This window comes from Phyllobates terribilis, unplaced genomic scaffold (assembly GCF_046119375.1).
Source record: "Phyllobates terribilis strain yellow unplaced genomic scaffold, ASM4611937v1 Scaffold_3__8_contigs__length_932513732, whole genome shotgun sequence".
NCBI classification, from domain to species: domain Eukaryota; kingdom Metazoa; phylum Chordata; class Amphibia; order Anura; family Dendrobatidae; genus Phyllobates; species Phyllobates terribilis.
This window is the reverse complement of record NW_027362763.1, coordinates 853,611,272-853,755,450: the sequence shown is the minus strand read 5'-3', so window position 1 is coordinate 853,755,450 and position 144,179 is coordinate 853,611,272. Positions and strand designations below refer to the sequence as shown.

Sequence of the window (144,179 nt, the reverse complement as noted above, 5' to 3'; positions counted from 1 at the left end):
CGCCTCCACATGCCTAAAAGGCCCAATTTAAAGTGCAATCAAGCAAGCAGTATGGTATTGCAGCCTGGGGATGGGTGGGTGGCAGGCTGCATACTTGCGCTTGCATTGCAAGGAATGGGAGAGGTACAACTGAACACTGCCCTGGGACAAGGACTTGAATGGGGATAGTTGCAAGTCTGCAACGACAGGTGCAAGGTGGGAGGCATCTTCGCATGTACCATGAGCAGGGGTTTGGCATGCATACACTACAGCGGAATAGGCTCTCCTTCCCACTAAATGCACTGGGGAGGGCACAGGTAATGTTTTGGTATACGTGCTTAATCTTATGTATAAGGCACACCAGGACAAATATGGGCGGCTGGGGACTGAGTATGGATACCTCGCTGCCGAAGCAGCCATGAGGTAGTGGCCAGCTTCGGCCTCTTCCAAACTAAAAGGCCCCATTTCAAGTGCAAGCTAGCAGTATGGAATTGCAGTCTGGGGGTGGGTGGGTGGCAGGCTGCACACTTACACTTGCATTAAAAGAAAACATAGCAGATGCTAACTTCTGTCATCATCATGCTCCTCACCTTGGCACTCTCAACTCCACCGATGGAGAAGTCAGGGCCCACCGGAGGAGTCTGATTCTCTGGTGGGCTCGTCCAATGCTGCCTAAAGCAGGCTGGGCTAAGAAAAGTGTGTGGGGGGATGTTCCAAGGAGAAATAGGGGCGGCTGGGGACTGTTTATGGACACCCGGCTGCCCCCAGGTGGCTGGGGACCGTGTGTGGACACCCGGCCGCGGGGCGGCTGGGGACCGAGCATGGACACCCGGCCGCCGGGCGGCTGGGGACTGAGTATGGATTCCAGGCCGCCAACACAGCCATGATGTGGTGGCCAGATTCCGCCTCCACATGCCTAAAAGGCCCAATTTCAAGTTCAAGCAAGCAAGCAGTATGGTATTGCAGCCTGGGGGTGGGTGGGTGGCAGGCTGCATACTTGAACTTGTATTGCAAGGAATGGGGGAGGTACAATTGAACACTGCCCTGAGACTAGAACTTGCATGGGGATAGTTGCAAGTCTGCATCTTCTGATGCGGTAAGGATCACTTATGATGGGCACACTTTTAGACAGTGACCTGGGAGTCAGAGATGCTTCCAGGGGTCTTCCCCATGCTGTTCCCTTGTCTTTTCAGCACTTTATGCATGTGTCACACAGCACATGGCCAGATAAGGTTGTAAAATGTTAAAATGACATTTCACGGTGAATGCATTTGTCATAGTTGAAAGCAATACAAAAGTGCAAAAACGCATAAAAAATGCTACTTGTGAACATAGCCGAAGGTGTGGAGGAGTATTTTTGTTTTTGGTCATTTATTTTAACTTATACACAAGTCTTTACCCTGGAAAGGATGTTCCTTAACATATTTCACAGGAAAAAAGTTTCACTTTCGTTTTTGAACGTTTTATTGTGAGCCTGTAAAAGTGGCTTAATACCTCTGACCACGTTGTTGACAGCAGTGACCTGGGGGTCAGAAATGCTTCCTGGGGCGATCCCCATGCTGTCCCCATGTCATTTGAGCACTGTCACTATCGTTTTGGGCACTTGTTAGGCTTTTAAAAGACTGCCGGGGGTGCCACCGCAAAAATGCTCGAGTCTCCCATAGACTAACATTGGGCTCGTTGCTCGGGTCGAGCACCCGAGTATCACGGCGAGCACGGCCCGAGCTTCGAGCACCCGAGCATTTTAGTGCTCGCTCAACACTACTCAGCACCTGTCTCCCATTCCCCGCTGGACATCAGTGTTGTTTCGCTTGTGTTCTGGCTAAGTTGCCTTCTTAGTTCTTTGTGCTTAGGACAATTGATATCCTGGGACTTCTTGTTCCACCAGTTTTGTTTCCTTTTATCTTCGTTTCTGCAACTTACTTTTCTTTTAGGAGGTGTCCTGTTTTTGCTCCCAGTCCTTAGATCTTTTAGGGACACCCTTTCCCCTAAAAAAAAAAAGGGGGGGGTTTCTCCTCTCCTCTTCCTAGGATTTCTTCAGTATGAGTACCATCCAGGAGCTTGCTCAACGCTTGAAGGGATTGACTCTGAAGGTTGCCGGTCTTCAGCAGTACGTGAGTAAATACCCTGCAGAACGCTATGGAGAACCTAAGGTAGGATTACCTGAGTGTTTCTCTTGGAAACGACAGGATTTTTTAAAATTTAAAAACGCTTGTTTGTTGTATTTTCAGCTCAGACCTAGATCTTCTGGGAGTGAACTACAGCGTGTAGGGATTATTATGTCTCTATTGCATAAAGAACCTCAAATCTGGGTGTTTTTCTTGTCTCCTGATGATCATTGTCTGAGGTCTGTGGAGGCATTTTTTGATGCCATGGGTTTGCTGTATGAGCTCAGTCGTCTCAAGCAGGGTTCTCTTGATGCTGAGAGTTATTGCACTCTGTTCAGATGATGGTCTGCAGAGGTCAGGTGGAACGACCCAGCACTCAAGTTTCAGTTTCTGGCAGGCTTGAGTGAAAGGGTTAAAGATTTGCTCATTGCATTCCCTGCACCTGATACTTTGTAAGTTGCCATGCAGTTAGCTACCCGTGTGGATAGGTTGAGGGCCACACAGAATGAGAAGTTTCCTGTATTGCTGGATTCTGTTTCTCACGATAATCCTGCCGACACTGGGGAACCTATGCAGGTAGGGGCAATGTCATCCCGTTCCAAGGAGAGGGACAGGAGGTTCTCTGAGGGACTTCGCTTGTATTGCGGTAAGGCTGATCATTTTTTAAAGCAATGCTAGGTTCGCTTAAGGAAAGAAAAAAAAATGTTCAGTAGAAATAACACTCCCGTTCGCATTGCGTTTTTACGTTCTGCTGAGGTGTTTTTTCCTGGTAATACCACCTGTCAGGGTAGTTCAATTGAGTTTCAGGTAATGGTGATTGTGGTTCTGCACTTAATTTGATTGATCAACAATTTCTTGAAAAGTATAAGTTCAGTTCTGAACCTTTGTCATCTCCTTTTCCTGTGGTGGCGATTGATAATACTCCCTTGGAGCATGGGGGCATTCTTCGAAAAGGTCACTGGGTTTCCGCTTACTATGAATATGGAACATCAGGAGCAGATTGACTTATTTGTACTTGCTAAATTGCCTTCCCCGGTCGTCCTGGGGTTGCCCTGGTTAAAAGTGCATAATCCTTTGCTGGACTGGTTGTCTGGTTCTATAAGATCCTGGGGTCAGGGGTGTTATGGTAAGTGTTGTAATGTTCACATTGCGGCTGCTGTGAAGGGGGAGTTACCTGAACCCATTCAGGATTTTTGGAGGGTTTTAATCGGAGGTGGAGTCGAAGGCTTTACCACCTCATAGAGATTACGATTGCGCTGTTGAGTTCGTCCCTGATGCTAAGCTTCCAAAGAGTTGGTTGTTTAATCTGACAATTCCCGAGAGGGAGGTTTTGAAAGAATACCTTCAGACTAGTTTAGCTGCAGGTCACATAAGACCCTCTAAGTCTCCTGTGGCGGTTGGGTTCTTTTTTGTCAAAAAGAAGGATGGGGGTCTTGGGCCATGTCTGGATTTTCAGGAGATTAATAAGATCACTGTGCGCAATCCTTACCCGTTACCACTTATTCCGGATTTGTTTAACCAATTGACCGGAGCTAAATGGTTTTCTAAGACTGACCTTCGTGGGGCATATAATTTGCTACGGGTGAAGGACGGAGATGAATGGAAGACAGCTTTTAACACCCCGGAAGGTCATTTTGAGTGTTTGGTGATGCCTTTTGGGCTTACTAACGCTCCTGCATTTTTTCAAAATTTCATCAATGACATTCTGAGACCCTTGATCGGTAGGAGTGTTATTGTTTATCTGGATGATATTTTGATTTATTCATCGGATCTTGAGTCTCATTGGCAGAGAGTCCGTGAAGTTCTTCAGATACTGGGGAATAACACACTCTTTGTTAAATTGGAGTAGTGTCAGTTTGCTGTCCAGAAAATTAGTTTTTTGGGTTACTTTGTCTCTTGTGATGGTCTTGAGATGGACCCGGTGAAAGTTCAGGCTGTGCTGGAGTGGCCGAGGCCTAAAGGTTTGAAGTCCGTACAGAGGTTTTTGGGGTTTGCCATTATTACAGGAAATTCATAAAGAATTTCTCTGTCATCACTAAACCCATTACTGATCTCACCAAAAAGGGTGCAAATACAGTCCAATGATCCACTGAGGCTATTGAAGTTTTTAAGTATCTCAAGGAGAGATTCAGCTCTTCTCCTGTTCTTATCCAGATGGATGAGACCAAGCCATTTTTGATTGAGGTGGATGCCTCATCTATAGGCGTGGGGGCAGACCTGTCCCAGGAGGGAGAGAATGGGGTGCATTCCTGTGCTTTCTTTTCAAAAAAATGTTCTGAGACAGAGCTCAATTATGATGCTGGGAATTGTGAGTTTTCGGCTATTAAACTCGCGTTCGAGCATTGGTGACATTTTTTTGGAGGGGGCTCGACATCCTATACAGGTTTTCACTGATCATAAGAATTTGACTTATCTGGACGCAGCTAAACGTTTGAATGCCCGTGGCTAGGTGGGCACTGTTTTTTGCCCCGTTCAATTTTTCCGTAACCTTTGTCCCGGGGACAAAGAATGTTAAGGCTAACGCTTTGTCTCGTAGTTTTTCTCCAGTGGTGAATGCTGAGAGGGAGGAGTGTATTTTGCAGAGAGGGGTGGTGGTGGCCGCATTGGATTCTGAGTTGGAGAATAGCATCCTAGGAGCTCAGAGTACGGCACCAACTAACACTCCATGTGGTAAATTGTTTGTGCCTAGAGCCTTGAGGAGAGAGTTGTTTGTTGAATGTCATGAGTCTTGGTTGGCGGGTCACCCAGGGATTTCGGAAACTAAGAAGTCTATCGGTCGGAGTTTCTGGTGGCCAGGGTGGCAAAGGGAAGTCATCAAGTGGGTGCGTCAGTGTTCTGTGTGCGCTAGGTCGAAGGCCTCTCACGCTCCAGCTGCGGGATTGCTGTGCCCCTTGGAAGTTCCTAGTTTGCCATGAACACACCTTGCCATGGACTGTATCACCGATCTGCCTATATCGGAGAGGGTTTTCTGTCATCTGGGTTGTTGTGGACCGGTTTAGTAAAATGTGTCATCTGGTTCCATTCAACAAGTTACCTTGCTCCAAGACTCTTGCTAAGGCTTTTGTGAAGGAGATTGTCAGGCTCCATGGTGTTCCCACGGACATTGTTTCCGATAGAGGACCACAGTTTGTGGCTCGCTTTTGGCGTGCTTTTTGTGACAGATTGAAAATTCATTAGTCATTCTCGTCGGGGTATCATCAAGAGTCCAATGGACAGACTGAAAGGAAGAACCAGGATGTCAAGCAGTTTTTGAGATGTTTTGTGGCAGACAATCAGGAAATGTGGTCAGAATTTCTACCACTTGCGGAGTTTGCCCTTAATAATCATACTTCTTCCTCGGCTGGGTGTTCTCCTTTTTTTTTATTGTACTGGCAGGTATCCATCTTTTGGTCCATTTTCCAAAGTTGGGGCTGCTGAACCGGAGGAGGACAATTTTTCTGGTGATTTGGAGTGGGTTTGGACCAGTGTATGCCTGAACCTTAAAGAGGCTAACAGGAGATCAAAAAGGTATTTTGACAAAAAAAGAAAGGAGTCCTTGTTTGCTGTTGGGGACATGGTTTGATTGTCCTCTAGGAATCTTCGTTTGAAAATTCCTTCTAAAAAACTGGGGCCTAAATTTGTGGGTCCTTTCAAAGTGCTTCAGATTGTCAACTCGGCAGCGGTGAGGTTGGGCATTCCCTCATCCTGGAGGATTAATTCTGTGTTTCAAGTGTCGTTACTTAAGAAGGAGGACACGCCTGATAAGCAGGCGAAGCCTAGTGTTCCTCCTGTTGATGAGGTCAGTGAATTTGAGATTTCTTGCATTTTGGATTTCAGGTGGCATAGAGGGAGATTACAGTATCTTGTGTCCTGGAGAGGTTTCGGCCCCGAGGATAATTCCTGGGTGAAGGTCGAGGACGTCTCGGCCTCAAGGCTAATTAAGGCTTTTCAAAGGAGATTTCCTGGTAAGGATCGGCCTAGAGGATCCTCGTAAAAGGGGAGGTACTGTTAGAATCTATGTTGTTTTACTATCGGCCATCTTGTTGTGGTTTGCTGGCTTCTAGTCTTTTCCTATGGTGCTGGGTGTCTTGGTCACGTGATCTCTTTACTCTTTATTACTCAGCACCTGTCTCCCATTCCCCGCTGGACATCAGTGTTGTTTCGCTTGTGCTCTGGCTAAGTTGCCTTGTTAGTTCTTTGTGCTTAGAACAATTGAGGTCTCCTGTTTTTGCTCCCAGTCCTTAGATCTTTTAGGAACACCCTTTACCCTTCCTTCACGTCTTCGTTTGAGTTCAGTGCAGGAGTGTCGGTGGGGCTATTCGCAAGGAACAGGGCACCCACCCCAGCGTAGGGTTAAGCTGAGTCTCAGGGCAGGGACAGCTTTTCCCTCCTATTCCTTAGCTCTAAGTTGCAGAACATAACAGAGACGGCCATGCATATTTCAGCAAGACAATGCTAAACCACATACTGTATCCATCACACGAGCATGGCTTCGCAGAAGAGATTGAGTGGTGGACTGGCCTCCTGCAGTCCATTACAAAACAAAAAAATTGGCAAAGATGACCCAGGACTGTTGAGCAGCTACATCAGACAAGAATGGGATAACAATTTTCTCCCAAAACTCCAGCAGTCTCCTCACTTCCCAGACTATTGTAAAAGGAGGAGATGCTACACAATGGTAGCCACGGCCCTCTATCAACTTTTTGAGATGTGTTGTTGCCATCAATTTATAAATGAGTTCATTTTTTCAAATGAAAAAAATGTTCTGTCATGAAAAAATACAGCTTGAAAAGATTTCCAAATCATTACATTCTTGTTTTCTAAACAGAACCTCAACCTTTTTGGAATTGGGATTGTACAATATCTGTGAAATGTGGCTGCTTTTTTGCAAGTTCTCTGTATATAGTGATATGTGGAAAGGTAAATCTTTCAGAATTAATCTTCTTGCTTTTATTTTATTAGCTTAAGGTGCAAAGTTTATTTGTCATACTGCTTTTGGCATATTTAACCCCTACACAACCTAGTGAGGTCTGATGGTGCGTGTGACCGTGAAATGATGGTAATCAGCCTGGCAAGCGTTGGTAGTCTGTCCTTCTCACGCAATCACGCTACCTCAAAATCTTTGTTTATTAAGGAAACATAATCTTGGCTAAGTGCAACTGCAATTTGATGAGAGGCTTCATCGCATATAACTTTCACATGGACTGTATCCAAGGCCTGTCTAATAGATAAGAAACTGCTTGGCTTTGTGCTTGCATTAAATGTTCTATGGTGTAAGCGATATTAGATTTAGGTCAGCCTGTGGCTTTTAGCACAAAATGCTGAGAAAAGGAAGTATTTATTTCCCACTGTTGCCATTTGTGGAAGATAACTTATTCCTCCTACTTTATTTGTTTTGTTTGATTTGCTCTAAAATAATAAGACATTCTGGTTTGTGTATCCGTATTTTTCATCTGCTATTTATTCTCTACTAATCTTATTAACCCCTATTGAAGCAAGCCATATTTTGGCATTAGAACTTCACAAAATGTTTAATTTTTGTCCTGTGCCGTTTCCAAATTTATAGCTGAAACCAGAAGTTTACATACATTATATAAAAACACACATATGCATGTTTTTCTCAATATCTGACATGAAATCAGAATAAACCTTTTCCGTTTTAGGTCAAATAGGATTACCATAATTTTTAATATTTGCCAAATGGCAGAATAATAAGAGAGAGAGAATGTTTTAAGGTATTTTTATTATTAACTCCAAAGTCAAAAGTTTACATACATTTCATTAGTATTTGGTACCATTGGCCTTAAACTGAATGATTTGGGTCAAATGTTTGGGATATCCTTCCACAAGCTTCTCATAATAGTTGGTCGGAAGTTGGGCCCATTCCTCCTGGTGTAACTGATCCAGGTTTGTAGGTCGCCTTGCTCCCACCTGCCTTTTCATCTTTGCCCATACATTTTCCATAGGATTGAGATCAGGGCTTTGTGATGGTCACTCCAAAACATTGACTTTGTTATCCTGAAGCCCCTTTGTTACCATTTTGGCAGTATGCTTCGGGTCATTGTCCATTTGGAAGACCCATTTCCGCCCAAGCTTTAACTTCCTGGCTGATGTTGCTTCAGTATTGCCACAATCTTCTTTTCTCATGATACCATCTATTTTGTGAAGTGCACCAGTCCCTCCTGCAGCAAAACAACCCCACAACATGATGCTGCCACTCCCGTGTTTCACAGTAGGGATGGTGTTTTAGGCTTCCAAGCTTCTCCCTTTTTCCTCCAAGCGTTAGGATAGTCATTATGCCCAAAATGTTAAATTTTAGTTTCATCAGACCACAGGACATGTCTCCAAAAATTAATGTCTTTGTTCCTGTGTGCATTTGAAAATATTAATCTAGCTTTTTTAGGTTTCTTTTGGAGTAATAGCTTCTTCCTGGCAGAGTGGCCTTTCAGCCCATGTTGATACACTACTCGGTTCACTGTGGATATTGACACAATTTTACCAGCTTCCACCATCATCTTCACAAGTTCTTTTGCTTTTGTCCTTGGGTTGATATGCACATGTCAGACCAAAGCACGTTCATCTCTGGGACACAGAACTCGTCTCCTTCCTGAGAGGTATGATGGCTGTATATTCCCATCTTGTTTGTATTTGTGTATAATTGTTTGTACAGATGAATGAGGCACCTTCAGGTATCTAGAAATTGTACCCAAAGATGAGCCAGACTTATGCAAGTCCACAATTCTCTTCCTGATATCTTGGCTGATTTCTTTAGACTTTCCAATGATGCTACACAAAGAAGCAGTGTGTTTCAGGTGTGCATTAAAATACATCCCCACAGGTGTGTCTCTAATGAACGGAAATGTTGCCAAAAAAAACATATCAGAAGCTTCCAAACACATGACATCATCATATGAGCAGTCCAGAATTGTTTAAAGGCATAGTAATTAGTGTTGAGCGAGTAAGTTCTGTCCGAGTATGCTCGGGCCAAGCTCAGAGTATTTATAGCTGCTCGGTGATATGGTTGAATCGCTCCCGTGTGCATGATTTGCAACTGTTTGACAGTTTTATTACATGTGAGGAATGTGTAAGAAATAGACATTCCTCACATGTAATAAAACTGTCAAACAGTTGCAAATCATGCACACGGGAGCGATTCAAACATATAACCGAGCAGCTATAAATACTCGGAGCTCGGCCCGAGCATACTCGGCGAAAGGGTTAATAGAACATACTCGCTCGACACTAATAGTAATATTAATGTATGTAAACTTTTGACTTTGCAGTAAGTAATAAAAATGCCTTAAAACATTCTCTCCCTCTCATTATTCTGGCATTTGGCAAATATTAAAAATTATGGAAACCCTAATTGACCTAAAACGGGAAATGTTTATTCTGATTTCATGTCAGATATTGAGAAAAACATGCATATATGTCTTTTTATATAGTGTATGTAAACTTCTGGTTTCAGCTGTATATAATTTGTTTTCTTCTTATGTATCTACACAGCAATTAAAGAGTAATTCTTCTGTCTTTGAACTAGGCTGACAAGCCAGAACTTTCAGCATATTAATCTGTCTCAGTAGCTAAGTTCAACTGCTGGTACCGTCTCCGCTCTGATGTTTTCGGGTCTCATCACCCCATTGCTTAGATACTATTCCCTATGTGGGCACCTATTCCTGAGACTCTAAACTGCAGCAGTGTCACAACTTATGTAAAACTTCAGGAACATTTATTATCCTTAGAAACTTGTATTTAATCCCTGAAAACTCAGGAAGACAATGTTATGGATAAGCAAGACTATCATATAACTCATGTTTGATGTTGTGATAATAAACCAAGATATCTAAGCCGATCATGTGTAAAAATGATCCTGCTGACCTTAGGTATTTAGGCATGTCATGGGTTACACGCACGCTGCTAGGTTCAGAAAAGGGGCGAGACAGGTTACATGAATTCTTTGGAATCCTGGGGGAACTGTTACCTAGGGTGACCATAGACCATGTGCTGCAGCTTCTCTCAGGCACACAGGGGTATTGACCCTCAGGCACAGACACATAGGTTGTTTCACTAGCTGACCAGACACACTTGACAAGAATCCTCAAACGGTAGAACAGTAGCATTTAATAAGAAGCCGCACAGTCAGTGCAAGTTAAGTCTTATGAGCAACAGGCTCCAGTGACAAACAGTACAGTTTCCTTGGCAGCACAGCAGTTCACAGTCTTCCCAGTAGTACAGGACAGCACAGTTCTAATGCAAAGGCACATTAATGAATACCGCATTCTTTACAGCACAGTGAGATGGAGGGAGGGAGGGTTTGCTGAGGGAGATGATCCCTGTGACACCATTTCTTCCAGTCCTCATCTTTCTGCCTGACAATATCCTGCACTGCTAGTTCAGGAACTCTACCTGACCTGTGCTTAGCTTCACTCCTGACTTGAATCCTTTTCACTTGCAGGGGAGCTTGTGAGATACAGAACACACACACCACCTTTCTCTTCTGCTCCAGCCAGACAGTAATCAACTCCCCCCCCCCCCCCCAATTCCCCTGGGGCTCTGCTAAAACCCTCCCTGTCTCCTGTGACTGTGTTAACCCCTCTAGTTGCTGAATGCTTTTAAAGCAACAGCGCTACTTCTACATGTCACACATGTATAAAACTGATCTGGTATATCTAAGCCTATCATGTTTGATACTGTCCTGCTGCACCAGAGTATCTCATCTCATGATAGCTGATACTCTTCTGCGTCACTGATCATGAGTGAAGCCTAGCCTGTGTATCTAAGCTCATCATGTCTGATACTGTCTCATTGCATCTAAGTTAATGAAAAAGTTTAGGACTCCACTCTTTCCAGCTCATCTAAGCCTGTGATGTCTGCTGTTGTCTCATGAGTTATGGTGTACATTTATACATAATAATTTACAAGTTTTTAAACTTTGCCTGCCACTCACAGCACTTTTTAAGAAGGAGGCGAAGACTAGCAGAAGGGGGTGGAAGACTTGCCAAAAGTCCAGAAATTCCAGGATACTTTGTAAAAATAGATTACATTTTTTCTCCTGTCTGTGAAAAAAATTTGATGTGTCCATGATTTTTTTTGAAGCTGGAGAAGCTTATCCTATTTACTATGCCTGTAATTATTTTACAGTTCACAGTGAATGCAGTTAATGTCTTCCTATCAGAATTATACATCTTAGATATGCATCACTTCATGTATCAAAATCTTAATGAGTAATTATGGTTTTCATAATGTGTTCGTAAATAAAATGTTGGCTGTCCATTTTTTGAGACTCTGTCCAGAAATTCTAAAAAGACTAATTAGCAACTCAGATGCAGGACCACACATGACACAATACATTTACTAAAGAAAAATACAAGAAAGTGACATACTATACAGCAATTGTTTGCCAGCCTACTGAAATTTGCAATTCAGGAGCACCTATGAAGAGAAATTGTCTCCTAATAAATTAAGTTGATTGTACACCAGCAGGCTTTTTATTAAGTCCAACAAAGTCCTCTAGTTTTAATAAACATCCTGCTATGTATTTAACCAGATCATGAGTTACACTGTACTGTTGAGTTCCCTCTTTAAGGTCTCTTCATGGCGTTGCCTACGTGGTCACAATATAAATCTCCGACTATACGTCCAAGACAAAAGTGGGACTACTCGCTGAAGAGGAAAGACCTCCTTTCCAATCTTGCTCTGCATCATTATAGCTTTTGAGAGGTGACATGAGATCAATGGACCACCTGTAGCTGGATGTTTGGCTTAGCAAAATGTCATCCAAATGTCTTCAGACCTTTTGTAGTTTTATTTGCAGTACAGAATTGATCACTATGTGCCATTCTTCTAATATGAGACCAAGAGGCCTTCATATATGGAGAAGTTAGGCATAGTCATTGTGACATTACCATATGATTAGATAATCCCATTAAAGGGTTTCTCCGGACAAATCGATAAGTCTGGAGTCACTCTGTGTGACCGTAGAATTCTGAATATGTTTTATGACCCCCCAGTAGTTCTCACTACTGCTGCTTTACAACAATGAAGTCAGTGGAGTGATTAAAATAAACAGATTAAATTAGCAATACTGACACCTAGTGGAAAATATAGGAATTTGTCAGAAATACAATGCTGACTTCATCTCCATTAACAAAAGATCTGACAATACTCAGTCTACAGTATGCAAAATGTGATTCAGGGCCAACATGGGAATTTGGAGACATCTGGCTAGGGGCGAGTATCTGGGCTTTATCATATTAGGAAACTGGTCAAAAATATACTACATATATTTTTCATTACTAGAGAATTGTACAACCGATTTATATATTATAGTATGAGAACTAAAATCACCCAGTCAGTCACCGAAAGGAAATCTGAATCAGGGCAAATAACAAATAGGAAAAATGCCTGCAAAGCACTGTTACCCTATGTACAGGATGCAAATATGACACACTCAGCCATTGTTGAAGTTGCTAGAAATGCAACAATTCTATCCATATTCTAACTTAACCTAGGAGTAACAATAGTCCCAGGATACGAAGAGACATATGCAAGGTAAGCTTATTATATCTGTCCCCTTTTTTTAGGACATGGGAGTTGCAACTGGATTAATGAAAAAAATAGAGAAGACTGCATGTCCCGATTCCTTGGATAAAAACATCCAAATTTTATTTCATCTTGATTAAAAGAGCAGCATAACGTATTATAGCATATACTCCATAGAAAACACTGACTTGTTTCTACGTGCCAGAAATGTGTCAGAGGTTTTCTATGGAGTATATACAATAATAAGTTATGCTGCTCTTTTAATCAGGATGGAATAAAATTTGGATGTTTTTATACAAGGAATCGGGACTGGCAGTTTTCTCGACTCACACTTGGTAAGGCTTCAGGTGATTTCACTACACACCGTCATGTTGTTCTGCTAGGGCCATTTTGGTGTTGATTTCCTGAAGCTTCTCATAAGCCTCTCCCAGATGTCTGGACTGATGAAGAGTGTCCGAACACAAGGTTATCTATTAGCATTGGCATGTTAAACTGATTTTTTTATCCTGACCTTTAAATTGACCATAGAATCATAGAATGTTAGAGTTGGAGTGACCCTCCAGGGTGGGTCATCATGTCCAACAGGATTCACTGAACCATCTCAGACAAGATGTCTGTCCAGCCTCTGTTTGAAGACTTCCATTGAAGGAGAACTCACCACCTCTCATGGCAGCCTGTTCCACTCATTGATCATCCTCACTGTTAAGTTTTTTCTAATATCTAATCTGGGTATCTTCTCCCTATCAGTTTCATTCCATTACTTCTCGTGTTTCCATGTGCAAATGAAAATAAGGATGATCCCTGTACAGTGTGACAGCCCTTCAGATATTTGTAGACAGCTATTAAGTCTCGTCCTAGCCTTCTTTTTTGCAAGCTAAACATTTCCAGATCCTTTAACTGTTCCTCGCCGGACATACTTTAGAGTCCGCTCACTATCCTGGTAGCTCTTCTCTGAACTTGCTCCAGTTTTTCAATGTTTTTTTTTTTTTTTTTATAAATTTATCTTTATTAAGTTTCGAAAAGGAAATACAAACACCGGGTACTAGTTGTGCAACAAGTAGTAGGTCAAACATGCCCACATAACCATAACAATGAAAAACAGTATTTCCAAAACATTTGAAAACAAAATGAAATAAGTAAACACAATTTAAAGTAGAGTCGCTGGTAGTACATTGGTTCAATGTGTTTTAGGATATACCAGCATGGTGACTTAATGTTTAAGTCTAAGCCATTACATATTCATGTGGATTAACAAATAAGGGTTATAAAAGAAAAAAAATGAGAAGTGGTTAAAACCAAAAACACAAATACACACAAAGACAAAAGGGAAGTGGGGGAAGGGATGTATGGGTAAGAGGGTTAGGGTAACGTCAGAGAGGCTCCTGAAGTATAGACTTAGCTTTCCCCTATGAGGTCAAGGTAATCAGCTGAAGATTTAAACTCCAGCCAGTAGAACCATGTTTTCTAAAATTTATCATGGGAGTTATTGATCGTGGAGGTGAGTTCCTCCATTAACATAATCTCATTTATTTTGGAGAACCATAGTAAGATTGTCGGAATAGTGTTATTTTTCCATAGCAAGGGAATACATGCTCTAGCAGGCGTGATCAAGTGTCTCAGTATCGAGTTTTTATAGGTTTTTAAAGGGATGTTGCTGTGATGGAGAAGGACGAGAGCTGGGTCAAGGTCTGAAATAAGAGCAGTGAATTTACGAATCACTAATTGTACTTTTCCCCAGAAAGGAGTTTACAGGTCCAGAAAATATGTAGTAGGTCACCCTCCTCCTTCCCACATCTCCACATGGGACTAGCATCTGGGAATATAGAGTGTAGGCGAGTTGGGACCCTATACCACCGAGAAAGCAGTTTATAGCTGGCCTCCTGAAATCGCGAGCTGATTGATGATTTGTGTGTCAAGGTGAAGATTTGCTTCCACTGATCGCTCATTAAGGTGCAACCCAGATCTATCTCCCACTGAGATTGGAAGAGTGTTTTAGACTGTTCCAGGGGTTCAAACAGTAGGGAATACAAGAGTGACAAAATATGTCTTAATGGGCTGGTACTTGAACATTCCACCTCAAAAATTGTTTTTGCATTTTTATAAAAGACTCTTGGGGGAAGAGATTGAAAGAAGTGAGAAAGTTGGCCATCTCTCCAGTGTCCCAAGGGAGAAGTAGTTAATAGACCCTGAAGATGTTCTTTTGAAGGCCACAAGTTTCCCTGTCCGAAGTGCTTCACTCTGAAATTGCCATTGTTTAACCAGGACCGAAAAATATCATCCTCTATTCCCGGGGGAAAAAGTGGATTACCCAAGATAGGGTACATAGAGGAATATGGGGGCAGAATTGATGAACGAACCGAGGGATTATTGCAGCATGTCAAAGTGGTCCCAATTAACGGATGAGTTTTGAGTGTAGAAATTGTAGATAAATCAAGCCAAGGGGTAGTTATTAGAGAGATGTTTGTAAAACTTTGTTCAATCCCAACCCATGCTTTCCCAGATCCATTCCTGCACCAGTCCAGAATGCTAGAGAGGTGAGAGACAATATAATATAATGTGAAATCAGGTAGCCCTATACCCCCTGAGGACTTTGGATGATAAAGTGTGGCCCTACCGATACATGGAGGTTTACCTGACCATATGAATTTAGTTTGGACCGTTGCAAGACTCCTAAAGAAGGATGAGGGAATGCAGATTGGAAGAGCCTGAATGCTATATAAAATGCGAGGGAGGATATTCATCTTAAAGATTGCGCTTCTGCCAAACCATGTAAAGGGACTCCTCGTCCATCTCGAGCAGTCCCCTTGCACGGATTTAAGTAACCTAGGAAAATTAAGAGAGTAAGTCAGTTTAATGTCATTTGGTAACAGTATTCCTAAATATTTTATGGCTGTCTTAGCCCATTTAAAACTAAAGGCTTTTTTCAAGGGTGCCAATGGAAGGTGGGATATTAATGTTCAAGGCCTCCGATTTGGAAAAGTTAATTTTGAAGTTTGAAAGGCTATTATATGTAATGAATTCTGTCATCAAGTTAGGTAAAGAAATAGTCTGTTTATTGATGAAGAAATGCAGGTTGTCAGCGTAGGCCGCAATCTTGTGAGGAGAGTCGCCAATGCAGGGGCCCGCTATGTTATTGTTAGATCTAATTCTCCTAAGAAAGGGTTCCAACGTGAGAGTGAGAATGAAAATCAGAGGGGAAAGAGGACACCCTTGTTGTGTGCTATTACATATAATGAAATCCTTAGATAGGACCCCGTTAACTTTTACTCAAGCAGTTGGTTTTGAATACAATGCTGAAATCCAGTGTAACATGTTAGATTTCAGGCCCAGTCGAGAAAGCGTTTCATTCATAAATATCCAGTTCACCCTATCGAATGCCTTTCCTGCATCGGTTCAAAGCTTTGGTTGTGTTATCCCTTGCCTCTCTACCTCTCATAAATCCTGTCTGATGCAGATGGATAATATCTGATAATAGTGGAGATAGTCTGGATGCAATCATCTTTGCGAACAGCTTAATGTCTACATTAAGAAGGGAAATAGGTCTGTAGCTTGCACATTGAGATGGGTCTTTCCCCTCCTTGTGTATAACCGATATGTGTGCTCGCAGAGAATCTCCTGGGAGAGAGGATTTTTTGGATAAAGCATTGAGGCTAGAGATAAGATGGGGAGAAAGAGAATCCAAAAACAATTTATAATATGGTAAAGAAAACCAATCTGGGTCGGGGGCCTTCCCCGATTTGGTTTCCTTTACAGCTGTTTGTAGTTCCCCTATTTTAAATGGTAGTTCAAGGGAATCTGTTGCAGCTTCAGACAAAGAAGGAAAGCCAGACTCCTCAATATATGTTTGAATGCATGATTTAAAGTCAGCACTTTGTGTAGAAGGATTAGTTGAGTCTACTGAATAGAGTGAAGAATAGAAATTTTTTAATGTTTCTGCTATGTCAGAGAGGAGGTGCTTGGATCTTTGCGTTTGATCCATGATTGAAGGGATATATGTGTTAGCGCTCAGTATTCTTAGGGCTCTAGCCAGAGATTTCCCACTTTTATTGTCATGTTCATAATAATGACAACGGCATTTAGTGAGGTCAGCTTTTGCTTTGTGTATGAGAAATGAACGCAAAGATTCACGTTTGACTATCAAAAATCTTTTTATGTCATCAGACGGAGAGTGATTGTGTAATCTCTCTAAGTTTTCAATCTCTCCCAACAGACTGGTGATCTCCTGAGCACGTTCCCTTTTTTTACGGGTCCCATGCTTAATGAGGAAACCTCTAATCACGCACTTGTGTGCCTCCCATATAATACATGGGTACGTTCCCTCAACAGAGTTTTCTGTGATATATGTGTCCAGAGAATTTTGTAGATCTGCCCTCACTACAGGGTCTTCAATGTTTTTTTTAAAATGTGGCGCCCAGAACTGGACACAGTATTCCAGATGAGGACTGACCAAGGAAGAGTAGAGGGGGATAATGTCACGGGTGTGTCGCCACGAAGATCGTCACGATTACACAGCCTGACTTCTCGCAGCTGACTTTTTGGTGCTTTGTGTTTTCGGCAGTGAGGGAGTTAATTCTCTCTCTCTCTGTGCTAGACGAGGTCCAGCCTCGCCCAGCTGCAATCAATGCTGCTGTAGTGAGTCTCCTTCAAATGCCTGCTGGTCTGTTTGGGAAGTGTCGGTGAAAGCATTTCATACAGACTTACAGAGCGGATCGTGGTATTTGGAGTTTCTGAGATAAGTGTATTTGGAGTGGTTTTTCCCTTCCTCGCTTTATCATTTATCTCCTTTCCCGTTGGTGTTCCCTCTGTTGTAGTTGTGTAGTTTTTGTATGCAAGGTGGTTTTGGTTTTTCCCTTGTACTGTCTCGTTCGTCTAAGTACTGTGTGTGGGCATATTATTACTTGTCCTCTTTTGTTGTGATCGGGGTCCTTCTCAGGACTAGATTACTTAGGTGCAGGGATCCTCAGGAGGTAGGGGTTACGCTGGCGGCCTGGACCTCTGTACCTTTAACAGTACCTCCAGGTTGAGGGATTAGTCAGGGCCCCAGCTTAGGGTCAGCTTAGGCCCCCTACCTCCAGTATACAGAGACAGCGTGACATTTTCACCGACCCACTTAGTTTTTCTCCAGCTACCATGGATCCAGTAGCCGGTCTAGCTCGGCAGTTGCAGAGTTTGTCCATGGAGCTGGCGGACGTTAGGTCCAAGGTTTTGCATCCTCAGGAGCAAGCCGGACCAGAACCTAAAGTAGCTCTCCCTGACAGGTTCACTGGGGGGCGGGACAAGTTTTTTGTTTTCCGGGAGGCATGCAAATTGTACTTTCGGCTGCGGCCTCGGTCATCGGGGAGTGAAGAACAAAGGGTGGGAATTGTCATCTCGCTCCTACAAGGGGACCCACAATCTTGGGCGTTCTCTCTTCCCCCGGGCTCCCCGGCTCTCCAGTCAGTGGATAGGTTTTTCGCTGCTCTGGGACTCGTATATGATGACCCAGATCGGATCTCCCTTGCTGAGTCTAAGTTACGTAGGATCCAGCAGGGAGATCGTCCGGCGGAGGAATTCTGTTCGGAGTTCCGTAGGTGGGCCACGGACACCCAGTGGAATGACCCGGCTCTTAGGAGCCAGTTTTGTCAAGGTTTATCCGACAAATTACAGGATGTGTTGGCACAGTATGACTCTCCCGCGTCACTGGAAGCCGCTATGGCCCTGGCTATTCGCGTTGACAGACGGCTTCGGGAGAGGTGCGGGATAACTCGACCCCCTGTGATGACTCCACCTCCTACAAGGTCCCCTCATATGGTGGTTCCCCTGGTCAGTCCAGAGGAGCCTATGCAATTAGGAGGGACATCATTTCGGGGGAGGGGACCGGTGGTGCGCCATAAGACAGGAAGGTGTTTCTTCTGCGGGAGAAAGGGACATTTTATTGGGGGGTGTCCATCCCGTCACTTGCAGAGTGAAGAGTCGTCGGAAAACTGTTGATCCCAGGTTGTGTGGTGGACGGCAATCTGGGAGTAGGTATTTCGTCCCTAGGTTCGTCTCAGTTTCTCGTACCGGCGGAGGTGGTGGTGGGTACGAGAACTGAGAGGATATCTGTTCTTCTGGATAGTGGGGCCGGGGCTAATCTGGTTGATGCTCGGTTTGCCCGGGTTCAAGGTATGCGATTGAGTGAGTTGGCTAAACCCATCCCCATATTCTCGATCGATGCCAGGCCTCTCGGTCAGGGAAGTTTTTTGCAAGCTGTGCATGACGTAAAACTTCAAGTGGGGGCGATACATAAAGAACTGTTGTCTTGCTACGTGTTGGAGGGTCTTCCCACTCCTATAGTGTTGGGCCTTCCTTGGTTAACTAAGCATAACCCGGTTATTAATTGGCAAACCAGAGAGATAAGCCAATGGAGTAAATTCTGTAATAAAAACTGCATGAACACGGTCATCGGTGCGGTTACTCCTTGGGTCTTACCTCCATTTCTGGCGGACTTTGAGGATGTATTCTCGGAGAAAGGGTGTCACGAACTACCTCCTCATCGCGAGTATGACTGTTCTGTAAATCTGCTCCCTGAGGCCAAGTTACCTAAAGCTAGGTTGTATAACCTTTCTGGTCCTGAGAGGCAGGCCATGAAGGATTATATTTCAGAAAGTCTGGCTAAGGGGCATATTAGACCTTCATCTTCACCGGTGGCTGCGGGGTTCTTCTTTGTTAAGAAGAAAGATGGAGGCCTACGCCCTTGCCTGGATTTCCGTGAACTTAATCGGATTACGGTCCGAGATCCGTATCCACTCCCACTTATTCCCGATCTCTTTAATCAGATCGTGGGCGCCAAATGGTTCTCTAAGTTGGATCTCAGGGGGGCGTACAATCTGATTAGGATGAAGGAGGGGGATGAGTGGAAGACGGCGTTTAACACTGCGGAGGGGCATTATGAGAACCTTGTCATGCCATTCGGTCTGACTAATGCCCCGGCGGTGTTCCAACACTTTGTTAATGACATTTTTCGCCGCCTGGTGGGACAGTTTGTTGTCATATATCTGGATGATATCTTAATTTACTCGCCGGATCTGGTGTCTCATCAGGAGCACGTTAGGCAGGTGTTACAGATCTTGCGGGATAATAAACTGTATGCCAAATGGGAAAAGTGTGTGTTCGCCGTACAGGAACTCCAGTTTTTAGGCTTCCTGGTTTCAGCGTCCGGTTTTCGTATGGACCCTGGGAAAGTGCGGGCAGTTCTTGAGTGGGATCGGCCAGAGAATCTTAAGGCACTACAACGTTTCCTGGGGTTTGCTAATTATTATCGGAAGTTCATTCGTAATTTCTCGTCCATGGTTAAGCCTCTCACAGACATGACTAAAAAGGGGACGGATTTTTCTAGGTGGTCTGACAAGGCTTGTCAAGCATTCTCCTGCTTGAAAAAATGTTTTGCCTCGGCACCCATACTCATTCAACCTGATGCGTCACAGCCATTCATTGTAGAGGTAGACGCTTCTGAGGTAGGGGTGGGAGCAGTATTGTCACAAGGTTCGTCCCCTGGTAAGTGGCATCCGTGCGCCTTTTTCTCTAAAAAATTGTCGTCCGCTGAGAGGAATTACGATGTCGGCAATAGGGAACTCTTGGCCATTAAGTTAGCTTTTGAGGAGTGGCGCCATTTTTTGGAGGGGGCAGTCCATCCGGTCACCGTCATCACCGATCACAAGAACCTGCTATATCTGGAGTCCGCGAAACGTCTGAATCCCAGACAAGCTAGGTGGTCATTGTTTTTTACCAGGTTTAATTTTGTCGTTACATATCGTCCTGGGTCAAAAAATGTAAAGGCGGATGCCTTATCTCGCAGTTTCCCTGGGGCCGGGAATACGGACGACCCGATTCCTATCCTTCAGGAGGGGGTGGTGGTTTCGGCAGCATGCTCTGAGCTGGAGGAGGAGGTATTGGAGGCTCAGGGGGACGCCCCTGTTGGACCTCCGGGGAGACTGTTTGTTCCAGATCAGTTGCGACAAAAGGTGATCGAGGCACACCATAACTCAGTTTTGGCAGGACACCCGGGGAGTAAAGCAACTGTGGATCTCCTCTCGCGTCGGTTTTGGTGGCCTAACTTACATAAGGAGGTGGTAACTTTTGTCGCGTCCTGTGGGGTTTGTGCGCGCTCTAAGACCTCACATACCCGTCCGTCTGGGGCCCTCTTACCTTTGAAGATCCCGGAGCGTCCTTGGACTCATCTGTCTATGGACTTTATTACGGACCTCCCTCCGTCTTCGGGTAAAACGGTCATACTCGTTGTAGTGGACAGGTTCAGCAAGATGGCACATTTTATCGCTCTTCCGGCTCTCCCTAATGCTAAAACTCTTGCGCAGGTGTTCATTGGGGAGATTGTGAGGCTTCACGGGGTACCCTCCGATGTGGTGTCTGATCGGGGGTCTCAGTTTGTGTCCAAGTTCTGGAAGGCGTTTTGTGCACGGCGGGGGATGCATTTGTCATTCTCATCGGCTTTTCACCCTCAGACCAATGGTCAGACGGAACGTATGAACCAGAGCTTGGAGACATATCTCCGGTGTTTTGTGTCAGAGAACCAGGAGGACTGGGCTTCTTTCTTACCTCTGGCAGAGTTTGCTCTTAATAATAGGCGGAGCGAGTCCACTGGTAAGTCCCCGTTTTTTGGGGCATATGGTTTTCACCCCCAGTTTTGTACTTTCAGTAGGGGGGGCTCTTCGGGGGTTCCTGAGGAGGAACGATTTTCCTCATCACTCGCTTCAGTATGGAGAGGGGTGCTGAAGAATCTGAATACTATGGGGAACCGATACAAACGTATGGCTGATAGGAGGAGAGTGTCTGGTCCGGACCTAAGTGTGAACGATCTGGTATGGTTGTCTACCAGGAATATTAAACTTAAGGTTCCCTCCTGGAAACTGGGTCCCAGGTTCATCGGGCCGTACAGAATCAGTTCTATTATTAATCCGGTGGCATTCCGTCTTGACCTCCCCCCCTACGTTTAAAATTCACAACGTGTTCCACAGATCGTTGCTTAAGAGGTATGTGGCGCCGGTGGTACCGTCACCTTTACCTCCCCCTCCAGTGGTGGTCAATGGTAACTTGGAGTTCCAGGTATCAAGGGTCATCGATTCACGTTTTAATCGCCGGTCCCTTCAGTACCTGGTTCATTGGAAAGGGTATGGTCCTGAGGAGAGGATGTGGGTTCCTGCGTCGGATATTAACGCAGACCGATTAGTTCGGGCCTTCCACACGACTCACCCGGATAAACCTGGCCCTGAGGGTCCGGAGGCCCCTCGTAGAAGGGGGGGTACTGTCACGGGTGTGTCGCCACGAAGATCGTCACGATTACACAGCCTGACTTCTCGCAGCTGACTTTTTGGTGCTTTGTGTTTTCAGCAGTGAGGGAGTTAATTCTCTCTCTCTCTGTGCTAGACGAGGTCCAGCCTCGCCCAGCTGCAATCAATGCTGCTGTAGTGAGTCTCCTTCAAATGCCTGCTGGTCTGTTTGGGAAGTGTCGGTGAAAGCATTTCATACAGACTTACAGAGCGGATCGTGGTATTTGGAGTTTCTGAGATAAGTGTATTTGGAGTGGTTTTTCCCTTCCTCGCTTTATCATTTATCTCCTTTCCCGTTGGTGTTCCCTCTGTTGTAGTTGTGTAGTTTTTGTATGCAAGGTGGTTTTGGTTTTTCCCTTGTACTGTCTCGTTCGTCTAAGTACTGTGTGTGGGCATATTATTACTTGTCCTCTTTTGTTGTGATCGGGGTCCTTCTCAGGACTAGATTACTTAGGTGCAGGGATCCTCAGGAGGTAGGGGTTACGCTGGCGGCCTGGACCTCTGTACCTTTAATAGTACCTCCAGGTTGAGGGATTAGTCAGGGCCCCAGCTTAGGGTCAGCTTAGGCCCCCTACCTCCAGTATACAGAGACAGCGTGACAGATAATTACTTCACGTGATCTAGATTCTATGCTTCTCTTAATTCATCCCAGAACTGTCTTTGCCTTTTTTGCTGCTGCATCACACTGTTGATGCATGTGCAGTCTGTGATCTATTAACACCCAAATGTTTTTCACACGTGCTGTTGCTTAGTTCTAGTCCTCCCATTCTGTAGATGTAATTTTCGTTTTTCTTACCCAGATGTAGAATGTTGCATGTCTCCCTGTTCAATACCATTCTATTAGTCGCTGCCCATTGTTGAAGCTTATCTAGATACTTGTGAATCCTTACTCTGTCTTCTCTAGTGTTAGCTATCCTTCCTAGCTTTGCATCAAAAAGCAAAACATTGGAGTGCTTCTATAAATCAGCCTTTGTACGTAGGTCTCCACTAGTGTTCAGCGAGTATGTTCTGTCCGAGTACGCTCGGGCTGAGCTCTGAGTATTTATAGCTGCTCGGTGATATGGTTGAATCGCTCCCGTGTGCATGATTTGCAACGGTTTGACAGCTTTATTACATGTGAGGAATGTGTAAGAAACAGACATTCCTCACATGTAATAAAACTGTCAAACAGTAGCAAATCATGCACACTGGAGTGATTTAACCTCATCACCGAGCAGCTGTAAATACTCGGAGCTCGGGCCGAGCATACTCGGCGAAAGGGTTAATAGAACATACTCGCTCAACACTAGTCTCCACTATATCAAACTTTTGTTGAATAGAATACAGCATACGTTGAACACACTCACACAACAACACTATTGCCCTCCACAAAGCTACCACCGGTCTGGCAGAGGGGGTTAGAAGGGAACATGGATGGAATCATTCATTTCTTTCACTGCTCTGGTAAAATCAGAGGTGACTGGTTCCTATGGACAACAAAGCCAGTTTTGATGAGTAAGAGCCAATAAGTGTTATCCTGCACAACCTGCATAAAGGAAACATGCCTCTTTTTTTGTGGCCCATCCTGTGTAATCAGTACTGTGAAGAATGGTCTACAATTGTTCAATCAGAAGTTAGAACATCCCAAACTGTAATGTAGTAATTAACTCTTTAATTCTCAGAGTCTCTAACAAAATACAAACATAATTCATAGAAAATCTTCTTGTAGCACTTCTAGCAAATACATTTCCTTGTACAGTATTTAAGTGTCCAACAGTTATTCCATATAGTAAATCTTTATCACTATTGTTTAAAATAGCTAACGCGAAAAACAAAGGCTTGGAGTTGGGTCTAGCTACATTTTATAGTGTATTAAACCGCCTGCCCAGTTTGACAATTTCAAGTAGATTAATCTTTAACACTATTATCAAAAATTGGACAAACATTTTTAATGCCTTTTGAAACATTCTATAGCTGCAGGAAATTTGAAATACATTGGTTAAATATTTATTGTGAAATTATTGTTATATGTAAAATGCACTTTAAAAGAAAATGGGGTAAGAGCGGTGGCAGGTTTTGCCCACATAGTCCTATTTCTGATGCCCTTTGAGGAAAATCCTGGTGTGGCTTCAAAACTAAGAATTATAAATCCCTCCTATATGCTTTCCCTGTTTTATGGATCCACTGCTGGCATTGGCTTAAAAACTGTATCATAAGCTGCACTTGTGTGAATTTAGGTTGACTGAATAGTCCAGTATTATTGGGGTGAACAGAAGATCAAAAGAAAAAGTGACCACAACAAGTGGTCAATACAGCACAAGCAGATTATCCAAATTGTAGAAAAATAATCTGGAAAAGAACATAATAGGAAAAGCTTGTAGTTCAGTATTTTTGGCTACAAAGGTTTGCAGAACCTGGCAATTTCAGCCAATGATCTAATCCGTGTAAGTGGCTCCTGAATGTCAGGATAACAACACGGGTTAGAGCATGTGGTTTTCAACATGTAGATAAGCTGCTTCCAGACACATCTCTCTATCGAAATAAGCATGTATTTGTGTTCAACAGCTTTATCAAGTGTATAGTATGTATGTGATATAAAAAATATTTTAACAGTTTTTCTTCTGCAGCCTGTCTGTATTACAATACACTGCAAGCTGCTCAATTCCATGTAGATTCAAACCAGAAAGAGAATTCCCTTTGTCAGGTCAGTCTCCGCTCCTTCTCACTCCAGAGCGCTCATCCAGGCTCAAATTCGATTTTAGATTGGAGCTAAGATGAGAATTTAGGAGAGGAAACCTCTATCAGGACTGAATCTGATTGGAACTGAGCAGCTTGCAGTAGATTGTAATACATGCAGGCTGAAGAAACAAATAATTTAATAAAAAGTTTCAATAAAAAAAGATATATATTTTCTATTGGCATCTAATTTAATCAAGCAATCCATGAACCTGTAATCACTGTGGCCATCTTGGATGCCAGCAGTATTTGCAGATTACAAGCACTTATGATTAACCACAAATAACTATTATATTTAAGCTTCTCAATTTGAAATTATAACTTTTCCATCTCAGTTGGGTTGAATGAAGCATAAAAAACCACCAATGTAAATGAATGCACCCACACTAAAATACATGCAGTAACAAGATGTACTCAGGGATGCATCCCAATAAAAAGTCATTTTAGAACCTCAAAGATAACAAAGTTATTAAAAATGAGTTCCAGTAGAAAATAACCATCTGCAAATAATCCGGTTTTCAGGTACAACAAATCTCTGAGCAGCATTTGGTAAAGTCCACGTACAGTTTACTTAGCGTGAAAAGTTCTGTTATTTCTCAGAGTCATAGCTAAGAATAGGGCCAAGCCATTTTTCAACTTCTTCCACTGACAAATGTTTCCTGTGTGAATAATCTTCAACCTAAAACAAAAAGAATATATATGATTGTTCGAGAATTAAATAGTGTTAATTTGAAACTAGCTATTCCCTAGTTGTCAAGAGGAAGAAATGCTTGTGAATATGAGGACCAACCTCTATTAATTGGGAATTCCTTAACAGAATGTTTGAATTTTTTTCTTACAAAGCGTCACCTTATTGTCTTTTCAAATCCAAGAGGATGTGCCACTTTCTATTACGACGTGAAAAGGCAGTGATTATTAAACCCGTGGAACCCGATCACAGGGAAGCTGATGGTTTTATATGACAACTTCAGGCTTAACAATGACCTCCAGGTTTGCCATAAATCACATGTCAAACTCTGGCCAGCAGGGTGAGTATATTTGGCCCGCGATGCTGGGCGGGTCCCTCGAGTATATTTGAACCGTGACTCCAGGTGGGTCACCCGCATGGCATCGCACTTTCAACTATATTGGAATCCTAGATGCCGATACAGTTGCAAGCAAGCGTCAACTGATGCTCCCTCTCCCATTATTTACCTTCTGCGTCTGGCGTCTCAGCACAGCGTGTGTGATGATGTCATTACAACGCGCCCACTGTACCAAGGTGTGCAGAGGGTCTGAAGACACCATGAGGAGTCCAGAGTAGTGGGGGAACGGGCAGAGGTGAGTATTTTTTTTTAAATGTGGAGCCTATTATACTGTATGGAGCACTATGTAGGGTGCATTATACTATATGGAGCACTATGTGGGACCCACTATACTGTATGGAGCACTATGAGGACATTATACTGTATGGAGCACTATATGGGGCCCATTATACTGTATGGCGCACTATATGGGGCCCATTATACTGTATGGCGCACTATATGGGGCCCATTATACTGTATGGTGCACTATATGGGGCCCATTATACTGTATGGTGCACTATATGGGGCCCATTATACTGTATGGTGCACTATATGGGGCCCATTATACTGTATGGTGCACTATATGGGGCCCATTATACTGTATGGTGCACTATGTGGGGCCATTCTATGGTATGGAACACTATGTGAGGCCCGTTATACTGTATGGAGCATTATATGGGGCCCATTATACTGTATGGAGCATTATATGGGGCCCATTATACTGTATGGCGCACTATATGGGGCCCATTATACTGTAGGGTGCACTATATGGGGCCCATTATACTGTAGGGTGCACTATATGGGGCCCATTATACTGTAGGGTGCACTATGTGGGGCCATTCTACGGTATGGAAGACTATGTGAGGCCCGTTATACTGTATGGAGCACTTTTTGTAGCCATTACACTGTATGCGGATTACAGTTGGAGAATCATACTTTGATGTGGTCACCATTCGTTGTTGGGGAGATTAAAGGGGGGGTACAGTTGGGTCAACATATTGTGCGTGTGGAGGGTACTGTGGTGGAATTCAATGTGGGGGTATTATACTGTGTTTGGGGGTACTTTTCTTTGCATTTTACTTTATTATCTGTATTATTCAAGGTATTTTATCCTTTGTTGTTGCATATTTAAATTAGGCCATTGGGCCATATGCTTTTCACTGCTTTTACAAAACATTTTATTATTCCAATATTTTATTCTAAGATCTATAAATTAAAATGTACTTTGTTCTTGGGACAACCCCTTTAAGCTTGCTTCCATATGAAAAAGTTAATCGTTATATTTCTTAAGGAAAAACATCAATTGTAGACTTTTTTTTTTTTTATTATTTTAAATAAATAAATATCAAGGTTGGCCCACGACTTTGTCCAAGCTTTTAATTTTGGCCCTCTGTGTATTTGAGTTTGACATCCCTGCCATCGATCAAAGCTGAAGGCATGGTCTATTTGCCTGCCTGAGTGTAAAGATGCATGCACAAATATATGAATCATGCACCATAATGTAAAGCCCGGCCATGGGTCTCCTGACCCAAACTGAACAGCCTCATAGGCTCACAGGCTGTCATGTTCAGATCAGGAGACCCGCAGCTAGTCCATGCTTCTTGGTCCGTATTCGACACACGGATCTGTGAATCCACCCCAACAATGACCGGTTTGATAATGCTCTGCAGATTAATAACAATGTGATCAAAGAATCACATATTCAAGTCCCCTTGTGAGGCTCAAATATTGTAAAATTGATAATTATAATAAATAATGATGAAAAAGTTTTTTAAAAAATGGACAAAATAAGAAAAAAAAAAAAAACACACTCTCAAAACAAGATATCTGGTATCACCTCGTACATAACTACCAGTACAACAAAAATATATCATTATTTATCCCGCTCTGTGAACACTGAAAAAAAAGAGAAAATGCAAAAAACTAACAAAATTTGTAATTTTTGTTCATCTCGCCTCATATGAAATTAAATACAAAATCTTCAAGCCATATGCATGCTAAAACTACAGCATGTTACGCAAAAAGCAAGCTTTCATAGAGCTCTGTACTTAAAGTTATAGCTCTCAGAATATGATTTTTAAAAACGATTTTTTTCAAATTTGATAACATTGAAATCATATCAATCGGTACTATATGATTTATCCTGTATCACGAATGCAAAAAAGCTAGAATTGCAGTTTTTTCCATCTACTCCTTATGAAAAAAGTCGTATGTATCCAAAAATTGTACTAGTGAAAAATCACAGCTTGTTCTGCAAAAATTAAGCTCTTACACAACTATCTACAGAAAAACAAGTTGTATGTCTAATAAAAAGGTGGCCTAAAAGAAAAAAGAGTTTTTTTTTAAAGCAAAGGTAATACAAACATTAGAATAACAATTTTTTATGTTGTATCAATCAGCCAAAAAATTATCATATTAATAATAATGAATGGTGATTGGCGTTTAACAAAAAAATCCAGAATTACTGCTTTTTTCTTCATTCCACCTAACAAAAAGTGTAGTAAAAAATGATCATTAATGTAAGATATATCCAAACATGGGTCCAATGAAAGGTACACTGCTCAAAAAAATAAAGGGAACACTTAAACACCACAATGTAACTCCAAGTTAATAACACTTCTGTGAAATCTACCTGTTCAGTTATGAAGCAACACTGATTGTGAATCAATTTCTCCTGCTGTTGTGCAAATGGAACAGACAACTGGTAGAAATGAAAGGCAATTAGCAAGATACCCCCTATAAAGGAGTGGTTTTGCAGGTGGTGACCACAGACCATTTCTCGGTTCATATCCTTTTTGGCTGTTTTGGTCACTTTTTCATTTTGCCATTGCTCTCACCCCTAGAGGTACAGTAGCATGAGGCGGTGTCTACAGTACAACCACAGAAGTTGCTCAAGTAGTGCAGTTCATCCAGGATGACACATCAATGCGAGCTATGGCAAGAAGGGTAGCTGTGTCTGTCAGCACAGTGTCCAGAGCATGGAGCAGATACCAGGAGATGTGGAGGGAGCCATAGGAGGGCAACAACCCAGCAGCAGGACCGTTACCTCCTCCTTTGCGCAAGGAGGAACAGCCAGAGCCCTGCAAAATGACCTCCAACAGGCCACAAATGTGCATGCATCTGCACAAATGGTTAGAAACCGACTCCATGAGGGTGGTATGAGGGCCCGACGTCCACAGATGGGGGCTGTGCTTACAGCCCAAAACCGTGCAGGACGCTTGGCATTTGCCACAGAACACCAGGATTGGCAAAGTCGCCACTGGCGCCCTGTGCTCTTCACAGATGAAAGCAGGTTCACACTGAGCACATGTGACAGACGTGACAAGAGTCTGGAGACGCCGTGGAGAGCGATCTGCTGCCTGCAACATCCTTCAGCATGACCGGTTTGGCAGTGGGTCAGTAATGGTGTGGGGTGGCATTTCTTTGGAGGGCCGCACAGCCCTCCATGTGCTCGCTAGAGGTAGCCTGACTGCCATTAGGTACAGAGATGAGATCCTCACACCCCTTGTGAGACCATATGCTGGTGCGGTTGGCCCTGGGTTCCTCCTAATGCAGGACAATGCCAGACCTTATGTGGCTGGAGTGTGTCAGGAGTTGGCAGATGCTTTAGTCCAGGTCTGGGAGGAGATCCCACAGGAGACCACCCGCAACCTTATCAGGAGCATGCCCAGGCATTGTAGGGAGGTCATACAGGCACGTGGAGGCCACACACAATACTGAGGATCATTTTGGCTTGTTTTAAGGACATTACATCAAAGTTGGATCACCCTGTAGTGTGTTTTTCCACTTTAATTTTGGGGGTGACTCCAAATCCAGGCCTCCATTGGTTAATAAATTTGATTTCCATTGATGATTTTTGTGTGATTTTGTTGTCAGCACATTCAACTTTGTACAGAACAAAGTATTCAATGAGAATATTTCATTCATTCAGATCTAGGATGTGTTATTTGAATGTTCCCTTCATTTTTTTGAGCAGTGTACATCTTGGCACACAAAAAATAAGCCCTCATATACCTCCATTATTAGAAAATTGTTAAACTTATGACTCTTAGAATATGAGAACACAAACATTTTTTTCCCAGACTATTTGTTGTTTAAAACAATAAAACATAAATAAAACTATATACATTTTGTTATCGCCCTAATCGTGCAGACTCAAAAATCAACGGTGACACTATGCAGTCAAAGAAAGCATGAAATGCCCCCAAAAAAAACATGTGTTTTTTTCTTTTTCATCTCATTTATACTTAAAAGTTAGGCATTTGTGTGTTACAAAATCCTTGCCAATGACAAACACAACTAATTCTGCATAAAAAAACAAGCCCTCATACTAAAAAAAATGTCTGGCCTTAGAGAATTATGATGGTTTTGTCATACATGATGCCCTTATTAAATATTAAAGTTACAAGACTGCTGTACAATAAAGTGGAATCACTTTCAGGATCTCATAAAAAAAAACAGTGTATAACAGTACAGAAGGTTCATCCATGAATGTCAAATGACAATGTTCTATAGTGCAGGGTTTGTTTAAAGTCACCATACAGCCCTGTACATGTGTCCTAAAGGCTGAATTCACTGTGTATATGTCCCTCAAATACAGAAGAGCTGTCCTTGCAACATGTTACCCTTACTTGGGACATATTAAGTGACATGGCCATTTTAAAGAGGTTGTCCAGGACTTTACCCTTTACAGCCTGGGGCGTAATAGTAAGCACCAGGCTGTCACCCCCCTGTTCAGTGCAGGCTCCGGCGCTGAGCCCACACTGAACCGGGCACATGTTAGCTGATTTATACAGCTGACATGTGCCCGCAACAGCTGCGGGTGGAATCGCGATCCATCCGCGGCTGTTAACATGTTAAATGCCGCTGCCAATCTCTGACAGCGGCATTTAACAGCACCGCGGCGGTAGAGCGTCACTTACCCCGCCCATCGGTGACCCCGTCACGTGATCGCGGGTCAGGACCCCAGTGGTTAACATGTACTGATCGCTATGAGCACCACCTAGTGGTCGGCGCTCATAGCATAGGAGCATTTCTGCTACATAGAGGGGATATGCTCATCACCTCTATGTAGCAGAGGCAATCGGATAGTTGCTGCCTCTAGTCTCCTATGGAGACTATAGAAGCAAGCAAAAAGTGTAAAAAAAAAATGTTTAAAAATATTTAAAAAAAATATAAAAAGTTTAAATCACCCCCCTTTCGCCCCATTCAAAATAAAATAATAATAAAAAAAAACACATACACATATTTGGTATCGGCGCATTCAGAATCGCCCGATCTATCAATATAAAAAAATAATTAATCCGATTGGTAAACGGCGTAACGAGAAAAAAATTCTAAACGCCAGAATTACGTTTTTTTGGTCGCCGCAACATTGCAATAAAATGCAATAACAGGCGATCAAAACATTGGATCTACCCCAAAATGGTATCAATAAAAACTTCAGCTCGGCGCGCAAAAAATAAGCCCTCAACCGGCCCCAGATCCCAAAAAATGGAGACTCTACGGGTCTTGGAAAATGGCGCCATTTTTTTTTTTTTAGCAAACTTTGGATTTTTTTGTTCACCGCTTAAATAAAAAAGAAACTATACATGTTTGGTATCTATGAACTCGTAATGACCTGGAGAATAAGAATGACAGGTCAGTTTTAGCATTCAGTAAAAGTGGTAAAAAAAATTAAAAAAATCTGTGGTATTGCACTTTTTTTGCAATTTCACCGCACTTAGAATTTTTTTCCAGTTTTCCAGAACACAATATGGTAAAACCAGTGATGTCGTTCAAAAGTACAACTCGTCCCGCAAAAAAATAAGCCCTCACACGGCCATATTGACCAAAAAATAAAAACGCTATGGCTCTGGGAACAAGGGGAGCAAAAAACGAAAATGCAAACACGGAAAATCCGAGAGTCGTTAAGGGGTTAACATTGATGGCCGTGGCCGGCTACTGCACATCTGCTCCGTATTGGTTTCAATAGTTGGCGGATGTGCAGTCCCTGGCCACTTTGCAGTCTACGGAGCTGTGCTACCGACCGACACCAGCAACAGCTAATCAGTGGGGGTGCCAGGTGCCACACCCCCACCAATCAGACATTGATGCCTATCATAAGAATAGGCCAACAATGTTAAAAGTCCTGGACAACTCCTTTAAGTGGTTCTTTGTTTAATATGTGGAGTTAAATTTTAAGCACCGAACAGTAGCAAAGAGACATGGGAAATGTAGAATACAACAAAGCAAATCAGCTGAGATACAAGCCTACCAACCACGACAAAGTGACCTCCCCCCTATAAAGCAGTAAATATAGTCAAAAATATATTATGACCATTTTATAGCAAAACCTGCAACAATTCAGGGCCACCAACTCTATTCTGCACTGCAGTATATTCAGCCCTAAAGTCTCCTATCCCACAGAAATGGATCGTATCAATTAGCCTTTTTTGTAATAGGAATCAATTAATTCAAACACAGGTATTCTCATACATATTGTATGAAAATGTTGTTTCACGTGCCCAACCTCTGGGAGTCTGTGGCTTTTGCGTAAAAAACAACGTAGGAACATATGATTATAAGCAGCACAATATATGCATTTCCAGCATACCTGATGTTTAGAAATTTTTCCAACTGCAAAATATTTGGACATTGGACTAGAAAACACCAACCCGGACACTGCAGCAGCCGGCGACATTGCCAGTGATTCCGTCAACTTTATTCCTATATGGACAAGATACAAGTGGTTTTATTATACAAGTCAAAAACACAGGAAATGTAAAAATGAAAATATTAAAATACAAATATACAATCACTTATTTTTATTAACTGTAGAGCAAATAATTAAGATTTAAGGTAGAGTATAAATCTGATCCCGACTTCATGCAAATATAGTTGTTACAATAAAATTACTTTGCACATATCATTAAGATTTGTTCCAGTTTATAATGAAATAGCCTTTCAATAGAAGCAATCTAGGCCCTTCGTCTCAGCTAGTCTAGTGGTAGAATTCAGATAAAGGCATTAACCAGATATAGAAAATCTCATCCAGCGAGTAGGACAGGCTGCATAGCCACATCCAGGTGGCCAGCAGCGCTGCTGTGCAGGGAAGTATTATTGAATTAGTGGGGTCTTGGAGGTTGGACCTCTACGGATCATAAACTAATAGTCTAGCCTGGCGTTAGGCCATCAGAAAGTGAAATGGGAAACCTTTGCCTCTGTGCGAAGCTCTCATATCCAAAAACTCCAGCACCTGTTGCCTCCTCTATGTCTGCCAGCTTCCACATGGTGGTTTTCTCCGTGTGATCAGGCTGGCTGGGATATCCTGGAGCTGGGCGAATGCCTTCATAGCGAATCCTGCGCAGGTCAGCAACATTCAGGGCCTCCTCACTGCAGTAACCCCATAGGTCCTTCCTTACTCTTTCGTGGATCTCTTCAGCGAATGCCTTGTTAAATTAAATGGAGAGAATGTTCTCTGAGCAAGGAATAAAATGACAACTCAAAGTGCACACAGACAGATGAAACAAGAACTTCAGTCTCATACATGGGAAATGGCAGGAACAGACGCCATAATGTTTCCTGCCAGCTGAATGCACACACCATTAACCCATATAGGATCACATTAAATAGCAGAATAAACATGACCCAGCACAGCCAACGTGATCAGGGATCCACCAGGTCATATAACAGGCATGGCCCCATAACTGCTCACAGATGTACCTCGGCTAGTCTGTCTCCAAGGGCTTTCACCATGATACTGTTGTAGTCATCTCCTTTATTCTGATAACCTTTACTAAGGTCTTCCACTCCAAAAATGGCAACTGCAAATAAACCAAGGTAGTCACGCACTCCAGATTTCAGAGGGGCTATAAAGTCAGACAGACAGTAGTAGGGATCTGTGGATGCAGAGTCTTTCTCAGCCTGAAGAATACAAAACATTAAACATTACGTTGGAATTTGTTCTCCACAATTTTACACCTAACAGCAGGCAAATTGCATGACATACATCAAATAAGTACCCATTATGAATATTTTATAGCTTAGCTCTTACTAATTTTATGTTGGGAGGGAATGAGAGATTGTTTTGTGCAACACTATTACATTTTTTTACACTGCACGTACCATAAACCTGAAGCAGCAATTCCTTGATCCCTTCTAATGTTGTTTAGTATGTCCAACATTAATGTGACAAGCAGCCTATGAGGCTGTACTTCTGGATAATAGAAGCCTAACAAAGGCTTGCAGACAGATGGGATGGCAGGTATGGGGACCATTTAGGCCCCTGTGGCCCATGATAACCTATTATATCCCTACAATTGAGATGCATGATGCCGATGGCCTGATAGAAAGAGCTCCCTTCCTCTGTCAAACAACTCAGATGCAGCTATTGATCATGGCATCTAAAGGTTTACACCGCAGTGACCAGTAATTTCTAATTCTGGCAGTTAAGACATGAAGCCATGTGTACTGCAACTGCACAGTGACAGTTAGGCCACGATCACACATTCAGTATTAGGTCAGTATTTTACATCATTGTTTCTAAACCAAAATAAGGAAACGAACAATCAGAAGAAAAGTATAATAGAAACACGTCACCACTTCTGTATTTATCACCCACTCCTGGTTTTGGCTTACAAATTCTGGTGGAAAATACTGACCAAACACTGAACATGGCCTAAGATGCAATTACAAGACTTAATTGTAATCGAGAGGTCATTCATGAATGAAATGCAGCATCCATTTAGAAAGCTTAGGCCACGTTCACACGTTCAGTATTTAGTCAGTGTTTTATATCAGTATTTATAAGCCAAAACCAGGAGTGAAACAATCAGAGGAAAAGTATAATAGAAACACGTCACCACTTCTGTATTTATCACCCACTTCTGGTTTTGGCTTACAAATACTGACCATATCCTAAGGCACCAGTGAACATATTGAGAACGGAGTTGGTGGAATACCTTTTTAAACTGATGTATTCTCAGGCAGTGATTAGAAACAAAAATGATAGCTGTGGCACATGTCAATGAAAAATCCTAGCTATGCATGGCTGTAAGTGCTCCCGCTATTCGGCCCTTCTAGGGCACAAATATTAAGAAAAATGCACACAGAATAAATTCATCTCAGGTGCCCTATGCCTCCTTCAAATTTAGCACACCAAACAAATAGTGAGTGTTTCCACTGACAAAAGGTGAGCAAGACATATTCAGCCACTTTCTCCAGATATGTTATACAAAAAATAAAATTACCTGTTGCCTCAGGCCATAAAAAGTGGCAATAGGCTCAGAAGAATGCGGGTCCTGCTCCTCTGAATATAACAAAATGTCATCTTGCACACTCTGAGCTGGCCAGATGCCGACAATACCTCGGGCCTGAATTTTTTTTTGTCGTATCAGGACTTCTAGCAGTTTTTGTCCATCATCATAAACTTTTTTTGCTTCTTCCCCTTAAAAGATAATAATGAGAAAAGATAACATGGTTTTTCCCAGGAAAGGTTCCAGTATATAGTTATGGTTCAGGTCATAGTGCTGTGCTTTTACTTCTGTACAGGATGTGACGACAGTTAGATACATATTGATTAGCGACCCTACAAACACTACATACATAGAAGACATTATTAGGGAGACTTGACTGAGAATGAGGACATCCACAATTCAAGACTGCCATTGATTGAAATTACAGCGCCCCCTCTTTTAGAGTCACCAAAAGATTTTTACGGGAAAGAGTGGAATTACAGTATCCGCTATTTCAATGAGACAACAACTGAAAGCAAGGGTGCAAAGTGGTTGCCCACACAAATATGAATTTAGCTCTGCATGAAAATAAACTATAGAGATTTTTTGATTAACCCTTATATATAACAAAATAACTTGGAACAGAATTTTGAACCTTAGAGTAGCTATCACCAGCCTGGGGCAGCCCTTTTCATTTAATGGAAGAGTGGACGATCTCAGATTGGTGATATTACTAAATATCTCTGGAGCACTGGGTGTCCCACGGACCAGAACCAGCAAATTTTACCCTAACCAGGGGCATAACTTGTTTTTTTTGTTTTGTAGTGGAGAATGGTAATAACCATGTTAAGGGTGAACTTCAGCAAAAGTAAAAGTCTGGGTATATCCGCTTCTGCAGCAACAGAGTTAAATGTATTTTTTGTTTCTTTTTCTTTCTTACCAACTGTTTTATCATTAAAGATTTTTGGAAATCCTCTGTTGGGGTATTTTCCTCGGAGCTGCCACACATCAAAGAAAGGCTTCCAGTCTATATACTGAGAAAGTTTCTCCAGGTCATAGTTTTTGAAAACCAGTGTGCCTAAAAATTTTGGTTTTACTGGGTAAAAAAATAAAACCAAAATAGTTAAAAATTAGGAAATCATGAACACACAGTTAAAAGGGATGCATTAATTCATGTAGGTTTTGTACAACACAAAGCAGAAAGATTTGGACCAAACAGAATGCCAATGATTAAAGATACTCAAAATCCTGTTGAGCAGTATCAAATTACTATAAATAAAGAGGCTTTTATATTCTCCTCATATTAATTCACCTACAATGTAGAGCAATTAATGACAAGCTGAACATTTACATTGGTGATCTGAGGGTGACTTATACGTAACCAGACCTTTAAATGGAAATGCTGTGCAATCTATGGCCATCATGTGAAGTTGAGCAGATTAATATTTAAATTAGTGTGACAAGATATAGCGTCATTCATATTTTATTACATGAAACACCCGCGTATTCTGGGCTTAGGAGTCAAGGGGACAGTCGTAATCAGTGTCAACTGCAAATCCTACAAACCCATATCTAGCTTCTGTAGATTTCACCTTTAATAAACATGAGAAAACCTAATATGCCTAATAGTATAATCAGATTCTAATAATATGCTTTACCTTTGGGGTAGAATATGTGGTAATCTCACCTGGTACTGGATGAGAATGCCAGTCAATATGGAATCCTCTCTCTCTCGCTTGCTGTAGAGACACATATCTTCTTTCCTAGATCCAGATAAATAAATATTTATTTTTCTTCTATCACGAGGCAAGAACTTCTAGGCAACTAATATATTTTTATAATAAATAGCTGAGCAATACTATAGGAGACAAAAAGGGGAATAAGAGCCCATTCAGAACCCACACAAGTACCTGGGAACACATGGCACCCAATGCAGAAGTTGTCTGGGTCGTTTACAAAACCAGGACCCCATTTCTAAATCATCTTGAGCCAATAGATAATCTGTCACCACCAAATGTATATCCAGAAGTAGTGTTGAGCATTCCGATACTGAAATATCGGGTATCGGCCGATATTCGCGGTATCGGAATTCCGATACTTAATTCCGATACTTTTACAATATCGAATACCGGAATCGGAAGTTCCCATAATGCCTGCGCTCTGCAGTGTCTCTGAACGATGACAAGCTGGATGGCAGCGCTCAGCTGAGATCCAGCCTGTCATCAGAATGCCATCCCAGCGTGGGAGAATTCTCCTGATTGTTTAAAAGCCGGCGGGCGGTAAAAAGCCGCCGGCTTTTAAACAATTACACAGCCCCATACTGCTTCCCCGCAGCCTCCCACCCCGATCCTCCGCTTCCCTCGCCACCTCCCATCCCGATCGTAAGTTAGGACCGGGCGGGGAGCGCAGCACCAAGGAGCGGGGAGCGAAGGACCCGGGCGGGGAAGCCAGCAATGAAAAGACTTCACCGCCGGCTTTCCCGTTCTGTGCTGCGCTTTCCCGCCGGTTATTTCAAATGAACAGCTGAGGTATCAGGTGATGCCGGTCAGCTGTTCATTTGAAGTCGCCGCGGTGCCCTCAGAGGGTTCATGTGAGTTCATGCTTGACTGCATTGCATGAACTCACATGAACTTTCCCACGGTCGCACAGGTCAGCCTCACCTCCCAGACCGGTCATGATTGGTGTGTGTGGGTGTTTGTGCGATGTGTGCGCGGTGTCTGTGCGATGTCTGCGGGTGTGTGTGTGCGGGTGTGCGCGGTGTCTGTGCGATGTCTGGGGGGGGGTGTGTGCGGGTGTGCGCGGTGTCTGTGCGATGTCTGGGGGTGTGTGAGTGCAGGCAGACATAGGCCGATGTGACACTACTACTCCCATCGGCCTATGTCTGTCCACCGTCCACTCGTGCCAGCAGGATCATCCTGATCCTGCTATTTAAATTGCCCTACTGTGTCCCCAATAAATTTTAAATACATGTCATTGGTGGCCAGTGGTTGCCTACAATAAATTAGTTTATACATTACCTGTCCCCGCCGATCGCCACCTAAAATAAAGTAAAAAATAAAAAACTACACCTATACTCACCTAGACACCTAATTCCCCGAAGCCATCGATCTCCTGTAATAAAATATAAAATAATAAACCACAACCTTATCCTTACCCCTCCGTAGTAGTCCACGAGTGTCCCACGATGATCTCCAGTTCAGAGCAGCCACATAGAATGTGACCGCTCTGAACCGCTGCCGCCGCTAGAATGATGGGGCCGTAAGGGTTCGGAGTTCAGGCAGCGCTGCTCCGGTTAGCTGCTTTACGGCCCCGCTATATCGTGAGAAATTACCACGGTACAGCAGTGCCGTAAAGGAGGTCTCCGGAGCTGCGCTGCCTGAATTCACTCCGGTGACCTCAGTCAGTGGCTCCCGCTGCCGGGAGCGGACGTGTTCCCGGCAGTGTGAGCTTACAGCAGCCATGCACAGCTGTCACCATCTCCAGATGTGACAGCTGTGCATGGGAGATCAGCGCAGGAACGTGGACAGGTAACTATTTTTTTTTAGTAAACTAAGAATTAAATAAAATGGTGTGTTTTATTTCAAATAAATTATTTTTTTCTGGGTGTAGTGTGTTTTTTCTTTTTAACACTTTGTAGGTTAGTAATGGGGGTGTCTTATAGACGCCCATCATTACTAACCTGGGCTTCATGGCAGCTGGCGCTGACATGAACCCCAGCCCTATGCTTGCGCTCCTCAGTGTCTCTCTGTGACGGCATAAAGATGAGCCGAGGTCATGTCCAATGAACTCAGCTCACCTCATGCACGTCACTGACAGCGTGGGAAAATTCTCACGCTGAAGCGCTGAGTGCAGGAGAATTCTCCCACGCTGTCAGTGACGTGCATGAGGTGAGCTGAGATCATTGGACATGAACTCGGCTCATCTGGATGCCGTCACAGAGAGACACTGAGGAGCGCAAGCATGCCTGTGCTTCTCAGTGTCTGCGGGGTGACAGGCTGGATGGCAGCGTTCTGCTGCGGTCCAGCCTGTCATCTCGATGTAGCAGAGCTGGAGCCATCGTGGGAACCATGGAAAGGTAAGGATGAGGTTGCTTTATTATTTTTCTTTTATTGCAGGAGATCGTTGGCTTCAGCTGGAATGGGCGTGACGGTAAGTATGGTTTAATTTAGAACAATAAAGAATTGTGTGTTTATTTCAATTAAAGGACTTTATTCTGGGTGTTTGTGTTTTTTTTTTAACTTTCACTATGGGGTTAGTAATGGGGGTGTCTTATAGACGCCTCTCCATTACTAACCTGGGCTTGATGTCAGCTGGCATTATAAGCTGACATGAACCCCAGTCCTATTACCCCACTGCCACCGCTACAGGGCAGTGGGAAGAGCGAGGCTAAGTGCCAGAATTGGCGCATCCTATGGATGCGCCATTTCTGGGGCGGCTGACGGCTGGTGTTTCTAGCCTGGGAGGGGGCCAATATTCATGGCTCCCTTCCTGGGCTATTAATATCAGCCCCCAGCTGTCTGCCTAGCCTTTGCTAGCTATTAAAATAGGGGGGACCCCACGTCATTTTTTTGGGGGGGTCCCCCATTTTAATAGCTAGTAAGGGCTAGGTATTCAGCTGGGGGCTGATATTAGTAGCCTGGGAAGCTCCGTGGGTATTACCCCCTTCCCAGGCTTCAAACATCTGCCCCAGCCGTCTGCTTAACCTCCGCTAGAGACTAAAATTACGGGGAACCCCACGCCAATTTTTTTTTAAACAAATCCTTTATTTTAACACTAAATGACAAGTACAGTAATCAACACTGTCACTGTACTTCATATATATGTGACTGACATGTTTCTATCTATCTTATCTATGTGTGATTCTCTATTCCTTCTATTCTAAATTGTCGGGTACCGCTGCTGAATTGCCGGCCGGCTTTCTTAAAGAGACGGTGCATGAAAACACTGTTATTTTTTTAAATAAATCCTTTACACTAAATGACAAGTACAGTAATCAACACTATCACTGTACTTCATATATATGTGACTGACATGTTTCTATCTATCTAATCTATGTGTGAAGCTCTATTCTGTCTGTTATAAATTGTCGGGTACCGCTGCTGAATTGCCGGCCGGCTTTTTTAAAGAGACGGTGCATGAAAACACTATTATTTATTTAAATAAATCCTTTACACTAAATGACAAGTACAGTAAGCAACTGTCACTGTACTTCATATATATGTGACTGACATGTTTCTATCTATCTAATCTATGTGTGGTGCTCTATTCTTTCTGTTGTAAATTGTCGGGTACCGGTGTATGCGCTGATGAATTGCCGGCTTTTCGCATAATGCATTCTACATTATTCTTAGTTGTTTTACTTCATGTAGAATTAACCTACAAGGAAAGAAAGGGTTTATTTTCATTCCGATATTAGTGTCCCATTGACTTGCATTGGTTTCCGGTATCGGAATCGGCGATATCCGATACTTTTTGAGTATCGGTCCGATACGATATTTCCTGATATCGGAAGGTATCGCTCAACACTATCCAGAAGCATTCTTCATTGCAGACTTGATTATATTTGGCTATATGGCATATATACACTACCGTTCAAAAGTTTGGGGTCATTTAGAAATTATTATTTTTGAAAGAAAGGCACATTTTTTTTCAATGAAGCCAACATTAAATGAATCAGAAATACATGGTTAATTTAGTAAATGACTATTCTAGCTGTAAACGTCGTGTTTTTATTGCAATATCTACATTGATGCATAGAGGCCCATTTCCAACAACCACCACTCCAGTGTTTTAATGGTACATTGTGTTTGCTAACTGTGTAAGGCGGCTAATGGATGTTTAGAAAACCCTAGAAAATCCTGGCACAGGTATGGTAGCCCAGCTGAAAACGGTTTGGCTGATTTGAGAAGCTATAAAGTTGACCTTCCTTTGAGCTAGCTGAGAGTCTGGAGCATTACATTTGTTTGTTCTATGAAACTCTCAAAATGGCCAGAAAAAAAGAGAACTTTCATGTGAAACTCGACAGTCTATTCTTGTTCTTAGAAATGAAGGCTATTCCATGCGAGAAATTGCCAAGAAAGTGAAGATTTCCTACAACGGTGTGTACTACTCCCTTCAGAGGAGAGCACAAACAGGCTCTAACCAGAGTAGAAAGAGAAGTGGGAGGCGCGCTGCACAACTGAGCAGCAAGACAAGTACATTAGAGTCTCTAGTTTGAGAAATCGATGCTTCACAGCTCCTCAACTGGCAGCTTCATTAAATAGTACACGCAAAACGCCAGTGTCAACGTCTACAGTGCAGAGGCGACTCCGGGATGCTGGCCTTCAGGGAAAAGTGGCAAAGAAAAAGCCATATCTGAGACTGGCTAATAAAAGGAAAATATTAATATGGGCAAAAGAACACAGACATTGGACAGAGGAAGATTGGAAAAAATTTTTATGGACAGACGAATCAAAGTTTGAGGTGTTTGGATCACACAGAAGAACATTTGTGAGACGCAGAACAACTGAAAAGATGTTGGAAGAGTACATGACGCCATCTGTCAAGCATGGTGGAGGTAATGTGATGGTCTGGGGTTACTTTGGTATTGGTAAAGTAGGAGATTTGAACAAGGTAAATGGGATTTTGAATAAGGAAGGCTATCACTCCATTTTGCAATGCCATGCCATACCCTGTGGACAGCGCTTGATTGGAGCCAATTTCATCCTACAACAGGACAATGACCCAAAGCACACCTCCAAATTATGCATGAACTATTTAGGGAAGAAGCAGGCAGCTGGTATTTTATCTGTAATGGAGTGGCCAGTGCAGTCACCAGATCTCAACCCCATTGAGCTGTTGTGGGAGCAGCTTGACCGTATGGTACGGAAAAAGTGCACACTATGTGTATATACGTGTGTGTGTGTGTGTGTGTGTGTGTGTGTGTGTGTGTGTGTGTGTGTGTGTAATATATACAGTACAGACCAAAAGTTTGGACACACCTTCTCATTTAAAGATTTTTCTGTATTTTCATGACTTTGAAAATTGTACATTCACACTGAAGGCAACAAAACTATGAATTAACACATGTGGAATTATATACTTAACAAAAAAGAGTGAAACAACTGAAAATATGTCTTATATTCTAGGTTCTTCAAAGTAGCCACCTTTTGCTTTGATGACTGCTTTGCACACTCTTGGCATTCTCTTGATGAGCTTCAAGAGGTAGTCACCGGAAATGGTTTTCACTTCACAGGTGTGCCCTGTCAGGTTTAATAAGTGGGATTTCTTGCCTTATAAATGGGGTTGGGACCATCAGTTGTGTTGTGCAGAAGTCAGGTGGATACACAGCTGATAGTCCTTCTGAATAGACTGTTAGAATTTGTATTATGGCAAGAAAAAAAGCAGCTAAGTAAAGAAAAATGAGTGGCCATCATTACTTTCAGAAATGAAGGTCAGTCAGTCTGAAAAATTGGGCAAACTTTGAATGTGTCCCCAAGTGCAGTTGCAAAAACCATCAAGCGCTAAAAAGAAACTGGCTCACATGAGGACCGCCCCAGGAAAGGAAGACCAAGAGTCACCTCTGCTTCTGAGGATAAGTTTTATCCGAGTCACCAGCCTCAGAAATCGCAGGTTAACAGCAGCTCAGATCAGAGACCAGGTCAATGCCACACAGAGTTCTAGCAGCAGACACATCTCTTCAACAACTGTTAAGAGGAGACTTTGTGCAGCAGGCCTTTATGGTAAAATAGCTGCTAGGAAACCACTGCTAAGGACAGGCAACAAGCAGAAGAGACTTGTTTGGGTTAAAGAACATAAGGAATGGACATTAGAGCAGTGGAAATCTATGCTTTGGTCTGATGAGTCCAAATTTGAGATCTTTGGTTCCAACCACCATGTCTTTGTGCGACGCAGAAAAGGTGAACGGATGGACTCTACATGCCTGGTTCCCACCGTGAAGCATGGAGGAGGAGGTGTGATGGTGTGTGGGTGCTTTGCTGGTGACACTGTTGGGGATTTATTCAAAACTGAAGGAATACTGAACCAGCATGGCTACCACAGCATCTTGCAGCGGCATGCTATTCCATTCGTTTTGCGTTTAGTTGGACCATCATTTATTTTTCAACAGGACAATGACCCCAAACACACCTTCAGGCTATGTAAGGGCTATTTGACCAAGAAGGAGAGTGATGGGATGCTGCGCCAGATGACCTGGCCTCCACAGTCACCAGACCTGAACCCAATGGAGATGGTTTGGGGTGAGCTGGACCGCAGAGTGAAGGCAAAAGGGCTAACAAGTGCTAAGCATCTCTGCGAACTCCTTCAAGATTGTTGGAAGACCATTTCCGGTGACTACCTCTTGAAGCTCATCAAGAGAATGCCAAGAGTGTGCAAAGCAGTCATCAAAGCAAAAGGTGGCTACTTTGAAGAACCTAGAATATAAGACATATTTTCAGTTGTTTCACACTTTTTTGTTAAGTATATAATTCCACATGTGTTAATTCATAGTTTTGATACCTTCAGTGTGAATGTACAATTTTCATAGTCATGAAAACACAGAAAAATCTTTAAATGAGAAGGTGTGTCCAAACTTTTGGTCTCTAATATATATATATATATATATATATATATACATACATACATACACATATATATACACACACACATAGCTCTAATAAAAAGTGCACACTATTAGCTCAAAATGGGCCCAAGCGGAAATGCGATGCCATAAAGGGGTATCCGGGTGTATTGACGCCAGCTACTATGTCTCAATTTTAAATCATCTAGAGTAAGCAAACTGGGTCATTCAAGGCGGGCTTGATCTTAGGTGGGTGGAGCAGTAGTATTTTTTGTAAATTCCGTGACCTCAAGGCCTCTCTGTGAATTCCCTGAGAGAATCAAATGTGTCTCTTTTTGTAAATGAAGAATTGAATGCTGGTGCTCCTAGAGGTCAAAAACTTAGTGAATGCTGATGGATGAGGACAAGCAGGGCATCCCTGACAGATGGATATGAAAGAGGAAAAACTTCGCACGTAGAGTAATAAATAATTTATACAAAGCTACCACAGAAAAATAAAACTAGCTCCAACATCTACTTTAGCCCACGGGTATGAATCCCTACTTCTATTAGCACTTTAGAATAAAATATTTACCGCTTTTTCTACCCTAGAACAACAAAAAAGGAGTCGCTACTGTCGACTACCAAAGTTACTTTATACCTCAACTTCCTTAGATCATCAGGAAAGTTATCGTTTGTAGAAAATATTTTTCAATTTTCAGTTATCTAAAACCTGGGGCACATCTTATAGCCCATTGTATAAATTTAGTTATTTCCAGACAACTGCAATGTATATTCAGAACACACAAAATACAGTTTTGCGCTACAGTTCATATGCCTACCTTTAAAGAGTCATAGTGATCTTGACGAATGTCTTCATATTCTTCTGCTATTTCTTCTACAAAGTCAACCTTAGAGTTCTCATCCAGCAGTTGTGAACACTGCGAAAATAAATATGAAAAGTGAACATTTTTCTCTTGGTTGTAAATAAATGACAATATTCACGTTTATGGTGAAGATGAGTTTTTTACATTGTAACTAGCCAAAGCCTAGCCATACTACTCCTCTTAGTAGCAAATGTTCTGTACTAATCCAAGGGTTAAAAATGTAACACAATAGGAATTTACACAATTAGGAGCATCACTGCATAATTTATACAAGATGTAAACAGGACACAGTGATCTCCAGTAACATACCCACAGCAAAGTGCAGACAATGGGATGTGTGCTGTGGGGTCGGAGTCGTGGAGTCAGTGTCCATTTTGGAGGAGTCGGTATAAAATGGACCAACTCCTAAAATATATAGTAAATTGGGTACAGTAGTACAATGCAGGATGTGCTGTAAATGTTTTCATAAGAATTTGGGAAAGTTATGAAATGTCCTATAAATGTCTGTTCTGCTCCTGATCTAAGGGTCTCAGCTTTCAGTTGATATGAATCTGTGCTGCACTTTATGTACACGCTCAGTAGTGAGATGAATCTGTGCTGCACTTTATGTACACATTCAGTAGTGAGGCAGTGAGATGAATCTGTGCTGCACTTTATGTACACGCTCAGTAGTGAGGCAGTGAGATGAATCTGTGCTGCACTTTATGTACATGCTCAGAAGTGAGATGAATCTGTGCTGCACTTTATGTACACGCTCAGTAGTGAGGCAGTGAGATGAATCTGTGCTGCACTTTATGTACATGCTCAGTAGTGAGGCAGTGAGATGAATCTGTGCTGCACTTTATGTACACGCTCAGTAGTGAGGCCGTGAGATGAATCTGTGCTGCACTTTATGTACACGCTCAGTAGTGAGGCAGTAAGATGAATCTGTGCTGCACTTTATGTACACGCTCAGTAGTGAGATGAATCTGTGCTGCACTTTATGTACACATTCAGTAGTGAGGCAGTGAGATGAATCTGTGCTGCACTTTATGTACACGCTCAGTAGTGAGGCCGTGAGATGAATCTGTGCTGCACTTTATGTACACGCTCAGTAGTGAGGCAGTGAGATGAATCTGTGCTGCACTTTATGTACACGCTCAGTAGTGAGGCAGTGAGATGAATCTGTGCTGCACTTTATGTACACGCTCAGTAGTGAGGCAGTGAGATGAATCTGTGCTGCACTTTATGTACACGCTCAGTAGTGAGATGAATCTGTGCTGCACTTTATGTACATGCTCAGTAGTGAGGCAGTGAGATGAATCTGTGCTGCACTTTATGTACATGCTCAGTAGTGAGATGAATCTGTGCTGTACTTTATGTACACGCTCAGTAGTGAGGCAGTGAGATGAATCTGTGCTGTACTTTATGTACACGCTCAGTAGTGCGGCAGTGAGATGAATCTGTGCTGTACTTTATGTACACGCTCAGTAGTGAGGCAGTGAGATGAATCTGTGCTGTACTTTATGTACACGCTCAGTAGTGAGGCAGTGAGATGAATCTGTGCTGTACTTTATGTACACACTCAGTAGTGAGGCAGTGAGATGAATCTGTGCTGTACTTTATGTACACGCTCAGTAGTGCGGCAGTGAGATGAATCTGTGCTGCACTTTATGTACATGCTCAGTAGTGAGATGAATCTGTGCTGTACTTTATGTACACGCTCAGTAGTGAGGCAGTGAGATGAATCTGTGCTGTACTTTATGTACACGCTCAGTAGTGCGGCAGTGAGATGAATCTGTGCTGTACTTTATGTACACGCTCAGTAGTGAGGCAGTGAGATGAATCTGTGCTGTACTTTATGTACACGCTCAGTAGTGCGGCAGTGAGATGAATCTGTGCTGTACTTTATGTACACGCTCAGTAGTGCGGCAGTGAGATGAATCTGTGCTGTACTTTATGTACATGCTCAGTAGTGAGATGAATCTGTGCTGTACTTTATGTACACGCTCAGTAGTGCGGCAGTGAGATGAATCTGTGCTGCACTTTATGTACATGCTCAGTAGTGAGATGAATCTGTGCTGTACTTTATGTACACGCTCAGTAGTGAGGCAGTGAGATGAATCTGTGCTGTACTTTATGTACACGCTCAGTAGTGCGGCAGTGAGATGAATCTGTGCTGTACTTTATGTACACGCTCAGTAGTGAGGCAGTGAGATGAATCTGTGCTGCACTTTATGTACACGCTCAGTAGTGAGGCAGTGAGATGAATCTGTGCTGTACTTTATGTACACGCTCAGTAGTGCGGCAGTGAGATGAATCTGTGCTGTACTTTATGTACACGCTCAGTAGTGAGGCAGTGAGATGAATCTGTGCTGTACTTTATGTACACGCTCAGTAGTGCGGCAGTGAGATGAATCTGTGCTGTACTTTATGTACATGCTCAGTAGTGAGGCAGTGAGATGAATCTGTGCTGCACTTTATGTACACGCTCAGTAGTGAGGCAGTGAGATGAATCTGTGCTGCACTTTATGTACATGCTCAGTAATTAGGCAGTGAGATGAATCTGTGCTGCACTTTATGTACACGCTCAGTAGTGAGATGAATCTGTGCTGCACTTTATGTACACGCTCAGTAGTGAGCCCGTGAGATGAATCTGTGCTGCACTTTATGTACACGCTCAGTAGTGAGGCCGTGAGATGAATCTGTGCTGCACTTTATGTACATGCTCAGTAATTAGGCAGTGAGATGAATCTGTGCTGCACTTTATGTACATGCTCAGTAATTAGGCAGTGAGATGAATCTGTGCTGCACTTTATGTACACGCTCAGTAGTGAGATGAATCTGTGCTGCACTTTATGTACACGCTCAGAAGTGAGGCCGTGCTGTGGAGTTAGGGAAATTGAGGAGTTTGAGTCAGTGGTTTGGCTTAATGACTCCACAGCCCTACTGTGGGATATCTGTTAATTCACTTTAGTTTTTTTGTTTTTTTCAAATAACATTTTTTTTATTTCTGTGACAAATGGGACAATATGTTTGTGACTCATCACCTGACATTATGACAGAGTACCAGAATAGATGAGCCATAAAGATGCTACATCAAGGTGTGAATTAAGAGCAAACCAGATGCCAGATGGATATATCTATCAAAACAGGTTTTCTTGAACATTAGTACAGTACAGCTAACTAATAATTTTATGATTTTGAAAGAATAAATAAATTCATCCAGGCCCAAAATATATTGTAATATATTTGTGTACTATATATATTTTATACTATATACAGCTCGGGCAAAAATTACGAGACCACTGCGAAATTTTCAGCTTCTCTGATTTTTCTCTTTACAACTATATTTTTGAGTAAAATGTACATTGTTGTTTTATTCTATAAACTACTGACATGTCTCCGAAATTCAAAGATAAAAATTTTGTATTTATTTGCAGCAAATGATAAAGCGTCAAAATACTAAAAAAGAAACCGTGCTTTCAGGCCTCAAATTACTCATGTTTTAACTCAGGAACAGTTCAGAAATCAATATTTGGTAACCATGATTTTTAATCACAGCTTTCATGCGTCTTGGCATGCTTTCCACCAGTCTTTCCAATAGAAAACTGTTATATATATTTTCCAACCAAAGTCCACGTCATTCTACTTAATGTGTTTCTGGATTAGGTGATCACCTGAACCAAATCTTATGTAACGAGGGTAAGTATAAAAAGCACTGCTGTGGTCTCCACAATCCTCTTGCAATAGGACAAGCTGGATGGCGAAACAAGTGCTAGGAATAGCCCAAAAGTAATTTGAATGAAAAAATAACTTTTAACCATGCCAAAGGAGTTGAAAAGAAAAGTCTTGAGTGAGGAAAAGAAGGGCTCAATTCTGGCTTTACTAGCAGAGGGATACAGTGAGCGTCATGTTGCGTCCATCTTTAAAATTTCAAAGACGGCAGTCCATTACAACAAGGTCAAGCAGCAGACATTGGGGACAACAAATCTACAGACCGGCAGAGGGTGAAAGCGACGCTCCACTGACCGGGATGACCGTCATCCTATTCGAATGTCACTCAGCAAATGCAGGATGACATCAAGTTTCCTACAAAAAGAATGGCAAATGGCAGCCGGGGTGAAGTGCATGGCAAGAACAGTTCGTAACAGGCTCCTAGAGGCCTCAAGTCATGTAAAGCTAGAAAAAAGCCTTTCATCAATGAGAAGCAAAGGAGAGCCAGGATGAAGTTTGCCAAAGACCATAAGGATTGGACCATAGAGGACTGAAGTAAGGTAATCTTCTCTGATGAGTCTAATTTTCAGCTTTGCCCAACACCTGGTCGTCTAATGGTTAGACGGAGACCTGGAGAGCCATACAAGCCACAGTGTCTTGCGCCCACTGTGAAATTTGGTGGCGGATCTGTGATGATCTGGGGATGCTTCAGCAAGGCTGGAATTGGGCAGGTTAATCTTTGCGAAGGACGTATGAATCAAGCCGCATACAAGGTTATCCTTGAAAAACACTTGCTTCCTTCTGCTCAGGCAATGTTCCCCAACTCTGAGGACTGTTTTTTCCAGCAGGACAATGCCCCATGCCACACAGCTAGGTCAATCAATGTGTGGATGAAGGAGCACCACATCAAGACCCTGTCATGGCCAGCCCAGTCTCCAGACCTGAACCCCATTGAAAACCTCTGGAATGTAATCAAGAGGAAGATGGATAGTCACAAGCCATCAAACACAGAAGAACTGCTTACATTTTTGTGCCAGAAGTAGCATAAGGTGAAGCAGTGTGAAAGACTGGTGGAAAGCATGCCAAGACGCATGAAAGCTGGGATTAAAAATCATGGTTATTCCACAAAATATTGATTTCTGAACTCTTCCTGAGTTAAAACATGAGTATTGTTGTTTCTAAATGAATAAGAACTTGTTTTCTTTGCATTATTTGAGGTCTGAAAGCACGGTTTCTTTTTTATTATTTTGACGATTTCTCAATTTTTAGCTTTGAATTTCGGAGACATGTTGTCAGTAGTTTATAGGATAAAACAACACTGTACATTTTACTCAAAAATATACCTATAAAGAGAAAAAAAAAAAGAAAATGAAAATTTTGCAGTGGTCTCTTAATTTTTGCCAAAGCTGTATATATAGAAGCATAGCAAGCTGCTTCTTGTGTGGGTGTAATCTTAACGCACATAAGATATGGAACTTACAACCACAACACTTTGGGAAGCATCCAAACAGTGGATTACTGGGGCGCTATAACGTGGAGCTATTTTCACAGCAGTGTGTGTCCTGCAAAAGCAATACACATAAGTAGCAGCAGTTACATGAAAGGCACAAAGAAATAAAATAAGCATTCGATACGTTAACACGATGATCATTATACAGAAAAGGTCAAAAAGTAGATATTTTCTAACATCAATGTTAATTATAATCCCAAGATTAACTAATAAGTATTTAATTTAAAAAAAACAACAACAAAAAAAAAACACACATACCGGGACGTAGTGGCTCCCCCAATCAATAGGGGAAGCTTTATCGAGAGACGTTCCATTTCTTTGGCAACAAAGATCATTTCATCCAAGGAAGGGGTGATAAGGCCAGACAAACCAATTATATCTGCAGGAGACAGAGTAATCACTGTACTAGTGACCCATAAGGCCCTGTACACACCTATAATTCACAAGTGGCCAACATATAAAGAAAGGAAACTTAGCTAATGCAATTTTCTTCATCTACTGATAGGAATCTTAGGTACAGGGCCGGCTTGAAGTAAATTTCCACCTTTTAACCCCATTTTTAGGTTCAAAACTCTGATTATTTTTTATACTAGTTGCAGCTCTGTTTATCTATCTGTTATAAAGCTGTACATACCATGCATAGGCCGAGGTTTAAGTGTTAAAATTAAGGTTGCTTTTAGCCACCAGCATTGATGTCCATTAAAAGGGTTTTCCAACGACAAGGAAGCTATACTGGCGTCATTCGACTACAGGACAGTCGCAGTCGCCTCTGCTGTCCTTCCAACCCTTTACAAATGTCCATCATATGACCGCTGCAGTCAATCAGTGCAGTCAGCGATATATGCTTGTAAACCAGAGTGGGCTGGACCGCAGTAGCATCAGTGGATCTCCAGGTAAAAGAGGTCAGTAGTGTTTCTTTTTTTGTTTTGTACCATTTATACATGTTGTTGGGGTGGCTGAAGATTTGGAGCTATGATCACCATGTAGATTTATTAAATTAATTACCATGTCTACTTAAACTTTGGAATTACTTGAAAAAAAAAAAAAAAGTGTTTAAGTGTGAGAAGAAGAGCCTATCCACATTTTAGAATTTTAGATAAGGAAACTTATTTGTCTTTTAACTTAAAGAAACACTCCTCCCATCAAAGTTTTTATCCTCTTAATGTATTGCAGTCATTATATTATATAGCACTGTGTACTTATAATTGCTCATTTTGCCTTTCTACCCAGTAAATTCATTTGTTTTCTCTGCTTTATGTAGGAAGTCTATTGTCCCTGCATTTATTATTCTCCTCTTCAACTCCTGACGCAGCTGCTCCACTCCTCCCCCCGCCATAGACTTTTGCACTCATGACTTGTGCAGTCAAAATTGACCTCCTGTTTCTACATAGAGCTTAGAAGGATCCAGCTAGTCCATATTTAATCGCGTGATGTCATAAACCTAATGGAAAACATGAGAATTTACTTACCAGCCTTGTTTTCAATGGCGGATTGCAGAATTTTATCACATGGAGTCATGACACCAAGGTCGATAACCCTTAAAGGCAGGTGCAAAAAAAACAAATCACAATTTACAATAAGTACACAAAACAATTTTTTTTATGGCTACACTACTAAAATAAATGAAGAAGAAGATGTCTTTGCCTTCTTATTGGTACCAACATCCCTGACTTTATATGAGCAAGTGAACTATAACATTGCTGATGGCTGCATTAGGGAACAATAGCATGGAAGCAACTAAATATATTGAACAAAGGGGTTAAAAATGTCTAATAATACATTAATAGAATCAGTGCATTTGTTGACTTAAATCTGTCGGTAAGATCACCCTCCCCACCCCCCCCAAACCGCACATATGGGCATGCAGGTCTTTGACGGCTAGATCCATTGACACCTTTAAATCTTCTATCTGTTGCTGCATTCCCGAGAAATCAGTGTTTTAATATTGAGCCTTGGTGACGGGAAGGTTGTTCCTCACTTAGCACCAGCCTCTTTAACTAGATTAATAGCTCACTGTCTGATTTCCTGGTACATCAAGGCATACAACCTGGGCAGGGAAACAACCTCAGGAGGCGGTGGCTTGAAGTGCTCTGTCTCACCCAGAGTAATTACGGTCATTACGGTCTCGTTTGCATATGAATTAAAACACAGATTTCTTGGGAACTCAGCAACACAGAGAAGATATAAAAGTGTTGATGAATTTACCTTTGAAGACCTGCATGTTCATGAATGCAGCGAGGGTGAGGATTGATCTTACAGACATTTTCTTTAAAGGAGATTCTACAGACAACACTCCTATTTTACAGATGGGTTCCCCTAATAAGTTTATCAATCATAGGCAGTGCCACTGCTGTGGAGGAACTTGGCAATTCCCCTGCAGACCCACCACAAAAAATGAAGCACAACAGTGCAAAAGAGTTTGTCACCAAATATGAAAACTTTTTAGTTAAGGAGAAGTTATCACTAGAATAAGGAGTTGTGTTTTTAATTAAAAAAATATATATTAGCCCTCACAAAACCAGATTATGCATACATCAATGACTGCTCTGTAGTCCGAGATCTCATGATAACTTACAGCTTTACAATGCATTATGGGAGCAACAGTGAGCATGATGGGAACTACTCGAGAGAAGGTCAGGACTCAACCTATTAAGAGAGCGGGGTAATTTGCAGAATACATGGCCTTCTAACAATACTATTAAAAATCTGATGGCAATCAATAGGCTGCACTTACACAAAATAAGGCCCAAAGAAAATCCTGAAATAAAACAAGTAAACACTAAGAAGTTTTGCTTATTTACATGGATGTATCGTGTATTTCATGACCACATACCTGAAATTGTTGCAGCCAAGCACCACACCAACAATATTCTTGCCAATGTCATGTACATCCCCTTTAACTGTAGCTATTACAATGGTTCCATGGTATGGATCCTAAAGGTACCCCAAAAAACAGCAACATTTGGTTTTTAGTAACAAAAATTATGCACTTTTATATAGCATTGGTATATTTAGGCAAATGAGATCCACCAGATGCATATTTAGGCTGAGTTCACACGATGCGTTTTTCATGCGTTTCCGCGGCGTTTTTGCAGTTGCGGAAACGCATGAAAAACGCATGGTAGAAGGGCAGCAATGTTCCCCAATGGAAATCCGCATGTGCTGTGCCCATGATGCGGATTTTTCCGCAGCGTAAACGCTGCGGTCAAAAATCCGCAGCATGTCAATTAATTTTGCGGAAACGCTGCTCTTTTGCCGCCATTGACTTGCATTAGACCGCATGGATTACACATCACTGTATATGTTGATGCGCTTTTCATGCGGTCTAATGTGCGGATGGTACCCGGGTGTGGAGGAGAGGACTCTCATCCAGACCCAGGTACCATTAAAAAAAAAAGAATAAAATAAAAAATATATATATTCTCACCTTCTGACGGCCCGCGCTGCGTCCTGCTGGCTTCCCGGGCACTTCACGGTTGAATGAAGGACCTTCGCTGACGTCAGAGTCATGTGACGGGTCACGTGACGCTGACGTCGGAAGGTCCTAAAGTCTTCACTGCCGGCAGCCGGGACCGATGAAGCAGGACACCGGGGGCCATCGGAGGGTAAAGTATAGATTTATTTTTTATTTTTTGACATACACACACTATATAAATCCATGCCGGTTGCATGGATTTATATAGTGTAAAGTTGACAAGCACTTTCCAAGTGATGCTAAAATCGCTTGGGAAGCGCTTGTCAACCCGCATGCGGAAATGAAAGTGAAGAACGCTTCACATCCGCATGTCCCTGGCAGGAAACCGCATGTACAATCCGCATGCGTTTTTTCCTGCCAGAGAGATGCAGAAACGCTCAGGAAAAAATCCTGAGCATTTCTGCATCGTGTGCACATACCCTTATAGAAGAAAAGTAGCCATTGGAGACAGAAAAATTCCACATAAAATGGCAAAAAAGCAACTTCAAAACGTGTAGGATTACAAGAAGGAGAACAAAGGAGTTAAAAGCTTAAACTTGACAATTTATTCATATATAGAGTTTAAAGTATACATAAAATTCATTGAGATAGAAGGACAGTACATAGGTAACGCGGCAGTACAAGTACAATATCCATTATGGATAGACACCTATAAAAGCATGAGAGGGTTTACTTTCTTTGAAGTAAAACATTGTTTAAAAACAGGCAGGGAAATGTTTTACCTCACAAAAAGAATCAGCTGCGATCTCCCGATGTACTGTCTGTATACTCTTTTGCGTCCTCCCCTGCCCAGGAGATGTGGCATGATCAGACCATGTTCCTGCACGGTCAGACACAGCCATTACACAGTACACAGCAGGGGCACAGTTATAAGATTATCTCAGCACAGGAACATTTTATTTAAACACATCCACGTGTGGAAATTATTATTCTTCCAAAACCTATTGATTAAAATGAACTTTCGTTTGTGGGAAAACCCCTGTAAGTGATATCGGTGCTGATCGAGTGATCGGAAAGCCGACCAATGAGATTGAGGTGGGCGGCGCATGCACGCCCAGCCACAAGCATCCACCAATTATCACCCAGGCCATCAAGATAGCGTCACACATGCGCGGGAGCGAGGACGTGTCGCCATGGCCATGGTTCCTTGGTATGGATCCAACAAATATCCCCAAAAAATCTTATCACTGAATAACACTACATGTTTTTGGTAACTCGGTGGTGTGTTATGGGAGAAAAACTCACGTCATCAACAATATTTCCAGTTACAGCTTTCATCTCTTCCCGCTCCTTCTCCATGAAGGGAATCAGATATCCTACTGACTTCTTCATAACTCGAGCAGACTTGATCACCTTTACCAAGAAGCAAAAAATAAACATTTCAATAACAAAAAGGGAAACAACACCCATAACTAAGCCAGACCGTCAAATGGAACAGAACGAAATGGATGTGATCCTTGAAGGAGAAGTAGTACCGCACAATCCAGGCAAGTCTGACTTTTTCTTATATTGATGACCTTTCCTTAGGATAGATGTGTCACTACCAGACCCTGATGGAATTCCATCACTGGGCACCCCCTTCAAATCAGAGAGTGCAGTCCCACCAAAGGCTGGATGTACACAGTGTACCAATCAGCTGTTGCAGAGCTGGAAAAGACCAGCTGTAATCAGTGTACGGAGCAGAACACCACCGCTCTTGTCTCACTTTACAGTGGCTGCTGCCGGATACTTCAGGTCAGTTTCTCTAACTGGAGTTGATCAGCAGGAGTCAGCAGAGTGGTAGATGGGTGGTGCTGTGCTCCGTACACTCATCACATGCTTGAGGACCTCGTACCTGTTGCTGAGCTTCATAGGAGATTTTTAAAGTAAAAACAAGGACAAATGAAAAAATAAAAAAGCTAAAATAAAATTAAAAATATGAATCACACTTCCTTTCTACCATTAAAAATTAATAAAAAAAAAAATATTGTAAAAATAAACATAAGTGGTATCATTGTGTCCATAAAAGTGTAATCTATTAAATAACCCGATTGTTAAAAGCTGTTGAGGAAAAAAAAAAAAAAAGCAAATCCCAGGACTGCATTTTAATTTTTCAAGCTGCCACAACTCCGCCAAAAATTCTAATAAGAAGCAATCAAAATATCACTATTGACCCCAAAATTGCATCATTAGAAACGTCCAATTGTCCTGCAAAAAATAACCCCTTGCAAAAAAACAACCCCTATCTCAACTGACGAAAAAATTATTTTTCACAATGTTAAAAATAATAATAAAAAACTGTACAGATGCAGTATCATTGTAATTACACTAACCTGAAAAATCTTATTCCCGGGTTTTTTTTGTCTTTTTTTTTTACAGTACAATGAATGGCACAAAAACAAATCCTTAAAAAAAAAAATTGCGTTTTTATTTCTTCACAATTTCACCGCGCTTGGAATTATTTTCTGGTACATTGAATAGTGAAATGAATGGTGCCTTTCAAAACTACAACTTGTCCCGCAAAAAAACAAGCCATCACAATGCTTGATCAAGCAAAAAATAAAAATTCTTGGAAGCAGGAGAGAAACAATGAAAACTTAAAATATGGAAAATTGCTTTGTCAGGAAAGGGTTAAAGTGTTTCAACCAAACACAAGCCATGGAAAGTGAGAGAAATTGCCAAAATGGTTTAATGCAATCTATTGTGTACAGACTTGCTTTAATCTTTGCACTACAAGGAAAAATATGCTGTTTTCTATAATTTCCTACAATACCTGCGGTAAAAACATCTTTCCTGCTCCAAACAATTGTCCAACGACACTCATGCCACTCATGAGAGGCCCTTCAATAATGTGGAGGGGTCTTGGATACCTTTCTTTATTGGCTCTTGCCTCTTCTGTGTCTTCAATTACATGTTTTTCAATTCCCTAAAAAACAAAAAAAACAAACATAAAATAAAAGGAAAGTACGGATATAGCCTGACAGAACACTAGAACAAAAATGTATAATGCAAGATGTGAATGTGCAATACTACAGGTAATTCTCATCAGCAGAGCAAACAAGCTACCGGAGCAAAGCGATGACCTGTCCCTACTGTGGTCAGTATACTAGGAGACTTAGGTCTCATTCAGACGTCGATGAATCGCACCTTCTATCCTTTTTTTCATGGATAGAACACATACTCATTAAAGTCTATGGAACTGTTCACATGTGGTCTGCGAAAAAAAAGCGGACATGTCCACAAAAAAATAACAAAAAAAACAGAGACATGTCCATTTTTGATCGAAGTCAGTGCTCAAAATTACCCACAAAAGTCTAGGGGTCTCACACATGCCATCAGTGTTCAATCTGTGTGCTGCAATAAAGGGGAGAAATTTGTAATTTATTTTTTTCATATATCATTGATTGAAAATACTGATACACTGACCGAACAATGTTGAAACTCGGACTGTTTTTGTGTAAATGGAAAATTCGATGACATTTGAACCATGTCTAAAGACTCCCATTCCAGACTGAAGCCTAGCACCACTCACGTAGCGGATTTACCGCTTTAGGCTGTGTGCACACTGTGCATTTTTGCAACTTTTTTTCAGAGCGGAAATGCACCAAAAATGCTAGGTAATCCGTGTGCTAGCTAATGCAATGACAAGCCTGATGTGCTGTGCACATGATCAGGAATTTTCCTGACAGGATTGTCATTGCATTTAAATCCGCAGCATGTCCATTCTTTGTAGCGTTTCTGCAGCGTTTCCTGCCCATTGAGTTTAATTGAACCGAAGCAAACCCACAGGTATAAATATATTTGCGGATTTGCTGCGGATGTTTGCTGCGTATTTGACCGACTTAATTCAAGTCAATGAGTCAAATATGCCGCAAAAACGCACAAAGAATGGTAACCAGGCAGGGGAAGACGACTACTCCTCCCATCATCCGACTGCAGCTCCCGCTGATAACTGCGAAAGCAGGCGCGGCTGAGGGGAGAAGTAGTCTCCTGAGCTGGTGTCTGTGTGGGGTGCTTAAAAAGAATAGTAAAAATATTAAAATAAAAACACCTTTTATTCTCACCTGTCCGGCGTCTTCCCGATGTCCCACGGCGACCTGATCACCCGGCAATACACTGACGGGACCGTGCTCGTTCCTGGCAGTGTACATCGCTGCTGCCGGGACTCCGTTCACCTGAGTTCATCAGCTTAAGATCAGCTGAGAGCTCTGGGACCTCACTTTACGGCACTAGTGCTGCGTGAGAATTTTCTCACGAAGTTTCCAACCAACACTGATGCAGTAAATGAGGTCACCGGAGCTGGTCAGCTGATCTTCAGCTGATGAACTCAGCCCCAGCAGCAGCCATGTACACTGACAGGAGTGATTAGACTCCTGTCAATGTATAGTGCTGTCTTCTACAACAGTAACATCAGTGATTGATGTGGCTGCTGTAGAAATGATGCGGATCGTCGTGGGACACTGGGATTACGTCATGACGGCGGACAGGTGAGGGATACGATTGTTTTTTATTTTTATTTTTTTTTACAGGAGACGAGGGATTCGGGGACTATGCGTTAGGTGAGTATACAGTGTGTTATTTTTAAATAAATTATTAAAACAGTGTGTAATTTTATTTCAATAAAAGATTTCATTCTGGCCGTGACTTTATTAAAAAAAGAGTCGAAAACCTTACTGCAGGGTTAGTAATGGGGGCGTCTTATAGACACCCTTCATTACTATACTGGGCTTCATGTCAGCCGCCGATACAAGGCTGACATGAACCCCAACTTTATTATCCCACTTGCCACCGCTACACAGCAGTGGGAAGTGCAGAGGCTAAGTGCCTGACTTGGTGCATCTTATGGATGAGCAATTTCTGGGACTGCTGAGAGCAGATATTATTAGCCGCGAAGGGGGTCAGGATCCATGGCCCCTTCCCTGACTATTAATATCAGCCCGCAGCTGTCTGTTTAGCCTTTTCTGCTTAGATTTTATAGGGGTACCCTATGTCAATTTTTTCAGGGGTCCCCCTGTAAACTAGCCAGTAAAGGCTAAGCAAACAGCTGTGGGCTGTTATTAATAGCCAGGGAACATTTTTTGGCTAATGACCCCTTCCTCTGCCATTAATATCAGCTCCCAGCGGTCGGCTTTTCCTCTGCTTGTTAAGAAAATGACGCGGGAGCCCATGCCATTTTTTTTTAATTTTAGGCTATGTGCCCACAATCCGGATGTAGCAGCGCTTTGGACGCAGCATATTTTTGCAGCGTCCAAAACGCTGCGTTCTATTGAACGCAGGTAAATCCACCAGTTCACTGAACCATGCTGATTTACCGCATTCAATCCATTCTAGTGGTCAAATTTCTGTTGCAGAGACAAGCACTCCGCAACAGAATTTGACATCCTGCGGTCCTGAAAGACACGTCGCATGTCAGTGTCCGCGGGTGATCCGCAGCCTCAGATGCACGCATACGCATAGTGAACATGGGATTTCTAGAAATCCCATCTACTATGCTGTACCATCTAGACGCTGCGGGTTTCACGCTGCATAGACACCCAGCTTCAAACCCGCAGCGGCTTCTGATCCTGGGCACATACCCAAACTCACCTGCAGAATGTCAATTTGTCCACTGCAGATGTTGACCGATTGAAATGTCATTATATGCGCTGGATCCGCCTGTACTGACAACAAAAGTGCAGCATTAAAACATAGCGCTTTGGATGCAGTGAAAAAATGCTGCGTCCAAAGCGCTGCTGGTTGCTAATCGTGGGGACGTAGCGGCTAAAGAAACAGCTCTGAGCTGTAATTAATTGCCAGGCAACATGTTTGCCTAATGGCACTTTCCTAGGCTAAAAATAGTAGCTCTCAGCTGCCCCAGAAATGACTTGAATGGAAATGCTAATGAGATTGGGTTCATTGGTTTAGCTGACACCTAACCGTTTTGTTTAGTGATGACAAAGTGTCAATCGGACCCTTTCATTACTAAACCTAATTAAAGTAAAGAATTAAATAAACACACACAGAGTACACTTTATTTGAAATACAAAAGACACATTCTTTAACCATTTAAATTAACCAATATACTCACCCCTGGTCTGACAGTAATCCAAGCAGGGCAGTGGAGTCGTTAAGCCAAACCTCAGACTCCGTCTCCAACTCAGACTCCTCAATTTCCATGACACCGACTCCAACTGCGACTCCCTCATACATGGCTCATGTTTAAGTGATTAATTTACTGTAGCACAGATTCATCTCAGCTAAAAGTCTAGTCCCTTAGATCAGGAATAGGACAGACATTTAAAGGACATTTCATAACTTTCACAAATTCTTATGAAAAAAATATTCCCCACAAACTGCATTGAACTACTGAACCCAATTTATTATATATTTTAGGAGTTGGCTCCACAGCCCTGAATCCAAGGGTTAAAGCAATGTCCCACATTTCTTTTTTCAAATATCTTTATTTAGCTCCAAAAACTCATACAAAACGCGTCAAAATCGTGGCAAAACGCGTGTTTTTTTCTGCAGCGTTCTTCATGCCAAGAGATGCAGAAACTTTAAGTAATTTTCTGCATTCAAATCCGGAACGTGCACACACAGCCTTACACAGAGCACACATCTACTACCATACCTTCACGATATTCATCAGTTCTCTCTGCAATCCGTTTATCTGATGAAGGTCAGATGTCAGATGATGTGGATTGCACTTATTAAAAATTCAAGTTCGCATCTTAAAGCGAGTGTCAAGTTCTTACCATAATTCTGCATAAGAGGTAGGACCCCCTAAAGCATACATGTCAAACTCTGGCTCGTGGTCCAAATGTGGCCCGCAGGGTGATTATATTTGGTAACCAACACCAGAACCGCCACCCCTAGGTGGGCCCCATTATCCTGTATGGAGGACTAGGTGGGCCCCATTATCCTATATGGAGGACTAGGTGGGCCCCATTATCCTGTATGGAGGACTAGGTGGGACCCATTATCCTATATGGAGGACTAGGTGGGCCCCATTATCCTGTATGGAGGACTAGGTGGGCCCCATTATTCTGTATGGAGGACTAGGTGGGCCCCATTATTCTGTATGGAGGACTAGGTGGGCCCCATTATTCTGTATGGAGGACTAGGTGGGCCCCATTATTCTGTATGGAGGACTAGGTGGGCCCCATTATTCTGTATGGAGGACTAGGTGGGCCCCATTATTCTGTATGGAGGACTAGGTGGGCCCCATTATTCTGTATGGAGGACTAGGTGGGCCCCATTATTCTGTATGGAGGACTAGGTGGGCCCCATTATTCTGTATGGAGGACTAGGTGGGCCCCATTATTCTGTATGGAGAACTAGGTGGGCCCCATTATTCTGTATGGAGAACTAGGTGAGTCCCATTATTCTGTATGGAGGACTAGGTGGGTCCCATTATTCTGTATGGAGGATTATGTGGGTCCCATTATACTGTATACTGATTGGCCCACGACTTTGTCCATTTACTATTTCTTTCTCCTCCACCAGGAGGAGCTGTCAGAGGGGTGCTAGTAATGAGGGGCATTCAGCAGACTCCATAGACTGCAGGGCGTAGACCCAAATCCAGGACGGTCCGTTTTATCCGGGACAGTTGGGACTAGAGATGAGCAGATGGATTCCTGGGTCTCTGGTCCAGCATCCAGATCAGTGGTACCTGGCGGCTGGACAGGAGGTCGTGAATCTCTAACCATCCGGTGTCCCCGGCGGCTTTTGATGAACCAGGGCAGCGCGATGTAATCTGTGCGTCCTGCTCATCTCTAGTTGGGACCTGTGGATTATTTTTTGTTCCCTCATTCACAGTCGGAGCAGCCAGAACTTTCTCATCTTTATATAGCTTCACTATATGACATCTGGCTTTTTTTGTGTCTGTAAGGCCGCGTTCACATATTGCAGAAATACTGTGTTTTTTGCTTTCTGCAGGATCCGCACCAAACTCCACAATAAGAATCAAAGCTTTTCAGTACGGTTAAAAGACGTTAAACTCAGCTTCATATCTTCGCCAAAAATCAAATCAAACAAAGAGGAAAACGCATGTGTTCACTGAACCATTTGAAGTTACCGCATCTAATGACATTTTGTTGTGGAAATTTCATAGTGGAGACCAGCGTCACTGCAACAGAAATTGAAATGCTGCGGTTTGTAAATCCGCGCCGCTGGCAAGTTTACAAAGCGCAGGTGAGCTGTGTCCAAAACGCTGCCATTACGGAGCTTATAGCCTTATAGGAACAAGATAAATATTTTTCTTCACCTCAGTATACAGCCACCATAAAAATATATTGTTATATATAGAAATATATTGTAAGGAGATGTATAATCTACGTCTGGATTCATTGCAATGTAGAGTCAAGATAACCAAAATCTCCTATCTTTTTCATGATGGGCTGTAGCTCAGTGGTTAGAGCACACAGCCTGTGAGCATTGGGAAGCACGTTGTGACACTGTGAGTTTGAGTCCTGGGTCAGACCGATAACAAGAGTGAGAGGAGGTGAATATATAATTTAATTTATGCACTAAGAAAAGATGATCGGCTACACATCGATGAGAACGTCGGAGAGAGAAGTAGGTACAGAAGCTGGGAGAACAGCTGAGCCATGACGGGACAGTCCTGCCGAAAACGGGACGGTTGGGAGCTATGAGTGAATTGCTTTTGCCCAGGGGCTCAGCAGCCACATAGAAGAGAAAGTGTTTTCCCAGAGGATTCAAGTTTCCTGCTCACTGGAAGGGATCATGGATCCAGTACTTGGCTATCTTGGATATCTTAAAATCCAAGGAATCGTTTATCAGAGACATAATTAGCAGCAGGAAGGCTACACAACCTCACAGCAGAGAAACTGAGCTCTCGCTGTGCAGGTCTGAATGTGAATTGTTTGGAATCTTCTGGAACTGTTTGTAAAACTTCAGAAAAAAGGTACAAACTGATTATCACCCCGTCTAACACTGATTATTCTCTGCCGCACTATGCCTGCTCCAACTCCCTTGGGAGCCAGCCCTGGTTTGGGAAGGGTTAATCATCTGGCACTGCTCATCACCACCTAACTCCCAGGGGCCTCCATCAGTGCCCGGCCATACCAGGCCAAACATCCCAACTGGCACAAGCCTTTTTTATTACTTAATTATTAAACCCACAATTGACAAAGACTGTTGTGCGCCCCTGGTCGGGTCTGACCGGCACTCGGACCGCCGTGCACCAGTACCATGACCGAGAGGCCTGCCGGCGCGGCACATGTGATCCTACTCTTATTGCATATGAAGCACTATGTGCTAATATGTAAACTAATTTTATTGCCGTTTATTTGCATATTTAAAATTACTCCATGTGTTTACCTTGACGAGAGCATATTCTAGTCTCTCTTCCACAGATCCACTTCTCCACTCATCAGTCTGGATCACTTTCTTACCACCTGTAGCTGTGGTCTTAACAGGATAAAAAAAAAAAGATAGTATAGAAAAAGAAATACTGATTATCCGATGAAATCATACATTCCTACCTGAGGAATGGACTACAAGAAGCCTATAAAAGATTTTCAGCTTGTATCTATGGTCAGCAAAAACCACTGAATTATTTTCATCATGCATTCTGAATGTAGCTATGAGAAAAGATATTTCTGTGCCTTGCATGAGGCACACAGAGGTACAATATGGACATACCGATTTATATGGATCTTTACATCTTGAAAATAGTATAGTGTAGCAATACCTGTGTAAATGAGGCAGCTGGGATGCTGGTAGCAGGCTGTGCTACACTGTATGGATGGCTCCCACATAAGGGAATAGGAGTTAAAGAACTGCCCACTCCATGGTTTGCATTATCCTGACCACCATCACATATAGACATGAATGTCTGAGATGGGAATAACTTTTTAGATACCAAACTTAGATTTCAGAATGCACAGTTGCAGTGGATCACCCTCCTAACTTTAACCCCTTCACGATGGGGCCAATTTCCATTCTTCCATATTTATTTTTTTCCTCCTCTTCTTCCCAGAGCCATAACTCTTATTTTTTTTGTCCACATAGACATTATATGAAGGCGGGATGGGTTGTACTTTTGAATGACACCATTCATTTTCCACATAGTGTATTCGAGAACAAGAATAAAAAATCCAACTGCGGTGAAATTGTGAAGAAAAGAAAAACACAATTCTGACAATTTGGGAATTGCTTTTTCGGTGTACATTTTGTGGTAAAAAATGATAATGCAAAATGGTTCTCCTCATTAATATGATTATAGCGATACCAAACATGTCCAGTTTTTTTATTATTTTAGTGGTGAAAAACAATTTAGACGTTGTTTTTGGGGTTGTGCCACCATTTTCCAAGACCCGTAACATTTTTTTTTTTTCGCCCGATGGAGCTGTTTTTGCGGGGCAAGACAACGGTTTTTTATTAGTGCCATTTTGGGATAGATATGAATTTTTGATAGCTTGTTAAAGCATTGTTTGTAAAATTGCAGAGACCTAAAAAAAATAAAAAAAAACTATTTTGTCATTCTTGAAAATTTTCTGTGTACGGTGTTCACTAATTGGGTTAATTGTTTTTATATTTTGATAGATCAGACATTTTTGAATGCGGCAATACCACATGTGTATTTTTTTATTTTTCAATGGGGGGAAAGTGGCTCCATTAGGGGACTTGAACATGCGATCTCTTGCATATAGCAGAGATCACAGTCTCCACTGAAGCAAGGCCACAGGCAGGGTTTCAAAGGAGCTCCATAATGACAGGCACGGAGGTCATCAGCTGACCCTAAGCTGTCATGACAACCCATCAGCAACCCGCGATAACTTCATGGTAATGACACGCGCGCCCGTCGATTGTTACGTGCAGGTCCTGGCTGTATCACTCAGCCATCACCTACCGGGTATGGGACAGGCTCGGTGTGGGAGCTCGCTCCATACTCCCGCTTCCGACATGCGCTGTATATATACGGGTGTACCAATCATCAATCTGGGGCTGCCCTTTTTATTTCAGAAAAAAGTGAATAGAAAAATCACCAACTAAGAAAAGAGGACCCAAGTATCTCTAATGTCTCCCTTTCTAGCTAAAGTCAGATCCAAACTTCCAGTTCGGAGATCCCAGCATGCAGAGGCTCCTACAACCCACCTTGTTGTGAAAGAGCAAGGGGCAGCACGGTGGCTCAGTGGTTAGCACTGCAGCCTTGCAGTGCTGGGGTCCTGGGTTCTCCCTGTGTTTGCTTGGGTTTCCTCCCACACTCCAAAGACATACTGATCGGGAATGTAGATTGTGAGCCCCAATGGGGACAGCGCCGATAATGTCTGTAAAGTGCTGTGGAATTAATGGCGCTATATAAGCGAGTAAAATAAATAAAAAATAAAATAAATATTGCAAGAACAGTAACATTACTAAGCTATTGCCTAAAGGTCACTGCTCTCTTAAATTATGCGGCTACGCTGGGTTAGTGCAAAGAGTGACATCACACTCTTTCACAGTGAGGAAGGCCACAGAGGGTAGTGGGAATCCGCTTTGCATGCTGAGATCCCACAACCCTGAAATTCAGACAAGACTTTTGGCTAGAAAGTCAGGTCTTTTAAATGGACATTAGGGACCTTTTTTGTTAATGAGTGCCATTTAGAAAATGTACCTCCTTTTGATTCTGCCTACTCTCTTAAATAAAAAGGGCAGCCCTTGCCTGTTGATAGGTGATCTTTAAATACAACTTCACTAAATAAGCGTGCTATGTTGCGCTCACTACAAACCTGTGCATATTTTAAAAGCTTCTCTGTTGCTTCGGGATCCTTATTCCAAATGAGGTGTTCACACAGCTGGAGTAATTCTTTATCAATGTCATCGTAGACAGGAAGGTTTCCCGCATTTACGATCCCCATGTCCATGCCAATCTACAGATGACACAGAACAATACAACACTGCATCATTCTGCAAGGTAAGACATGAGGCCATCGTGCCTTTGTGATTTACTTATGCAACTACACTGATTTCTTGGTTGAAACACTGGAAAATGAGCTAATAAAATGCAAAACAAAACACGCACATTTCACTGAAGGTAATGAGAGATCTTCAGAAGTCATGTATTTTAGTATTTATGAAATTAGTGATTTGCTTTCCTATTTGTTGCTAGTAAGACTATAGCGTAGCTTTACTGCACAGAGATAGGATAGGAGTCAGCATTTATTGTGATGTAAAGAGTAACAGCATGTGTTTCTATAAGTTGTTTTGTCATATGCAAAAAAAAAAAATAATACACAAAAAGTATTATGTGGCTTTTGATATGTCAAAACACATTACTGCTGAAGTTTCAGGTAATGAGACCCCTACTTAATGTTAAAACTAAGGGTCATCAATGACATTTACCATAATGACATATTGCAAATATATTGTGCAAACACAAAGACAATAGCAAAAATAATAAGCCCAAAATCCAACAGATCCAAAAAGCACATACCTATGAAAGTGAATAATTCTAATTAAATCATTACCTTAATAGCGTGATAGAGAAATACTGAATGCATGGATTCTCTAATGGCATCCATACCTCGAAATGAGAAAGAAAGGTTGGATAGACCTCCACTGACCTTCGCCCCTTTTAGTGTTTCCTTATAAAAGAACAAAATAATTTGTAAAAATTACCAATACCAAATTACAGTGATGATGCCAGTCATATTGTAATTGCTATTTACAGAGTATCTTCCTTGAACGTTCTCCCTTCCGAGTGTTATTTTAATATACATGCACTGTGTGCAATACGTTTTCATACATCTATATTCAGAAATGTACATTGTCAAACACTATTTCCAAGGTTAATAATGGAAATGTAGTCGTAAAAATCAGATGTCACATGGATGTTTTTGTGTGAGATGTAATTTTTTTTTTTTTTTAACGCACCAATAAACTTGAATGGGTGAGTCTCATCCAAGACTCCGAAGAGAAAACAGTCGGACCGAGAGTAAAATCGGTCATCTGGACAGTGCCACTGAATTATATGGGTCAGTGTGTTGTGCGTGTGCCATCTGATCAAAAATCAGACAGTACACGTCCGATTTATATGCTCGTCTGCATGAGACCTTAGACCCAGCATTGCAAATAACAAAAGCATCAATAAGGAAAGAGTTTGCATGAACCCCTGAATATTTAGTGTATGTTGCTACTTACCTTTATTGTTTTGGTGGCTTCAATAAAGTAAATTGCATACTTATCATGCTCCTCCATGCCAGTGCCAATTGTTAAGATATTTGGATCAAATATGATATCAGTGGGGTTAAATTTCAATTTATTAACCAACAGATTGTAGGCTCTTGTGCAAATGCTGACTTTTGTTTCTGCATCTGTAGCCTATATGAATGGAAATGAATGATAAATACACACATTAACAGTACATCTTAGAGGGGCTGGCTCATCTTATAGAATGTATAAAATTGCAAAGTGCTTGTATAAACACGCAACTTAGAAATTTAGCTTTTATTAAAAATTCTCTGTTCTCAATAACAAATAATTCTAAATTCTCTAGTGTACTGCTTGTAGAGCATGTTAACTGGCCACCTTTGTAGTTTATAAGAGGTGGCTGGTTTCCTAGGCGAGAAACACACGCTTGCAAGCGATTTGTTATACAAGCACAAGTCAGCCAGATAGCCAGGTACAGCCAGATACAGCCAGCTTTAGTACCTCTGTGCTCTCACGATGCAGCAGAGATAAAGTTGCTTCTGTTTGCAGCATTGGAAAGTGGGATGTTCGGGCTCAGCCATGCTGCTGGACCTGTCAATCATCAGGAGTGCACCGCCCCTGGCAAACAGCAAGCCAGGACGCTGGTGAGCAGGGCACTCCAGAAGTTAGGGACTTGAGACAACAGTTTTAACCCCTTAGTGACCATCAATACCTCTTTTTACTGTCCTACGATATAAGAGACTAGCATCACCATACAGGTGACAATCCTGTAGCTGTCGGCTGTTCACTATAGCTGACACTTGTTGCATCAGGCACAATAAGTGTTGACACTGATTATGGTTGTTTAACCAGGGCTGTGGACTCTGTAAGCCAAACCTTCGACTCCCACTCCTCAATTTCCATGACACCGACTCCAACTCCAACTCCGACTCCCTCTCCGACTCCCTCATACATGGCTCATGTTTAAGTGATAAATTTACGGTAGGACACATTTTTCTCAGCTAACAGTCTAGACCCTTAGATCGGGAATAGGACAGACATTTATAGGACATTTCATAACTTTCCCAAATTCTTATGAAAAAAATATTCCCCACAAACTGCATTGAACTACTGTACCCAATTTATTATATATTTTAGGAGTCTGAGTCGGTCCATTTTATACCAACTCCAACTCTGACTCCACCAAAATGGGCACCGACTCCACAGCCCTGCGTTTAACCCCTTAGATGCTGCTGTCAATAGTGACTACAGAATCTAAATCGTTAACAGAGTGTGGGGGCTCCCTCTTTAACCCCTTTGGCACCCTGAAATCTTGATTGTGTGGTCCTGATGTTTGCCATGGCAGTTCATGGCCAAATAACGGCCTTAGAGTCTGCAGGGTATAGGGGTCTGTTCAGAAGTTATGAAAATTTAGGTGATAAAAATACACTTTTTCGTTCCGGTCATTCCACTTTGCATTAATTTCTGAAACGCACCTGAGGGGTTAATAAACTACCTGACAGTTTTGAATACATTGAGGGGTGTGATTTTTAAAAAGGTGTCACTTTTTGGTGGTTTCCAATATATAGGACCCCCAAAGTCACTTCAAAATGGAACAGGTCCCTATAAAAATACATTTTGTAAATTTCCATGAAAAAATTAAAAAATTACTGCTATATTTTTAAACCTTCTAAAGTGTTAACAAAATAAAACAACAATTTTACAAATGGTGCTGATGTAAGGCAGACATGAGGGAAATGTTATTTATTAATATTGTTGTGTGGTCTGACTATCTGGATTAAAGGGATAATGATTCAAAGTTTGAAAATTGCACTTTTTTTACATTTTTGTCAAATTTCTGATATATTTATAAATAAAAGGAAAACATATTGACTTAAATTTACAATTATTATAAAGTATAATGTGTCACGAAAAGAGGGATTTTTGTTACTCACCGTAAAATCTCTTTCTTGGAGCCTTCATTGGGGGACACATGACCATGGGGTGTATGCGGTTGTCACTAGGAGGTTGACACTAGGCAAAAAAAGAAAAAAGCTCCTCCTACGCAGTATACACCCGCCTACAGGCACCAAGCTCGCCAGTTAGTGGCTAAAGCAGTAGGAGGAACTTAAAACAATTAACTATGCAATGCCTAACGGGGCACAACCGTGAAAACTAAATTAGATGCCCAACAGGGCCCACTGTAGCTATGCTTAAAATCAGGGAGGGTGCTGTGTCCCCCAATGAAGGCTCCAAGAAAGAGATTTTACGGTGAGTACCAAAAATCCCTCTTTCTTTATCGCTTCATTGAGGGACACAGGACAATGGGACGTCCAAAAGCAGTCCCTAGGGTGGGAGAACAGAAAAAGGTAGCCACAGACTAGGTCTGACTGCAGGCAACCGCTGCCTGCAGAACCTTCCGTCCAAGACTGGCATCAGCCAATGAATAAGTGTGGACCTTGTAAAACCTTGAAAAGGTGTGGAGTGAAGACTGTTACGGCCTTACAGATCTGAGAGCTGAAGCCTGATGGCGAACAGCCCAAGAGGCCCCCACCGCCCGGGTAGAGTGAGCCCTTACCCCCGGAGGGGGAGATTTGTCTGAGACGCAATATGCCTCCAAAATGGTCGAACGTATCCAACGGGCGATGGTTGACTTGGAAGCAGGGAGACCCTTTGCTGTGCCCCTCAGGAATGACAAACAGGGCGTCCGAACGCCGAAGGGAAGCCGTTAAAGAAAGGTACACACGTAGAGCTGTGACCAGATCCAGATTGTGCAGGGATTTCTCCCGAGGGTGCACTGGAGTCGGCAGAAGGAAGGCAAAACAATGTCCTCATTGATGTGGAAAGAGGAGACTACTTTTGGCAAAAAGGAAGGCACTGGCCTGAGCACTACCTTGTCTTGATGGAAGACCAGAAAAGGCGACCGACAAGAGAGGGCTGCGAGCTCTGCAACCCTCCTAAATAGAGGTAACAGCCACCAGAAAGGCCACCTTCCAAGAGAGAAGAGAGGCTGAGATGTCCCGAATGGGTTCAAACGGGGGGCTGTTGAAGGACGCTCAGGACCATGTTAAGGTCCCATGGATCCACCGGGGGACGATAAGGCGGCGCCAGGTGAGCTACCCCTTGCAGAAACGTCTTGACCTGAGGACAGAAAGCCAAGTTACGCTGGAATAGAATGGACAAGGCCGAAACTTGGCCTTTGAGAGAGTCCCGCCTCCAGGCCAGACTGAAGGAAAGCCAAAATGACCGGTAGCGAAAAGGACATGGGAGCTAGCCGATCCTTCTCGCAGTGACAAAAAAAGGCTCTCCAGGTTCTGTGGTATATGCGTCAGGTTGCGGGTTTCCTGGCACTAATTAGGGTCTGGATGACATTGTCCGCAAAACCCGCCTTCCTCAACACTGCGGCCTCAACGGCCATGCCATTAAATTCAGAGAACGAGAACTCTGATGAAGCATAGGTCCCTGAGAGAGGAGGTCCGGACGGTCCGGTAGTCTTCAGGGGGAGTCGACGAGCAGGTTTACTAGATCTGCGTACCAGACACGTCTGGGCCAATCTGGGGCTATTAGAATTACCGGTACTCCCTCTGTCTTGATCTTTTTGACGACCCGAGGGATCAATGGTAGAGGGGGAAAGAGATAGGGCAGCTGGAACTGAGACCATGAGATGACAAGCGCATCTTGAGCGGTCGCAAGGGGATCGCGGGACCGGGCTACGAAGGATGGAACTTTGTGGTTTAACCGAGACGCCATGAGGTCGACGTCCGGCGTGCCCCATCGTGAGCATATCTGAGGGAACACCTCGGGATGGAGAGACCATTCTCCTGAGGCAAAGCCCTGCCGACTGAGGAAGTCAGCCGCCCAATTGTCGACCCCCGGGATGTGTACTGCTGATATTGCCGGAACAGTGTTCTCGGTCCAAACTAGCACTCTTGTCACCTCTTTCAAGACGGACTTGCTGCGCGTTCCTCCCTAACGGTTTATATATGCCACCGCCGTGGCGTTGTCCGATTGTACGTGGACTGGGAACCCTGCAATAATGTCCTGCCAGTGATGCAACGCCAGGTAAATTGCCCTTATCTCCAAGATATTGATCGGTAGGGAGGCTTCGTGGAGACTCCAACGGCCCTGCGCTGTGTGGTGGAGGAAGACTGCCCCCCAACCGATGAGGCTGGCATCGGTCGTGACCACCTGCCAGCGAAGTGGTAGGAATGACCTCCTGGGTCTAAAGGAAGAAGGAAGAGTCCACCATATTAATGACCTTCTCACATGAAGAGGTATCCTGATGCGTCGATCTAGAGACGACGGGTTCTTGTCCCATGCCGACAGAAGGGCCAGTTGAAGAGGCCGGGTATGGAACAGGGCAAACGGGACAGCTTCCATAGCTGCCACCATTTTTCCCAAGACACTCATGCACAGGCGAAGACGGCGTGGATTTGGGTCGGAGAGAAGGTGAATCCCCCGATGGAGAGAGTTTATCTTCTCCCTCGGGAGAACGACCCCGGCATGGGTTGTGTCTAACTGCATCCCTAGAAAGGTTAAGCACTGAGACGGGACCAGGGAGGATTTGTCTGTGTTGATCAGACAGCCTAACCGAGAAAGAGTGTTCAGAGTGATCTGGAGACTGTGGAGGCAGTCCCTGAACGTGGGACCCTTGATCATTAGGTCGTTGAGGTAGGGGATAATTACAATCCCCCTGGCTCGTAGAATGGCCATGACCGTCGCCATTACCTGTGTGAAAACCCTCGGGGCGGATGCAAGCCCGAAGTGGAGAGAAGTGAACTGGTAATGTGCATTCTGGAAGGCAAATAGAAGGAACTTCTGATGTGGTGCGCAGATTGGGATATGAAGATATGCATCCTGAATATCCACTGAACATAGGTATTCCCCGGCCTCCATCGAGGCGATTACCGACCTGAGGGACTCCATTCTGAAGTGCCGTATGCGTACCAGTCGGTCTAGTTGTTTGAGGTCTAGGATCGGACATAGTGAGCTGTCCTTTTTTGGAACGATGAAAAGATTTGAGTAGAAACCCGAACACCTTTCTTGAAGGGGGACTGGAACTGTTACTCCTGAGTGCAGAAGGGAGGCAATGGCCTGAAGGAAACCGGGAAGTAGAGATGGATGCGGGTGGCGGGACCTGAGAAATAGTGTTCTTGGTATGGCGTTGAACTCGATCTTGTAGCCTGAGGTCACTATCTCCTTGACCCAGGCATCCTCTATTGCCGATACCCAAGGGTCTCGGAACAGAAGTAGACGGTCACCCACCCTGGGAGGAAACCCAGGTGGGGGTGACCCGTCATGCTGAGGAAAATCTGTTGGATTGTGATCGGGATCCAGAGGGCTTGGAAGAGCGACCCTTTGTGCGCCAGTTGGGAGTGGGCCTAAAGGTAGGCTTACGTTTGTCCAGCTGCGCTGGGGTACGGTCCTGTTGAGAGGAGGGTCCTGGTTGAGCGAACCAACGAAAGGACCGAAACTGAAGGCAACGTTTCCTAGGAAAGGGGCGATTAGGTCTCGGCTGAGGAAGAGAAGTGCTCTTGCCCCCAGTGGCATCGGAGATGATCTGGTCTAATTTAGACCCAAATAGTCTGGAGCCCTGAAAACGGAGATTTGTTAGTGATTTCTTGGAAGCCGGATCGGCGTTCCAAGCCTTCAGCCAAAGAATCCTATGTATGGCGATGATATTGCTGGAGACGCGGGCTGAAAAGGTAGCGGCGTCAAGGGACGCCGTGAGGAGATATTTCCCTGCGTGGGCGATCTGATCCGCTAGGTCAGTCAGATCGTCTGGGGAAGCCCTGGTGAGGATGCCCTGCCTCAGCTGTTTGGCCCATGTGGAGACTGCTTTTGATACCAAAAGTTGAGGCGAAGGAAGGACAAAGGGAGGTGCCAGCGGCCTCAAAGGCTGACTTAGCCAAGGCCTCAACCTGTCTATCCGTAGTGTCCTTGAGGGAAGAACCGTCTGGAAGGGGCAGTACCGTCTTAGCTGAGAGACGAGAGACAGGAGGATCCACAGAAGGGGACTCCGTCCATCTGCTGACGAGGTCGTGGTTAAAGGGGTATAGCATGTCTAACTGTTTCTTTCCAGTGAAGCGCTTCTCAGGATGCTCCCATTGTTTCTGAAAGACACCATCAAATTCTGAATGGTTAGAAAAAGTGCGTGCCGGGCGCTTTATTCTCTTGAAGGAAACGGAGTAGTCCTGAGAAGGGCTCTTGTCCTCTTTAACATGCAGAGTCTGATTGACAGCCGATATAAGGCTGTCAACCATGTCCTGGACTCTAGAATATTGGTCCGTGTCGGATCCAGAGTCAGAATCTGAATCCGTGTCTGATCCGGAAGCGACCTCTGGGGAAGAGGTGCGAGATGCAGGGAGCAATTTGGAGTCTAGAGAGCTGGAGGATGAGCTTGTGTGAGTCCGTTTCTGAGAACGTGCCCTCGGTCCGCCCTTAGAAGGAAGGGGCAGGGGTGCCTGCGAATCGTCCGTTGGAACATTCGGAGCACTGGTGGCCGTGGATAGCATGGGCAAACGTTCTAGGACCTGCACCAGAAATTTAGATACCTTGGTGAGGTCAGAGGCAGACTGGGACATAGCAACAGCCCACTCCGGAGGGGGAAGGGGGGGGGGCTGAGAGTTACCTCGTCCTGGGCGGTGGGGGGGTCTTGGGGTGCCAGCATGGTGGGAGGCTTGCAGGTCGAGCAGAAGGCCATTGTCAGACCCGCGGGCCACTTAGTACTGCAAAGAGCATAGTGGTAATATGTGACTGTGTGAGTGGGACGGACAGAAAGCTCCCTGGGATTGGGCATATATGCCTAACCAGGAATACTGCAGAGGAGGGAGCCTATGCTGTGTGGAAGTGGCAGAGTAGGGCCTACCCGGTCTGTAATGGGCACGGTCCCGTATCCCCCGTCGGAAGGTCCGGAGCCGCGGAGACAGGAGCAGGGCTGCGATGATGAGGCAGTCACAGAATAATGCTGCCGGAGCCAGAACGAGAGCAGCGTAGAGGGGCGGAGCCGGAGCGGAGCGTGCTGCCCTGAGTGAGCTAGGGGAGCTAAAGCTCTGATAGGCAGAAGGGATGGAGGCGGGCTTAAGAACTCGGCCGCTGATAGGCCCCCGAGATAAAAGTGGGCATGACGAAAGCGTCATATTGCTCCTCGGTCCTGATTGGCCGGTTTTCGGGAGGGGCGTATACCCGCCGGAAAGCGTAACGCCCACCCGAACCGCCCCCGACAGAGAAAGCGCGGGCAGATATGCTGCGCAAAAAAGGACAGAGAATGGGGGGGGGCTGTGGGGGACGCCATGCTGAGGGGGACGCCATGCTACAGTGAGTCCGAGGCCCTCGGTTCTCTTCCCGATGTCTGTGAGGTGAGGGGGCGTGGCCAAGTGCTGCTGTAAGTAAGCGTCGGTGGGGAAATGTGATGCCCCCTTTATTATCCCAGGATTTACGGGGCCCATGAGATGTGAGGGACCTGGGACTGAGGAGGCAGCAGGGAGGGTACCTTTCTCGATGACTCTTCTTCCTCTTTCCCTCTCAGGATATACACAGGAGGTCCTCTGAGGATAGGGGGGATCCTGGCTCTTGCTCCTTCCCGTATTGACCGATCCTGGACAGTGCAAGAGACTGTGTCAACCCAAAAATCTGGGGGGAAGGTCACCGTAGTGACCACCGTCTCCCTCCCAGGCCGATCCGAAGAGGGGGCTGGGGTGGGGAATGGGCAAGGACTGGCCACCAAGAATCAATCTGAGACACCCGAAGGTGACAGGGGATAGGTCCTGCCCAGCGGGTCCGAGAGTGGGCGATGTGGGAAATGCCACACTGCTCTCTCGGTCGCTTGAGAATGGGGATAATAGGGGACGCAGTGTTCCCTGTTAACCCTGAAGAGCTGTATCTGAAAAATAAAGAAGAAAACTTTAATAAAACACAACAGGGTTGGATCAGTAGGATCCAGGTCTACCTCCTACAGACACTAAGCTTAAACTGGTGAGCTTGGTGCCTATAGGCGGGTGTATACTGCAGAGGAGGAGCTTTTTTCTTTTTTTGCCTAGTGTTAACCTCCTAGTGACAACAGCATACACCCCATGGTCCTGTGTCCCCAATGAAGCGATAGAGAAAAACAATCTCAAAAATTAATGGGATATGTTGAAACATTTCAGAGTTATTACTACATAAAGTGACACGTCAGATTTTAAAAAATTTGGTCCGGTCACTAAGGAGTTAAATCATGTTTAATTGATTTACAGAGCTCAACCATTAATGTAAAGAACATTCAAATTTTCCAGAAAATTCATGAGTGATTGTACAATTCTTACATGCAAATGTTTACTATTAATTTAATGCAGCAAAATAGTGTTGTGAATATGTAATGTCCCTTTTCTGCTTGTAATGTGGCTATAAGATAGCAGTGGGAAAAGTAAGTGCGGTGTCCGCCCCATCAGGTTATACAATCCTTGTTTCCTCAGCCCAGAACTACCTCCAAACGCATTCATTGTGAACAGACCCTGCCAACATCTATCTAATATACACGGCCATACACAGACATGCAATGTATATGGTCACATTCAGAAATGACCTACAGAAGAAAAAACCATACCTGCCCCACTTCATCAAAAGCCATGATGACCACCGCCGCACCAAACTGTTTTATCTTCTTGGCTTTTGCCAGAAAGTCTTCTTCCCCCTCTTTCAGACTGATGCTGTTCACTATACATTTTCCTTGGCAGCATTTCAGCCCAGCTTCAATCACATCAAAATTGGACGAATCAATACATAGTGGTACCTGTGAGGTTAAATATTAAAATATGTTATAAAAATAATGAGGCAGCCTGATGTATCCCATTACACCTCAATATATAAAGAAAATACAGCACAATGAGAGGTTTACCTTAGCAATATCAGGCTCAGACGCGATGTAATTACAGAACCGCGCCATGGCTCTGGGGCCGTCCAGCATGCCGTCATCCATATTAATATCAAGGATTTGCGCACCCATCTCTACTTGCGCTTTTGCGACTGTAAGTGCTTCCTGTTAGGAAAACATATCAGAATGAACTTGGTTATAAAGACACTAGCTATTGCAAGCTTTTTTATGGGTACATTTTTATTTTATTTATGGCACCGGAGTCAGCACGTGCGCATACTGCGCTATCCTGCACCATTTTTTTTAAAGACATTGTCTGCGAATTCGCATATACAGTGTCTTCAATAAAACGCCGTAGTGTGGCATGCACAAGTGCTGACTCCGGCGCCTCACTGCGCAGCCGCCACCCATCCCGTCTTCAGACAGAAGGACGCGTCCAGAATATATAAGACGCACTGAGAATACAGGGGGGTGTACTCACTTACGCTGAGTGCTGTATATATAACGTACTGAGAATACAAGGGGGGTGTACTCACTTACGCTGAGTGCTGTATGTATAAGGTACTGAGAATACATGGGGGGGTGTACTCACTTACGCTGAGCGCTGTATATATAACGTACTGAGAATACAAGGGGGGTGTACTCACGCTGAGCGCTGTATATATAACGTACTGAGAATACAAGGGGGGTGTACTCACGCTGAGTGCTGTATGTATAAGGTACTGAGAATACAGGGGGTGTACTCACTTATGCTGAGCACTGTATATATATATATATATATATATATATATAACATACTGAAAATACAGGGAGTGTACTCATTTACGCCGAGTGCTGTATGTATAAGGTACTGAGAATACATGGGGGGGGGTGTACTCACTTACGCTGAGCGCTGTATTTATAACGTACTGAGAATACAGGGGGGTGTACTCACTTACGCTGAGCGCTGTATATATAACGTACTGAGGATACAGGGGGGTGTACTCACTTACGCTGAGCGCTGTATATATAACGTACAGAGGATACAGGGGGGTGTACTCACTTACGCTGAGTGCTGAATGTATAAAGTACTGAATACAGGGGGTGTACTCACTTGCGCTGTATATATAACGTACTGAGAATACAGGGGGGTGTACTCACTTATCCTGAGTGCTGTATATATAACGTACTGATAATATGGGGGTGTACTCACTTATCCTGAGCGCTGTATATATATAACGTACTGATAATATGGGGGTGTACTCACTTATCCTGAGCGCTGTATATATAACGTACTGATAATATGGGGGTGTACTCACTTATCCTGAGCGCTATATATATAACGTACTGATAATATAGGGGTGTACTCACTTATCCTGAGTGCATTATATATAACGTATTGATAATATGGTGGTGTACTCACTGATGAATCTGTTTCTCTCTTGTCCTGGACATATTGTTGTCATGGCGTCACACTGAGCATGCTCAGTCTATAGAGGCTTCAGACAGGAGGACACATCCCTGGTTATATTATAGATTTCACACTACTCAAGTTATATGCTCAAGTCAATTTCCTGCTGTTACTATACTGGTTTTCATACAGGGGTACTCATGGCTAAAGGGGTTATCCAGTTAGGACCACTTAAGAGGACACACAGATTGCAGTAGGGTTTCACCAGCAGACATAGCATTGCACAACATATCCATGTAATGCATAAAGATACCGAGTCCTCCAGCTTGAGAGTTGCTCACAGTACAGTCCTATAGCTCTGGCTGATAGAAAATGAAATGGGGTGCAGTCCTAAACAGGGGTATTCCCCTCTATATCAGACAGAAAGTACTAGACTGTAAGGCCATACCCTGCTGTATCCACACAATGAAACTAAAATAATACTGACATGAAGTAAACATACAATACGTCATTAAACACAACTTACCTCATAATTCCCTGCCATAATGAGCTTGGCAAATCTTCTTGAACCGGCCACATTACATCGCTCCCCAATATTGACAAAATTTGTATAAGGCCCTATTCTAAATGGTTCCAAACCTGGGCAAAGATAATCAAACCCAATTCATGTTACAGATTATATTTCTGAAGGTACAGGTGCATCTCACTAAATTAGAATAACATCAAAAAGTTAAATTTATTTCAGTTCTTAAATACAAAAAGTGAAACTCATTATACAGAGTCATTACAAACAGAGTGATCTATTTCAAGTGTTCATTTCTGTTAATTATTTTAATTTACTGAGATAGTGACTTTTGTGTTTTCATTGGCTGTAAGCCATAATCATCAACATTAACAGAAATAAACACTTGAAATAGATCATTCTGTTTGTAATGACTTTATATAATATAGGAGTTTCACTTTTTGTATTGAAGAACTGAAATAAATTAACTTTTTGATGATATTCTAATTTAGTGAGATGCACCTGTATTACTATAACAAAATACAACAGTACATTCAGAGGATTAATGTTGTATTACAACAAAATGGTTTTTTCATATATATTATTTCACCAGCAATAACCTAGCTATGCCATTTATTTCATCATAGTACAGTTGAATCAATTACATTTTTCATTATGCATTCTGAGATGCAGCTTCAAACAGCTCTCCTTGAATCCTACTTGTAATAGTTGGCAGGAAGAAACCTATCGCAAGCAGGAGGCAGGGGAGACCTATTACACAGGACACAATGAGAATCTGAAGTGTGAGTTAGAGGACAGCAATTTTTTTTAACAATGATTTATCACCATCGCCATTAAATAGAACTCAGAGCAGAGCAAGTACAAATTAGACTTTACCCCCTCTGCAAAGTTAGAGGCATCTTGGAAAATGTAATCTACATAAGGGTAAGATACCAGAGGGAGAGAAAAAAAAAATCAACATGGCAAAGTTGGCACACCAACTAAAAATCTACACACAAAGTATCCACAATAGCTGCTACACAATTCTTAAATAATAGTTCATGCAGTATTACTGCAGCACCCGCACCATGCCCCTCCTTCCTCCCCTCCCCCAAGAGAGTGGTGAATACAGTGATGGAGGATGGGGCCGCTGGCCCCTTCTTACACCAATCAGCGTGTGAGACAGCTGACACAATGACATCATTTCATTGCGTCAGCTGTGCACAGCAGAGAGTCAGTGCACCGGAGACAGGAGCAGAGAGTCGAGGGAACAGGAACGAGGTGAGTATGTGGTGATTTCTTTTTTTTTTTTTTTTTTATGTGTATGGGAGGTTTGTATGTACATAGCAAGCTATGTGGAGCTGACTTTGTATATATGGAGGCTATGTGGGGCTCGCACTGTATATTGGAGACTGTGTGGAGCTCGCGCTGTATATTGGAAGCATGTCAGCATACTTAAAGGGGTATTCCCAACTAAGAGAATCTATCCCAATATGTAGCAGGTGTAACATCAAATATCTACAATTAGAAATGCAGTATAGTGCTTCTGATTTGCTAAGTCACTTCCCCCATGTGCAGGCATTGCAGTAACTTAGGTATCCATGGTTACGACCACTCAGTTAGTTCCTAGTGGTTGTAACCATGGATACCTAAGTTACTCCAATGCCCTGAATATGGGGTAAGTGACATAGCTTATCAGAAGAATTATACAACATTTCTAATTGTAAGTATTTGTTATTATTATTTTTATTACACCTTAAAAGTGGTGCAATATTAATATAAAATAATTATAATTATTATGTTAATATTAATATTGAGGAGAATTAATTTCAGCCTATTGGTTCAGCCCTCTACAACAGTCACGGTCTCATGTGGCCCCTTGGGAAAATGAATTGCCCATTTCTGGTGTAGGGGCATTATACTCTACTAGAGGGTGGCCCGATTCAAACGCATCGGGTATTCTAGAATATGTATGCGGTGCACCGGGCGCAATCAGCACAGCGGTGTTTAACCCCTTTACAGCCCATGACGTATTAATACACGTCTGTGCCCTGGGACTTAAGAGCCTGACCCGTATTAGTACGTCATGGCGATCGCGCGCGCACACAGGCTGGGCGGGCGCGATCGCCGCCGGGTGTCAGCTGATTGTCACAGCTGACACCCGGTACTATGTGCAGGGAGCGGTCCCGGCACATTAACCCCCGCAATGCTGCGATCGAAGTCGATCGCAGCACTGCGGAGGCAAGGGGAGGTGATCGCAATACTCACCTCCTCTTCCGGCCTCCAGCGCTGTCTGCCGTGGCTTCCCGGGTGTTGCCATGACGACCCGATGTCGTCATGACAACATCCGGGTCACCAGGCAGCAGGAACATTGTTTAGTCATGCGCAGTGCACGACCAAACAATCTTCTCACTGTGCAGTGCTGACAGCCTGCATTGCACAGGGATGGTGTTCCATCCCTATGCTATGCAGGCGATCAGAATAAAAAAAGTGAAAGTCCCACAGTGGGACAAAGTAAAAAGTGTAAAAACTCTCAGAAAGTGAAAAAAAAGAAAAAAAAAAATTGTAAAAATATTTAAAAAAAAAATAATCCACCAAAAATAAAAATATAATGTACCCATCAATAAATATTATTATAAAAAAAAAAGCAAACAAACAATAAAAAGTACACATATTTGGTATCGCCGCGTCCGGAACGACCTGACCTATAAAACTGTCCCACTAGTTAACCCCTTCAGTGTACACGGTAAAAAAACTAAATAAATAAAAAAATCGAAGCAAAAAACAATGCTTTATCATCATACTGCCAAACAAAAAATGGAACACGCAATCAAAAAGACAAATATAAATAAAAATGGTACCACTGAAAACGTCATCTTGTCCCGCAAAAAACAAGCCGCCATACAGCTCCATCATCCGAAAAATCAAAAAGTTATAGCTCTCAGAATAAAGCGATGCAAAAAAATAATTTTTTCTATAAAACATCTTTTATTGTGTAAAAGCGCCAAAACATAGAAAAAAGATATAAATGTGGTACCGCTGTAAACGTACTGACCCAAAGAATAAAGCTACCTTATCAATTTTGCCACACGCGGAGCAGAATTAAAAAAAAAAAACAATCAAAAAATGTCACGTGCCTGAAAATGGCACCAATAAAAACGTCAACTTGTCCCGCAAAAAACAAGCCGTCTCATGACTCTGTCTGCCAAAATCTGGAAAAATTATAGCTCTCAAAATATGGCGATGCAAAAACTAGATTTTACAAAAAATGCGTCTTTTAGTGTGTGACAGCTGTCAGTCATAAAAACCCCACCTGATTCTGGTATCGCTGTAATCACACCGACCCGAAGAATAAAGTCGTCTAATCACTTATACCGCACGAGGAACGGCGTAAAAAATAAACTCTCGGGTTAGGGTTGTGCTAGGGTTAGGGATGGGGTTGGGGTTAGGGTTGGGGTTAGGATTTTTTTCAAAAGTAAGAAAAAAAGATGACGATATGGCGACTACACTGTGTTCCAAATTATTATGCAAATAATAGTTTTTTATTTTTTTCAAAATATACTGTTATCATAAGCAGTATGTACAAAAACCTTTCAATTGTACTCTAATAGTTATTTAACTGGAAAATTACAATGACTGCAATTCATATAGGTAATTTGGGAAAATCTGAGAAAATATTATTTGCATAATAATTTGGAACACAGTGTAGTTGTTGAGCGCAAGTGATCGCTACTTGAGTTTGCATCGGGTGCTCTGGTATGCATTGAGTATCGTGGGTATTTGAGTGACATGCTCGAGTCTCCGCCCCATATGCTTCGCGGCCAAAAAAAACTTTGTGGGGATTGCCTGCCATGCACGAGCGATCCCTGCATGGTTTTTTTTTGGGTGTCTAATAACCGTGAAACATGCGGGGCAGGGACTCGAGCATGTCACTTGAGCACACGCAGTACATGGTGCATACCTGAGTACCCGATGCAAACTCAAGTAGCGAGCACTTGCGCTCAAGACTAATGACAACTTATTCAATATGATGACCTAATGTTATCAAATTGTGCGTCATACCTCTGGGTTCAAAATGTTCACTATACCCCTTGATAAAATCCTTGAGGGGTCTAGTTTCCAAAATGGGGTCACTTGTGGGGGGTTTCCACTGTTTAGGCACACAGGGGCTCTCCAAACGCGACATGGTGTCCGCTAACAAATTGAATGGAAAATCGGCTCAAATTGTTAGCGGACACCATGTTGCGTTTGGAGAGCCCCTGTGTGCCTAAACATTGGAGGTCCCCCACAAGTGACCCCATTTTGGAAACTAGACCCCCAAAGGCACCTATCTAGATGCATAGTGAGCACTTGGAACCCCCAGGTGCTTCACAAATTGATTAGTAAAAATGAAAAAGTGGAAAAAAAATACTTTTTCATTTTAAGAATCAATTTGTGAAGCACCTGGGGGTTCCAAGTGCTCACTATGCATCTAGATAGGTGCCTTGGGGGGGTCTAGTTTCCAAAATGGGTCTAAAGTAACATTTTTGTGAAAAAAGTTAAATGTTCATTTTTTTCTTCCACATTCCAAAAATTCCTGTGAAGCACCTGAAGGGTTAATAAAGTTCTTGAATGTAGTTTTGAGCACCTTGAGGGGTGCAGTTTTTAGAATGGTGTCACTTTTGGGTATTTTCTATCATAAAGACCTCTCAAAGTGACTTCAAATGTGATGTGGTCCCTAGAAAAATGGTGTGTAAATTTTGTTGGAAAAATGAGAAATCACTGGTCAACTTTTAACCCTTATAGCTCCATAACAAAAAAAATTAGAGTAGACATGTGGGAAATGTTATTTATTAACTCTTTTGTGTAACATATCTCTCTGATTTAAGGGCATAAAAATTCAAATTTTGAAAATTGCAAAATTGTAAAAATTTTCGCCAAATTTCCGTTTTTTCACAAATAAACGCAAGTGATATAGAAGAAATTTTACCACAATCATGAAGTACAATATGTCACGAAAAAACAATCTCAGAATCAGGGGATCCGTTGAAGCGTTCCAGAGTAATTACCTCATAAAGTGACAGTGGTCAGAATTGTAAAAATTGGCCTAGTCATTAACGTGCAAACCACCTTGGGTTGTAAAGGGGTTAAATTTGGCGGCAATATCGCTGACTGGTCGCGCCCGCCGGCCGCGACCAATCAGCACAGCGGTTTTTAAATTTGGCGCCAATATCGCCGATTGGTCGCGGCCGCCGGCCACGACCAATCAGTGAAGCGTGTTAGTGAGGGACGGAGAGCCTGTTTAAATTTGGCGCCAATATCGCTGATTGGTCGCGGCCGGGCCGGGTCCCTTCACACTTGCCGCATGGAGGTCAGCAGCGCCGCCAGTCGGGGTACTTCGGCTGCATCGCCGCTGACCTCTGTGCAGAGCGGTGTTAGCACCAATATCGCTGATTTGTCACGGCCGGCGGCCACGACCAATCAGCAGAGCAGTGTTTAAACTTGGCGCCAATATCGTTGATTGGTCGCGGCCGTCAGCAGCGACCAATCAGCGTCGTATTAGTGTGGGCCCGGGAGCGGCGCTGCTTGTGCGGGTACTTCCGCTGCGAGCAGCTGGGAGATGACCGTCTGCTCGCAGCAGAAGCATCCTGACCGGCGGCGCAGCTCCCCGGTCCTCCCTTCACACTTACCGTCGGGAGATCAGTGGTCCTAGCCGCTGATCTCCCGACGGTAGCCGCATGGAGGTCAGCGGCGCCGCCGGTCGGGGTAGTTCTGCTGCGATCAGCCGGGAGATGACCGGCTGGTGCCAGTCATCTCCCGGCTGCATCGCCGCTGACCTCCGTGCGGCAGATGAGCCGCTAACGGCCTCCATCTTTTTTCTGAAATCCCGCGGCGCTGATTGGCCGCGGCCGGACCAATCAGCGACGCGGGATTTTCTGGAGACAGACAGACAGACAGACAGACAGACAGACGGGATAAGACAATTATAAATATTAGATGGCACAATAACTTTTAATTGGACTGACCAACTGTGCTACATTCTGCCTGCACATAGTATTTATATAGCGCAGGTGTAATTATGATGACTGTGTGAATGGCCTTCTAGCCACGCAGCTTTTTATTTCTAGAACCATGAACATAAAATAAACTAAAGTGAGTAAAACAGAAGCACCACTAAAGGTGCCCTGCTAACTCTGTAACCACTGAAGATAATTCAAGTCACACAGTTAATGTTTCCCTACATAGTAAATAGAAACGTTATGTCAGAAGACAGGTTTCCGTGAATTGTGAGTACATTTTGTACATACCAGAAAGCAGCATGTAGCCGTCAAACACTGTGGAAGGAGGAACCCTTGGTTTGCAGTGTTTCACTGCTTCTGCAATTTCCCTGATGAAGTAGAAATACAAAATCCACATTATTACTATAATAAACAAAACTTTAAAAGTAAAACTAGAATATGTATAGCAGGGGACCAGGACCTATTTTACCTTGAGAGCCATGTTCAGCTCTGAAAGATGGTTACAAGCCACATGTTATGCATAGTAGTTGTGAGGACCACCTCACCTCAGTGGTTTCTACAAGAATGGGCTTTGCTGGACCAGGAGGCACAGCTGCTGTGTCCAGGAATGATAAGCTTCTGGTACTAAAACAATCATTGCAAGCAAACAAAGCCAGGAGCTTGATAAGATAGGCATCCCTGAACTCTAGGTTTTAATCCCTGCAGCATGCTGTCTTTAGATTACATAGCAAAATCCTGCTGACAGATTCCCTTTAAGTAGAAAAGTTTCTCCTTGTGAAGAGCACCAAGATGGTATAAGGAAACTTATAGACCATGCAATGAAACTCTGAGAATTTAAATATGAAAATAGACTCTTCAGAGAGGAAGAGGACTGCAACTCTGGTGCCAACTATTGGGGGTAGGAATCCTAAAAGTCAATATAGACCCTTTAACAAGTCTTGACGCATGACTTAGCATAAATAGCCAATCAGACACTACATTTGCAGACATGTTTTGGGGTCTTTGCCCCTTATCCGTGCAAAGCAGGTCTACTTTGGCTTAGTGAGAGGTATCTAACAAAGGTTTTAAGGGAAAATGTTTCAAATTGTAAAGTATGTCTAGTTGGATAAGAATTATGGGCCATGCAATGCTCCTCTGGGAATTGAACTATACATCTAGCGTTTTCATTACTTATCCTAAGGACGCAGTCAGACAGCCGTATAAATCGGACCGAGATCAGACTGCAGTGCACGGATTGGCTGCTGCTTTCCCGACCCGAGCATGACAGCTGCATAGAACTATATGAAGCTGTCACGCTCTGGTCAGGAGAGCCGCCGGCCAGTCCGTGCACTGCAGTCCAATTTTTACAGCCATCTGACAGCACCCTAAGTCATATGGCATGGCTCGTTAAAGGGTCGATACTGACTTTTAGGATTGCTAACCCCAATAGGTTGCATAAGAGTTCCTGTCATTTTCCTCTCTGAAGTGGCAATTTGAATGCAGAATGTTTTTGCTTCAGTTTATATATATTATTACCTGATATGCGCTGGAGTAGTTCCACAGCAGCCACCAACGATGTTAACCAAACCATCCATGGCAAAGTCCTGAAAGTAAAATTTAGATTATAATTGAAATGACTGCGAAAAAAAAAATTAAAAAAAATGGTGCAAGGGAAACCACTTTATTTATTTTCCCTCGTGAAACAATTGAATATGAAAGTAAAAAATAATGGAAACTAAAGACAGCTCTTCTATTTCAAAAGAGTCTAAAACTAGGTGGAAACATACTGCACATGAGGTGAGAACAATGAACAGCAAAGCCGGGTACCTTTATGTGCTTGGCCGTCACTTCTGGAGTTTCATCATAACCACCAAAAGTGTTTGGGAGACCTAAACATATGGACGAAAAAAAGAAATAACCTCATCAATATTTTATTACAAAAGTCTATTAATTTACTATTTACAGAATAAATGTCATCATAATGTCTGTAAACTGCTGTGGAATTAATGGCGCTATATAAGTGAGTAAAATAAATAAATTTAATTTTTTTTCCAAACACCCTTAGTAATATCTCTTAAGAGAGAAATCTGCTTCTTTCTCCTTCTACTCTGATCTTTCATTCTCAAAATTCTCAATTCATTGGTAAAATCAGTCTTCAGTGAATACAGCTTTTCCCATTAATGAGATAGGAGATGAGAGCAAAGTGATCTCCCATCTTAGTGATAGGAAACTGTCTTGACTGAACACAGATTTTTCTCAAGAATTGAGAGTGAAAGAAGTAAATTTCTCTGATAAGAAATATTACAAAGTTGCTTATTTTCATGTGAACTATTGATGTATGAAATAAAAATTAAAACAGCTTCTCTTTAATGTACACAAATAATATACAGAAGATGGGGATGAATTAAACATTTGGGGTCCCAGGAATCATATTTTTATCACTGTGGTATGATGAAAAATGCATTTAGTGGGAAAACTTCTAAAAGGGAATCTGTCAGCACATTGTGCTATGTAATCTGATAGCAGGATAACAGAGGAGAAGAGAAGCTGATTTCCAGCAATGTAACACTTACTGGGCTTCTTGTTGCAGTTTTGATACAATCCCTGTTTTATCTGTTACAGATATTGCAGTGGTCAGAGAGCTGAGCTGTGTATAACCCCGCCCACACCAGATTGGCAGTTTCTTGTGTACAGTGTGAATTGTCAGCAAGCTGTCAATCAGTGGTGGGGGCAGGGTTACACAGATTAGCTGGACTGCTGTGCACATGAGACCTAGTCCGGCAGTGATTATCTCCTGTTGATTAAACGCCGATTGTACGGACACTACAACACACACTCTAGTAAGTGACATCTCTGAAACCAGGCTCTCAGCCCCTACATTACGCTGTTCTCAGATTAAATGGCAAAAGCCGGCTGACATTCCTTCTAAAAGACTTGTAACCTCTACATATCCTAGGAACCAGAGCCTGTGAATATGGATGGAGAGGACATTCCTTCTAAATTTTAAATCCATTCTCCACTTAAATTTTGATGGCTACTAAATAGTATTATAGGCACTGTGATAAACTATATAGATATAATAGCACTGTTTAAATATGTGTGTCAATATAGTGGCTTTTATGCTGTGCTTCCAAATGTTAGATAGAAAAGAAAAAAAGAAGAAACAGAATGGAGAAACAGCTCACCGTCCCAAAAGCAAATTCCAATGAGGAAATCCTGCAAATCCATTGAGCAAATTCCATTGTGGTGCACGGAAAATACGAGCGCAGAGTTGGTTCTCAGGTATATGTGAAAATAAATCCATAAGAATTAAAATTCCAGCATCCACAAAAATGTAATGATAAAATATAACCTTTAATAAATTGTAAGTAAAAGTATAGAAAATGTACATAATTAAGGACTCCTGCGTTCTTACGCGTTTTGGATCGCATATGGATCTTTATTCCTAATCTATGAATAAGGGTCCATATGTAATCCGAAACGCATAAGACTGCAGGCATTTTTAATTATGCAAATGTTATATATTTTTTAATTACAATTCATTAGATGTTATAATTTATCATGTCATTTGTGGATGCTGGAATTTCCATTCTTGTGGATTTTTCTTTAAATGTAAAACTTGGGGCGATGCAAAATTTCTAATACTTGTGTAGATCAGAAATTTGTGACTTTGTTCACACTGCAGTCAGGAGCTTCGATCAGTCTCCTTCAACAGACACCATGACAGAAGACAACAGACCAGGTGACAAGTCTATGGGGTCGACGGCCAATGGAATTTGCCATCTGACAGGTCTGGCAATACATTGTCGTTTTTAATTATAATCAAAAACCATATCAAAAGTGCGAGCGCAGCATAAGGGCAAATAATCGCGGCCCAAGGGATAAAAATGCGATCGTTGCATTCAGATTAGCCAATTCTGTATGCAGAAACGACTCACCTGCATTTGGATAACAGATAATGTGGGATGTTGTGCATTTCCCGATGGCTTCAATGAAAGGTCTCATCTCAACAGCTCCCAATGCACAGTTCAAGCCAATGCTTAAAAGAGAAAGACAAAGAAATATTGTCACTGGAGGTTGTTAATGCAAGAGCAATTCTTTACATCTATTCAATACTGATCAATGACATTTATTTCTTTCAAATAGATGATTTACATGAAGTGCAAACAATGTATTGAATTTCCTAGCAAACCGCTACACACTGGGTCACAATATTCCAATATAGGAAGGTAATATTGTGCAAAAAAAAATTTTTTTAAAGTTTGCACCTATTACTCATAACATTAGTCTGGGGGCAGTACAACTGGTCCTAAGGACATCTGCTGCCAACATAACCCTAGTAGGCTCCCACAGCATTATCACATAACACCGCTGTACAACGTTCCTTCACGTGTCTCCGAATATGAGAATTGAGATTTCTGCAGTTATTCAGCCCTAGAAGTGCTACTTAGAGAGGCACCATGTAACCACAGCCTGCAGTCCAGTAACATGGATGTAAAAGGAGTTTCTGTGCCATGTATGAGGTCTGTTTACATGGGAGTATCCTGTGCATGTACCGGTATTTTGGTAAGAAGGTGGTATCAACTCAATGGGTCTACTGAACATGGATATCATTGGAAATCAACATACAGTGGGGAAAAAAAAAGTATTTAGTCAGCCACCAATTGTGCAAGTTCTCCCACTTAAAAAGATGAAAGAAGCCTGTAATTGACATCATACGTAGACCTCAACTATGAGAGACAAAGCCTGAAAATCACATTGTCTGATTTGGAAAGAAATTTTTTTCAAATTTTGGTGGAAAATAAGTATTTGGTCAATTGCAAAAGTTCACCTCAATACTTTGTTACATTTCCTTTGTTGGAAATGACAGAGGTCAAACGTTTTCTGTAAGTCTTCACAAGGTTGGCACACACTGTTGCTGGTATGTTGGCCCATTCCTCCATGCAGATCTCCTATAGAGCAGTGATGTTTTGGGGCTGTCGCTGGGCAACACGGACTTTCAACTCCCTCCAAAGGTTTTCTATAGGGTTTATATCTGGAGACTGGCTAGGCCACTCCAGGACCTTGAAATGCTTCTTATGAAGCCACTCCGTTGTCCTGGCGGAGTGCTTGGGATCATTGTCATGCTGAAAGACCCAGCCACGCTTCATCTTCAATGCCCTTGCTGATGGCAGGAGGTTTGCACTCAAAATCTCACGATACATGGCCCCATTCATTCTTTCATGTACATGGATCAGTCATCCTGGTCCCTTGGCAGAGAAACAGCCCCAAAGCATGATGTTGCCACCCCCATGCTTCACAGTAGGTATGGTGCTCTTTGGATGCAACTCAGCATTCTTTCTCCTCCAAACATGACAAGTTGTGTTTATACCAAACAGTTCTACTTCGGTTTCATCAGACCATATGACATTCTCCAAATACTCTTCTGGATGATCCAAATGCTCTCTAGCAAACTTCAGACGGGCCCGGACATGTAATGGCTTAAGCAAGGGTGCATGTCTGGCACTGAAGGATGAGTCCCTGGCGGCATAGTGTGCTACTGATGGTAGCCTGTGTAACGTTGGTCCTAGCTCCCTGCAGGTCATTCACTACTTCCCCCCCATGTGGTTCTGGGATTTTTCCTCACCGTTCTTGAGATCATTTTGACCCCACGGGGTGAGATCTTGTGTGGAGATCGAGGGAAATTATCAGTGGTCTTGTATGTCTTCCATTTTCTAATTATTGCTCTCACAGTTGATTTCTTCACACCAAGCTGCTTGCCTATTGCAGATTCAGTCTTCCCAGCCTGGTGCAGGGCTATAATTTTGTTTCTGGTGTCCTTCGACAGCTCTCTGGTCTTCACCATAGTGGAGTTTGCAGTGTGACTGTTTGAGGTTGCGGACAGGTGTCTTTTATACTGATAAGTTCAAACAGGTGCCAGTACTACAGGTAATGAGTGGAGGACAGAGGAGCCTCTTAAAGAAGACGTTACAGGTCTGGGAGAGCCAGAAATCTTGCTTGTTTGTAATTGACCAAATACCAAAATTTGAAAAAAATGTCTTTCCAAATCAGACAATGTGATTTTCAGGATTTCTTATCTCATTTTGTCTCTCATAGTTGAGGTCTACCTATGATGTCAATTACAGGCCTCTCTCATCTTTTTAAGTGGGAGAACTTGCACAATTGGTGGCTGACTAAATACTTTTTTTCCCTACTGTACAGTAGAGATGAGCGTTGTTCTACTCGAACTGTTCGCCAATCTCAAATTCGAGCTGTTTTGGGCGGTGTTCGAGCCGTTCGGCGAACACGAACAATTTGAGAAAAATTCGGCTGTTCGAGGTTATGTTCGATAACTGTTCGTGCACCAAAATCATAACTGGATTTTTTCTCAGTAATGATGAAAATTAATGTTAATACGCAGTTTGAGTGTACAGCGGGGTGGGGGGAGGGGCAGGGGATGGATCTCTGCAGGAACAATGAAGATCTCCATTTTTTTTTCTCTTTCCCGCATTTACAGTGGGGAGGTGCAATCTGTCAGCCTATCAGCAGCGCACACACGGAGCGAAGTGCTTTTTTTCACACAAGCAAGGGCATGTGTCATTGGCAGTGTATGTCACATGTCCTTGCCCTATAAGACCAAGCCATTTTCCCCGTTGCCACCATTTTCTCACTGCTGCAGCTGCGTGTTAGACGGCACCGCTGTTGCTGTGTGCGCTATACCTTGTTAATTTCAAGCCAATTTTCGCACAAATATACAGATAGCTTGGGAGTAGGGAATAGTTGTGATTGCAGTCCTTTTAAGGACTAGGTTACAGCATTTCCTACGACTTTTATCAGGCAGGTCTGTGCTCTTAAATAGATAGGTTGTGGGAGTAAAGACTAATTGTAATTGGAGTCCTTTTCAGGACTAGGTTACATCAGTTCCTATCAGTTTTTGCGAGGCAGGTCTGTGCCAGTGCTGTGCAAGTTTTTTTCACAGCATTTGGCTGAATCTAGCAAAGCTAATCCTTTTTGGCCTATTGCAGAGTGTGTTAGTCAGTGGAGTAGCCTATCTGTGTTGCAAGATATACCACCTGTGTATAGAATACCAATTTTTTTACTGCACCTAGTGAAGTAAAATCTTTTGGGCATAGCATCATTCTATTAGTCCATCTATACTGACCTCCATCAGGTTGCAAACTGAATCTAATTTTTTTCTGCATCTAGCTCTGAAAAAATATTTGGCCTTCTAGCAGTGTGTGGGACTTGTTCTATTAGTCCACCTATACTGACCTCCATCAGGTTGCAAACTGAATATATTTTTTTCTGCATCTACCTCTGAAAAAATATTGGGCTTCTAGCTGTGTGTGGGACTTGTTGTATTAGTCCATCTATACTGACCTCCATCAGGTTGCAAACTGAATATATTTTTTTCTGCATCTACCTCTGAAAAAATATTGGGCTTCTAGCTGTGTGTGGGTCTTGTTCTATTAATCCATCTATACAGACCTCCATCAGGTTGCAAACTGAATATAATTTTTTCTGCATCTAGCTCTGAAAAAATATTTGGCCTTCTAGTAGTGTGTGGGACTTTCTCTATTAGTCCATCTATACTGACCTCCATCAGGTTGCAAATTAAAAATAATTTTTATCTGCATCTACAGTACCTCTGAAAAAATATTTGGGCTTCTAGCTGTGTGTGGGACTTGTTGTATTAGTCCACCTATACTGACCTCCATCAGGTTGCAAATTAAAAATAATTTTTTGTATGCATCTAGCTCTGAAAAAATATTTAGCCTTCTAGTAGTGTGTGGGACTTTCTCTGTTAGTCCATCTATACTGACCTCCATCAGGTTGCAAACTGAATATATTTTTTTCTGCATCTACCTCTGAAAAAATATTGGGCTTCTAGCTGTGTGTGGGTCTTGTTCTATTAATCCATCTATACTGACCTCCATCAGGTTGCAAACTGAATAGAATTTTTTTCTGCATCTAGCTCTGAAAAAATATTTGGCCTTCTAGTAGTGTGTCGGACTTTCTCTATTAGTCCATCTATACTGACCTCCATCAGGTTGCAAATTAAAAATAATTTTTATCTGCATCTACAGTACCTCTGAAAAAATATTTGGGCTTCTAGCTGTGTGTGGGACTTGTTGTATTAGTCCATCTATACTGACCTCCATCAGGTTGCAAACTGAATATATTTTTTTCTGCATCTACCTCTGAAAAAATATTGGGCTTCTAGCTGTGTGTGGGACTTGTTGTATTAGTCCATCTATACTGACCTCCATCAGGTTGCAAACTGAATATATTTTTTTCTGCATCTACCTCTGAAAAAATATTGGGCTTCTAGCTGTGTGTGGGACTTGTTGTATTAGTCCATCTATACAGACCTCCATCAGGTTGCAAATTCAAAATAATTTTTTGTATGCATCTAGCTCTGAAAAAATATTTGGCCTTCTAGCAGTGTGTGGGACTTTCTGTTAGTCCATCTATACTGACCTCCATCAGGTTGCAAATTAAAAATAATTTTTATCTGCATCTAACCCAGCCAATAGTTTTGGCCTAATACCACAGTTTGGCCACTCACCTCTGCTCGGTTACCATCCATTGTTTTTTTGTGCAAACAACTCCAGAGTTGTGAATTAGTTAACCACCAAAATGAGTGGAAAAAGGCCTGCTGCTGGTGGAAAGGGGAATAGGCGTGTTGGGAAGGGGAAAAAAGGTTGTGTCCGTGGGGTAGGTGTTAAAGCAACAGTAACATCTGCAGAAGAAAGACCATCTTCCTGCCAAACTAAAATGTCTACTTCTTTTAGCGGACAATGTGATAAGATCCCTTTCTTACGGCCACGCCAATCGCTACAAATTCCAGATGAGGCACAAAAACAGCAGGTGCTTCAACGGATATCAAGTGCTCCTTTAAGTGGGCTCTCCTCCACATCAACTTCAACATCACAAATACTCCAGTCCTCAAAGGTGTCACCCAAATCGCACTTGCTTCCTCACAGCTCCCAAATCTCCAGCTGCCCGTCTGAGTATGAGGTAGAACAGATGGTTGAGTCTGCAGAGCTGTTTACTCATACTATAGCCTGGGAATCAGAGGTCGACTCCAGCGCTTCTGTGAATCCAGACGAGGAAATGATCTGCACTGATGCCCAGAATCTTTATGAGTCGGATCCAGGACCAGACGCAGAAGGTTCTGACCATAATGTAGACCCTCATTCCCAAACTGTAACTCCTGTTGGTGGAGACAATGAGGAAGACGATGATAAGACTCAAATACCTGATTGGAGCGACAACTTTAGTTTTTTGTCAGGGCAGGAACAGGTTGGCTCTGAGGACGATGGGTGTGATAACACACAGGGTGATGATGATGAGGTTGGAGATCCCACTTACTGTCAACCCACAGTCAGCCAAGAGATGAGGTCAGCAGAGGAGGTGGAGGAAGATGCTAGTGACGACGAGGTCAGGTTGCGCCTTCCTGGACAGAGACGTAGTACTGGAAGCACGTCAACAACTGCATCCTCAAACACAACTCTGCCTCTCACCACAAGTCGTGGTGGCTCTTCAGGTCACATGGGTGCTAAGCCTTGCATAGCCTGGGCATTTTTTCAGATCGATAAAGATGACCCAACTCGTGTTATCTGTAACATTTGTCAGCAAAAGCTAAGTAGAGGCCAAAAAATACATAGTTTGAGTACTTCATGCATGAACCGGCACATGGACATGAAGCATAATTTGCAGTGGGAAGCTCAGTGTGCTACAATGCGGCCTAGCCGGCCGGGCCAACCACCGTCTGCCATATCTTGTGCATCCGCGGCCTCTTCATCCTCTGTGACTGGGGGGACAGCAGTCACACCTGTTTTGGGGCGCAGACCTGCCACCTCTTTACCCGCAACAGCCAGCGTGATTGGCAGGTCATCATTTTCTTTGGAGGTGGTAACACCAGCTGGTGTTGAGCGCTGTCCGACATCGATAGCACCACCTTTGGATCAAGGCAACCTAACATGTCCGCCTGCATCTTCCTCACAGACCGGCAGTTTGCCGGGGACATCCTTATCAACCCCGTCTAAGCACAATAGCCAGCCCTCGGTCCCTCAGATGTGGACAAGTAAAAGACCATTTCCTCCTAGCCATGAGAAAGCTAAGAGGTTGAATTTCACCATCTGCAAGCTCTTGGCTACAGAAATGCTGCCTTTCCGCCTGGTGGACACAGAGGATTTTCGAGACCTTATGTCCGTCGCAGTGCCCCAGTACCAGATGCCCAGTCGGCACTACTTCTCAAAGAAAGGTGTGCCTGCGCTCCACCAGCATGTCGCACACAACATCACCGCTTCTTTGAGAAACTCTGTGTGTGACAGGGTGCATTTCACCACAGACACTTGGACGAGTAGGCATGGACAGGGGCGTTACATGTCGCTGACTGGGCACTGGGTAACTATGGTGACAGCAGGACAAGGGGCTGCTGTCCAAGTCTTGCCGTCCCCACAAGTTGTGCGTCAATCCTCTTTATGTCAAAGTTCCTCCACTGCTTCTGCCTCCTCAACCTCCTCTCGGTCTTCCACCTGCACCCAAAGCCTGTCTGGTCATGCCACAAGCTTTCTAACTGCGCAGAAGGGATCCTGCACACCTCCTTACTATGCTGGCAGTAGGGCTCAACGTCATCAGGCGGTTTTTACTTTGAAATGTCTGGGAAACGTGAGTCACACAGCTGAGGAGTTGTGGTCAGCTCTGGAGAACCAATTTCATGAATGGCTGTCTCCACTGGACCTGAAACCAGAGAAGGCCGTGTGCGACAATGCTGTAAACCTGGGTGCGGCCCTTCGCCGGGGCAATGTCACACACGTGCCTTGTATGGCTCACGTGTTGAACCTGGTTGTCCAGCAATTTTTAGCCCACTATCCCAGACTAGATGGCCTTCTGCAGAGGTCACGGTCGCTGTGTGCTCACTTCCGCCGTTCGCATCCCGCAGCTCAGCGACTTACATCTCTACAGAAGTCGTTGGGCCTGCCACTTCACCGGCTAAAATGCGATGTGCCTACCCGGTGGAATTCAACTCTGCACATGTTGCAGCGACTGTGGCAGCACCGACAAGCCCTGGTGCAATACGTTCTGACGTATAGCCTGGGCCAACGAGATCCAGAGGTGGGGCAAATCACGCTGGAGGAGTGGTCTCAGATCAGGGACCTATGCACCCTTCTGCACAGTTTTGAAATGGCGACGAAGATGTTTAGTGCTGATGATGCCATTATCAGCATGACTATTCCGGTGATTTACATGCTGGAGCACATGTTAAACAGAATTCGGAGTCAGGTGGTGGCACAAGAGGAGGTGGAGGAAGTAGAGGAGGAGGAGTTGTATGCGGAAGGGCTAACATCTGCAAGGTCCAGACGGTCGGCAGCACCAAGGCGGCAGGCATGTGAGGGTGGGGGAGATGGTTTTACCAGGGCGCATGGTAGCAGCCAAACTAGTGAGGAAGGTGCAGGAGCCCAGGAAGCAGTGGAGGACGAACTGATGGAAGACTCATCAGATGAGGGAGACCTTGATCACATTTCTGTTGTGCGAGGTTGGGGGGAGAGGACAGAGGAAGGAAGCATGATTGTTACCTCGCCACCAACACAACAGGGACTTGGTGCTCCTGGATGCGCAACACACATGAGTGCCTTCTTGCTGCACTACCTGCAACATGACCCTCGAATTGTGAGAATTAGAAATAATCCTGACTACTGGGTTGCCACACTGTTAGATCCCCGGTACAAAAGTAAATTTGCCGAAATTATTCCTGCCATAGAAAGGGATGCACGCATGCAGGAGTATCAGCAGAGACTGTTGCAGAATCTTACATGTGCTTTTCCACAAAACACCAGTGGTGCACGTAGTGAATCTCACAGTTCCAACTTGCCAACCGTGGGACCGTCAAGTGTTCAGCACTCAAACCGTAACAGAACCACAGTATCTGCTGGTAACATCAATCTTGCGGAATCATTTCACCACTTTTTTAGCCCATCCTTTGCAAGGCCACAGGAGACAAGAAGTCTGACACATAGTCAACGCCTAGAGACGATGGTACAGGAGTATCTCCAAGTAAACATTGAAGCCACGACTGTGTCACTGGACCCTTGCTCTTTTTGGGCTTCCAATCTGGATAAATGGCCGGAGCTAGCCACTTACGCCTTGGAGATCTTGTCATGCCCCGAAGCCAGCGTTCTGTCTGAACGTGTGTTCAGCGCTGCTGGTGGTGTGCTGACAGATAAGCGCACGCGGCTCTCCACTGATAATGTAGACAGACTCACGTTCATAAAGATGAACAAATCATGGATCCGAAACGACTTTTCTACCCCTGTGTCATCCTGGGGAGAGTAAAAGCTTGATGATTGGTTAAAATCACCCTACCAACCGTTTTAAGCTTTCAAAGTACTAATCATGTTTATCTGTATCTTGACTGGAAAATAATTTGGGCTTTGTAGAAGTGTGCAGCACTGATCCTATTAGGCCATCTATACTAAAGCTTCACCAGATTTAAAATTAAAAATAATTTTTAGCTGCATCTAGCCCGGAAAATAATTTTGGGGCTCCGAGATGCGCAAGACACATAAGTGCCTTCTTGCTGCACTACCTGCAGCATGACCCTCATATTGTCAGAATTCGAAGTAATCATGACTACTGGGTTGCCACACTCTTAGATCCCCCAAACTTTTCGATCAACCTTTTCATTTTAATAAAGACCAAAAAAATGGTCATTTTTGAAATTATAAGCATTAGCAGGTTGTTAGAAACTGAAATCAAACAGTTTTCAACTCAAAACTTTATTCTAGGTGATGTTACATTTTCACATAGGACCCCTTGTTCGAAAGGAGCTTCTGAACTCTCTCGTCCATTGAATTTGTCAGGTTTTGGATGGTTTCTGCTTCAATTGTTTTGCATGAGGACAGAATACCCTCCCAGAGCTGTTGCTTAGATGTGAACTGCCTCCCGCCATCATAGACACTCCTTTTAATGATGCTCCAAAGGTTCTGAATGGGGTAGAGGTCAGGGGAGCATGGGGGTCACACCATAAGTTTGTCCCCTTTTATGCCCATATCAGCCAGAGATGCAGATGTTTTATGTGCAGCATGAGATGGTGCATTATCATGCAGAAAAATGATCTTGCTGTGAAATACACGGTTCTTCTTCTTGAACCATGGCAGGAAGTGCTGTTTGAGAAAATCCACATACATTATGGAGTTCATCTTTAGCGCCTTCAGGGATCCTAAAGGGGCCGACAATCTCTCTCCCCATGATTCCAGCCCAAAACATTACTCCACCTCCTCCTTGTTGGCGCTGTAGCCGTGTTTGCGTGGGGTGTCCATCAACCAGCCATCCTCCACTCCATTCATCTGGACCATCGAGCGCTGCACGGCACTCATCCGTGAACAAAACAGTTTTGAAATCAGTCTTCATGTAATGTTTGGCCCACTGGAGCCGTTTCTGCTTGTGTGAAGTGGATAGAGGAGGTCGACAGGATGGCGTATGCACAGCTGCAAACCTCTGAAGGACCCTGCATCTTGTTGTTCGGGGGACGTTGGAAGCACAAGCAGCTTCAAAAACTTGTCTGCTGCTATGACAAGGCTTTTTTGCCGCTGCTCTTTCAACCTGACGTAATTGCCTGTAGGAAAGAGTCCTCAATTTGCCCTTATCAGCACGCACACGTGTGTACTGTGAATCAGCTACATACTTCTTGATTGCCAAGACACTTCATCCTGATCATCGCACAATGTTGATTGTAGTCATGCCTTGACCTAAACACTCCACAATTTGTTGCTTCTCAGCAGCCGACACATCCTTTTTCTTTCCCATTTTGGCAGAAAATGTAGGCTGCTTAATAATGTGAGAGAGCCTTCTTAAGTAGTCTTGCCTTTCATTGGACACACCTGCCAAACTAATTAGCACAGGTGTCTGCAATTGCTTACAGTGATATAAAGAGCCCTGACACACATCACCATCAATGAGTTTAACTGACAAACAAACAAATTCTTCCCTTATCATTCCTAAACACTTTTTGCATAATAATTTGGAACGCAGTGTACATGTGCTTTTCCACAAAACACCAGTGGTTCACGTAGTGAATCTTACAGTTCTAACTTGCCAACCGTGGTCTGTATGGAATTGTTCAATAAAGGGCCCAAAATTAAGATAACATAGATGGGAGAGGTCTCTATGAATAGGAATTCCTAAGTATTTGATACCCTGTGAGGGCCAGGCAAAGGGAAAGTTGGACTGGATGGAATCCTATATGGATTTGGGGAGGGAGACATCGAGGGCCTCAGACTTCGCTGCATTGATTTTAAAATTTTACCATGTAACAAAGTGATCTATTTCAGCCATAACAGCAGGGATGGATATATGTGATTGAGTGATATATACTAGGACATCATCAGCAAATAGAGAGCACTTGTACTCGGTGCCTCCCACCTCAATCCACCTAATATTGGGGTTATGGCGAATTGATGAGAGCAGGTGCTCCGTCACTAGGATGTATAAGAGAGGGGACAGAGGACATCCCTGCCTTGTCCCATTGGTGATTGTGAAAGGTGATGAAAATGTTCTGACGCACCCCCTGGGCCTTGGGACACCCGGAGCCGGACCCTTTTTGGTGGATGCTGGTGGTTGTAGTCTTCGTGGCGGCGACCCGGTTCCGTGGCTCAGGGCGGTCAAACCAGTGGCGGAACTATTTATGTGGTTTTGATGTTTAAATGTCCGACTACGCCACCCGTGGATTGCGGTCAGAGTGAACCGCCACTACAGGGCAGACCGCTGAGGCTGGTGTTGTGGGTGCAGCAGAGCGTAGCATAACTCCCCACAGGAGGAGTATAGCCTCAGGGCAGTGTATGCGGAGGATGGGGGTGATGGTGCAGGGCAGCAGCAGTAACGACACGGAGTCAGTGATGCAGTCCAGGGCCTTTACTCACAGTTCTTATTATCCAGACCACGTCTGCAGGTAACGGCTGCCCACGTCGTACTGTGCTCACCAGGTGAGGGGCTCAGACAACTCCCAGATAACTTTGGATCACTTCACAGGACCCCCTTTGTGTGTCCTTTGTCTGGCCTTTCTTACCAACACTTCTGTAAGGCTGCCTCGGGCCTCCTCTTGGTAAACTTGGCGCCAGTTTCCCTGACCCTATGTGGTGGCTTCCTAGCGGGTGTAGCGAGGGGCTGCGCCACATAAAATGTCAGAGCCTCCGGTTTCTAGCTGAGGGTCGTTTCCTGCCTCCACTAGTTCGGGGACCGGTCTCCCCCTTTGGCCTGACCCCTCCACGCAGGTGGATTCGGGCGTGCGGTGGCGACTCGCCCGTCCGCACCCCTGGGATCCCTTCATTCCTCGTTCCTGGAGCCTTCTCCGCTCCTCTTCCTTCCTTCTCCCTCTTCCAGGCCTGGGCCTCTGTTACTAGGCCCGCCTCCGGAGCAGAGCTCATGCAGAGCCCCTGCTCCCTGCCACTTCTGCTCAGACTTCTCTGCACTGAACTAAGATGGTGCCCACCTTTTATACTCCCTTCTCAATGCACCCAGGAACTGCTTCCTCCCTGCTCCTGCACTACAGGGTTCCCCTTCCTCAGTGTTCCCTCCCCCCACTCCAGCCAGGGACAGGGACTGTCGTGCCCATCTCAGGGGCATATTGGTTGCCCTGCCCCACGGCAATGTGGTGTAATGCATGCAGGTGTCGGGTCCTGATCCACACTCCATCCTTACCTGAGAGTGAGATATCACACCTCTGGGTGAGGTGCAATACGTCTGTAGCAACCGAGCCCTCAGGGTGCTACAGTTCCATTTATCTTCAGCCTAGGTGACGTATTGCGATACAGGGCCGTGATTTTGGCTATAAAAGGGTCCCCTAGACCCCTACCCCAAGCTTTTTAAGAGAATCATATATGGCGTGCCAGGAGACTCTATGGAATGCTTTCTCAGCATCCAACGAGAGTATCTAATTACAAATTTTTAACTGCATCTAGCCCAGGAAATACTTTGTGCCTAGTAGCAGTGTCTGCTAGTCAGCGGATTATCCCGGCTGTTAAGCAAGCTACACCACCTGTAGTTTAGACACTTAATTTTTTCAAAGGAAATGCTTCGGGACCATGGGATACTTAGTGAAGAGCATCAGGAGGCACCCCAAGGCATAGGGGCTGGGACTGGCAGTAGGATGCCTTGCGGTGGACAGCCGAGCTCGATCCTTATAAAAGATTTTTAACTGCAGCAGCTTTAGTGGACGCTACTGGAGCTGGAATTACCGCGGCTGCTGGCATGAGACTTGCCCTCCAATAGATCCTTGTAAATGGATTTAAAGTGTATTCATTCAAATTAGAGAGACAATTTAAATTAAAAAGCTTAGAGCTGCCTCCACCACAGGGGGGCTCGCTCGACCCACCAGCGGACAGGCACCAGTATTGGGAGAGGGGGGCTGGCCGTCAGGGTTCACCGCGGCTCTGGCACAAACCCGGCGACACGGAGGTGGCACGGGCAGGAGCGGACTGGCCGTGTCGGCTTCTCACTTTTTGGATTTTAGAAGGGCATGACATGCCTCTGACGCGCCCCCTGGGCCAGTGTTGTTAGGGATACCCGGAGCCGGATCAGATGGGGGTTGTAGTCTCCGAGTGGCTGTGACCCGGTCCGTGCCCAGGGTGTCAAGCTCAGTGTGTGGCAGTCCTTACTGATGTTACTAAAGTTCTTTATGTCGACTACGCCACCCGTTGAATTGCGGTCACTACGGCCGCCGCTGCAGCAGGGTCCGCTGAGGCTGATGGTGTTTGTGCAGCCCAGGTAGTATAACCCCCAACGGGAGGGGTATAGCCTCAGGGGGTCAGGTGCAGAGGATGGTGGTTGTGGAGGTGCAGTGAGGATGGTAATGAGAGTCAGAGTCGGGCTGTGCAGTTCAGGGTTTGTTTACTTACTGCTGTTCTTGTACCGGTCACTCCGGCCTTAAGTGACCACCCGAGCCGTGCTGCGTCCACCAGGTCCTGGACTCGGCCAACCCCCAAGTAGTTCTGGAGCGTGGTTCTGAGCTCCCTTTCTGTCCTGTCCTCGTCTCTGGCCTTCCCCACCAGGGATCCACCTAAGTCCAGCTCCCTCGGGCCTCTTGTTGGTGAACCCTTGTCTCTGGGTTCCCTGACCCTATGCGTGGTCTGCCTTCCGGGTGGATATAGTGGGTGGCCGTGGCAGATTCTGCCCACGGCCTCCGGTTCCTGGCTAAGGTGTGCTGTAGCCTCTGCCAGCTTGGGATCCGGTACCCTGTTGCCAACTCTTCACCCTCTGGTCTAATTTGGGCTCTTGGAGTTCCTTCTTTCTCCCCCCTCTGGGTCTTTCTTTCTCCTCTCTCACTCTTGGCCTTGGGGCTGCTCTGCTCCTCTGCTTTCCTCCACTGCTCTGCAAAAGACTGACAGACTGACCAGCCTTCTACAAAAGACTCCTCTGCAAAGACCCTGATCTAAGATGGTGCCCACCTTATATACTCCCTCTATGTGTGAGCTCAGGTGACCAGCACCCAATGAGCTCCTAGCACTACCCAGACTGCTCCCCCTATCTGCCCCTACACTACTGGGATGTTCCACCCCCCTCCCACTCCAGCCAGGAACAGACTCTGTCGTACCTGCACATTTCTCTAGTGGGAGTACCATCGGTCTGTTCCTCGGAAATGGGATGTGTGTAGTGCATGCAGCCTACTGAGCCCAGTTCCACACTCCATCCTTACCCGGGAGTGGAATATCACACCTCTGGCTGAGGTGCAATACCCCTGTAGCAGCCGAATCCTCAGGGTGCTACATTCCCCCCTGGTAAATCACAGCACGTCCTCGGGCTGTAAGATATAAACAACACCAAAACATACAATTTTTGCATAAACAACATAATAAAACATCATATAAAACTTTTCATAAAAACTTTTCATAAAAACATTCTTGTCTTCTGGTACCTCCGGTCACGGTGCAACTTGTGACCGGGTAAATTGCGACAGTCTCTTGAAGAAAAATGGTTTCCTATAAAACCGGTAGGGGGCGCTTTAGGAAGCGCAACTATATACAAGGGAATATGGCCGCTCTCAGTCCTCGGCCAGGTATTAGGGAGGATTGACCGCTCTCAGTCCTCGGTCAGTGGGAATAGGGACACACGGGTTGCAGTTCACACTTTGTTCCAACGGGGAACATATTTTAAATAAGTAACAGTCCTTGGTACCCCGACGGGTAACTTTATACAGTCTCTTCACTACCGTACTCAACGACGGCGTCCTCCTGCTCTTTCTTTGTAGACAGTTTCAGTTTCAGACCCGTCCGGGTCCTCTTGCTCCTCCTCACACCGCAGCTCCTCCTCCGTCAGGCGATGCACATGGAGGGCGTAGGGTCCTTTGGCACACTTGTGCCGGGTGAAGGTGACCTCGTCCCCTAAATACAGGTCACGACCTCTGTGTCCCTCCGGTAGGTGGGACTCAACGTCTCTCCTGGTCACGAAGACGTCGCCTGGGGTGCGGTGATCCCTGATGAAACCCCACCCATGCTGCAGATTGAACTTTATCACAGTCCCGATGGTACGGGGACCATGCGCTGCACGGGGGTCTCTCCTGGTCCGGCTCTTCTGCTCCGCGCTCCTTATTTGGGCTTGCTGTTCCCGGACCCGCCTCTCTCTCCGCTCCCTCTCAAAGACCTCGAGCTGCTGGCGGCAGCACTCTGCACGCTCCGCTGCGGCTGCCCGAGTCTCCTGAGTGAACCCCATGAGGTCTTCTCCGGTGGGATCCCACTCAAACTGGGTCTCTTCTAGCGGGGGCGAGATCCTCTTTATGGGCTTTGGAGCCGGGATCAGGGGTTCGCACATGGCCCTTGCTTTTTGCAGCTCCAGCTGGATGTATTCCTGGGGCCATACGAAGGGCTGCCCATCCGGGCACGTATGCTGGGCGAACAGGTCCTCACCCAGGTGCGGTACTTTAGGTGTTATGGGCGCCGTGGTGGTAGCGGCGCCCGGGTTGACCAGGCCTTGCGACCAGGCCTGGGGCACCTTGAAAGTAAAGGGCACCGTAAGAACGGCGGCGCCCTGTGTTACTTGGCCCTGCGACCAGGACGGTGGCTCCGCGGAGGTAGGGGGCGCTGTTGGTATTGCGGCGCCCGGGGGTACTAGGCCTTGCGACCAGGCCGATGGTACTTCCTGCTTGGCCACGCTCGGGGTCGAGGCGTGTGACGTCACAGGGGTCGCGGCTTCCGTTTGAGGCCTAGTCTGCGGCGGTGACGTTGCAGCGACGGGCACCGCAGGGGGTACTTCGGGCTCTGCGACGGGGAGCTGGGGCAGGCACGCGGTTTCCCGGCTCGGGGTAGTGACGTCCCCTTTACCTGCCTCCATTCGTTCGGCTCCCTTCTCGGCGCCGTCTCCGGCCTTCAGTCCTCCTGCGCCATCCTCAGAGGCGGTCTGTCTCCTCGTCTCGGGTGGCGTGCTCCGCTGACGAGTCTCGGTCTGCTGGGCCATCTCTCGGCTCCACTCCGCCAACGTCTCTCGTTGCACCCGGGCCAACCTCTGTGCGAGGCCCTCCAGCGCAGTCTGTGCACACTCCCGATCTCGGTGGAGCTGTGCTAGGATCTCCAGCAGGCCTTCTGGAGTGGCGACCTGCAACAGGCTCCTGACCACTGGGTCGGTGCTGCCTGGAGTGGCGGCCCGCATCAGGCTCCTGACCACTGGGTCGGTGCTGCCTGGCTCTCCCTCCATCTCCGGGTGTGCTTTCTCTGGACTCTCTTCCAGACGTCTTGTCTCCGGGTGCGCTCTCTCCAGACTGCTCCAGGCGACACCCATCTTTGTTCTCTTGTTCTGTCTCCGCCCACATTTAGGGTGGTCCCGGGGCAACTTAGTGATTATCAGTTCCAGGGGCAGTTCTCTTACGCTGATGGACACTTCCAGCATCACAGTCTCTGTTGGTGGGCGCGGTTTCCGCTTTTGGCGCCATTCTTCGACCTGGCCCACGATGGGAGGTGGCCTCTTGCCACCCTCTGGCACGCCCATAATGGCGTCCGCTCTTCCAAGGCGGGAAATCTTTGGAAATGGCGGGAATCGTCTCCCAGTGGCGGGAAACTCCATGGATGGCGGGAAAAAGCTGCAAATGGCGGACAACCGGCGGGAAACGACCTGTGATGGGGCCCGATGGCGGGGACCCTCCGGAACCGGCGGGAGACTTCTTTTTAAGGTAACGATTTACTTTTCTTCAGGCACGCAGTACCCGGTTGTTGCGGGCACGTTATCCTGCCGACTACGCCAAAGTTGACGCGCCCCCTGGGCCAGTGTTGTTAGGGATACCCGGAGCCGGATCAGATGGGGGTTGTAGTCTCCGAGTGGCTGTGACCCGGTCCGTGCCCAGGGTGTCAAGCTCAGTGTGTGGCAGTCCTTACTGATGTTACTAAAGTTCTTTATGTCGACTACGCCACCCGTTGAATTGCGGTCACTACGGCCGCCGCTGCAGCAGGGTCCGCTGAGGCTGATGGTGTTTGTGCAGCCCAGGTAGTATAACCCCCAACGGGAGGGGTATAGCCTCAGGGGGTCAGGTGCAGAGGATGGTGGTTGTGGAGGTGCAGTGAGGATGGTAATGAGAGTCAGAGTCGGGCTGTGCAGTTCAGGGTTTGTTTACTTACTGCTGTTCTTGTACCGGTCACTCCGGCCTTAAGTGACCACCCGAGCCGTGCTGCGTCCACCAGGTCCTGGACTCGGCCAACCCCCAAGTAGTTCTGGAGCGTGGTTCTGAGCTCCCTTTCTGTCCTGTCCTCGTCTCTGGCCTTCCCCACCAGGCATCCACCTAAGTCCAGCTCCCTCGGGCCTCTTGTTGGTGAACCCTTGTCTCTGGGTTCCCTGACCCTATGCGTGGTCTGCCTTCCGGGTGGATATAGTGGGTGGCCGTGGCAGATTCTGCCCACGGCCTCCGGTTCCTGGCTAAGGTGTGCTGTAGCCTCTGCCAGCTTGGGATCCGGTACCCTGTTGCCAACTCTTCACCCTCTGGTCTAATTTGGGCTCTTGGAGTTCCTTCTTTCTCCCCCCTCTGGGTCTTTCTTTCTCCTCTCTCACTCTTGGCCTTGGGGCTGCTCTGCTCTTCTGCTTTCCTCCACTGCTCTGCAAAAGACTGACAGACTGACCAGCCTTCTACAAAAGACTCCTCTGCAAAGACCCTGATCTAAGATGGTGCCCACCTTATATACTCCCTCTATGTGTGAGCTCAGGTGACCAGCACCCAATGAGCTTCTAGCACTACCCAGACTGCTCCCCCTATCTGCCCCTACACTACTGGGATGTTCCACCCCCCTCCCACTCCAGCCAGGAACAGACTCTGTCGTACCTGCACATTTCTCTAGTGGGAGTACCATCGGTCTGTTCCTCGGAAATGGGATGTGTGTAGTGCATGCAGCCTACTGAGCCCAGTTCCACACTCCATCCTTACCCGGGAGTGGAATATCACACCTCTGGCTGAGGTGCAATACCCCTGTAGCAGCCGAATCCTCAGGGTGCTACACCTATATCTGTGTCTCCCCCTCCTTTTACTCCTCCACCTCTTTTATTTTCGCATGACTATATGTACTTGTCACTTTTCCATGTGTTAGTTATGTCTTCTGAGCAGTTTGTCAGCTTTTGGACACCTTTGAAGGTGTTTTCTATGTGTTTCTATGTGTTTTTGTTTGCCTGCCATTGGTTTTAACGGTGTTCGAAGGTGTTCGACGAACAGTTCGACGAACAGTTCGGCGAACCGAACCGAACTCGAACACTACGGGGGTGGCTCAACACTACTGTACAGTGAAGGAAATAAGTATTTGATCCCTTGCTGTTTTTGTAAGTTTGCCCACTGACAAAGACATGAACAGCCTATAATTTTAAGGTTAGGTTAATTTTAAAAATTATAAACTGTTCATGTCTTTGTCAGTGGGCAAACTTACAAAAACAGCAAGGGATCAAATACTTATTTCCTTCGCTGTATGCAGTCATCGAAAAGTCCCATAGACTGCAGGAGATACGAGGCATTTTAAGGGTAAGTTCACCTTAACTTGCGACTGCACAAATCACACTCATCGAAACTAGTCCTGAGACACACTGGTAAATAAATGTAATCTGGTCACACATTCTAAAAATCACAAAATGTGACCCTTAAGGCTAAATGTTGACTTTGGCTGTATAACCAGAGATTGCATTACAGTGATCCTACATTGGAGCATGAATGTGGTAAGGTTGCTGCCCGCAAGTTGCCAGGAATCCAAATCTGCTACTTATTCTACATTGATGCTGCAGAAATTAGGACATTTTGTGATTAACCTAACATTTAAAAATAAGGCAATGTTACAAACCTCACTCAGATATTGGCATTTTGTTGAGGTGCTTAACCAGAGCACATAGTACCTCAATTCTACTGAACATATTTAGGATGTTGTTAGCCTTTCTTGGAAACATAAGGGGATGTTATGTGACTTGCGCAGGAATTCAGGTGGGAAAAAAAAACGTGCAATTTTTTTTTATTTTGTACAATAATTTACATTCCCTTTATGCATTTTGCTCTAAAGTAATTACTAGAAAAGAATTTGAAAAAGAAAGAAATCTCTGTAAGATTCAGAACAAAGTAAATATTAAAGTACAAATAAAGGTTTTCTTACCACAACGGCTCGGCATGAGACACACTAATTACAAAGGCTTCTCCTGTTTGACCAGAAAGAGTTCGTCCACTTTTATCTACAATGGTCCCTGAAATCTAGAGATTGGTTTAAAAAAAAAAAACAAAGCAGAAAGGTTTAATAGTAAAAATCACATTAAAAACAGTAAAGAGTACAAGCAGAGCTCAATTTTCAACACAAAAAAAACACATGCATACTAATAGGGGTATATTAAAGGGGTTGTCCAGCCTAAAATGAAAAGTCTGCAGTCACTCTGTGTTATGAAGACTTATGAATCCCCCAGCTTAGACATTGTGCGCTGCGAGGTTTCGCCAGTTTCTGAGCCGGGAACGGCGTTGATGTATGCAATATGCATACTCCCGGGCAGTGCAGACTGATTCTCCTGCAGTGACTGCTGCAGCCAATCAGCGGATGAGAGGAGAGGTGAATATAGTTTATAGTTTTCTCAGCAACTGCAAATTTTAATGCATAATTTACTGCATTATGTATAGACTGATGACGTCTCTATGATGTTCACCAAGACATATACAGATAAACACGTCTGAGAATGTGATCCAATCCTGGCGGTAATACTCACAAATATAGGTCTAGGCTTGTAGTCCTCTTCAAACAATTTCTGGATAGCAAACAGAGCTGCCTGTAGAAATAACACGTACAATCATTTTCAGGCACACGCTTTGTCAGTCTGTAGTCATTTGAGTATGTTAAGTAATGGATATTCTCAAGTTGTGCCCTGACCAGCACATAGCTCTGCAGTCTCCTTAATTCCTAGTAGCTGGGGGGCGGGCACTCCTTACTTGAGTGACAGTTCTGGTTAGTATCTTCTGCTTGCTACTATGTCTAGTACGATCTCTTTAAGTGAAGGAAAATGTGAAAAGAAATACTAAGGGGTGCCTTCGCATTGCGTTCTGGAACCCATTCAATGGCCCTGATGGGGCTTATACCAGAGTTTCCGCCTCCAGTGGGCGTACACTCCCAAAAATGATGCACGTTTTGCAGGGGGCTCGGATGCAAGCTTTGACGGGGCCACAGAACAGGTGCTGAACGCAATGTGAAAGCACCCTAAGGCATGTTTGTACTGCTTTTATTTACAGACCTCCTCCCAGATGATAATACTATAATGCATTTTAGAACATGGGACGATCATGGTCCTTGTAGTCACCAGAAGCAAGCATGGCAGCAGTGCACTTTAACTGCCCTGGAAAACTCCCTTTAAACTTTGGAAACTATTTTTCCTTTCATAGCCTCAATGTACGTAAAATTAAAATTGAACCAACTTTGTAATAAGCGTTTATGAAAACTTGTTTCTACGGCTCCTATTCAGACCTATGTGTTCCACGGGAACAAATAAAGTACTTCTTCATAATCTACCAAATATACATAGGTGGCAATAAGGGACACATGGAAGACAGTGTGACTGCAGGATCGGAACACAAGCAGTAATTTAGATACAATGGACAAAATAAAAAAATAAAAAGGGCAGTGCAGCCCAAAAGCAGCAAATTTAGGGGTTATTTTAGGTTTCAGTGTAATTTACTGGAGATTGTATATCTGCACGAAACAACCAGTGAATGACATTTATTTCAGAATACAAAAATGCTAATGCAGGACATAACAGCATTTTAATTCTTCTATCCACATGGCCGTTTCACCCACTGCCCTGGATATAAGCAGATGAGGTGTACGGGACATGTACAAGAAGGTATCTCGTGCACATTGGACAAGTTGCATCATCATCATCATCATGTACTCTGTGAAAGGTTAGTTCACCAGGTTCAAACATCCACGTGGCTTATCTGCTCCATAGGAAAAATTAAGTAAACACCAGTCTGTAATGCTTTAAATAAATGGGACGTACACAGAAATATTTGTTTTGTAAACTTCTGACAATTTCTATAATTTAACGATTCATTTCAGATTCCGCTATTTAGGAGAAACCAGGAGTGGAGACTGTATATAAAATCTATATTTTTTTTATGATAAAGTAGCTGAAAATGGTAATGTAATTAGAGGACATGATGATGGGGTTTTCCTACAATAAACGAGTGTCATTTATCCACTACTCATCAGTACGACGGAGATGCCAAGTTCCCGGTTCACCTTCACGGCTGCAGTGTACTGCACAGGATTTATATGGAGGTCATGCTCAATCATCAAGCAAAAAAAAACATGACGCTTTCATCCAAAACCGACAAACATCTGTCCACAGGTTGTGAGTGATTTACTGTGATGAAGCTAAGCTACAATACCAGACACAACCAGAGGACAGGTGCAGTGCCACATCTGGTACAAAAACAGACGTGTTTCTAAAATTTGACAACCCCTTTTAAAGCGCAAAAATTTCTGACAACACATCTCCCCTAATGGTCATTTACATAAGTGTTACCTTGGCATTAGCTGTATCAAAAATAGTTTCCACCAATAAAATGTCAACCCCACCGTCCAAAAGACCTTTAGCCTGCTCTGCATAAGCGTCCACAAGCTCGTCAAAAGCTAAAAAACAGAAGTATGGCCTACATTAGACATATGGTGGAAAAGACCAATAAGGTATAAGAGTGCAATATAAATCATGAATACAAATTACACCAAGGATAAGAATTTGTACGCCATTCACATCTTACACACAGTTCTATATATTTCCTACTTGTGTATAGTTGGCTGTGACGAGTTACAGTTTGGATAACAAAGTTTACACCGGGCATTGCAATGTGATCCAGGAAAAAGTAACCCTGTATGTAGTGCTGCGGAGACCATTAAATAATAGGTACAGGGGTATTGTCCATGGGATAACAGATAACGTACCAATTGCTGGGAGTCTGACCACTAAGAACCTGCCAATTTCAAGAACCGGGGTTCTACAGAGACCCATGTAACTAGAGCGAAGGTCAATCATGTTTTCTCCTACCCTACGGACAAGGGATAGCTTGACAATACTAAACTAGCTAAACTTGACAGTAATAACCCAGTGTGCTGTGAATAAAAGACAATCATATTTAATCAAGTCAAACAATACAAATACATAAACTTACTGATATTTCTGTAGTCAGGCCTTTCAACAGAAGGGGAAACCGACAGGGTCTTATTTGTTGGCCCCATAGCTCCAGCCACAAACCTCTTTATTCCTGAAATGAAGAAAGCTATACCAATTACCATAATCATCCCTAGTTATTTTCATAGGTAAAGTGATTGATGATCTTTATCAGTCCCATAGACAATGAAAGGAGCAGCCACCATTCCATTAAACCATGGGACACAGGACCACAGCTCATACATTTATCACCTATCCTTCTGTAGGCCAACACCGTTAACCAGTTCAGGACCGTGACATTTTTCCCCCTTCCCGGCCAGGCATATCTTTGAGTTTTTCCTTACATGAGCTTTTAACAGTTCTAAAATTTCTCGTTTGGATATTCAAATAAATTTACCTTTTGTCGCGATACATAGGGCATATTTTTTTATATTCCTTTTTATTTTATGACATCAAGGATATATGTAAAGAAAAATACAAAATACGTGTCTACTTCCAAATTTTTTATGACCACAAAGAATATGACCCTACTAAGCTTTTTAAATTGTGTTTCCCTTTTCGTAAAAATTATTTTTATATATTGGACATTTTTTTTTCAATATGTGTGTGGCTAAAAACAGTGATTCTTCTTAGCGGTCTTTTTTTCTTCAGTTTTGTTTTATGTGTTTTTTTTTTCATTTATTATTTCACTCACTGTGCTCCCCATAAGGTCTTAAAAGACCTTTTGGGTTAGCATTTTAACATATTAATATAGGTTTATTTCGGATTTCCCTGTAACGGAGAAAAGTATATTAGCCCCAATTACAGGGGAAATTCAGCTTCCTGATTTCATAGCAAAACTCGCCTGATCTCCTAGAACCCAGAAGCTCCTGATCTCCCCCTACACTCAGCGATCATACGACCGGTGGGTCCAGAGGAGAAAGCACTGACAGTGTTTCCTATACTGTATAGACAGCAAATATTCAGTGCTGTGTATAGAGCGATAAGGATGGTAGAGATGGTGATAAAGCATCTCTGCCTTCTCTATGGGGAGTCTGGATGTGTCTGACAAACCGACTCCCCACTGCAGCAGCAGCATGATCTCGTGCAAGCAGCTTACTCTACAATGACATTTTAGAACGTCATTGCAGAGTAAAGTGCGGACCACCTAGATGTTTAAAGCCAATAGCGCTCCAGAATTGATTTGGAAATCACCTATTTAGCGCACATCCACACTGGACAGATGAAAACTCTGCAAGTTTTTTCATTTGGAATTAGAGATGAGATATATGCAGCAGAATACATTAGCTCAAAGTGGATGGGTTTTATCTCATCTCAGCCATGTGCAGCAGAATTAAATCCTATTCTTACATATTTTACTGTAAATTGTCTGGGATTTGCAGATGTAAACATAAAATAAAAACAGTTTTAAGTTAAAAAAACAAACAAAAAAAAATTCTCCTGCTCCCATGGTAATGCTACCCTATTCACCGTCAGTCTTTGTGTACTGAAGGCCAAAATGTAGAGACAGGCAGGAGAGCACGGCAGTGTTATCGTGGGATTTTTTTTTTAAGCTGAACAAGAAAATCTGCACCAAAATCTACACAATTATCTGTGGATTTTTCCTGCCAAAATTCCCTGCTACCCCATACGCCAGCAGTGATTTTTCTCAAACATATTATAAGAGCCATACTTTTTTATTTAACCATTGATAAAGCTGTCCAAGGGTTTGCTTATTTTTGCGAGAAGTTGTGGTTTTCTTTTGGATTTATTGTATTAACTTTAAGCAGTATTTTCAAGAGAAGAATGAAAAAAAATGTTCTTTACAATTTCTTTTTGCCAGGCAGTATAAATAATATGCAAGATTTATTCTATATTTATGGCTATACCAAATTCAAAGTGGAAAAAATGGTTTCATTATTTTTGAAAGGAGATAAAGTTTAATCAGAAAAAAAAGTATTAGTAATTTCTTTATTATTATTCTGTCCACCTCCCCTACAAGCGTATGATTGTCAGTGTAATGTTCAAATACTTTGCATTCCAGAGCATTATTGCCTGTTACACTAAAAGGGAATGTATTAAGCAGTGTGGTTGATAGCATTAGATAACATGGGGACATTAGAAGACGTTAGATGTCACCAAGGGGTTGTCCATTATATTTAGCCAATCAGCTAAGAAACTGACCTGTGATGGTTATCCGACATTCCCTGCTGGAAGAAGAAGCAAGGAGACTAGCGGGGAAAATTGGTAATGGTGCGGAGAAATGGCAGGGATCAGATAGGTGAATGCGCTTTTTCTTTTTTTTTTTTTTTTTTTTTTTATTATTTTAGACCACATTGTTATTTTAAAAAATGGGCCCAAAAACAAGGGACAACCCTTTTAAAGGTATGATCAGCATATATTGAAAGAATATGCATTAGGATTCATTGAATCCCAAGCTGAAAGCTTAAACAACTGTGGATAGAACCGAAATAATGGATCACTAAAATCCACACCTGTCTCATGCGTCACATCATCTGCTGCTCTTCTTGCTACTTCTGCAGAGACCTTGTTCATTCGGTAGGCCTGGAAAATATAAAGACATCAGTTATATCCTGGGATATGTGCAATAAAGCAGTATGGGATCAAAGGTAAGAAGCAATGTACTGTTCTTCTTGGAAATTTACCTGTAAAATAATAAGTTCTAGTGATAGGATTTCTTTACCCCAACAACCGTACATATTTAGTTATCTTCCGACACATCACAAGTTTTGGAGTACTTCTTAATTTGCTAAAATATCAAAGTTACTTATTGATATCACCAGTGTGACAATGTAAAATCCGTGCTCCACAACGGTTTTCTATGCAGTGATTATTGCATCTTGCAATCACAGTACAATATCAGGTGATTGCAAAACTCACAAAATAATGTTGTAGTTTTAGCAATCACAAAATTGCAGGTACCTCAGCTTGACATGAATCCTCATAGGTAAAACTGAGCTATAATAGTGGCATGCATTATCACTATGGGGCCTTGGCCTTTGTCAACCAGCTATCCAAATGTAACTGATGAGCAGATTCTATTCGCTAATCACTGTCACACATCTTTGTAATCTGTTCTATCCAGTGTCAGACTGCGGTGCACTGTTCAGCTTCATGCAAATATTATATTACCCTCTTCTACAAATTTACTTCAGTTTCTATTTAAAAATAAACTAGGTAGTTTGTTGAATGAATGATATCCTGCCCTTGTCTATATATAGTTAGTCAATGTATTGGCTAACTACTGCTCATGTTGCGGGTAAGTGGCTTACTCTTGCACAGGGGCCCACCAGAGGATTCTCCTGTTCTCCTGTGGGCCAGTCCGAGCCTGGTTTTCTCTCATCTTCATAACTTATTTTCAGACTGGGTTTACAGACAGCAGTCGTGAGATGGGTCACTTGTCAGACAACATGGTTGTACGTGCTGCCTGTACCAGTATTGGCTGCAAAAAAAATGTCAATTTGCTGTAAGCCACATTTGAGCACTGAAAGGAAGGACCAGGTGTCACTTATAAGGAGATATTCACATAGATGGATGAAATGCAGTTTTCTATACTGCCAGGTATAGGGGAAAAGAAGTTCCTGAGAATTCAGAGATTCACCCCATGTGCTGTCCAGCAGAAGCTACAGTAAAGGCACTAGGAACACAAGGGGTACCTACGCTCTGCAAAAAAGTGGCTGATCATGACCATTAGTTCTTCGCTATAGTGAATTAATTGTATTGAACAAGGAATGGTCAGTCACCAACAGTGGACAGAAGTAAGCAATCTCTAGATTGCTATCGGCAAAGCAATGGTTCGGTCACTGTCATCTCAGCCGACACCCCCATACACAGGAGTACTCGCTTGGCCGAGCGCTCCTGTGTTCTCTGTGAGAAGGCACCTGACCAACACCTCAATCAGTAGCTTATCTATGGGAGAACAATGCGATCGGCAGTGCAAAATCAGACATGTGCAATGGACATCTACCCCGATCATCAGTCGGCCAGTGCCCTCATTCACATTAGACCATCAGTCACACCCATCAATAATCGGCAAGATCAGCTAACTTCAATCTAATGTGCATGGGGGCCTAAAGACTACTCCACCCTTAAAGGAGTGATGAACAAAATATGGAAACGGCAGTTAAATCAGTTGTCCGGTGAAAATAAGTTTTCACCTTATCTACAGAGTAGGTGCTAACTTATAGATCGGTTGGGGTCTACATGATGGAAGCCCCACTGGCAGAACAGAGCACTTATTCCCATTACTTTGGAGTGACAGTACACATGCTCAATGACTGCACCATCCATTCTCTTTTGGACTGCCGAATGCAATATCATGCAACCCTATAGATAATGAATGGAGCGATGGTAGAGCATGCACACTGCTGCTCAATTCTAAGGCTACGTCCAGGACCCGCTGCGGCCCTGACGCTGCCTAACTTCCGCATTATTTTATGCAAATTAGCGGATTTTTTTTTTTTTTTTTTTTTTACACACATGCAGATTTTTCTTATCTAAGCAAGTGTATGGGGAAAATCTGCATGCGTACCCGCAAGAGAAATTGACATGCTGCGGGTCTTAAAGACACGCCGCATGTCAGTTTCCACAGATGATCCGCAGGTGCACAGACGCATAGTGGACATAGGATTTCTAGAAATCCATCCGCTATTCTGTAATATCTGGCCGCTGCGGTTTTGACTTTGCATAAATATGCCACGTCAAAACCGCAGCAAATCCTGAAAGTGGGAACGCACTCTAAAGGGGATAAAAGTGTCAAAAACTGTCAATTGGCGAAGGGTCCAGCAGTCATACCCCCACCGATCTACAAGTTATCCCCTACCCTGAGCATAGATGAACGTATCATCACCAGACAACCTGTATAAGATGAGGTTAGATGCCACGTGTAAGCCTTCTGACAATGTCAATGTTTAAAAGGAATCTGTCACCGGGTTTTTGCTCCCTCATCCGATTGCAGAATAATATATGAAGAGAGATCCTGATTGCAGTGGTGTATCACTTAGTTTACTGGGTGCAGCAGATGTGACACCGAGTTTTTAGATGTAGCAGAGCTCAAAAAGCTAACCCCACACACACTAAAGCTTTCTGTGTACATTGTTTATTGACAGTGAGCTATCAGAGGAGGGAGCGTGGTCAGACCAGGGCTCATGTGCCCTGTAGTCCAGTGACAAGTCAGTGAAATCTGTGTCTCAGCCTCTACCTCATGCTGACCTCAGATTACATAGCAAACAACCTGCTAACAGATTCCTTTTAAATGGAATGTGTACCTCTAAACATCCTTTGTGCCTTAGGCTGTGTGCCCACAATGCGTTTTTTAAGCGTTTCCGCAGCGGCAAAAACGCTGCAGAAACGCTTTAAAAAGGCATGGTAGAAGACCTGCCATGTTCCCCAATGATAATCCGCATGTGCTGTGCAATTTCCGCTGCGGATTATCATTGCGGAAAAAAACGCAGCACTACCAATTATTTTGCGTAAGTGCTGCGTTTTCGCCGTCATTGACTTGCATTAGACCGCATGGATTACGCATCACTGTATATGTAGATGCGCATTCCATGCATTCTAATGTGCGGATGGTACCCGGGTCTGGAGAAGAGGAGACTCCCGGACCTGGGTACCATAGAAAACAGTAAAAAAAAAAAAAAAAAAAGAATAAAATAAAAAATAAATATATACTTACCTTCTGGCGGCCCCCGGTCTCCTTGTCTGTGCTTGCCGGCAGTTCGCGATGGACTGAAGGACCTGCGCTGACGTCATAGTCATGTGACGGGTCACTCGACGCCGACGTCAGTAGGTCCTTCAGTGTACCGCTGCCGGCAAGGGAGAACGGAGGGAATCAAGACTGTGGGAGCCATCAGAGGGTAAGTATATATTTATTTTTTGACATTCTCTCGGGTCACACTATATAAATCCATGCCGTTTGCATGGATTTATATAGTGTAACCAAGTGGAAAAGCACTTTCCAAGTGATGCTAAAATCGCTTGGAAAGCACTAGTCAACCCACATGCGGAAATGCATGTGAAGAACGCTTCACATCCGCATGTCCCTGGCAGGAAAAACGCATGTACAATCCGCATGTACAATCCGCATGCGTTTTTTTCTGCCAGGGAGATGCAGAAACGCTCAGGAAAAAATCCGGAGCATTTCTGCATCGTGGGCACATAGCCTTAGAGGCATGTCAGAGAAAGCTTGAAGTGAACGGACGGTGCTTTTAGACTGCATTTGTGGCGTACTTTTGCCATAATAATGCAACTAGGTATTATTTTCAGAACTAAATGGTTAATAATCTCACATGAAGTGTTAAATACTTGCCTGTGATAAATATTTCTAAGATGATAAAATAATTGTTTTCCAGTAACAATGTACAATGGGATCAGGGACAGAAATGTGAGTCCAGCTGCTGCGCGAGCACATGTTCACAGAGATAACAAGGAATCTTACCAAGTGCTCAAGGCCATAGTCTGCCTGTGCGATACTCGTGCTGCTGAAGGTGTTCGTTTCCACAATATCTGCTCCACAGTTTAAGTACTCCTACAAAAGACACTTCAGTAAGAAACTTTGTAGACAGTAGATGATTATTTCTTCTTCTTCTAGGTGAAATTCGAAGGGGCTTTCATATTGCGCTCAGGCACCCTTCCAGCGGCTCCATCGGGGATTATATCCGAACCACCAGCAAATTTGCACCGACTGAGCAATAGACTATAGTGATGTAGACAGAGTGAACATGGGCTCTGACGTGCATCATTTTTGGGCGTATATGACTACTGAAGGCGGACACTCAGAAGCAGTCTACTATGTCTGAGTGTCCAACTCCAGTAGCCTGGTGTACATGCCCGAAAATTAGACACGTCAGAGCGCGCGTTCACTCTGTCTACATCAATATAGTCTATCGCCCCGTCGGCGCATACGCAAGAATGCAAATTTGGGGGTGGTTCGGATGTAAGTCCCGACGGAGCCACTGGACGAGTGCCTGAACGCAATGTGAAAGCCCCATTACAGAGATGCAGAAATACCTTGTGAATTTTGTAGATTACATCCGACTGAGTGATGCTTAAAAGATCATTGTTGCCTTTTAACGATTTACAGTGGTCTACAAACTCCTGCCCTCTGAAGGACTCTTCTGACAGAGTATGCTGTTGGATCATGGTGCCCATCCCTCCATCCAAGACCATTATCCGCTCCCGAAGGATTGATTCCAGTTCTTCATGAGTGCTTACTTGAGTGACAGCTGAAAATATATATTGGTACAATTTACAAACAGAATCCTTTTCATATCTTGCAACAAAACACCCCTTTTCAGGGTCAGTGTGCAGTACACGGAGTGACGGACCACCAGGTATTGAGATATTTCCATTTGATGTTGTGTGCAAACAAATGCCCATGATTATAGGGCTGATGCAATTAGCAGTTTGGGAAGTTCAAAGGTTGTACATAGAATCTATTCATCTAAACAGATTGTGATTCCACTTTCAGTATTTTTACACCAGTGATGGTCCAGCTCTATGGGTTTTGTTGCCCTTTGGTTACTGACCACATATATAATTAAAGTTTGATAGGGCCACTTTGCACTTACTTCACTTGTGCATATTAAGTGGTGGTTGTAACACAATGTATATCCCATATTGCATTTACAGCATCAATGTACCATGGTGCAATTTGGTCCAGTGTCTCTACGTTTGTATTTTATACTAAGACATTATGGGTTTATTATAGATCCGTGTATGCACTTTTTCTTTAGTGCCACCAAGAACCTATTGATTTTTGTAATAAAGGTTTTTTAGTCTAACACAATGTTTGGCTAATTCTTCATTTATTTTTGCATTATGACCTGGATGTTCGGTTTGTTTGTTTGGGGTTATTTTTATTATAATGTGGCATAAACCAACATGGAGTCCATGAAAATAAACACAGCCCTTTGGGCAAAACGGGAAAACAAACAAAACTAAAGTGGTCACAAACAGCACAGTCCTTGTGTTATCTGGGGTCCACCTGCTCAGAGTTTAGCAACTCCACATGGTTCAGGTCAGTACAGAACACACATCTCCTGTCTGGAGCTCCTCTCTCCAAATACACTGAAGAACTAATGCCTCAGCAGGCCTTGTAGTTAAACCCCAGATCACACCCTGAGGTGGAGATATGGAGAACAACCTCCTGCCGGCTCAATGGTTGTTCTCATAAAAACACTCTTACAAATAGTGCTTAATCCCTCTCAGAAAATAACATGCTGGAGGAACCTTAACGGTTATAATAGTGAGTATCGTTCCTGAGCATGGAGACAGTACAAGTATACTGAGGACTGAAGCAATAAAATCTGCTTTCTCTAAAGTCTATGTTATTTACTACTATTCTGTGATTCTAGATTATTTTCCATGCATGTGACTAAATGGGTTTAGTAAACCAAAATAAAAATGTGCTCACATAGTTATTCCCCCCTCAGCCATTTAAGGTGGAAGAAAGCATATTTTTTTTCATTGGAGGGAACGACTCTGGAAACCAGTAAGCAGGTGGCGCAAAGTGGTCTTAGTAACTCCAATAGGAAGTGAATGGGAAATAAAGAAGTTGTCCACTACTATATAAAATGCCCCAATGTATTTAAATGGTGGAGATAAGTGTTTCTGTAAATGGTCTTTATTGCCTGTGAGTGGCGCTATCGCTGACTGCTCATCAAGTCTGGCTGCAGCCAGGCGTGACCCAGTGAGGCGCGCCACCCTTGACTGATGGGCTGTGACGAGCGGTGAAACCCTGCCCACAGCCCAGCATCCACAGCGCGCTTTCTCTCTCCTCTGCATTCATTGGGAAAGCGCGCGGTGGATGCTGGGCTGAGACGAGCGGTGAAACCCTGCCCACAGCCCATCAATCAAGGGCGGCGCGCGTCACTGGGTCACGCCCGGCTGCAGCCGGAACTTGACGTGACAACAGCGGATGTCAGAGCCGGCTGCAGCCGGGGGTCACATGATGCCTGTGAGTGGTCAGCGACAGGCAATAAAGACAACGAGAGGAATTTACTAGTGATGAGCGAGTATGTTCTTTTAACCCTATCGGCGAGCATGCTCGGGTGCTCGCTGAGTATCTTCAGCATGCTCGGGTGTTATGTTTTAGTCACTCAGTGCTCACGATTTGCGACTGTTTGACAGCTTGAGTGGGACAGAGCCCACGACCATCGCTAATCAAATTCACGAGGAGTGACAGAGTTCACTATGCCACAAATGTTGCTCCAGTAGGGACCGGAGTAGGATTTGTGGTGAGGTCATGGCAGCAGTGTACACCACTCATCCAAGGCTCCTAATTCATAGAGTAAAGTGACTTAGCAATTACTTTGAGCGCTGTACACACGGGACCCTACGTTCCAAATCTACAGGACCCTACGTTCCAAATCTACAGGACCCTGTGCGTGCCGTGTATACAGGATCCTGTGCGCCATATATGGGCCACTGCAGTGATTTATGCCTCAGCACCTGTCAGATAACTGAAGTTTTCCCATTTGCACTGATGTTCGTACATCTCAGCCCTGCATCACTGGACCTGACCCCATGACACTAAGCTTCCAGGACACTTCCTTCCCCAGGATCCCGTCCCGTTAAAGCCCTGTACATGTCCTCTCCGCCGGGACAGGACCCGCACCCACCACCACCATTACCTGCAGTGCTGGGCTGCTGGATAGTGGGCGGCATGGTTCTTACAAGCTGGAGTAGGAATGGCGACGCTGGTCCCAGCACGGAACGAAGACAGCGGAGCAGCGTGTCCTGACACGGAGTCCCGGCGCCGGTATCTGTCTGCACTCTGCAGCCTGCTGCTTCCTGTGCTGTGGGACTTACTGCGCATGCCCAGGGGCCGCCTCGGAGCGCGGTGGGAATGAGACTCCTCAGCAGCCTCGTAGTCGTTAGAGACCGGAGAGGGACAAGTGACACTCAGGAGGGATATTATCGGGTCATGGAGTCCAGCAGCTTCTCAGTCACAGTGTACATAAATACACTCTCTACATGACCGGGCACAGGTCATGGATGGAGGAGGCAGGAGAGCGTCCTGTGCCCCTGCTGCCTCTGCCCGGGGGGCACCCTGCACTGCAGGCTAAAGAATGTGCCAACCTATAGGAAGTAGTGTATGTGCCCTCCCATTTATACAGGGCATGGTGCCATCCTGAGGCATGTGGATAATGACACCCCTGAACCATAATGAATGCAGACCTCAGACCCCAATGGCGCGTTTATGTGCTCAAATGAAAGCTTCCTACAAAACACTAAGGCCGCAGTCAGACGGCAATACAACACGGACGACGATCACATCACAGTGCTTGGACTGGCCGGCGGCTCCCCTGACAGCTACATAGATGCTGTCACACTCGGGTCTGGAGAGCCGGCGGCCAGTCCGTGCACTGCGATATGATCGTCCGGCTGACGGGGTCATAAGGCCCCTAACTCATCGAGGTGTTTTCGCCAGTTTTCTAGTGTAAAACACTTTAAAATGTTGCAAAATTTTTACGTAACTCAGAGTGGGATGGGACGTAATGGGGCCGGCCTAGTAAATTCATCAAAATGTATGTCACTTTAGTGGCGTAAATTTCACCTGAAGTGTACTCAAGCCCCTGACTGCCTGGCGTAACATTTCTGACGAAGGTGCACAACACTTGTAAGAAGCTTCTAATTCACTAAGATAGGTGCTCCAGCGGTGCCTTCATTACAACTGGTGTGTAAAACGTCATTGATCAAGCTCTGAGTAGCTGGAAGGAAACGATAGCTACATGTAGACCCAAAGGCCACGATTCATCAAGCGCATACCTCCTAATGAACCGGAGGTGTCTTAAAAGTTTTTGATTCCGTGTATTTTCGCTGCCCTGTAACGAATCATCATAAGGGGCCGACGCTGGTGTCACTCACTGTTTCTATCTCCTCCCCCCACTAACATCTTGTTTCATAATTAGAAGCTGCAGCAGTGGGGAAAAAAGCAGAATGCCAGCGCTGCGCTCACCTCTCCCACAGCTTCTGTCACGAAAGATCCAGATCATATTCAGTGGGCGAGAAACTGTAGTAAGTGCAGCTATGCCTTCTGAGGACATCCTGTGCCAGGAGGGGCGATGGACGCTGCCGGGAGTGAGTGCAGGCCCAGCTTCCTCTTGTGAAGTCCTGTTTGAGGCTCCTCTCAAATTAAACGTCATCGGAAGTTAAACAACAACACACTTGTGGATTAGCTAGATAGGGAGAAATGTAGAGTGTTGTATAATACAACTAATTACAAAAGTGATTTAATATAAAGACAGATATTTAGAAAAGAGATTTTAGGTACCGGATCACCACTTTAATGAATCCTGGATACACTACCAGGACTTGGCAGAAAGAAGAAGCAATCACTGAGTGCTCCAGAGTCCAGATCCCTAAGGAGGCAGGTAGTCAAAAACCCTTGCAAAGGACCTGCAGCAAGATTTGGTGGCAGGAGGACCTGAGATTTCAGTTTTACAGTTACGGTATTTTTACATGTCTTTTTCAGGGGATCGAACCCACCAAATTGTTCAAGAGAAATATGTGTTCTTAGCATTTTCTTTTGTCGTTACTTGAGCTATTTTTTCAACTATTTTGGCCAGCAGCATTATTTTTAGCATCTTACCAGTGCGATGGGGGCATTTTTTTTAACTGTTCAACAATTAAGAAATTGCTAGCTGTGTCTGAAGTAAAAATGTTTTTGAGAAGCCTTCCCCTTTATATGCATTGTAGAGAGTGTCTTCAGAATGGAAAACGCCTGAATAGTGGTCTGCTCACTCTTTAACTGCTTGGCGTCTTTGAAAACCGAAAGTCATTAAAAGATGCTCAAAAGAATGAACATATGGACAGCAGGTTTTTTTCACGTAGAAATGCATATGTTCGTTCTTTTGAGCATCTTCCGAGTGCTTTTTGAGGAAAGTTTCAGACCCAACTGAAAAAGACGTCGTTTGCTCATATCCTAAGTCACGTACTAAACTCTAAAGGTTTTCATCCCCAAACCTTACAACATATACCTCTTGGGACCCAGAAGCACAAGAAAAGTTGGGTCCAGTATGCACGAAACAATATAAATAAGCCACATGTCTGGGTCAGCCTCCATCAAGCCGGGGTGTAATGGCGGCCAACTGTCACGGTGGTCTCGCCGGCTGTCCTCAGCAGAATGAAAAGGGGAAAGTTGTGGAAGGGATGCAGGATCAGCCTGTCTTAATAAGAAATGTCCAGATCTCAGGTACAGCTGGAAAAATACTCGCTTTTACTGGAGCAGTTGATGATGATTACAGCTCTCCACAGTTATTCATTACACAGAGCCAACAGCCTCTCATGGCGTGATGAAGCTGGCTCTTTTCCAGCAATGTGTAGCAGCTCTCCTCATTCCCGCTGCATATACCACTATACCTGCACTAAACGTCTCCTCTCTGCCTGGACCTTGGCATCCACAGCACCTCATGCTTACAGGAAAGTACCTCATCTCTCTTCACACTGCTGTCAAATAAGGATTGTATCAAGACCCCTCTCCTCTGATCCCTAACTGACGTTGCCTGGCAGTTGGGCACTACTTGAGCTGCGCAGGACACTGTATCTCATTTGGCTGTACAGATTTCACTGGAGTTCCAACAGCAACCACAGCAAAGGCACTGGCTGGCCTCCTTGATCTCCAGCACCACCCAATCCCAGGGGTACAGGGTTGCTTCTCTTGGGCTCGGTAGTTCTCCTGCTCGTCTGCTACCCACCAGACTTCACAATAGCCCTTAAACAAATTACATTGTGTGTAAAAATGGCTGAAGACCTACTTCTCACCATTAGAGTTCACAGACATTTGTGACACCTGACATTGCAGGGCGCCACAAACAGATATTTTGGGACTCTGTATTGTGCAGAGATGGGACAAAACTGGAACTTTTCAGCCTATGGATCAGCGGTATGTTTGTAGGAGGAAGAATGAAGCCAATGCTGAAAAGAACATCCTGCCTACAGGGAAGCAAGTCGGTGGCTCAGTCATTCTCTGCGGCTGCTTTGATTCATCTGACAATTAAACTTGCAGTGTGTGGAAGGCAAGATGGATTCAATCAAGTTTCAGGAAATCCTAGGAGGAAAACATCATACCTTATACAAGGAAGCTGAAGCTTGAGCTTAAATGGACCGTCCAACCTCAATGTCCACAAAGGCTTGGTTTCATAAGAAGAATCTAGAGTGGCTGTCACAGGCGGTGAAGATGAAACCCATAGTAAATCTTTTGTGGATTTCAAAAAAGGCTGTTGTAGCATACAAGCCCAAGAAATCAGTGAACTGGAGGACATTGTCCATGAGAGATGGGCTAAGATTCCTCAGGAACACAGCCAGAAGCCTGTGTCTAGCTATGAATCACATTTGCAGAAGGTCATAACAGCTAAGGGGGCTCTACTAAGTGCTGAAGACACTTGTCTTCTGAATTCTAAAACTACTGTAGTCATTAGCCCCTTAAGGACTGGGCAGCAGCTTTTGTTTTTGCAAATTCATTTTTTCTTTCACTTCTTTAAAAAACAGAACATTTTTATATTTCTGTCTACATAGCCATAGTTTTTATTCTGCAGGACAGAGGGTTAATTTTGATTGACGCCATTCATTAAAAACTGCCTGCCACTGTGATTCTGCAGGTAAACAGAATTATGGCGATACCAAACTTGTAAGGAATTTCGAACTTCAGAAATTCGTAAGAAAAAAAAAGAGGTTTGTGTCATTTTCTAACATCTGAAAACTTAGTTTTTCGATCAATGGACAGGTGATACCATTTTGGGGTGCGTACAATGTTATAGCTTTTTATTGCAAATTTTGAAGGACGTGCAGAGACTGAAAAACACCAATGGTGTTTAGATTTTTTTTCTTTCTCGTTTTGACAATCATTGTATGGGTTATTATGCTGAATCAATTTTTATTAAGTTTAAGGCTGAGTTCACACGATGCGTTTTTCATGCGTTTCTGCGGCGTTTTTGCAGTTGCGGAAACGCCGCGGAAACGCATGAAAAACGCATGGTAGAAGGGCAGCAATGTTCCCCAATGGAAATCCGCATGTGCTGTGCCCATGATGCGGATTTTTCCGCAGCGTAAACGCTGCGGTCAAAAATCCGCAGCATGTCAATTAATTTTGCGGAAACGCTGCTCTTTTGCCGCCATTGACTTGCATTAGACCGCATGGAATCCGCATCACTGTATATGTTGATGCGCTTTTCATGCGGTCTAATGTGCGGATGGTACCCGGGTGTGGATGAGAGGACTCTCATCCAGACCCAGGTACCATTAAAAAAAAAAGAATAAAATAAAAAATATATATAAACTCACCTTCTGACGGCCCGCGCTGCGTCCTGCCGGCTTCCCGGGCACTTCGCGGTTGAATGAAGGACCTTCGCTGACGTCAGAGTCATGTGACGGGTCACGTGACGCTGACGTCAGCGTCATGTGACGGGTCACGTGACGCTGACGTCGGAAGGTCCTAAAGTCTTCACTGCCGGCAGCCGGGACCGATGAAGCAGGACACCGGGGGCCATCAGAGGGTAAAGTATAGATGTATTTTTTATTTTTTGACATTCACACACTATATAAATCCATGCCGGTTGCATGGATTTATATAGTGTGAAGTTGACAAGCACTTTCCAAGTGATGCTAAAATCGCTTGGGAAGCGCTTGTCAACCCGCATGCGGAAATGAAAGTGAAGACCGCTTCATTTCCGCATGTCCCTGGCAGGAAACCGCATGTACAATCCGCATGCGTTTTTTCCTGCCAGAGAGATGCAGAAACGCTCAGGAAAAAATCCTGAGCATTTCTGCATCGTGTGCACATACCCTAAGGCTAAGTGCACACGATGCGTATTTGAAGCGGAAATTTCCGCTTCATTTCCGCATGTCCTTTTTCCTGGAAAACGCATGCGGAATTTGTCATGCGTTTTTCGCGCGTAATTCGCGCGTTTTGCACATGCGGAATTGCCTTGCGTTTTCTACTGCATTGTAGATGGCAATTCCGCATGCGTAAACGCACAAAGAATTGACATGCTGAGGAATTTTCCGCACAACAAAACGCTGCGGAAAATTCCGCATCGTGGGCATTACAATTGCGGAATGCCATAGGGGACCATGGCAGAAGGCTAACATGCGTAATTCATGCGTTTACGCTGCGGAATTTTCCGCACAAAATACGCATGAAATACGCATCGTGTGCACATAGCCTTAGGGATTTGCCTCTCCCTGGCAGAAAAAAACGCATGCGGATTTACATGCGTTTTTGAAGCGTTTTTACATGCGTTTTTGAAGCGGTTTTGAGCATCAATGAATGATTTTTGGAGCTAAATAAAGTTATTTGGTGGGACATTGCTTAAGCCTTTGGATTACCATAATAACTGGGAAGTGTATATTGGTTCATTTAAATGATTAAAGAATGGGTCTGTTGTATTTCAAATAAAGTGTTTACACTGTGTCTGTGTGTTTCTTTACTTTGTTTGATCATGAAAAGGTCTGATTGACACCTTGACATCACCAAAAAAAGAGCTGGGTGTCAGCTAGTCCCATTCACCCAATCTCCATTAGCATTTCTATTTATGTAATTTATGCGACTGCTGTGAGCTGTCTTTTTTAGCCTGGGAAGGTGCCATTAGGCAAACATTTCCCTGGCCATTAAATAACACCTCACAGCTGGTTTGTTAGCCGCTACGCCCCCCAATCAGCACTCAGCAGTGCTTTGGACACAATGTATTTATGTTGCATCCAAAATGCTATGTTATAATGCCGCACTTTTGTTGTAGCGTGTCCGCTACAGAAATTGATACACTGCGGGTGAGTTTGGGTACGTGGCCACGATCAGGAGCCGCTGCAGGTTTGATGCTGCGTGTATATACAGCGTCAAACCCACAGCGTCCAGATATTACAGCATAGTGGATGGGATCTCTAGAAATCCCATGTCCGCTATGCGTGCATCAGAGGCTGCGAACCACCCGTGGACACTGACATGCGGCACGTCAGCAGCATGTCAATTTCTCTTGTGGAGTCGCTAGTCTACGCAGCAGAAATTTGACCACTAGAATGTATAGAATGTGGTAAATTCGCATGGTTCAGTGAACACATGTGGATTTACCTGCGTTCAATAAAATGCAATGATTTGGACGCAGCAAAGATTTGCGTCCAAAGCACTGCTACGTCTCAATTATGGGCACAGAGCCTAAAATAAAAAATAAAAAAATGGCGTGGACTCCTGCGTCATTTTTATAACCAGCAGAGGGAAAGCCGACCGATGGGGGCTGATATTAGTAGCCGCGGAAGGGGACATTAGCCAACAATGTTCTATGGCTATTAATATTAGTCCACAGCTGTTTGTTTAGCCTTTACTGGCTAGATTACAGGGGGACCCCAGAAAAAAATTGAAGTGGGGTCCCCCTATAAAATCTAACCAGCAAAGGCTAAACTAGACAGCTGCAGGCTGATAGTAATAGCCAGGGAAGGGACCATGGATACTAGCCCCCTCCGCAGCTATTAATATCACCCCTTCGCAGTCCCAGAAATGGCGCCTCCATAAGATGCGCCAAATCTGGTGCTTAGGCTCTGCTCTTCCCACTGCCCTGTAGCTGTGGCGAGTGGGGTAATGGGGTTGGGGTTCACGTCAGCCTTGTATTGGCGGCTGACGTCAAGTCCAGGTTAGTAATGAAGGGTGTCTATAAGACGCCCCCATTACTAACCACGTAGTAAAATGGTCGCCGCTTTTTCAATAAAAGACACGACCAGAATAAAGTATTTTGATGAAGTAAAAACCGTTTCTACAATTTTTTTATTACATGCCTCCGCGAAGCCCTCGATCTCCTGAAAAAAAGCGTAAAAAAACAAAACAACAATATTCCTCACCTGTCCGCCATCAACGATGCAGTCCACGTACTGCCAATGATTATCCCACGACGATCCGGGTCACTTCTACAGCATTGACATCAGCCATTACTGATGTCACTGCTGTAGAATACAGCACTGTATACTGACAGGGGTGTAAAATCACCCCCTGTCAGTATACATGCTGCAGGAGGTCACTGGGGTTCACCAGCTGATGACCCCCGGTGAGCTAGAGGCCGTTGGAACATTCTTGTGAATGTCCCCACGGTGAGTATCGGTCATGAGACTGATCAGTGGATTACCGGCGTCAGCAATCAGCTGACTGCTGCCGGCACTGATCAGCTGACGGTCACGCAACCATCAGCTGACCGCTGACGTCACCCATCACCTGACGGTGGCGTGACCATTAGGTGATCAGTGAGGTCATCGCAGGTCCTGGCAGTACACTGCGGGGCGTGAGCCCGTGCCCTGCAGTGTGCCGCTGGCCGCCGACGAGAGAGGATCACCGCCGGGGACCAGGAGGACACGGGGGGCAGGTGAGTATAAAGGTTTTTTCTTTTATTTTTACTTTTTTATTCTTTTTTTAACTACATCAGGCACGAGGGCTGGGAAGAGCAGACTTCTGCACCTCCCATCCATGCTGCTCTCGCTGTTATCAGCCAGAGCAGCGGTCGGATGAGAGGAGTAGCAGGTCTCCTCTCCCGACCCGGGTAGATATTATACATGCGGGTTAGCTGCGATTCAATGCAAGTCAATGGGCGCAATTTCAGGGAAAGACAGGGCAAGGCACGCGTTCGGCGATTGCTGAAGAGGCAATATAGGGACAGTAGTTGAGACAGGGTGACACTAGACCAGACTAGGAGGACTCCACTTCCCTCTTTCCCTAGTGTCTGGGCTCCCTTTCCCTCTGTGTTACACTAAGTCTTTCCCACACCTGGCATGACAGATACAAAAAAATATCCAAGGAATTGATAATGCCAGTCAGCAGCGTTCAAACTGTGATTAACAAATGGAAAATAAGGGGCTCTATAAAAACCAAACCACACAGTCAGGTAGACCAACAAAAGTTTCGGCTACAACTGCCAGGAAAATTGTTCGGGATGCAACGAAAAACCCACAAATAACATCAGCTGAAATTCTGGACTCTCAGAAAACTAGCGGTGTGGCTGTTTCAAGATGCACAATAAGGAGGCACTTGAAGAAAAATGGGCTGCATGGTCAAGTTGCCAGAATAAAGCCATTACTGTGCAAATGCCTACAATACACCAAACAGCACAGAGACAAGCCTCAAAACTTCTGGAACAAGGTAATTTGGAATGATGAGACCAAAATTGAACTTTTTGGTCACCACCATAAACATTACATTTGGAGAGAGGTCAACAAGGCCTATGATGAAAGGAACACCATTCCTACAGTAAATCATGGAGGAGGATCGCTGATGTTTTAGGGATGTGTGAGCTAGAAAGGCACAGGAAACTTGGTAAAAGTTGAAAGAAAGATGAATGCAGCACGCTATCAGCAAATACTGGAGGCCAATTTGCACTCATCAGCCAAGAAGCTGCGCATGAGACATATTTGGACGTTCCAACATGACAACGATCCAAAACACAAGGTCAAGTCGATCTGTCATTGTTCTGCTGTAGCCAAAGTGAAGGTTCTGGTGTAGCCATCTCAGTCTCCTGACCTCAATATCATTGAGCCACTCTGGGGAGATCTCAAGTGCGCAGTTCATGCTAGACAGCCAAGGAATTTACAGGAACTGGAGGCTTTTTGCCAAGAAGAATGGGCTGCTTTATCATCTGAGAAAATAAAGAACCTCATCCACAACTACCACAAAAGACTTCAAGCTGTCATTGATGTGAAAGGGAGCAATACACGGTATTAAGAACTGGGGTATGTGAACTTTTGATCCGGGTCATTTGGAGGTTTTTGGTTGTCATTAAGATTTAAAAAGAGAAAACACAGTAGTTTGACAATAAATGGCTTCACCCAACCAATAGCCATGAGTGGAGAGAAAGTTTTTGTTATCATTCATATTCTCTGGAACAAGGCCAAGAAAGGAAAAATTCTGCCGGGGTATGTAAACTTGTGAGCACAACTATACATTGACTCAAGCCCATTCTTCATTGTGAGAAGAGAAGTTTAAGAACAATCATCAACCAAAAGCCAGAGGGATGGAAAATTAGGATGCTGTCATGGGTTTCAGGAAAATAAATTACCGGTAAGTAATTATCATTTTTCCCTTCCCCCATGACAGCACCATATGAGAGATGATAGCAATGGAATACTTCAATAGATCCCCGAAATATCCTCGTTCAACAGATATTGCTTCAAGAAGGAAGATTGAATGATATCTAAATCTTTCACAATCAACATAGTATCTATGGATTTGGGGCTTTAACCAAAAGCGCCAACAAGAGTAAAAAGGATTTTTACTACACTCTTTCCTCTTTATCTCCCAGAGAAGGTCTATATTTAGGGACTTCACTTATATGCATGGTTGAATATCCTTCGCAGATTTGATTAGATATCCTGTTTTCATTAAATCACCTAACCAACAGCTGAAGTATATAAGAACTGGTACTAAGACTCATGCAGAGATGATAGTATTTACGCTATTCCCCTATAATAGCATCAATTCTGCAACTTAAATGGATGTTAATAATATAATCCAACCATGGAGATTGTTAGATGAAACTAGTTCACATGCAAAATAGATTAGTTTTCAAGCAAAGAAACTACCGTATTTTTCGGACTATAAGACACACCGGACCAAAGACGCACCTAGGTTTTAGAGGAGGAAAATAAAAAAAAAATGTAAGTAAAAAAATGTGGTCATGATGCACTGTTAAGGGGGAGGGGGTCTGCTGCTGGCACTGGTATTGGGGTAATATCCCCCAATTCTGTTAATGTCTCCCATCCTGGTATATATGCCCCCCTTCCTATTATATGTGGCCCCCATCCTTGTATGCATGGCACCCCTCATCCGCATCCTGGCATGCATGGCACCCCAATGCCCCATCCTGGTATGCATGGCACCCCAATCCCCATTCTGATATGCATGGCACCCCTCCATCCTGGTATGCATGGCACCGCTCATCCCCATCCTGGTATGCATGGCACCCCTCATCCTTATCCTGGTATGCATGGCACCCCTCATTCCTATCCTGGTATGCATGGCACAGCAATCTCCATCCTGGTATGCATGGCACCCCGAATCCCCATCATGCTGCACATAAAAAAAAACACTTCTACTCACCTTTCTTTCCTGTGCTCCAGCGTTGCGTCCTGCTCTGCTGCCAGCACTGATCTCGCCATGTGAGCCGCGCATGACGTCCCTGCCATGCGCCCTTGTGGCACCCCGGGGGTCCAGCTGCCACAGTGGCATTGCCTCCCCCACTAGAGGTGATGCCATGCCTGGAAGCAAGCAGGGGTCCCCTAGTCAGGTATACTAGCATGCACACTTTCCTGGCTCCAGACCAGCAAGGGGAGCTCCTCCCCTTAGCAACTGGAATCTGGAGGCGGGGTTAGTTAGAGTTAGTGAGAGGAGTTGAAGACAGGACAGCGAAGAGGAAAGACCTGGGGAGTGGAGCTGCACGGCCGCACCGGAGGGCAGAAGACTACAGGTCTCAGATGCCCGGAGGCTCAGCTGCACATATGGCCCAGCACCGCCACGTGGGAGCGACGCTCCAGGAAGGCCCGAGCTGCCTGCCATACGGGTGAGCACTTAGACATTTTACTCAGGGACGAGGGCCACGGCACAGCTATAAGCAGCAGGGCCTAAGAGATTAGCGCAAAAGGAAGGCCTCCAACTTCACCTGGCGAGGTGGATTCCCAACTTGCTTCCAGGCCGCCGGGACCTCTACTACCAGCTAGTACCCGTGCCCCGGTCTGCCTAACCACTGCAAGTAAAGATAAGAGGAAACCGCCATTAAGTTGTGGACTGGTTATTATCTGCGCCATCCCCTGCACTACACTGCACAGCAACATCTATAACATCGCCATTTCCTGCCCTGGAGCTAAGCCCTGCCTGTGGAGAGCTGTCCCAACTCTGCTGCGTCACCATCAGCTCCAGAGGATCTGCCCTGCAGCGGCGGCTCCGCATACCACAGGTGGCGTCAAGAACATTAAACTATAAAAACTATAATCCCCTTTTATTGACCGCCCTGGGTCACCGGACCGGGTCACCGCCACCATGACACCCCCAGCCTCAACCGGCCCGGCTACCGAGTACCCCACGGCCCAGGGGGCGTGTCACCCTCACAAGGTGAGATCAGCTGTGGGAATAGTCACTGCTCCCCACGCCGGGACTGTGTGCGCAGGGAGCAGTGATTTCAATCTCCTTAATAGCCGCCACACAGAGTAGCCGCAGCGCGGCTCCTGCTGCTGCTGGGCGATCGCGTGTGCCCGCTATTAAAGAGCGTGAATATTCACCCCTCTCCACTCCCATGGGTGTGGAGAGGGGTGAACATTCATGCCCTTTAAAAGCGGGCACACGCCATCAACCTGCAGTAGCAGGAGCCGGGCTGCAGCTACACTGTGTGCTGGCTATTAAGGAGAATGAATATTCAGTGCTCCCCACGCAGCGGGGACAGTGTAGGCTGCAGCGGGGACATTGTAGGCTGCAGCAGGCAGCTGCTGCCTCCTGTGCCCCGCTCCCCACAGTGTATATATATTATATTTATTATAATATATATTATATATACCCCCCCACATTCGGACTATGAGACGCATCCCCCATTTTCCTCCAAAATTTTGGAGGAAAAAAGTTTGTCTTATAGTCCAAAAAATATGGTAAGTAAACCGAGTGATAACCATCACCTCTGATACACTTTTTTTTTTTTCCAGAAGCAACTCATTCAGAAAGAGCTATAGATCTCTTATGGTATTGGCCAAATCTCAGATGGTCTTAAGCTAAGGTATTAGCATCCCATCCCGTTGAACATGTACCTTAAGTAAGTATCAACCTGTGCTTGAGTAATAATCAGAACTGTCTTACCTCAGTGTGAAGACATTCGTCTTAACTAGCAAAGATGCTTCTCCTTCGCCACAGGAGTCTCACGGGTACAGGGACATTTTAACTCATCCACTGATTACTCCTTTTATAGGTTTATTGCAGAGTTGGCGTCTTTTCACTCCAAGAGTGTACACACTGGATATTTAACCAACTCGCCACTTAGTTGAGTCTTCCAGTTTATAACTTCATTGCCAAGAATACTGATTGTGTAATATGGCTCCATTGACTTAGTTTCCAGTTAGTCCATCTGCCCCACTTTTAACTGGGAGGATACACTGGTCTTGAAATAATTTTACCAGATACGGTATAATCATGTCTGTAGGGCAACTTCCCTACAGGAGGATGGACTGGGATATTTACTGGTTAGTCAGTCCCATAAAGGCGAGTCCAACTCGTACATCCCTTAGGAGGACAGACCGGTAGTGCTACCCGGCTGGTTACAATCAAGTTTATCTTACAATTCCGAATCAGGAGGGTAGATTGAGGAAATTCGTGGTTTATTAGCTATCGATACCGGCGAGTCCAGCTCGCACTTCCCTTAGGAACGCCGACCGGTATAGTGCTGCTTTACTTGGCACAATCAAGTTTCTTACCATTCCATACCAGGAGGGTAGATTGGGGCAATTGGTGGTTTATCAACTTCCCCACCGGTGAGTCCAACTCATACCTTCCTTAGGAGGTCAGACCCGTATAGTGGCGCCCCTCTTGGCACGATCAAGTTTCTTATCTCTCTTTACCAGGAGGGTAGATTGGGGAAAATGTTGGTTTTTCAGCCCCCCCCATCCTCAGTGAATACAACTCCCAGCTCCTCTTACCATTCCCTATCAGGGGGATATGAGGTATAGAGAGTTTAATCACTTAACTTCCAAAAGGTCATTCGAAGACTCCAGGTAGGAGTTTTAACTAGACTTACAGTGGTTTCATTAAGCTTAGCACAGCCATGTCCCTCTTTCACCTTTGACTAGGAGGGGGGAACTGAGCTGTAGATGTCCAGAAAACCTCCTTACCAATATCAGTAATATTGCTAGTAAAGGGTAGTGAAGCTTTGAGACCTTAATGAAACAGATCTACAAGCCCCAAGTTTCCTGGCTAACCGGGCAACCCACCATGAGGCAGACACCATGTGGAAAATCCTAGACCTAACGTGGCATGTTTTTTCGCAACTATGAAGCGGTCTGAAAAACCTTCAGGCAGGCCAACATGAGACATAAGCCCAGACCTGAATTGGCATGAGGCTAGCCATGCGGCTCACTGCGCAAGGCTTTAGGCCCAACCATAAGGCTCAATGCACAAGCCATGAGGCTCAGTGCGCAAGCCATGAGGCCCTGCCATGAGACTCAATGCGCAAGCCATGACGCCTAGCCAGGAGGCTCAATACACAAGCCATGAGGGCTCAATACACAAGCCATGAGGGCTCAATACACAAGCCCTGAGACCTAGCCATAAGGCCTAGCCATGAGGCTCAATACACAAGCAATGAGGCCTAGTCATGAGGCCTAGTCACCCTAGGCCAAACAACAAATGTAGGTAGGTATGGAATCATTAAATTTAGATTCTTCCAGACTAATGTTAGCATTTCAGAGCCCAACTGGGCTCCTGCTCACTGCCATTCTTACTAGAGGTTGCTATAGAACACAGCATGGTGTTCCATGATTCATGGCTGCTCCAGGCTCCTACATCCTTGAGGACAGGAAACCACATTGAAGGAGGAAGTGGGAGTTGCCTTTTTATTTTGTGCTCAGGGCTTCCTGTCCGGCAATAGGGGCGAATTCTACTCTCTCTCATATGGTGCTATCATGGGGGAAGGGAAAAAAAAAAACAGAAAAATTGGACGTAATTTCACACAAAACCCCCAAAATAGGCTGGACAAAATTGTTGGCACCCTTAACTTAATATTTGGTTGCACACCATCTGGAATAAATAACTGCAATCAATTGCTTCCTGTTACAGATCCAGGTGGTGGAACCTTTGTGCTGGGATGCAAGGAGGGACCAGAGGGGCGTAACCAAGTGCCTACTCGGACCGACCCTGGTCGCACGGCGGCTTAGTCGACTCCGTGAACCAAGGAGGGATCGGGCAGGTGGACCAGGTGCCACTCTGGGACAGACCTTGTGTGAGAGCAGGCGACTCCCACGGGTCAGATGGCTGAAGCTAACAGGTACAGCGGGAGAGCACAGCAGGTAGCCTGACGGGTGATCCGGGTTGGCAAGCAAGCGGGCACGGCAGGTAGCCAGACGGGTGATCCAGGTTGGCAAGCAGGCGGGTATGGCAGGTAGCCAGATGGGGGGATCCGGGTAGGCAAGCATGTGGACACGGCAGGTGGCCTGACAGGTGATCCGGGTTGACAGGCAGGCGGGCACGGCTGACAGACAAGCTGGCGGGCACGGCTGACAGACAGGCTGGCGGGCACGGCTGACAGACAGGCTGGCGGGCACGGCTGACAGACAGGCTGGCGGGCACGGCTGACAGACAGGCAGGCGGGCACTGGAACCTGAGGGCCGAGGAGAGTGTTAGCACACAAACAACAACCTTGCACAGGCCCCTCCATTTTAGAGGAGGTGCTTTATATAGGAGTGGTCCTCCGGCCTGGGACTCTTTAGGATGGCGCACGCGGCCCCTTTAAGAGGGAGGGAGCGCGCTCGCCCTAAGCATAGTGCCCTGGAAGCTGCGCGTGGTGCGCGCAACAGCAGGAGCAGGGGAGCTGGAGGATTCCGGACCGGGACAGCGGCGGTGAGGGGAGGCAGAGACGCCGACGCTACACTTCCTATAACCATCAACAAGCTTCTTACTGCTCTCAGCTGGAATTTGGGACCACTTTTCTTTAGCAAACTGCTCCACGTCTCATTTTGAAGGACACCTTCTCCCTACAGCAATTTTAAGATCTCTCCACAGGTGTTCAATGGGATTTAGATCCGGACTCATTGTTGGCTACTTCAGGACTCTCTAGGCTTTGTTTCCATCCATTTCAGGATGAATTATGTTTGGGGTCATTATCCTGCTGGACCCATGACATAGTACGTAAACCCAGCTTTTTGACACTGGGCACTACATTGCGACCCAAAATACATAGTTAATTTTCAGATTTCATGATACCTTGCACACAGTCAAGGCACCCAGTGAAAGAGGCAGCAAAACTATCCCAAAAGATCTTTGAACCTCCACTATATTTGACTGCAGGTACTGTGTTCTTTTCTTTGTAGGCCTCATTCTGTTTTCGGTAAACAGAGCTTTTTGGTAAAGCACATAAAATTCTACCACCTTGGTCTTATATTATCATAGGACAATTTCACAGAAGGATTTTGGCTTACCCATGTACATTTTGGCACACTGCATTCTAGCTTCTTTAATGTCTCTGTGTCAGCAGTGGGGTCCTTCTCGGTCTCCTGCTATAGCGTTTCATTTCATCCAAATGTCGATGGATAGTTCGCACTGACACTGATGCACCCTGAGCCTGCAGTGCAGCTTGAATTTCTTTGGAACTTGATTGGCCTGCTCATCCACCATCCAGACTATCCTACATTACAACCTTTCATCAATTTTTCTCTGCCGTCCAAGCCCAGGGAGATTAGCTACAGTGCCATGGCTTCTTGATTATGTTTTGCAACGTGGACAAAGAAACATTAAGATATCTAGAGATGGACTTGTAAAATTGAGATTGTTGATACTTTTCAACTATTTTGGTTCTCAAGTCCTCAGACAGCTCTTTCTGTTTTCCAAACTTAGTGTGGCACACACAAACACATAATGCAAAGATTGAGTCACCTTTTCCCCTTTTTATTTGATTTCAGGTGTGACTTTCATATTGCCCACACCTGTTACATGCCAAAGGCGAGTTTGAATGGGCATCACATGCTTGAAACAAAGTTTTTTAGACGTTTACCCATAATTTTGTCTGGACCATTTTGGGGGTTTTGTGTGAAATTATGTCCAATTTGATTTTTTTTCCTTTGCTTTTTGTTGTTCCAATACAAAAAAAAGGAAATAAACATGTGCCTAACAAAAAATGTGTAATTGCAACAATTTCCTGAAAGAAATACTTCATTTTCTGGAACAATTTCAAGGGTGCCAACACTTTTGGTCATGACTGTACACTGTGTGCAGAATTATTAGGCAAGTTGTATTTTAGAGGATTATTTTTATTATTGATCAACAACTATGTTCTCAATCAATCAAAAGACTCAAATATCCAAGCTTAATATTTTTGGAAGTTGGAGTGGGGTTTTTTTAGATTTGGCTATCTTAGGAGGATATCTGTTTGTGCAGGTAACTATTAGGCTATGTGCACACGATGCGTATTTCATGCGTATTTTGTGCGGAAAATTCCGCAGCGTAAACGCATGAATTACGCATGTTAGCCTTCTGCCATGGTCCCCTATGGCATTCCGCAATTGTAATGCCCACGATGCGGAATTTTCCGCAGCGTTTTGTTGTGCGGAAAATTCCGCAGCATGTCAATTCTTTGTGCGTTTACGCATGCGGAATTGCCATCTACAATGCAGTAGAAAACGCAAGGCAATTCCGCATGTGCAAAACGCGCGAATTACGCGCGAAAAACGCATGCCAAATTCCGCATGCGTTTTCCAGGAAAAATGACATGCGGAAATGAAGCGGAAATTTACGCTTCAAATACGCATCGTGTGCACTTAGCCTTACTGTGCAGAATTATTAGGCAACTTAATAAAAACCAAATATAATCCCATCTCACTTGTTTATTTTCACCAGGTAAACCAATATCAGTGCACAAAATTTAGAAATAAACATTTCTGACATGCAAAAACAAAAACCAAAAAAATTAGTGATCAATATAGCCACCTTTCTTTATGATGACACTCAACAGCCTTCCATCCATAGATTCTGTCAGTTGCTTGATCTGTTTTCGATCAACATTGCGTGCGGCAGCCACCACAGCCTCCCAGACGCTGTTCTGAGAGGTGTATGGTTTTCCCTCCCTGTAGATCTCACATTTTATGATGGAGCACAGGTTCTCTATGGGGTTCAGATCAGGTGAACAATGGGGCCATGTCATTATTTTTTCTTCTTTTAGACCTTTACTGGCCAGCCACGCTGTGGAGTAGTTGGATGCATGTGATGGAGCATTATCCTGCATGAAAATCATGTTTTTCTTGAACGATACCGACTTCTTCCTGTACCACTGCTTGAAGAAGTTGTCTTCCAGAAACTGGCAGTAGGTCTGGGAGTTGCGTTTTATTCCATCCTCAACCCGAAAAGGTCCCACAAGTTCATCTTTGATGATACCAGCCCATACCAGTACCCCACCTCCACCTTGCTGGTGTCTGAGTCAGAGTGGAGCTCTCTGCCCTTTACTGATCCAGCCTCTGGCCCATCCATCTGGCCCATCAAGAGTCACTCTCATTTCATCAGTCCATAAAACCTTTGAAAAACCAGTCTTAAGATATTTCTTGGCCCATTCTTGACATTTTATCTTATGTTTCTTGTTCAAAGGTGGTAGTTTTTCAGCCTTTCTTACCTTGGCCATGTCCCTGAGTATCGCACACCTTGTGCTTTTTGATACTCCAGTAACGTTGCAGCTCTGAAATATGGCAAAACTGGTGGCGAATGGCATCTTGGCAGCTTCACGCTTGATTTTCCTCAATTCATGGGCAGTTATTTTGCGCCTTTTTTGGCCAACATACTTCTTGCTACCCTGTTGGCTATTTGCCATGAAACGCTTGATTGTTCGGTGATCACGCTTCAAAAGTTTGGAAATTTCAAGACTGCTGCATCCCTATGCTAGACATCTCACAATTTTGGACTTTTCAGAGCCCGTCAAATCTCTCTTCTGACCCATTTTGACAAAGGAAAGGAAGTTGCCTAATAATTAAGCACACCTTATATAGGGTATTGATGTCATTAGTCAACACCCCTCCTCATTACAGAGATGCACATCACCAGATTTACTTAATTGGTAGTCGGCTCTCAAGCCTATGCAGCTTGGAGTAGGACAACATGTATAAAAAGTATCATGTGATCAAAATACTCATTTGCCTAATAATTCTGCACACAGTGTATATCTGCAACAAAATAAGAGTATAAATCCAGTTACAGAGCAATAAACATGTGATGACAATGTCAAAGGTTGGAACATGGCTAAACTTCCCACCTACAAAGAATGGAGAGGTCTGTCATTTTTATTGTAGGTACACTTCAACTATGAGAGACAGAATCTAAAAATGAAAACCAGAAAATCACCTTGTATGATATTTAAATACTTATTTCATGCAATTTAATTATTTGATCACCTACCAACCAGAATAAATGCTGGCTCTCACAGACCTATTAGCTTTTCTTTAAGAAGCCCTCCTACTCTGCACACATTACCTGTATTAATTGCACCTGTTTAAATTTGTTACCTGTATAAAAGACACCTGTCCACACACCCAATATCACTCCAACCTCTCCACTATGGCCAAGACCAAAGAGCTGTCTAAAGACAACAGGGACAAAATTGTAGACCTGCACAAGGCTGGAATGGGTACAGGACAATGGGCAAGCAGCTTGGTGAGAAGGCAACAACTGTTTGCATAATTATTAGAAAATGAAAGAAACACAAGATGACTGTCAGTCTTCCTCGGTCCGAGGCTCCATGCAATATCTTGCCTTGTGGGGTAAGGATGATTTTGAGAAAGATCAGGAATTGGCCCAGAACTACATGGCAGGACCTGTTCAATGACATGAAGAGAACTGGGACCACAGTCTCAAACATTACCGTATGTAACACTACGCCGTCATGGATTAAAATCCTGCAGGGCACGCAAGGTTCCCCTGCTCATGCCAGCACATGTCCAGACCCATTTGAAGTTCGCCATTGACAATCTGGATGATCCAGAGGAGGCATGGGAGAAGGTCATGTAGTCAGATGAGACCAAAATAGAACTATTTAGTATCAACTCCACTCGCCGTGTTTGGAAGAAGAAAAAGGATGAGTACAACCCCAAGAACACAGTCCCAACCGTGAAGCATGGTGGGGGAAACATCATACTGTTAGAACCTCCTGTTTGTTTTTTCCATCTTGTGTTATGCGGTCACGTGACCATCTGCCTTTATATTCCAGCTCCGCCCTTTTGGCTGTGCTGAACTTCAGTGTTTGACTGTTTCTCTAGCCAGGTGCTTCTGTGCCTTTCTCTGTCAGTTCGCTTGGTCCTTCTGGGACCTCTAGTACCTTTTTGTCAGTTTGTCTTTTTGTGTTCTGCAACAACTTCTCGTTTTAGGAGGTGTCCCATTTTTGTCCCAGTCCTTAGTTCTTTTAGGGACTCCTCCCCTTATGCTATAGGTCTTCGTTCAGACTAGACGAGGACTAAGGCGGGTCTGTTCGCTAGGAACAGTCAGCCTGCTACATCGTAGGGATTCAGCTTAGTCTTACTGTAGGGACAGCTTTCCCCTATCTTTCCTTAGTACTTGTTGCAGATCATAACAGTAAGTCCAGCCCAAAAAACTAAAAGGAAAGAAACTCGGGGATCAGTATGGTTTCCGACCAGGGTTTGGCTCAATGCTTGCAGGGATTGTCTCTGGAGGTGGCCGAGCTACAGTAACACGTGAGTAGATGTTCTGGAGCGCATTTTGTGGAACCCAAGGTAGGACTGCCTGATGTTTTTTTATGGTAAACAGCAAGATTTTTTTTCCTTTAAAAATGCTTGTTTGTTATATTTTCGTTTGAGACCAAGGTCCTCTGGGAATGAATCGCAGCGCATTGGTTTTATTATGTCACTTTTGAGCAATGAACCACAGGGGTGGGCCTTTTCTCTCCAACCTAATGATCTGTGTTTAAGGTCTGTAGAAGAATTTTTCTCTGCTATGGGGCTATTATATGACGATCCTGATAGAATCTCATCTGCTGAAGCAGAACTCAGGCGTTTGAATCAGGGGTTAGGTGATGTTGAAAATTATTGCACACACTTCAGGAGATGGGCTTCAGAAGTCAAATGGAATGATCCTGTCTGAAATTTTTATTTCTTGCTGGTCTGAGTGAAAGAGTTAAGGATCTGCTAATTGCATTCCCCCCACCTGAGACTCTGCATGATGCCATGCAATTAGCTGTTCGTGTGGACAGGAGACTGAGGTCCAGGGTGAATGAGGTAAAGACTCCTGTAATGTCAGGTCCTAGTTTCCAGAAAATCTGCTCTGAAAGCGGAGAAGCGATGGAGGTTGGGGCGATGTCACTCCGCTCTCAGGAAAGAGATCGGAGGTTCGCCGAGGGATTGTGTCTTTATTGTGGTAAAGCTGACCATTTGATTAAGTATTGTGAGCTTCGTTTAAGTAAAGAAAAAAAAAAGTCAGTTACGCCTGTATAGCTTGTTTACGCTCTGCAGGAGTATTTCTTTCTGGGAGTACTACTTTGCAGGAAAATTTGATTGAATTTCAGGTATTTGTGGATTGTGGTTCAACCAGTGGCGTACCGCCAATGGCGGCAGACCACGCGACTGCTATGGGGCCCGTGAGCCAGGGGGGCCCCATAGCAGTCCAGGGGTGGACATACCGCCGCCGGTGCAGCGGCGCCGGGTCCCCACCATCCAGCTGCACCAAGGGGCCTGCAAGGTGCAGCTGCTCCCTGCACGTGGTGGTCAGGGAGCGATCCCTGGAGCTCTGCAGCTGTCAGGAGGAGAATAGCAGCGGAGCTGGAGGGTTCGTCCTCTGCTTCCTCCCTGACCCAGGTGCGCGCAGCTTGATGACGTCATCATGCAGCATGCGCCTGGGTCAGGAAGAAAGCTGCCGGCAACCAGGAGGATGTTTCAGGGGAGCGAGCTGAGGTAAGTTGTTTTTTTTTTACTGAAATGCCGGGGAGGTGGGGGGAGAGCAATGGTGGGATGGTGGGGCTGGGGAGAGCAATAATGGGGCTGGGGAGAGGAGTGATGGGGCTGGGAAGAGCAATGATGGCGCTGGGGAGAGGAGTGATGGGGCTGGGAAGAGCAATAATGGGGCTGATGGGGCTGGGGAGAGGAATGATTGGGCTGGGGAGAGAAATAATGGGGTTGTTGGGCTGGGGAGGGAAATATTGGGGCTAATGGGGCTGGGGAGAGGAATGATGGGGCTGGGGAGAGGAATGATGGGGCTGGGGAGAGGAATAATGGGATTGATGGGGCTGGGGAGAGGAATAATGGGATGGTGGGGCTGGGGAGAGGAATAATGGGATGGTGGGGCTGGGGAGAGCAATGATGGGGCTGGGTAGAGGAATGACGGGGGGCTGGGGAGAGCAATGATGGGATGGTGGGGCTGGGGTGAGCAATAATGGGGCTGGGGAGAGGAATAATAGAGTTGATGGGGCTGGGGAGAGGAATGATGGGATGATGGGGCTGGGGAGAGCAATGATGGGGCTGGGGAGAGGAATGATGGGGCTGGGAAGAGCAATAATGGAGCTGATATGGCTGGGGAGAGCAATAATGGGGATGGTGGGGAAGGGGAGAGCAATGACGTGTTGCTGGGAGAGAGCAATGACGGGGGTGCTGGGAGAGAGCAATGATGGGGTGGTGGGAGAGAGCAATGATGGTGGTGCTGGGACAGAGCAATGATGGGGTTGCTGGGAGAGAGCAATGATGGGGGTGCTGGGAGAGAGCAATAATGGGGGTGCTGGGAGAGAGCAACGATGGGGTTGCTGGGACAGAGCAATGATGGAGGGGCTGGGAGAGAGCAACGATGGTGGTGCTGGGACAGAGCAATGATGGGGGGACTGGGAGAGAGCAATGATGGGGTGCTGAGAGAGATCAATGATGGGGGTGCTGGGAGAGAGCAATGATGGAGGTGGTGGGAGAGAGCAATGATGGGGGTGCTGGGAGAGCAATTATGGGGGTTTCACTTTGCTTGTACTGTGAAGCCTTGTATTTTTTTCCGTGTGCACATAGGCTTACAGTTAACTGGGGAGAGTCACAGAGACTGAATAATTTATATTATTGGCTGGTGGAGATTATAGTTAATGGGGGGCACAGTGCTGCTTATCACTTTATATTTTGATTACAAAGTGGCTAATAGTATATTAATGGGGGGGGAGTACATAGTAACATAGTTTGTAAAGCCGAATAAAGACTTGCGTCCATCAAGTTCGACCTGTTAGTTCTGTAATTGCTAAAGTTGATCCAGAGGAGGGCAAAAACCCCAAATGATTTAGCCAATCTTCACCTGAGGAAAAATTCCCTCCCGACTCTGAAACCAGCAGTCAGAATAAATCCCTGTATCAACCTACTATTTTATTTTATTTTTAAGTATATGCTGAAATCTGCCTGGTATCTAGAAATGCATCCAGTCCCTGCTTGAACTGGTGTAGTGAATCTGACATTACCGTCTCCTCACTCAATGAATTCCATATTCTCACTGCTCTTACCGTAAAGAACCCCTTCCTATGCTGGTGCTGAAACCTTTTCTCTTCCAGTCTTAGTGAGTGCCCTCTTGTTACCGTAATATCCCTCCTTTTGAACAAATCCCGGGCAAGATCTCTATACTGTCCCCTAACATATTTGTACACATTTATTATGTCCCCCCTCAACCTTCTCTTTTCCAGGCTGAATAGTCCTAGTTTTGCCAACCTCTCTGGGTATTGCAGTCCCTCCATTCCCTTTATTAATTTTGTTGCCCTCCTTTGTACCTTTTCAAGCTCATTTATATCCTTTCTATATATTGGGGCCCATAACTGAGCACAGTATTCCAAGTGTGGTCTGACCAGTGCTTTGTACAGTGGAAGAACAATGTTCTCATCCTTTGCAGCTATACCTCTTCTGATACATCCCATTACCCTGTTTGCCCTTACAGCAGCGGCCTGACTTTGGGCACTCCAATTTAGTTTGCTATCAATCAAGATGCCCAAGTCCTTCTCCATCTCTGAATTCCCCAATGATTTCCCATTCAGTGAGTACTGGTGACTTCCATTTTTCCTTCCCATATGTATGACCTTACATTTCTCCTCGTTAAACCTCATTTGCCATTTAATGCTCCACCTACCCAGCTTATCCAAATCCCTCTGTAGGTCTGCACTGTCCTCTTTTGTATTAATTGTTTTACATAACTTTGTGTCATCTGCAAATATTGATATTTTACTATTTATCCCGTTGACTATGTCGTTAATAAAGATATTAAATAACATTGGGCCTAGTACAGACCCCTGTGGTACCCCACTAGTGACGCTTACCCAATCTGAGTATATTCCATTTATAACCACCCTCTGCCTTCTATCCTTTAGCCAGTTAGCTACCCACTTGCAGACATTTTCCCCCAGCCCCATCATTCTCATTTTGTATACCAACCTATTATGTGGCACGCTATCGAACGCTTTTGAGAAGTCGAGATACACGACATCCACTGGTTCCCCCTGATCTAATCGAGAGCTAACCTCCTCGTAGAAGTCAATCAGGTTTGTTTGGCAGGAGCGATTCCTCATGAATCCATGTTGGTTCGGGATTAAAAGATTATTAGCATCAAGATGCTCCATGATTGCCTCTTTAATGAAGCTTTCAAAAATTTTGCCCACAACGGACGTCAGACTCACCGGCCGATAGTTTCCGGCGTCACTTTTCGCTCTCCTTTTTTAATATTGGCACTACATTCGCCTGTCGCCAATCAAGTGGTACAGACCCAGTCTCAACAGAGTCCTTAAATATAAGATATAACGGTCTGTCTATCACATTACTTAGTTCCCTTAGTACCCGTGGGTGTATGCCATCAGGTCCTGGTGATTTGTTTATTTTAATGTTACTGAGGCGTTTCTGTACCTCAACTTGGGTTAGATTAGTCATACTTAGTGGAGGATTAAGCTTGTCACTTCTCATTTCTCCTGTTAGTTCTATTTCCTTTGTGAAAGTTGTCGAAAAAAAATTATTTAATAGATTAGCTTTATCCTCATCTTTCTCTATGATTTTGCCTTCCTCACTTTTTATCGGTCCAATATTATCCGATTTAATCCTTTTACTATTTATATACGTAAAGAACAGTTTGGGATTTGATCTACTTTCCCTAGCAATACGTTTCTCTGTTTCCTCCTTCGCTATTTTTATTTGTTTTTTACTGGTTCTCGTTTTTTCCTTGTAACACATTAGTGCCTCCTTACTGTTTTCCTGTTTTAATCTCTTGAATGCCTCTTTTTTGCTATTTAACGCCCCTTTTACGTTCTTGTTCAACCATATTGGTTTCCTCTTATTTCTGGCCCTTTTATTCCCATACGGTATATACCTCTCGCACTGAGTATTCAGAATTCATTTGAAGGTTTCCCATTTACTATTCGTATTCCATTGATTACTTTGTCCCAGTCAATAAGTTGAAGGTTTTCTATCAGCTGATCAAACTTCGCCCTCCTAAAGTTTAATGTTTTTGTTGTTCCCTTATTGATAAACCTACTGAAGGGCATTTTGAAGTCGATAATATTATGATCGCTATTACCTAGGTGCCCCCCTATCTGTACCTCAGTTATTCTATCAGGCCTATTAGTCAATATTAAGTCCAACACGGCCTTCCCTCTCGTTGGTTCCTGCACTAGTTGGGAGAGATAATTATCCTTAATATTTGTCAAGAACCTTTTTCCTTTCTGAGATCTACAGGTTTCTGTTTCCTAGTCAATATCCGGGTAGTTGAAATCCCCCATTACAATCACTTCATTATGTTTTGCTACTTTGCCTATTTGTCCTAATAGCAGATTCTCATTCTCCTCTGTTATATTTGGTGGCTTATAGCAGACCCCCAGTAATATTTTATTATTATTTTTTGCCCCCTCTATCTCTACCCACATGGACTCGACCCCCTCTTCTCCCTCTCCTATATCTTCCCTTAGTCTGGGTTTTAGACATGACTTTACATATAAGCAGGCTCCTCCGCCTTTCCCCTGTTTCCGGTCCCTTCTAAATAAACTATAATCTAATAAATTTACCGCCCAGTCGTAGCTATCGTCTAGCCAAGTCTCTGTTATACCTACGATGTCATACCTCTCCTCCGATATAAGCGCCCGCAGCTCATCCGCCTTATTGGTCAGGCTTCTTGCGTTGGTCAGCATGCAAGATAAAACTTTGGTGTTATTTAGCATCCTATTCTTCTCTAACGATCTAACTGTACTATCCCCACCCCCCCTCCACCCTCATTATATTCACTTCTCCCCTTCCCCCTTGCTTGCCTCACATCCCACCTATTTCCTTGGTTTACCCCCCGTCTCTAGTTTAAAAACTCCTCCAACCTATTAGCCATCTTCTTCCCCAGCACCGCTGCACCCTCCCCATTGAGGTGCAGCCCGTCCCTACGGTAGAGCCTGTAGCCGACCACGAAGTCGGCCCAGTTCTCCATGAACCCAAACCCTTCTGCCTTGCACCAACTCTTTAGCCACTTATTCACCTCCCTAACTTCCCGTTGGCGCTCCTGTGTGGCTCGCGGGATTGGTAGTATTTCTGAGAAAACTACCTTGGAGGTCCTTGCCCTAAGCTTCCTACCTAGGTCCCTGAAATCATTTTTAAGGACCCTCCATCTACCACTCACTTTGTCATTGGTGCCGATGTGGACCATGACCGCTGGGTCTTTGCCAGCCCCACCCAGTAACCTGTCAACCCGATCCGCGATGTGCCGGACTCGAGCGCCAGGGAGGCAGCACACCGTTCGGCGATCCCGGTCTTTGTGACAGATTGCCCTGTCTGTCCCCCTAATAATAGAGTCACCCACTACCAGAACCTGTCTTGCCTGCCCTACACTTCCCCCCTCCCCCTCATTACTGGAGCATACACTCCCCCGGCGGTCTGAGGATCTGTCGTGCTCCAATAATGCCGGTTCTGAACCAGCCTTCCTATACTTCTTTCCTCTATCCCTCCTAACTGTTATCCAGCTCCCTGCCTGTTCAGCCTGCACTTCCCCTCTATGCTCCACCCCCAGTATTGACCCATTGAGTGTCTGCTCGGTGAGCAGCAAACTCCTTTCCATGTTGTCGATGCTCCTC

General features: G+C 44.2%; 1 protein-coding gene across 2 annotated transcripts; it reads right to left on the bottom strand.

Moving 5' to 3' along the window:
• Window positions 1-23,184: 23,184 nt before the first annotated feature.
• On the bottom strand, window positions 23,185-118,283 carry MTR (5-methyltetrahydrofolate-homocysteine methyltransferase). Of its 2 annotated transcripts, none has more exons than XM_073672544.1 (33): window positions 118,083-118,283; window positions 115,459-115,673; window positions 114,887-114,976; window positions 110,922-110,991; window positions 108,449-108,541; window positions 107,806-107,912; window positions 105,997-106,056; window positions 105,402-105,496; window positions 86,763-86,863; window positions 84,652-84,713; window positions 84,361-84,428; window positions 83,134-83,213; window positions 76,871-76,983; window positions 74,979-75,119; window positions 74,688-74,873; window positions 66,116-66,295; window positions 65,443-65,559; window positions 64,705-64,845; window positions 62,312-62,401; window positions 55,764-55,916; window positions 54,257-54,364; window positions 52,370-52,470; window positions 51,006-51,073; window positions 49,795-49,915; window positions 49,507-49,588; window positions 44,286-44,384; window positions 36,595-36,670; window positions 35,848-36,003; window positions 34,923-35,119; window positions 33,397-33,597; window positions 32,930-33,122; window positions 32,288-32,400; window positions 23,185-25,307 (listed from the first exon to the last, which is right to left on the bottom strand). In XM_073672544.1, the coding sequence occupies exons 1-33, from the start codon at window positions 118,114-118,116 to the stop codon at window positions 25,218-25,220; spliced, it is 3,801 nt and encodes a 1,266-aa protein (XP_073528645.1). In that variant the 5' UTR covers window positions 118,117-118,283; the 3' UTR covers window positions 23,185-25,217. The 2 variants fall into 2 exon arrangements, with proteins under 2 accessions (XP_073528645.1, XP_073528646.1); XM_073672545.1 differs by having other exon boundaries at window positions 115,459-115,661.
• Between the last annotated feature and the right edge of the window lie 25,896 nt (window positions 118,284-144,179).

What these genes read in the sequence shown, in the direction of transcription:
- MTR (XM_073672544.1), bottom strand. Translation starts at nt 118,116, where the DNA reads ATGCCGCCCACTATCCAGCAGCCCAGCACTGCAG. An exon ending in AGCTTTTAAAATATGCACAG is followed by an intron (nt 62,402 to 64,704) that starts GTTTGTAGTGAG and finishes TATCCTGTTAAG; the next exon opens with ACCACAGCTACAGGTGGTAA. An exon ending in CGCCATTGAAAACAAGGCTG is followed by an intron (nt 49,916 to 51,005) that starts GTAAGTAAATTC and finishes TGTCTCCTGCAG; the next exon opens with ATATAATTGGTTTGTCTGGC.